General features: G+C 37.6%; 1 protein-coding gene and 1 long non-coding RNA gene across 9 annotated transcripts; one reads left to right on the top strand and one right to left on the bottom strand.

Moving 5' to 3' along the window:
- Window positions 1–23,633: 23,633 nt before the first annotated feature.
- LOC309386755 lies at window positions 23,634–26,729 on the bottom strand. Its single transcript, XR_014174485.1, has 3 exons — window positions 26,625–26,729; window positions 25,184–25,508; window positions 23,634–24,756 (listed from the first exon to the last, which is right to left on the bottom strand). It is a non-coding gene; the product is annotated as an uncharacterized lncRNA (long non-coding RNA).
- Window positions 26,730–29,461: 2,732 nt separating this feature from the next.
- PROX1 (prospero homeobox 1) lies at window positions 29,462–103,832 on the top strand. Of its 8 annotated transcripts, none has more exons than XM_081944953.1 (6): window positions 29,462–29,879; window positions 38,680–40,473; window positions 51,341–51,446; window positions 53,174–53,311; window positions 58,431–58,625; window positions 98,278–103,832. In XM_081944953.1, the coding sequence occupies exons 2-6, from the start codon at window positions 38,747–38,749 to the stop codon at window positions 98,461–98,463; spliced, it is 2,352 nt and encodes a 783-aa protein (XP_081801079.1). In that variant the 5' UTR covers window positions 29,462–29,879; window positions 38,680–38,746; the 3' UTR covers window positions 98,464–103,832. The 8 variants fall into 8 exon arrangements, with proteins under 8 accessions (XP_081801079.1, XP_081801074.1, XP_081801081.1 ...); XM_081944948.1 differs by having other exon boundaries at window positions 98,275–103,832; XM_081944950.1 differs by lacking the exon at window positions 29,462–29,879 and adding an exon at window positions 29,932–30,216 and having other exon boundaries at window positions 98,275–103,832.
- The last annotated feature ends 40,347 nt before the right edge of the window (window positions 103,833–144,179 follow it).

Raw genomic sequence — 144,179 nt, 5'->3', positions numbered from 1 at the left:
AATACAAACCCAAAATCTTTCTGCTGGGAATAATCAATGGGAAATATACAAAGAAAATTAAGTACATATTAACACATCTGCAACTACAGCTAGAATAGCATTTGCCCAATGCTGGAAACAAAATAATGCCCCCTCGGATGAATTAGTGATAAAAAAAAAACTTTGGATTCTGCAGAGATGGACAAATTAACACTGAAATTAAAAGATAAAGAAGAGTCGGAATATTATGAAATTTGGAACAATTGGTACAAATGGCTGCAAAACAAGAATAAAATTAATTAAGCCGAAAATACAATATATATAAATATATATGGAACTTTGTATAAAGGGGTGTAAATATAGAAGCGAAATATAATATACATGTACAGATATGATGACATAACAATGTTGTTATAATGATTGTAAGGTGTAGAAGGGAAAAAATAATTTTAAAAAATCATGTTTGCATGCAAAGGATGTGATCCACCACTGAATTATAGCGCTTCCCAAATGGGGACTTTCTTGCTTTATTCATCTGGACTTATCAACAAATTCAAATATTAATTTTCTCAAATCCAAAGCAATTTTCCTGTTTGTTGATCCATTTTTTTTCCTTTTTAAACCCTTAGGAATTATCTGTATATTATCTCAATAATTAAGCAATATAGAAAAAATGTTATTCCCACCTATTAATTATGGATGAAGTGTAGGTAACTTTCAGGATTTCTCTTTCACGGGTCCTGCAGTTAGAGACCTTGGCCATCTATATCAATCGTAAGGGGTATTACTTTGTTTCGGTGTAAAAAGGCCATCCTCACATCATACAGTGATGAGATGGAATCACCCATCTAATACTGAGATGAGAATCTTGATTGGCAAGGGTTGTCATCTCCATATTGAAAACCATAAGTGCCATAAAAGCAGACTCTTTCAGCTCACATTACCATGAAATAATTGCTTCCATATACTGTGGGCAAACCCCACGCTTTCCCACAGATCATCCACATATGATTGACAGGAAGAGTATACCTGTATATGTTATCTATGGTAAATTTCAATGGAGGTGTTCAGGTAATCCATCACACATTTAAGAAATGAAATTACTTTACCTTTTTACAAACTACATATTATTTTCACGTACAATGTGTTAAATGTTGTAAAACTATCAATTCTGTCAAAACCTATCTGAAAGAAAACAAGAGACCCTACAATCTTAACATCCAAACTGACTGGTGATTATCAGAAATTAAATGTGCAGGAATTCTAAATCTGAGATGTCTAGATGACTTTTGTTTTTCCATAATTGTTTGAGGTTTCTACATAGTATTTAAGAATCAATTATATTGCAATTGATGCAATTAACGCTAATAATCCAGTAAAAGTCAGTTGGAGGTCTATTCAAGATAGTAGAAAAGAGAGACTATGGGTGTTATTAACCTATGCTGAATTTTACTAGACATTTCTTTTCTCGCATAATAAATATACAGTAGTTAGCAAGGCTGTCATTATAATTTTACAGGAACAATGGCTCATCACTTTCTCTTCTAGACACTCATAACTAATTCAATGTACAGCATGTAAGCAAAATGAACCTTTTTTTAAAAAAAAAACCTGTAAACTAGATCATGCATCACCCATCCATCAATCATCTGTTGCTCCGATTAGTAAAGCTGATGTTTACAGAGCTGTTAAAGATATTTTTGAAAGGACAACAGTTGCCAATATACCTTCTCATTCATATAATATGATGCTCTTATACTTACACGCACCATTGTGCAATCTTATTTGTCACAATATGCTTGTTTGCAAATCTTTACTCTATGGGTAAAATTGTAGAATGCATTACCATCTTTTTAATCTAGTTAACTCCTGGTCCCTTGCTAGCAAAAGATTAGACTTGTGCTTGCTCTATCATTTTACATGCCACACCAGTCCTGATCCTGAATATCTACACAATAGATATAATACTGGAAACACTCAAAACTGGTTTGTACAAGTGACTGCCCTAACCAAAAGAACAAGGCTTGGGGGGGGGGGCTGGGCTGTGTTGATTTCAACAAAATCCAGCATCCATTGTCCCCTGATACTGCTATAATTATTTTCTAAATTTTATTATATTTCTAAGTAAAAAACAGAAATATTTTTACACCTTAAAAACAGATTACAAAGAATATGCCTTGAAATTTTCTACACTTTCTCAAAGATTTCATACCATTTTGTTTTCACAAAGAGAAATAAATGCTGTTTGGCACTCATGTTTCTTTGTCCATATTACAAAATGGGGGTGGGGTTCCAGTTTTCATAAACAATTTTCCAGAGTCAACAAAACATTGGGGTAATACACACACACACACACACACACACACACACGTATATAGGATGTATAGCTTGTGCTTTCTCTAATTGGCTACTTGCCTGTCAAATAATGGTAATGAAGCCCATGATGAAGAGCATCCTAAACTATTTGGCTCAGTTTGATCAAAAGATTGTCAAAAGCTATAAGCTCAGAATTAGGAACATCAAGCTATGGATGATGTTTCTCCATATGTTGCACCACCAAGCTACAATTTAGTGTGTAGTTGTGTATTCTCAAGTTTCAGACATTTCCCACCCATATAGTTTGTTCAAACATAGAAACAACTCCTTGTCTGGGTACAGGAACACTAGTAATGGGAAACAAGCAGTTTTGATCTATGACTTATTCTAGAAAACAAGCACAGAGAAGACAGGCAACCACTAAATGGACTAAGTATGCTGACGATGCCATACAAACAACAAAAGCAAAAGCCAAGTATCCTGAATAACAGCAGTTGCACAGAGCTTGACCCCTGAAGCACCAAATGAAAGGGTTTCAGCTATAGAATACAAAATGGACCACTCATCAGATTTTGAATGAACAAATGCATTGCAACTTTGGAAAACTCTTCCCTGTCATATTGTGGGTTCTCTTTTAGCTATTCCATTAGATCCCAGGCTTAACAGAGTTTAGGATTCTAAAGTTCCACTTTGTGTAGCTATGATTAACAGCAATACGTGCTTTGAATGTATTGGCATTATGTGAAACAGAGATAGCGATAGCTGAAGAACAAATATTCAATATACCAAACATGGTTGTCTATACCATGGAAATAAATTGCATCAGTGCCATAGCTAATAAACTATACAGCCATACCAGTACTGTATATTTGATAGTTCCTTCTTACGCTGATCACTCTTGGAAGAAATGTGATGCCTTATAATATAATAGACAAGCTCTACATATAACCCCTGGATGGGGGTGACCAACAGTAACCATGAGGCAAAGATAAAACTTGGAAGCTACTCAAAACTTTTGGATAGGAATGAGCAACTATGTTTCTTTTCTGTGGCCCCAGAGGCCACAGTCACCAAAAACCAATGCCATGATCTTCTGTCATTTTGAGGTGGGAGACATTATGAAAGCAGGACAGTAAACACTGAGAGACGTTTAATATAGTTTTCTTAAAAACAAAGAATATCACCAATATTCCTAAGTCATAAAAAATCAACTTTGCATTCTTATCCTAACATGATAAACCCTGCCACATCAAAGAGGGCAGAGTTTCAATCACACAATCAGAGCCGCCATCTTAACTTTTTTTTTTAAACTTCTCCATGGTCAGTCCCTGTCTCCCAAGTTTCAAGGGTTATACCCATATCTATTTTCATAAGCGTAAACTATTATTTTTGAAGTAGCTGTAACACTGAAATGGAAGTGTCTATGGAGATTCTCAATCATCCAGGTCATGGTTGTCCCAAAGATGTTTTTCAAAAGCCAATTGGACTTTCTCTGGAGGGGCGGGGAGTTTCTTTGAAAATATTTCACATCTCATCCTAGAAGCTTCTTCAGTTCTTAAGTGAACTGAACAACCTTCTTCGATGACAGCGAAAGGTTTTCAAAGAAAAAAACCAAGAAAGTCCACTTGCCTTTTGAAAAGCACTTTTGGGTCTGAAATGGAAGCTCTGTGTCTGCATCTTGGTGTCTTTTTTAAAAAAACTGTATCTTGCAGTTTCCATTATGGAGCCCTTTCCATTATGGAGCCCTTTCCCTCTTTTGTAAAATCCCTAAGAACAATTTAAGGATGCAAGCAATCAGGGAACAGGTTTAAAGCTTCTTACTGCACACAAAGCTCTCAGGCCAGATCAGGGACTGTGTTCTTATTTCCAGCAAATAACAGCAAGAGGACAGTTGTATACACTATAAACCTTTGAGAATCTCTTGCTGTTGAAAATTCTTACTTCTCCCCAGGAACCCCTGAGCTCTAAAATTCAGGAATGTGTGTTAAAGATCTTTAACAAATAGTTCTCATCATCCTCACAGCCTATAGGATTTAGGATTGAAAGGAAAGCAAAATACAAGTCTTTCTATCAATAAGTTCATTTCAAAGTAATCATTAGTTATACCAGTTCCAGTATCAGGCTAGAAAGCCATCATATACAAGATTAATGAGATATAGAAGAATAGTACAGGATAAAGAAAATCAGCAACATGCATTTCCAAGCTCTTTACAAAATTACAGTTCGCAATTCTTTGCAGGAGCCACCATAGCTAAGCACTAGAAATTCAACTTATTCATAGATCTGAATGTGGAAAGCAGAATTATGTCAGTGAACTCTGTATCCTGACCTCTTTCAAATAGGCAAACAGAACCTATCTGTTCATAATCTCAACCTTAGCCTTTTTTTCTTATAACATGCAGAGTTTAAACTAGAAGCTCACTTACAAAATGTAGATATCCGTTTATCCCAGAACAGTGGATGGAGGGATAATTTCTTTTGCTGAGAAACAGTGCCAAAACTGAGAACGTTATAGGAGTAATTTAGCAGTCAAAATCTCCTCTAGTAAATTTCCAAAATACTAATTTGCAAGTTCATCTTCTCAATTTCATTGCAAATAAAAAATAGGCTTTTTAAGAAATGAATTAAGTTACAGTCCAACAGCAGAATGCAAATTAAATAATAAATTGGGAAAGTAATCAGCAAAAGCATGTTTTCAGGTTTCACGGAAAATCCTTGCAGCCTTATCTCTATTATTTTACTTGCTGTTAAAACACACAAACATACAAAAAAAAACCCTCAGATTGCTGCTTTTGGGTGCACTGTGGAAAACAACTAAATATAGCAATACTGCACAGTGGGTGGGAATGGAAAACTACAGAAGTAGAAGTCGAGTTCCTGCTGATGTAACGTCATTTATTATATTACTATAATGTACATTGCCCTCTTCAATTATTTCTGGATAATACTCCTTGAAAATGACAAAGATCTGATTAATGAGATAAATTGTTTCTTTCATGTCCCTATAGACAGCCAATGGTTATTTCAAGGATGATCTTTATGTGGGAAGGATAATTCACATTTCTTAGCTGGAGGATTTAGAACAGTTAACCTGCTTTCTTCCACAAATGTCTATTCTGTCCCATGGATCAATTTTATTTCTGTCCAATATCCCAGTATGGAATCCCTCTCACATTCTCTACTTTTCAAAAACATTGTGTTTTTCCAAACTTTCATCTGTGCAAGGATTATGCCCTAGGAGTAAGAATGGCCCATTGACTTCAGGCACAAAATGGTCTTGAGTCAGAGTTACTCTGCTTTATAAATGAACGAATCAGGCAATGATTTGTTGGTATCACCACTGGTTGCAGTGGTTTCAGCCATACTTGAGCACAGACCTCTTAAGCTCAAATATATAGGAGCAAGAATAGGAGCACTATGTAAAGCAAGAATAGGAGCAGCTATGTCAAGCATGAAAAGTTAGGTTCATACGTGAAGGTCCAATTGAATTGATTTATTGCTTTAAAAAATCTATGTGCAGGAATCTTCTCAACTAACAGTTATCACTTGCTTGGAGTTAGATAAGGGTGAACTGAATTGGGAGGGGTTGGACTTTACTTGTGGCTATATAGGGATTCGAGACCTATCCTTCCTTTAACTCCTCCCCTGGTTCTGCTCTTCTCCTGCAAGCAATTATTTTTTAAACAGTAAAAGCAATTTAAAAAATCTGCTGTTCTCTGAATGTTATAGAGTGACCAACTTAACATGTCAGAAAGAATCAGTGGAAACCTTAGCTTCCCTATCTCCTTCTCTCTCTCAATTTCTCTTTAATTGCTCTAATGAGAATCCCTTGAGCTGAACTCTGCACGTGTCCTTGTGGTTTTCTTGGCAACACAGGCCTGTCTGGCCTACAGCTCTGGATTTCCTGGTGGCCTATCATCCATGTCCTAGCTAGCTGTGACCCCTCTTATCTTCTTCAGGACCACCCAAGGTCAGCCAGATGCTGCTGTCAGCAACTGGTGGGCAACCCAAACAACTGAAGAGCACTTTGCAAATTAAAAGGGCTTTGGGAATGATTGAAAACAACAATGCAGAGAAGAGAGTGACTGATGTGCTTAGATTTCTACACATCATCAAATGACTTACAGTGAAATATTGCCAACTGTTATGGGTAACAGGACAGTTCAAGATTAAATCAAGGATTCAGGGCATGTCATGAAGTTGACATACAGAAACTGTGCAGCTTGGGGGGCTGTTGCTCTTACTGAACCGGCTGCCGGCCAATCCTTCGAGTGTCACTTACATCAGCTCCAAAGTAATCTGTTTGCCTGCCCTTCAAGCAAGAGATAAGATGTCACCATCAGTTAATAGAAAGTGGCAAGAAGGAATAATAGTAGATGGGGAAGCGGGAGGAGATTGGGGAGGGCACGAACCATTTTTTCCCCTTAACAGCCATGCTACCAGGGCCTTTCAGCTAGAGTCATTCATTGTTCTCCAAACCATGGTTGATTAATTCAAAAACAACTGCTCTTGAACTAAATAGGACATTTGGATTTTAGAAGAACTCCATAGAATCACTCTATCTATTCTTAATTGGGGCATCCATAGCGGCTGGTCAAAGAAAGTCAAGGGGGACACTGTGGCTGTGTGACAGAACTCTGTCCCCCTCCCCTTTTTTACTTATGTCATGCCTGCAATACACATCAAGAGAGGTGGGGTTTCAGTTGTGTAGTAATTGCTCCCCTCCTGACTTTAATAATTCTGGTAATTTGGAGATTTAACCTAAGAAAAAAAAAGATTGGACAATGTGTCCTTCCAAATGTACCTCATGACACTCTTGTTAGCCTTTTGTGATAAGACAGTACCAAAATTGAAGATTTAGCTTTTAAAATATGGCACCCATGGGTCCAAATGTGGTCTTAGACACCCATTTTGGTGTCTGCTGAGTTTCAGGCTATATTCTAATCTTTAATTTATATTATTTGTTAGCCCAAAAGAATGTAAAAAAGATTTCAGATTATGTCTGTTATAATCAGACAGATTACTCTCAGAAAACTGAATGGAATACAATTAAATTTAGTGTGTGTGGAGGAGGAGGAACCAAAAGAAAAATTGAGGAAAAAATTGGTGGACCCCAAAAATGGGAGGGGATCCCCACACACATCCTTTTGGAAGAGGTCATTGGATAACAGTTTGGAATGTGGACAACTGCTCCATTCCAGGTCCCCTCCCTCCTCCCTCCTTGTCCTATGACTCTGAACAGATAATACAATACAATACAATAGTAGAGTTGGAAGGGACCTTGGAGGTCTTCTAGTCCAACCCCCTGCCTAGGCAGGAAACCCTATACCGTTTCAGACAAATAGCTATCCAACATCTTCTTAAAGACTTCCAGTGTTGGGGCATTCACAACTTCTGGAGGCAAGCTGTTCCACTGATTAATTGTTCTCACTGTCAGGAAATTCCTCCTCAGTTCTAAATTGCTTCTCTCCTTGATTAGTTTCCACCCATTGCTTCTTGTTCTACCCTCAGGTGCTTTGGAGAATAGTTTGACTCCCTCTTCTTTGTGGCAACCTCTGAGATATTGGAATAATGCTATCATGTCTCCCCTAGTCCTTCTTTCTCTTAAGCTAAACATACCCAGTTCCTGCAACCGTTCTTCATATGTTTTAGTCTCCAGTCCCCTAATCATCTTTGTTGCTCTTCTCTGCACTCTTTCTAGAGTCTCCACATCTTTTTTACATCGTGGCGACCAGAACTGAATGCAGTATTCCAAGTGTGGCCTTACCAAGGCATTATAAAGTGGTATTAACACTTCACGTGATCTTGATTCTATCCCTCTGTTGATGCAGCCTAGAACTGTGTTGGCTTTTTTGGCAGCTGCTGCACACTGCTGGCTCATATTTAAATGGTTGTCCACTAGGACTCCAAGATCCCTTTCACAGTTACTACTACTGAGTATGGTATCACCTATACTGTACCTGTGCATTCCGTTTTTGTTGTAGTAGTATTGTAGTAGTATTTCTCGATCTCAGCAATTTAAGAAGTATGAACTCCCAAAATTTCCAAGTAGTATATCCTAAAATTACTGAACCTGAGGGCAGCCTATCCTGTGCTTCCCAGTATATGAATACACACAAATACAGCATAAGAGGGGAATAGTAATCCAGACACAGAATGCAATTGTCACACATTATGTATTATACAGAAAGAGATACATATACCTCCTTTGTCCACTGATAATGAAGTTGGCCTAGTGAAGAGAAAGATTAGAGGGGGGTATGATAACTGTTTTCTAGTACTTGTCACAGAGAAGAGGGGATTAACTTATTCTCCAAAGCACCTGAGGGCCGGAGAAGAAGTAATGGGTGGAAGCTTGTTAAAGGGAGATCCAACCTAGAAGTAAGGGGAAAAAATTAACATGTGAGAACCATTAATCAATGGAATAGTTTACCTTCCAGAATTGTGGGTCCTCCATCACTGGAGGTTTTCTAAAATAGACTGGATGACCATTTGACCAGGATGGTATCAGGCCTCCTGCCTTGGACTAGAAGTCCGCTGAGGTCCCTTCCAGCCCTATGATTCTATGGTCTAAGTTCTAGACTAAAAAGAATTCTGGCAGCCATTTTCCTCCCCTGAAATTAAAAAAACCTGGCATGCTGGCAAACAAAATACGAACCTCTGGAAATATCTTGATTTCCAACAAATATTTAATTATTTATGATATCCTGACATTTCAATGTCACTTCATTCCAAATAGCTCTAAACAAGCTTAAAGCAAAAAAACAGAGATTAATAGCAAAAACAACAATAAATATGTAAGCCATCTGTAGTCACCTATGGGCAGCTACATAAATTGGTTAAATAAATCAATATTTTTTTAAAAAAAACTATGATACAATACAATAAAAAACAAAAACAAAATGAAATGAAATAATAAAATAAAATAAAATAAAATAAAATAAAATAAAATAAAATAAAATAATAAAATAAAATAAAATAAAATAAAATAAAATAAAATAAAATAAAATAAAATAATAAAATAAAATAAAATAAAATAATAAAATAAAATAATAAAATAAAATAATAAAATAATAAAATAATAAAATAATAAAATAATAAAATAATAAAATAATAAAATAATAAAATAATAAAATAATAATAAAATAATAAAATAATAAAATAATAAAATAATAAAATAATAAAATAATAAAATAATAAAATAATAAAATAATAAAATAATAAAATAATAAAATAATAAAATAATAAAATAATAAAATAATAAAATAATAAAATAATAAAATAATAAAATAATAATAAAATAATAAAATAATAAAATAATAAAATAATAAAATAAAATAAAATAATAAAATAAAATAAAATAAAATAAAATAAAATAAAATAATAAAATAAAATAAAATAAAATAAAATAAAATAAAATAAAATAAAATAAAATAAAATAAAATAAAATAAAATAAATAAAATAAAATAAAATAAAATAAAATAAAATAAATAATAAAATAAAATAATAAAATAATAAAATAATAAAATAATAAAATAAAATAATAAAATATAAAATAAAATAAAATAATAAAATAAAATAAAATAATAAAATAAAATAAAATAATAAAATAATAAAATAAAATAAAATATTATCCAGAGCTTGATCATGTGAAGATGTTTTGTTGTGGGTTAAATGATGCTAAATCCAAAGCCAACTATCTTATGTTAGAAATTATGTTTGTAATGTTTAAGGGTAGAAGCTTAGAGTATGATTAATCCAATTAAAGGAGGAGAAAAATTCTGTAAGGCTCTGGAGATCCTTCCTTTCCAGCTTTTTCTGCATGGGCTCATTATCTCTTTCCTCTGAAGAGCTGCATCATTGAAAGACAAAGCAAGAAAAAGACTTCTTTGATACCATTTTGATTCCTGATGTCTTCATGAAGATGACAGTGGCGTGCCAGACTTTTTACAATAATACTAAAATAGGTTCCCATTGTTTTCTTCTAGATTTTGTTTTTGTTCAAATTCCCAATTGAGCCCAGGGATTTCCAGCGCTTCCCCTCTAATAGCCCACTACAACCCTGCTTAGCTTTTCGAAATCAGCCAATGTAATCTAGGTACTGCCACCTAGCTGGAAGGCAGAAGGAAAAGGGAACAGATAAAACGCTTACGGATCACTTTATTAACAAATTTATGTCACACGTATACATCTTAATGGAGTTTTATTGACAAAAATGTCAATCCTTTTGCCAATAAAATCATCTCAATAAGACAATATACCGGTATTCATTTGGTGTGTTCTTTTGCTGATTGTTCTAAGTACTTTTGGAAGTTCTTGGAAGTCTATAGGCTGCTTCTCTTCACACCTTCAAAAACATTCTGTTCACATTTATGTTAAACAAATATGATTGAGAGGAGATGAGCATAACCTAACCTCTTCCCTAGAAGGAATATGTCTTAAGAGGGGATCCATAAAAACTTTAACTGTCCTTTTTTATCTATTTCCCAACTAGGTGGAAGTACCTAGATGTTAATTACAATTCAAGAGTCCCTTCCCTCACCACAAAATCATGGAAACCTGGACAATTTGTAGAGCTTGGGAATAGGAGAAACTTTTTGCAATAGTTACCCTCATTCCTCTGAGTATAGTTCAGTTTGGTAGTAAAAGAATAAGAGCTTTTCTCCTAAGGTCTTCTATTTTGATTGCTTCAAATCTGTGCTCTTTCTCCTATCCTATTTAATAGTTACATAAAGTTAAGGAGAGGTGATCTGCCAGCATGGGGACCGGAAACATCAATATGTAGATGATAGATACATATTTCAAACCAGGGCTGAACAGAAAAGACCACATCTAGGCGTGGGCTGCTGGGGGTTTGAATGGGTTTGGGCGATCCTCTAGCGAAGATTCTCCGTGATTTGGCAAACCCCCAAATCCACCCCTGGCTGACAACGACCATTCCAGGAGTCTCCATGCCCATTCATCATGCCAGTTAAGTGCAGGGCCCATACGAAGGCTTGGGGGTGGGGGAGGGAGACAGGCCTACTGGAAGTTCTGGAAGTCTGGAAATGGGCCTGTTTCCAGCCTCTGGAGGGCCTCTGGAGCCCAGGGGAAGCAGTTTTTGCTCTCCAGATGCTAAAGGAAAACCTCTGGAGCCTGGGGAGGGCAAAACACCACCCCACCATGGTGCAGGAAGCCAACTAGGCTACGCTCACTAAAGCCACATCCACCTGGAAACAAGGCAGTGAACCCATTGCTGCAATTTTTGAAGCCCATCCCTGACCATGCCCCAATGCCTGGAAAGGATGAGGTCTGGCTGAGGAAGAATAGTCTCATCTCAATCCCAGGAAGGAAACATTCCTCCTGGGATTAAAGCATCTCCAAGCCTGTTAGGATTCAGGAAGGCCATTAAGATCTGTTGTCCAAGAATTCTGTAGGAATCAAAAACAGGTATAGTTCCTCTATAGAGGATTAGAAGAAATATATTATTACTTATTAATAATAAACTAATTGATTATTATTTAAATAGTTGTGAATGTATTATTCACACAATGGGTTGATTATAGTATTAGTCATATTATTTTAAACCTTTGTAATGATATGGAATGTACACTGCTTGAAGTAATTCTAGCAACATGGGAGGGTGCATAATAAATGAAAAGTAAAAAAGAGAAAAATATATAGTAATGTTATAGGAAATTCTCAACAGACAGAATAATCCATGGCAAAACTGTGGCCAGACTATTCTGTTTCCTAAAACAATTTTCCTATTACTTGATCTATGTTAGTACTTTTATTTTTCCCTGTCTTTCTTTTAACCTGGAAAGCACAAAAGGGATTGGCTACTGTGAAAAGCCATCTGGTTTTTAGCAGCCAGGCAACTCTTCTTTAGTGTCCTTCATTCTGGGAGCAGTTCTACTGATGAAGTTGAATGAGACAACTGCAACTTGTAGTAGATTCAGGGGAGCAGCAACATTAATGCTTCCCATTTCTCTTAGTCATTCCAGGCAGAGGGACAAAGATATCATAAGACTTCCCTCACCTTACAATATTATTATAAGGGCTTCAACCTAAGGAACATTGGGTGTGTCTACCATCATTTTACCTTGTCATTCTCACTGGAGCAACCCTGTAGGGTAGAGGGGGCAGAGTTATAGTGACAATATCAGAGTCATCATGTGGACATTGTGATGGAATGAGAAGTTAAATGTGATTCCTCAAATCCCAACCTGACTACTATCATTCATGGTATTACTTGCATGGTTAAATCTCAAGGAAATAACCAAGATGTAGGTTGGTATTTGAAAACCATTCACCAAGACCAGGATGTCAAGCCTCTTTCCAGTTTCTAAAAATGCATGGTTGTGACTATAACATCATCAGGAGGCAAACTGAATGAGGGCATTTTTACTTTTAAGACATAGTTCACTATGTAGCATAGCAGAAGTGGGTTCCTACCGGTTTGGCCTGGTTCGGTTGAACTGGTAGTGGTATGCCGGCCTGGTTCCCCGTTTGCAGCTGTCTCCATCTTTTTCTTTAGTTCTGTGCAATTTCTATTGAATTGCGCATGCGTGCGCAAATCACGCAGATGAGTGTACTGGCAGTAACATCGGCTAGAACCCACTCCTGTAGCATAGGATGTACCCTTGTTTATTTATTTATCAAATTTAGAGACTGTAACTCTTGTCCTTCACTTGAGGATCCATCTTATTCTAATCCTCTAAACTTCCCCAAATAGATGTTCTGTCTTCTATGGCCAATGAGCACCAATGGTTCTTACTGGACTCTATACAGGGGATAAGTTTCTAGTAGTTGTTTTCTGCCTAATAGTTGTTATTCCTCTGTAAATCTTGAGGTTCCACCAATCACATTACTACCTTCCTCTTGTTTCTTGTTGGGCAATGTTTTGACACCAGTCCTGTGGCTCACAGCTTGTTGGTTAAGTTTGCTATAATATTTCTTTGTTTCTTTATCACATTTAGAAACATGGAGAAAAATGGAGTGAAAAATTTTAAACTCTGCCAGGAGGTTCAGAAGGATAGAAACAAATGAGGTTAATGTTTAATATTTTCCTTATCTTAAAAAAAAACGTTTTGTTTAATTAGTTTGTTTCTTAATAATTTTCCCTCTTTACCTTTTCTGTTTCCTTTTCCATGAACTTTCTGTGGGGGCAGTGAGCAGTTTTTGTTTTTTGTTTTTTATTTTTTATATTGTAAACTGCCTAGATTCACTGTGAGCAAGCAGGCAGCCATCCAAAAAGGCATTAGGAGTTGTTAACCTAATTTTGTGAAGCTTCTTCTCTGGTAATACTGTAATGCTAACTAGGGCATACAAAACCATTGCCAGACCAATCCTCAAATACAGCTACCTGGAATCCACACTGTACATCAGACATTAGTACAATTGAGCGGCTCCAGGGTCTAGCATTCCATGAGAAGAGTACTCCACTCCTCTGCTCACAATAGAATACCTTATGCCACCAGGCTTGAAATTTTTGGCTTAAACAACTTAGAACTACACCGCCTACGGTCTAACCTAAGCATAGTACACAAAATTGTCTGCTACAACATCTTACCTGTCAACGACTACTTCAACTTCAACCACAATAATATATGGGCAAACAATAGATACAAACTCAAGGTAAACCGCTCCAATCTCGGTTACAGAAAATACAACTTCAGCAATAGAGTGGTCAGTGCCTGGAATGCTCTACCTGACTCCATTGTTACCTCCTCAAACCCTCATAGCTTCAACCTTAGACTGTCTACTGTGGACCTCACCCCATTCCTAAGAGGTCTGTAAGGGGGGCATGCTTAAGCGCACCAGCATGCCTACCATCCCTGATCTATTTTCCCTATTTATTTGTACTCATTTCATGTGCTCATGTCCATGTTTATACTTATATCTCATACATGTTTTGACAAACTAAATAAAATAAATAAATAAATAAATAAATAAATGAATGAATGAATGAATGAATGAATGAATGTACTTCTTTGCTTTATGTTCCCATAATGCGTATTTTGGTTTTTCTTTGACAGGACTGAAGAAAAGTCACCCTCAAGGAAGAATAACATGATGCATTAGTTAATCAATTGCTTCCCCCCACCCCAACAAAACTGATGTCTCTTTTCCTTTTCTTTCTGCATTTACTGCCCTCAATTTTGGGGGGACCATATTGATCTAAGAGGCCATAAATTGTACAGACCTGCCCCATAATTTCATGTCTTCTATCTATCTATAATCTGTGCATTTTAAAATCTATTTCTTCAGGAGATTTTTTTTTAAAAAGGCTGACCCTGAATTTCCAGTTCCTGGAAGGAAATGCTTCCATTGGAACTGTGTGTTCCAATGGAAGAAAATGATTCTGAGAAAATGATTCTGAAGCCATACCTTTAAAAGGTAGCAGGACCAAACACCTCGTCTAACCAGCCATTATTTTCCCACGGAGAGCCTGCCCCTTCAGGAAAGGAACTTGTGAAGGAACTATTAATTGGCTGACAGTTAATTATTGACAGATTTGGACAACTTTATCTTTCTATCAAAAGGTGGACCAAGACCAAACAGCGTGCAATTTATAGTTAGAAAAGTCAATGTATCCACGTGCCTTTTAGTGTGACTTAGTCCTTTCCTAATGCTTCACATAATTTGCCCCTGTTGCTACAGCCAAATCCCTCTCCCATGCGGCGTATTCCTCTTAGGCTGCCAACCCTTTTGGCAGCAACTGATCTGCAAAAGGCTCTGCTGCAGGCAATCCCATGGGTGAAAGGGGAGAAAACCCAGAAGAAAAAGCAAGTAAACAGAAAAATCTCTCTAAAAGACTTTTACCCAAGTCAAGGTGTCCATCTGCCTTAACCCCATTTGGCAGACCAGGAATTACTCCGGGAGGGGGGGGTGCGGGTGGAATCAATCTGGAGCTGCCTGAGATAAGAGGCGTCCAGTGTTAAAAAACAGGCTTCCTCTATACCTCAGTGTGGCCTTCCTTTTGTAAACAGTCTTCTTTTAATGTTGTAAAATGTTTTTTTCCATTTATGCAACAATAACGCCTATGGTGGTAGAAGAGGGAGAGTGGAGGACAAGCAGGGGAAATTGACAGCAGAGAAAGGGGGAATAATTAATATTTCCAAAGAAGCCCCTCATCTGCTTTAAAAAGAAAGAATTCACCTGCTTTCAGAAGTAAGAGAGAGAGAGAGAGAGAGAGAGAGAAAGAGAGAGAGAGAGAGAGAGAGAGAGAGAGAGAGGGAGGAAGGGAGGGAGGGAGAGGGGGGGGGAGAGAGAGAGGTCTCCAGCTTTTCCAGAATCCTTTCTTATCTAAATTATTGCTGCCCTTCTTTCATTAGCCAACATACATCAGGACAATAAATGAAATAAACATTGTTGATTCTTTCTGCAGCATTTAGAAAAATGAACATTTCATGTCTTACTAAGACCACATGAAAGAAACGCAGCATCCAACTTAGGTTAATGAATGAATGAGATGCCCTTGAAGGTTACCTTTGTCCAAACAAAGGTCAGAGGACATCTTCAAAACAAAATATTGATTAAAGCAAGTTAAATGTTTTGACTGAAGGAAACATGAAGGATTAAAAAAAGGGGGGGGAAAGCCAAAATGAAGCAGCCCGGATAAGAAAGGGACAGGAAAAGTGGGGGGAGGGGGGAAGTGGCATTCATACCCAGACACAAAGGAAATGGTAGAAAACATATCTGAATCAGCTAGTCATCTACTAACAAGCTGTAAAGATTTCCAATGACAAGTTGTCACATTAGTTTAGTGAAACTGAAGCAACACTTATCCCTTTTCCTGTGCTTAATCTCTCCCTGCGGTCCACAGAAACACGCTACTGTGTTTAATAGGATTAGGGGAGTTCACTTTCCCTTCTCATGAGCTCTTTCCTCTTTCCCACCCCCTTTCCTTTGACAAATCTATTTTCACCAGTGCAAGAGTCTGCTTTTTCCTACACATTGAATCTCCCTTGAATCATCATTCTCAAGAACCTCCTCTTCCCCACTCACACCAATAAGGTTCCTGGAGGAGATGGTAAAACATGTGGAGGGAATTATCTTTATTATTAATAGCTACCGTCCAGGTTATGCTGTTTGGGTTCTGCTCAGGCAGTGGAAGTTTTTCTTCCTCAGTTCCATTCTGCACGTCATAAATATCCCCAGATCTGCTTTGGACCCTCTTAAGAAATCTGGAGTGTGTTTGGGAAATGGAAAGTCTGATCCGGTTCTATCTTGCTGGCTAACAATTGGGTATCATCCGGTGGTGATAGGATATATTTTTAACCTGGATGTTTTGTAATAGGAATACTAAGGCTATTCATTATTTGTGCCAAACAATCCTTAAAAGGTATTTTTGTCATTTCTGTCAAAATAATCCTATCAGTAAAAAGCTTGTTTTTATATTTTAAACTTATTGGTTGCATTTCAGTGAGTTTATAGCTGGCCAAAGTTTCACTTTATTGACTATTCTAGAGATAAGGCATGTCTACCTAATAAACAAAAAAAGACACTGCTCATCTTTAAAGAAAGTTTCTGTTTAAGCTATAGGATTGAATGGGGTGTTTGGCTAACTATTCATTTTTAGCTTATTCCATTTGCTATTTGTACTATAATTCTTAAAGCTAAAATGTCTAGACCCCCTGTTCAAAAACTGAATTTCTGTACAAATTAAATTCTGGTTTTGACTAAATCTTCATGATCCTACTCATTCTCATCTTCTCCCAGAAGTAGGAATTTGTCTCTAGCTGTATTAATTCCCCCCAGACTGAAGATTATGAAAATTAAATATCCAAAGAGCCAACCAGGGTGGGAATGAAGAGAGAGGTGATGGTAGAAATAAACTCCTTCGGTCTGTGTGTTTCAGGGGTGGGTTCCTGCCAGTTCCAACCTCTTCTGTAGAAGAGGTTCCACAAATCTACAGTGCCGTTTAGAACCGGTTCCAGTTCCCTCCCTCCCCCATCTGCACATCATCAAGATGAAGAGCGAGAGGAGGAATTCTGGGAGTTGAAGTCCACAAGTCTTAAAGCTGTCAAGTTTGAACACCCCTCGGGGGTTTTTTCTAAAGGGTTAAGGGTGCAAGGGTCTTTTAACTTGACAGCTTTAAGACTTGTGTGCTTCAATGCCAGAGTTCCGGAGCCAACATTTTGGTTGCTAAGCAAGAGCGTTGTTAAGTGAGTTTCACCACATTTTACAAGTTGGCCACGCCCACCCAGTCACATGGCCAGCAAGCCACTCCCACCCGGTCACATGGCTGGCAAGCCACTCCCACAAAGCAGGCCACACCTACAGAAGAGGTTCTAAAAAAATTGAAACCCACCACTGGTGTGGCTGTACACAATTCACTTGTCTGTATATTTCTACGCACCTGATACCTTATTTCCTACTTGTTTAAAAGAAGCCATTAGGGACAATAAGTCTGGAAAAAGTAGACATAGGCAGCTAGAGATAAACATATTTATTACCACATAAGCTTTTGTAAATCGGAGCCCATTTCATGCAATAAATTCATGAAAGTAGTAGCGTATAAATACATAGAGCTTCCCTTGGGAAGTATAGAGGGAAAGATGGAAGGTAAATGAAGAGGTGTGAAGCAGAGAAAATTACCTATAGTGTCCATAACAAAGCAGCAGACAGGCGTGACAAACACATTCTTGGATTAAATAGCTAATTATTACAGTTGTTCTCTGCTTGAAAATGAATTGGAAGAAGTGCCCAGGACTCAATCTTTCTGCTGTTCATTAAAGCAGCCTGACTTTTTGTTCAAGCTTTAGTATAATAACCCAGAGAAGGAGACGAACTACAGAGTCACATTGAGGCACATTGAATTTAAGGGAGCAACATCTTTTTTCTTTAGGCTCCTGCTAACTCCTGAAAAAGTGACTTAAGGCTGTGCTCACAGCTGTACAAAATCCGAAATGATGTTGTGAAATCTTTTTTGAAGCAGGGCACAATTGGGGGGGGCAGGGGCCAGCCACAATCATGCAGATGAAACCTTGCCCCTTCTTTACAAGCATCACAAGAGGGATGGGCTTTTAATCACATGGATACAGACACCGTTTTGACTTCTTTCAATTCCCATGAACCCAGGCATGAGATAAGAAAATGTGATCTTATCTTACTTCACATCCCATGTTGAGGGTCCTGGTGCAAAGCAATCCAGGATTTTTTTTAAAAATGACACTAGATCATTTAATTGACTTACCCTGAAATTACTGAAAATGATCTAGAAGAATTCGGTAATGCAGTTAAAGGCTTACCCCGCTCTGAATAACACTATATGAAGTTTACATGTTTTTCTAAGACTTTTCTGAAAACTTAAAAGACACTTGACTTCAATGTCTAAAGTAGTTATACCTGCATTTCAATAATATCATGGAATAAGCTATGTAAAAATCATACTGGAGCTCTTGTGTTCTTGAGCTATGTCTTAGCTGTCCATTAGCAAAGGTTTAAGGTAAAGGTTCCCCTCGCACATATGTGCCAGTCGTTCCTGACTCTAAGGGGGTGGTGCTCATCTCTGTTTCAAAGTCGAACAGCCAGCGCTGTCCAAAGATGTCTCCGTGGTCATGTGGCTGACATGACTAAATGCCAAAGGCACACAGAACGCTGTTACCTTCCCACCAAGGTTGATCCCTATTTTTCTACTTGCATTTTTACATGCTTTCAAACTGCTAGGTGGGCAGAAGCTGGGACAAGTAAAGGGAGCTCACTCTGTTACACAGCACTAGGGATTCGAACCGCCAAACTGCCGATCTTTCTGATCAACAAGCTCAGCATCTTAGCCACTGAGCCACGCGCCCCATTAGCAAAGGTTTACTTAGCTTTTATTAGCGAGCTGATAGCATGTCATTTCTGAATATCCTCTATCGAAAGCAACTCATAAAATCCAACTGACAAGAAAATCCAGAAGCTTGGATTTGGGAAATATGCATTGGATTCATTCACATTTAATTCTTGAGTTGATTCCTTATCTCCACTGTTGAAGTTGGATCCCTATAAAGACATCCAGACTGTAATAAGGGCTACCAGGAGGTTTTGTGAACCATTTGGCAATTCCAAGAACTACAAAGAGAGAAAGAGGAATGGTGTGATTGACAGATCTACCTTCTAATCAAAGAGAATAGGTCATCAGAAGCTCTTCAATCACAGTGCTCTGTGGGAAGATGTTACAATATCCTTTTCCCTGCAAATATCATTTAATTCCAAAACAGCAAAAGTTTCTGGCACATTACTTTCTAGATAGAATTAAAGAGCCTCTCTTGGAAACCTTTGTACCTACAGTATTTATCTGAGACTCAGCAAGCTTCATCTGCCTGCAAATTCCATTCCAATCTTTAAAAAAAGTACCCCCAAAGCTTATTATAATGTGTGGCTTTCTTACACTTGTCGGTACCTATATCTCCAGGCCTAAGTCCCAAATCTCTGATTCAATCTGAGTTAAAATAGATGGGATGGAGATGGAGGCTGTCTTTCATATACCAATCACATTTGCATTAAAATTTGCGGTTTGTGAACATATCATCTAGTTGTCTCCTGAAGATTAAAGTGCATGAATGTAACATGCAGGTGGTCAAAAGTGCAGGTGTGGTTTGCCATTGCATTCATCTGGAATGTTTTTCATGCTTCCCAATCCAGATGTCTTGTTGTGGTGTAATCTGATGGTCCCTCATACAAATACTAAGCTGACGTGACCCTGTTTAGCTTCCACAGCCAGAGAAAGTCATCTCACCTGCTGAGGCTATTATCCCATTTACACCTAATTAATTAGCCTCTTCCTCTGTTTGAGTGGTTTGCCTTAATAAGGCAAAGAAAGAATGGATTCATCTTTCCCAAAACGTCCCATTGCACTGAAGAATTCTCATGGCATCAAGACTAGATTTTACCTTATGCCTGTCCAAAATCAGACCGAACTAAAATCTTTTGAAATATTGCATTTAAAATTACTGTAATGTTTGAGATAGGATTCAGAATGCCAAAGCCTATTCCACAGCAATAGCTCCGATGTGGAAGCTCCCTGTTCCTATTTCAGCATTTTCAACTCTACCCCACATTGGTATTTATATAGGTATCTATCGATTTAAGTGTTCTCATAAGTTCAGAAGACAGTCCTTCACTTAAATTATGTAAAGATAGATCCCAAAAGGACATCAGTATCTTAACTTGCTCCCCCAAATTATTGTAATAATTAACTGAATGAAATATCTGCCTGCAATATCAACATGCCTCTATTTAGCAAAAATAGGGCCAGTTTGGTGCAGTTGTTAAGTCATCAGGCTAGAAACCAGATATCACTCACAACAGACCAGGACCACAGGTGAAGTTGCAATTACTGTACACTGATTTATTGCAATTATAAATACAAGTATTTTGGCGCTAGATGAGGGTCAATGGAATTCAAGAGGACTTGGACTTTGTGGCTACGTAGAGACTGTAGGCTTATTCTTCTTTTGAGTCCACCCTCAGGTTCTGCCAGGCCTCCTCTTACATCATGAGACCATGAGTTCTAATCCTGCCATAGGCACAAAGCCAGCTGAGTGACTTTGGCCAGTCATTTTTTCTCAGCCCTAGAGTGGAAGCATTGGCAAACCATTGAAGAATCATGCCAAGAAAACTGCAGGGACTTTTCCAGGTAGTTTCCAAGAATCAGATATGATTGAATGGAAAGGGGGAAAAATATCTAACATGATACAGAAAGAATATTTGTCCAAAATGTGGAAACCAGTGCCAGTCAGTCAGAATAAATATTGAAGACCTTTTCTCCAGAAACCTCTCTACAAATAATAACTTGATAGCTTGCTTTACAATATTTAACTCAGTCCTGTTTCAGGAAACTAAGCATATTCTTTCCAGACTCTAATCATAAAACAACTCTATCTTCCATGCTTGATAAAACCAGGTAGACAAAAAAGAGAAGAAAAGGAGATCAGACCTAATTAAAAAGCTGTTTCATGTTACCTATGCTATTAAGCACTACAAATAAAATAAAATATATTTCCGCAGAGAACTTTCTTCCTTCAATTAGAATTTGGTATTAATCCAAATTCCTGTCCTTTGAGCCCAGACTGATGGCCAAGTCAGAAACAGAGCTTCAATATATTTTATGCAGATACTTGTGGAAGATCCAGTATCTATATTAGTGTGTCTTCTTTCGCTTCTTTTTCAAGGTAGAAGCAATCCATATACCGGTAGTCCTTGATTTATGATCGCAGCTGATCCCCAAATTTCTGTTGCTAAGTGAGACAGTTGTTAATTTTGCCCCATTTTAAGACCTTTCTTGCCACAGTTGTAAAGTGAATTGATGCAGCTGTTAAGTTAGTAGCAGGTTCCTTAGGCCAGGGGTGTCCAAACTTGGGAACTTTAAGACTTGTGGACTTCAACTCCCAGAATTCCCCAGCCAGCTGGCTGGGGAATTCTGGGAGTTGAAGTCCACAAGTCTTAAAGTTCCCAAGTTTGGACACCCCTGCCTTAGGTGAAGTTGGCTTCCCTATTGACTTTGCTTGTCAGAAACACTGCAGCGGTCATAAATATGAACCACTTGCCCAGCATCCAAATCCATCCATAGAGCAATTACTAGCTAGGAGAACTTTTCCCAACTTTGCACCATCAAGAAGGTCCCAGATTGAGAACACAAGGGCTTTATTCTGGGTCAACTGAAAATTTTGCAATGAAAATTTGCTTTGCTATTTAAGGAACTAGAAACCAAGCTAGGAGTCTGTTTTCATCAGGTAGGTATAAAAGGTAGAAGATGGAGAAAAATACAGAAGAGCAACATTTTCAAATCAAATGTACCTTTTAGCCAATGTGATTTTCATATTCCTGGGACTGAAAAACATTCAACACTTTTTCTGATAAGGAATGAAAATTATTACTTTTTGCACTTGCTGGGCTTCCAAATCCGTTCTTCCCACTGCTCCTTATCAATTGCTGATCAGCCAATTAAAGCATCGTAATGATATATAGAGGAATTTGATTAACTGAATATGAACAGCAGGAACAAAAATTCTGAATCCAAGTCATGTATGATTACAGAGAAACTTAGATATAATGGGCACATGTCATACAATGGAAATGCCACAAGCATGTCTCCCATTCTTTCAGGCATAGAAGCAAACTGGGGTTGACATAGAACTTAATAATAATCCCAATACAGTATATCTGGAGAGAAAGCAGATTGGGTAAAATGGGAATAAAGGAGAGGATTTTCCTTTTAATTTCCATTTCCAGCCCAGACCGTGTGCTTGGATGAATGGTGGGGATCTTTCAGTTAAAAGATTGGACAGCAGGTGGTGAAAATGAGTCCAGGAAACCATTCTGGGCTAGATGGCAAACAGACTAGCCTGTGATAAAGGGCATCTGCTTATTTTACTCAAGATCGCCCCTCCCATGAGAGAATATTCTGTGATGAATTTACCAAAGCCCTCAATTTTTTTTGATATTACAATAACACAACCAAGATGGCCATTTATAAAAAAGAAAGGAAGGAAGGAACAATAGCAAGGGGACATTAAACCAAGAGAAAAGGGGTGGGGATTTATATCTGAGAGCCAATTTGGTTTAGTGGTTAAGGAACCAGACTAGTAGAAAGAGGGAGACCTTGAATTCTAGTCCTACCTTAGCCCTGAAAGCCAGCTGGGTGACTTTGACTTTGGGTCAATCGCTCTTTCTCAGCCCACCTCATAGGATTGTTGTTATGGGAAAAATAAGAGGAGAAAGATATGTTGGATGTGTTTGCCATCTTGCGTTATTTGCAAAAATAATAAAGTAAAGGTAAATGTTCCCCTTGCACATATGTGCAAGTCGTTCCCAACTCTAGGGGTGCACCGCTTCATTTCCGTTTCAAAGCCAAAGAGCCAGCACTGTCCGAAGACGTCTCCATGGTCATGTGGCCGGCATGACTAAATGCTCAAGGTGCACCGAACTCTGTTACCTTCCCACCAAAGGTGGTTCCTATTTTTCTACTTGCATTTTTACATGCTTTCGAACTGCTAGGTTGGCAGAAGCTGGGACAAGTAATGGGAGCGCACTCCGTTACGCGGGGCTAGGGATTCGAACCGCCAAACTGCTGACCTTTCTGATCAACAAGCTCAGCATCTTAGCAACTCAGCCACCGCGTCCTCCCAAAAAATAATAAAGGCAGGATGCAAATAAATAAATAAGTAAATAAAACCCACAGGATGCACAGTTTCTAGGATAGGAATGTTGAAGGCTAAGAGCTTTTTACTCAATGCTGAACTAAAACCAAAGTCATTCAGTTGCTAATCATTAAGCAACAGAAATTGGTTTCAAGTCCAAAGTGAAACTGAGGCGTTCACACTCTTATCTCTATACAACACAGCATTACATAAAATTAGCAGTTCTTCATTTTGTATCCCAGTAGATCTATGTAAGTGGGCATTCTTAAGAAAGGTAGGGCTCACTATGTCCAGATGAAAATAACATGGATCCAGATACAAATGAGATGATATGAAAACCTGTTTATATTTCAGAAGTTTACATGTTTTCATAGACTTGGTATATCACTTCTCCCCAATATGATATCCTTAAGATTTATCCCCAGAATATATGCTGGTCATGCTGATTTGGGATTCTGGCATTCGTAGTCTTAACATTTTTAAGGCTAGTGGGTTAAAAAGCTGCAAGCAATAATGATTGGATATAGTTGAATATACCCATGGAATATTTTCCCCAAATATCTTTCCAAATTGCTGCCCTTTGCATTCAGTAAGTTTCCTGTAAGTGTTAACTGTGTTAACTCTCTTAGTCCAGGGAGTTAGTTACTGCCCTCCATTCCCTTTCAGGAAGTCATTTTGGGTCTTCTCATTACAAGTAATGAAGAGAAGTGAAAAATAATATTTAAAATATTGGATTGGGAGGGGAAAACATCCAGATTCATAGCCACCCTCAACCATGGAAACTCAGAAGTCAACCCAGCCCATTTCACAGCTTTGTTTCAGTTGTGGGGATAAAACCAAAGAAATCCTCCCCCCAACCCAATTATAAGCCTCCCTGGACAATCCCAAAACCTTCCAAGGTTTGTAATCATTTTCAAAACTATAGCACAACTCCTTCCTTCATGAATCAGACCGAATGATCTACAAGATATGGATCCTATTGAGAAGATTTTGGGGAATTATACTGAATCCTGCAAATTCATATTTCCTAACAAACCAAAGGTTTGACGACTGTTTTTTTTTAACTTTTCCCTTGGGTTGAAAGATTGTATTCCGTTATTCCAGTTTACAAGCCACTGTTGCTTGATATTCATTTCCACGGGGGGCCGTTGCCTTTGGATTGTCTTTCCTCTTTTTATATGTCCCTCCGTTTATTCGTATTTAGACAGCCCTCGAAGCAGCACAAATAAAGATCACTGAGTCCCCTTCATGTCATGTAAACAGTTGGCAAGCCACCGTCCCTTTTTCGGAAGCAGGCGAAAATTCCTATTGTTGTTGTTATTTCCATTCCTCCCAAACTGAAGCTGCCTGAAACGGGAGCAGAAGGGAGAGGAATAAGGATGGGCCAAGTGCAGAACTCTTCAGAATACACGGTGTCCTTCTGGGATTCACTCTTTTTCTCGGCTTGAGTGAAATGACTAGATTCTCTCTAAGCAACACCATCTCTCCATGTGGTTGCCACCATCTGTTAATGTCTTGATTTTTTGGAAAGTTTGGTTGCCTGAGGCGAAGCCAGCCTTGGCTAGATTTCCGCTAGGAGCCAATTGCAAGTGGCTCTTTTATTGTCATGCAAAAAATGTTCTATTCCCCCCTGTCCCTTCTCTTTCCCCCCACCCGCCCCTTCTCTCCCCCACCCGTCCCTTCTCTCCCCAAGCCGTGGGCATAGAGATGGGAACCGGGTTCAAGTCTTTTACCTGATTCCAGATTAGCCTGGCTAATCTGGAATGTCGCCCACCTCTTAAAGTTCAACAGGTGCAATTCTTCTAAATGTTCCACTCGGAATTATTGTCTTTGCAGTCAGTCTCTCTGCCCAGCTTGCGTTGTGGACCTCTAAAAGGCAGGGGAACTGGCTTCAAATGTAACCTAGAGGGAAGCATTTCCTAGTACTGGGCTGCCTTTCTCCTTGACTCCAAGAACTGGGCTGCCATGGGGACAAGAGGGAAGTCATTTTACGCCACCTCCTATTTTCCACCTTTCGTCTTAAATCTTAACCCATAACGTGGGATCAATGGATCGGAAACTGCATTCGCTCAGGGGGAGGAGAGCGTCCTTGAAGCGATCTAGAATGAAGAGAGAGAAAGAGGGGCGGGAGGGAGAGGGAGGGAGAGGGAAGGAGAGAGAGAGAATCTAAGGATAGTTTTACCTGTAAAGGAGTAAACTATGTAAAACTAAAGTCGGTGCCGGTGCCATCGCAGGGACTTGGGGAAGGGGGCCCGATGATAAAGGGAAATAGTTGCGCTGAGCCGGACAGCTGCTCGAAGCGCCTTAAGAACTCGCAAGGATCTTATCGACAAGGGGGCTTTTAATTACCGGATACCTCTTATTTTGGGCTGATGGCTGGGAAGGGAGGACTCGGTCATTTCGAGAGCGAGAAACTTTGAGCGCTCAATTTCAAACGCCCCGGGCAAACCTGGCTTTGTCTACTTTCCCCGGGCATTTTTGTCAATGCTGAAGCCGTCGGTTAAACAAACCGCACTCCTCGGAGGGGTCAGAAGGCAGCGGAGGGACTCCCGCGAGGGAATTCCTCTCCGCAGCAGCCGACCGCTTCGCGGAGCGCGGGCTAGGGATGGGGGGGGGGGGGCGCGGGGAAGCGGCTCTGCTCCTCCTCCGCGATGGGGCTCACTTGGCTAATCGTACTAAGAGGAGTCAGCCCCACCCTCTAAGAAACCAGCGCGGCGAAGACTTTGCGAGGGATAAATTAGCGGGATGTCCCACTGGGAAGGCGGCGTGTGGGCGGCTGAAAGGCGAGGAGCAACTCTTGACACCAAAGGAAAGGGGTTAAAAAGAAAGCCAGGGAAAAGCAGAAGTTGTCCGCAGAGGAACTTACAAAGTCCAACTCCTGGCCGCCTCCCTCTGCTTCTCCCCTCCCCTCCCTTCTTTGAAAACGCCCCCCCCCCCTCTGAAGAGGTACTAATCTTTGGTTTCCTCTTTTATGAAAAGATAAGGAGGAGGGGGAAGGGAATCGCTCCCAAGGGGAATGAGGGGACTGCCCCGATACCAAGGACTTCACGCCGCCTGACTCTTCTGCCTCACCTAACAGATTAGGAGACAGATGGGAGAAGCGCATCAGATATTCAGGAGGTTTTCTCCAGGGAAAAGGAAGCGGCGAAAGAAGGCCGGGGAGAGAGAGAGAAAGAGAGAGAGAAAGAGAGAGGGAGGGAGGGAGAGAGATGGACCTTCTCATACTCTCCCGCAAATGGCTCGTAAGAGCCGTTGCCAGTCCAGCTGAAATCCAGTGACGACGGTCGTCTAGGGCAGCAAACCCTGAAAAGGGGGTGATTGGGGAGGGGGGACATTTCTTTGGAAGGGGTGGCCACAGCTTATCAGACCCAAGGATGATGCCCAGTGCTAGAGTCCGTGGCAGGAAGGAAGGGGCGTGGCCCCCTCCCAGGGACAGTCTGTCCCCTCCCCCCTCCCCGTTTCCACTCTGCTCTGAAGGAACTGGAAGCCGAGCGAAAGGGCCAGATCGCCACCGTCCTTCTCCCTCGAGGACGAGGCCTCCAAAAAAGCTGCCCGCAGTTTCTCCTCTTCCCCGCGTTTCCACGCGCGCGCGCGAAACGCGCTGGCGCTTTCCACCAGACCGCCTTTGGCTTTTTCTCCGAGTGGAGGTCACTCTTTGCTGGCGTTCGCGTGGATTTGTTTGTTTGTTTTAAAGGTGTTCGAAGAAGCTTTTTAGACGTTTCTTTTTCATCGCCTTCCCATTCTTTTTTTCTAAAAAGGAAATTAAAAGTGTGCTATCCTCTTCGGCAGTGGGCTAGCTTTCTTAAAGCTGGCGTGGGGAGGGGGAGGAAGAAGGGAAGAAAGGGAGTGAAGTTTTATAGAGTGGGGGCTTATGCAGAATTAATAATAACAGCAACCCTAATAGCGCCAGAAATATGGTAGCGAGGCATTAAAACGTGGAGTTTTATTTCAGGTGTGGCAGACTGTTGAATGCGCCCTCCAAGTCCCTTAAATGTACCATATTAAAGATATCCAAATAAACTTCTACTTCGACATGATTTGATTTTTTTTTAATGGAGGCCCCAACTCACGCGCATGAAGTCTATATTTGTAAATATTTTACATACGGAGAAAAAAAGGAGCGTGCTTCTTGAATGAGTGTTCAAATCCAAAGAAAACATTGCGGTGCCCTTTACCTTTTCCCCAACGATTAAACCCCCCGTACTTTAATCTGGCACCTTCTGGACAGCAGCTCTTCTTCTGTGCTTGAGGTGTCTGTTCTTAAATACATTTTCCCCCTTCTTCTTTTTTTCTTTTAAAGACAATTTGTAATCTTTTTAAAGAAGGAAGCGACGACTTAGTTGAAGAAAACGTTTCTAAAGAAGAGTGAAGCATGATCATACTTCATAAATAGAATTTTTTTCTTTTTAAAAAAAAGAATTGCACTCCTTGATATTCCTGATATATTGGGGAAAGATGCGGCCAATGTCCACCTTCTAATAATTTAAAACAGGAATTAAGGCTTTTGTTTGATGACCTGCGGAAAGCCACTGCTTAAACTTTAGATGGACGAGTTGATTATTTCTGCACATTAAAGCGCTTGTAATAAACAGGAATAAAGCTGCACTTAAGAGGAATTTAAGATCGAGCATGCCTTAAGAAGTAGAACTTGTTATGTGCGGGTCGTGGAGAAACCACGCTGAATTTAGGTGCGGAAGAGAGCGAATTTCTCTTTAAAGTTTGGAAGGGGTTTTGTTAGCAAAGGCGACCAGGTATAGTAAGATAATTGGCGTTGTCTACACCCTTCAGAGCTTTCCGAATCTGAAGCTATAAGGATCCAGGGCTACAGAGGAGGTAGACACACGCGGGAAGAAAGGACGCTTTTATGATTTCAAGGGACCTTTTAATGTTGATAAAGGAACGGTTTTCTTATAAGGCGAGCCAGGGCTACTGATCAACCCCACTGACGGCTGCCTGCGTGCGCCCAGAATACCTTGACTTCGCGCAGCGCCACCCTCCCTCTCAGCAGCCCTAGCAGGACCACGCCGTCCGATCCACCAGTTTTAACTACACTGGAAAGAAGAAAAAGAAAAAGATCTTTAAATCAGATTTATTCAAGGGAGAAGACATCCCAATTATCTTAAAAACCTTACTCCCGGTGTGGGACAGTTCAGAGAAACCTTGAACAGACCCCCACTCGCATAATTCACACGCGCAATTTTCTGCCGGGCGAAACGAGTTGCGCTCCGGAGCTGATCCTTTCGCTCTTAACCGGCAGCGGCAGCCTGGAGCGCAAATTGTTTGCAGATAGCGGCCAAGCGCTCATCTAAGACTTAATGGGTGAATTCCTTTTGGAGTCAAGTTCGACTCCTGTTTATTTCTGGGTATGCAAGTGGGGTCGTTTGCACCAGAAGAAAGAGTAAGAGAGAAAGAGAGGGGAGAGGGAGAGAGGGAGGGAGGGAGGGAGGGAGGGAGAGACAGAGACAGAGACAGAGAGAGAGAGAGAGAGAGACAGAGACAGAGAGACAGAGAGACAGAGAGACAGAGAGAGGCGGACGGACACACACGCGATGCTAGAAAGATCGCGCGCCGGGTTGCCTCTCCCGTGTTTTCGGCCAGTTTATTTGTTGTTGTTGGTGGTGGTGGTAGTGGTGGTGGTGGGTCGGGCTTTCACAGACCCCCCTACCCCCACCAGGTGTTGGCGTACAGCAACTGAACCATCCGGCAAAGTTGAACTCCGAACTGACCACAAATAACTGCCAAGGTCATCTTTCCCCCAAATTTGGTGATGAAGTTTCCTTCCCATCAGCAAATTGGGAGGGGGGGAGGCGCGGGGTGGAGAAAGGGGACAGAGGGAATGCGAAGAGGGGGGGGGCACGCAGAGATTCAGTTTCTCCTCCTCCTCCTCCTCTCTCTCTCCCCCCCCCCCCAACTACTCCTCCCAAGTTCTGCGCTCGCTATCCCCCTTGAATCCGAAGGAGCTTCCCGATTGGGCGCTGGGCCTAGGCACGTCACTCAGACCGTGACGTGTAGTCTTCCTGTTTCCTTCAGCTGTGTCTTAAAGTAAATCTTGTTGTGGTGCGGAGCCCTCAGCTCAGCGAGGCTGCTGTGCTGCTTGCAGAAAGAAAAGACAATTACAGCCGGGGAGCGAAGAGCGCCGCAGAAGAGCTGGTTCTCCTCCCCTCTCCTCTTTCTCTCTCTCTCTCTCTCTCTCTCTCTCTCTGTCTCTCGTACCCTTTCTTTCCCACTCATTACCCCCTCCCTCCCTCTCTCTCGCTCGCTCTCTCCCGCACGCGGGCACTCTTGCTTTCGCCCTCCCTCGTCCAGTTGCAATATTCATCAGCAGCCAGATTATCAAGGCGATCTGAGCATTTTGTAGGAGCGCGTTTCTCTCTTTTTTTTTTCTTTCTCTCTCTCTCTAACCAGCAAGGGTGGGGGGAACAGAGAGAGAGAGAGAGAGAGGGACTCAGTTTCTTCGCCTTTGGAACTGAGTAAGTACCTTTTTCCTCCCTTCCCTTTTCTTGCTTTCTCTTTTGGGGAGGGGGGGAAAGGGGAGGGGGTAAGGGGTATTCTTGACACTGAGACGGGCTTGTTTGAAATACTGCTTCGGGAGGGGGAGCAAGTTGTGGGGTTTTCTCCCCCTTTTTCGTCTTTGGATACCCTCCCTTCTCTCTCCACATTTCCTTTTCCCCGGATTCTCCCTTCTGCTGAGTTTGTGGCCGGAGTAAGATTGTTAGACTAAAAAAAAAAAAATCAGCCGGCAGATGGTCTATATTCCGAAGCTTCAAGGGAAACATCACAATAGTTTGGTCGGTGTGAAAGGACAAGGTTGGTGCGAAAAAATGTCTTCTCGACCCTCTCCTGAGACTGTCTTTCTTCTTCCTTTTCTCTTCTCCCCAGTCTTTATTGATCCTTTGTGTTATTATAGTTACTATAGTTATTATAGTTTAAAGGTGAGAAAACAGCTTAGTTGTAGTCCTGACGCTTCTTTCCTATTTTTCCTACCTCTCTCCTTTCTATAACCCCCCCCGCCCCCCCGCAATCGGTCCTTTCTCAACTCCGGCCTTTCTTCTTCGTATTGTGTAGCTGCCTTTTTCTTTTTGTCTTCTCTGATTTGCTTATTATTTGCATGTCCCTGACTACTTCTCCCCGTCTCCTCTCTCTCTCTCTCTCTCTCTCTCTCTCTCTCTCTCTCTCTCTCTCTCTCTCTCTCTCTCTCTCTCTCTCTCTCTCTCTCTCTCTCTCTCTCTCTCTCTCTCTCTCTCTCTCTCTCTCCGCTCTCTCTCTCTCTCTCCCCCCTCCCTCCCTCCCTCTCTCCTCTCTCTCTTCCCCCCCCTCTCTAAATCAGCGATGGAGAGCAGTTTAGAAACCACACGCACCAGTCAGATAAAGCGGGCGTATTTGAACACTCTCTCTTTTTTGGTCTACCCAAGGGCTAGGAGAAGAGTTTCGGAAAGAAGCTGTTTAGGGAGAATGGGTGGCGGGACGCACGGGAAGTTTTGAGGCCAGGTTTTTGGGTTTGGTTATACTCCGTCACTTTTCTATGAAAGCCCCTTTCCCCTGAACCCATAGAGAGTTTATTCTGGATCCAATAAATATGTATGTGATGGTGGGGGGTAGGGGTGGGGGCAGTGAGATCGCTAGTAGAGATTGGGACTGCTTTATCCCAAGGAAGACTGCTGACTGAGGCGTGCGCCGTGTCCCCCATTAATTAGAATTGTTTGCGGTTTGTGTAGCGGCTGTCCCGCTTGCCCCACTTTGCCCCGTCTGCGGGGGTGCGCGCATTGTTGTGGATCCAGACTGAGGCCAGGTTTAGCATGAGCCGCGCAGTCTTCGGTGGGATTGACCCGAGTCCCGACTCCCTATCGACGCCAAGGATCCCACTCTTCGGGATTCTTCTTATTTCTGTAAACGATTTAATACCGAACGGGAAAGGGGGTGGTGGTACCTCGGGGTCTCCCGATTTACAGCCAGTTCCTGCCAGAGTTGTGCCACTGACCTGAAGCGAGGGGCTGCAGACTTAGCAGGAGAGAGCAGAACGCCTGCACTCATTCTAATGCTGCAGTTAGATGAAGGGGGGGGGGTCCTTGCCACCAGAAGCGGAATGATGGGACTACCGGGGTTCCACCTCCCCCCTACAAAAGCTTTAGATTAATTTGTGAGATTATGTCCACTTTGTGCACAAAATCAATACGACGAAGATAGACCCTCTCCCTCTCTTTCTCTCTCCACGCCCCCCCCCTCCCGCCTTTCCAGAGACGACTGTCCTTCCCAGCTCTGGTGCCCACGGGAAGAGCTGCTCTACGTCTCTCTCCCGTGCGCGCACTAAACTTTCAGCGCGCAGTGCAAAAGTTGCCAGTCCAAGTGCCGGCTAGACTGAAAAACTTGCTCTCCCTTCTAAGGGCCTTCGGCGGGCGAGCGAAGGGTGTGAGAGGGAAGGAGAGGAGGGAGAACCGGTTGTAAAACGGCGAGTGAACATCGGTTTGGGCTATAAAGCTGTTGTTGTTAACAGCCCCCGGTGGCCTCTTCTAACAAGGGCGGACGGGAGAAGCGGGGGAACTGTTCGTGCGCTTGTCTCTGGCTCCGCCTGACAAAGCTCCCAAGCATTGAAACTGTACAAGGGGCGCTCGGCTCTAAGTGCGCATGGGCAGTGTCGGACAGGTGTGTTGTGTCAAGAAAGACAGGTGCAAGTTTCCCTCTGTTGAGCCCGAGTACAACGTCTATTTATGAATTTATGGCGCTTTGTTTGGAGGTGGCCGGGCTAAGGAAGGACGGAAGCCCGGAGTTCTTTTGTTAGCTAGATTCTTGAGGGTTGCAAAGCAGGTTGTTTTCATTGTGAATTTCCAAAAGAACACAGAAAAGGGTTTTTTTTTTAAAAAAAAGAAAACTGGCATCTTTTGCTCTGTGTGGTGTGTAAGGCAGTGCGTGTGTGAGTGTGGGGCAGGCAAGCTGGTGAATTGCTGTTCTGCCTCTTATCTACCGATTCTACTGATAGTTTGGTAAAAATCATTTGCTGTGGTAGTTGGAGCATTGTACTGTGTACATTTATTTGGAGCAAACTGCCCTGAATTTCATTTGAACTTAGCTACCTCTTGTTCGAAATGAAATATTTTTCCAAGTTAAATAGGAATTACTTTGCAGAATAAGGCACACACCTAGCCCCAATTGAAACTATTTAACATCCTAACCCTATTCACCCTTTCCTCAGAAATTAAGCCCTTCACAATTCGAGGTTGGAGGAAGCTATTCAAAGAATGAATTATGTGTGTGCTTCTTTGGGAACAATGTCCACTGAATGGGCTGGAGGTTATTTCTGAATGTATTTAAGACTGGGCCTTATGTCTTAATCAAGGTGAAAAACAGTAAGTATGATACAAGGAACCTAGGCAAGTTTTGACACATTTGACATAAGAATATGTCAAAGTGCTGTCACGGCACAAACGGAACCTGTGATATATTTTTGTGTAATGGATGAGAAATTGTGAACAAGCACCATTAAAGGTGACATTCTCATCCATCAAAGATAAAACACTGTTTTTCTTTTCTTTCTTTCTTTTTTAAAAAAAACCTATTTTTTTTCTCCTTCAAACCAATGCATGCCTCTGAATTTGCAAGTCTTTGGTCTGTACTGGAATCTGCATGCTTAGAGATGACAGTCTAAATGCAAACATATGTGAACCTGTCATTTCTTTAATTTAATGCCATCTGCTAGGTTAGTGGAAATATGAGAAACAAACATATCTACTGTTAGTTTTTTTTTAAAAAAATGGAAAGCATTGTTTTTAATACTCCTTTCCAATGTTTTGGCAGGCTTAATACATTTTAATATTCATCTAGTCTGCAAATGAATTTGCATGTAGCCCTATATTCTTTGTTTCTTGACTTGTTTTTTGCTAACTCTGCCATCAAGCCTTTCATAAGTTGTCGCCGTAAGGCCTCTTCTATAACTCATTTCATTACTTTCCCTTCTGAAACTTAGTCCCCCCCTGCCTCCCCGATAAAAAGTATTAAGTACCGGTATTTGGTATCTTATATTTTTAAAAGATAAGCTTTTTTTAAAAAAGCCGTAAAAATTTACACTTTGTTACTAATTTAGGATTAAATTATATTAACAGTAGACATTAAATTGTACAACCTATTGAACATTATTGTTTAATAGGTAACTTTCTGCACTTTAATATGGGAAAGAGAATGCTCTCCTACCATTGCAAATTGCCTTAATGATCAGTTCAAAATTAAATTGGCATCTCTCAGGTGGCTGGGTCTTGATTAAGTGAGGATTTCTGTAGCGGATTTCAGTGTTCAAAGTGTTTGGTCATGGATTACTTGACTGTGTTCCATTGCATGCTAGAGTAATTTCTCAAGTATGTGCTGTGGATGAGTTGATTCGGTCTTCTGATTGGATGTCCCATAACTTTAGGGAGGAGGGAAAAAGTATAGGGTGACCTTAGGTTAGGAATTATGTATGAGCAGTTGTATATAGTTGTTGACTTCGATAAAAAAAAAATTCCATGTTACATTAAAATGTTGGATTTATAAAAAAATTTTTAATATATTTCTGATATTAATTGAATAAATGGTGGATGCATTTATCTAGGAGACATTTTGCCAATGTCTTTCAAAGCCACTAAGATAGAACTCATAGTCATCAAGGTATTACATACCTATGTAGGAGGGAGAGAGTGCAAAATATCTCACAGTAGCTTTTTAATACCTTGCCAGATTGGCCTCCCTGTGCCAATGATGCTAAACAGTTGTCTAATTTCTTTGTGCTTTTTAAAAAATAACATAATGATGTTTGTGTTATTTATATTTTTATATAATCTCAATATTTAATTTTTTTAAAAAAAATCAGTGGTAGAAAAATCAGCTTTACTTCTAAATTCCATCACAAGGCTTCAGAAGGCTGTATAATTCTATTGTATGGGTAGTGAAGCCATGCAAATTTTACATAGCCATGCTTTGCCCTTCTCTGAAGTGCAGCAAAAATATTTTATACTTCAAGTAAGTCAGTGCAATGTAATAGATTTAGGTTTTACAATTGATATGGATTGCTGACATCATTAAGTGATTCATCCAATCTTGTTGGATGAAAAATGTTTAATTTTGAAAAATTCAATCTTATATCTATTTTTAAAGAATTTGAGGGTGTAATTGAATTTTTCTACTTGCGTATGGCATGCAGTGCTGTGTGCAACGATGGAGAAAAAGGGTAGCTACATTCTATGAGAAGAACTAACAATTTAAAATTTTGCAGTTTCGCTTTGAAAAGTTCATTGCTGTTTTTCACAATCAGCAGTTTATATCAATTTGAACTTTAAAAAATGTATTAGAAATTCTTCCTATAAAATGTACTTCTTTTTTCTAGCTAATTCCCCCCCCCCAATTTCCATTCTACCTATTTTAGGTTATCCTTTACTTTAAATCAGTCTACATAGTACCAGTGGAAAAGCAGTTTAGCAAAAATTCATAATATACACTATAATTGCTTCACTGTAGTATCACCTAAAACAATATAACCCACATGTGCTATGTATTTAAGATATGGAGGACTGAAATGCCATCTGAAATATAATGTTTGTACTTGTGAGCAATGGGTATTTTTATATACCTATGTGTGATCATATTTGCTACTCGTATCTTTTGCAATGTGTGTGTTTGGTGGGGTGTGGTGGACTGGGAATTCAGTGGAATAGAGCAGAGGGTTGATATCAGAAGTGCAAGTTATAATCCAAGTTTAGAGAATATTTTTTTCATTACATTGTGTAGTTATCAGAAGCTGTAAAAACAGGCTATTTATGTCATATCTCTCAGCAATTTTGAAAAACGGAGTCCTTGCGAAGTCCTATATACATAAGTTGAAGGCTCTAATAAGGAAAACTTGGCAAAGAGGAACTTGTCAAGAATAACATAAAATGTACAAAGCTCAAACCAGTAAACTTATCAATGATATTTATGCAAACCATAATGAAAGCTAAAATTTAAATGACTTCTGAATTACCTCTGAACAAGAAATAAATCAAGCTGAGCAGATTTGCTTTCCTATAAATTGGACAGGAGCACACTCTCTAATTCAATGACCAGTTTACCCCTCTGCATATGTATCCCCCCCCCCCCCCCGTCACATATCTAGTAGGAAAATCTCACCACAATCCTACCCAAAGATCTGATTCTTGATGACTCAGAATCTTAGATTTTTCTGCAGCATTCTCTTTTCCCTCAGAATGTTAATGCATTCTGGCACTTCTCAAATCAAGAGACTGATCCCGGGATATTTTTTCAGCCCTGGTAAAAACATAACATAAAATAATTATTCAAGTTCGGAAGGCAAAATATAAAGTTTGTCATATAAGGAGATAGCATGAGTGTCAGCAGGAATCAAGGAAACAAGAGGAAAGTAGAGAACCAATTAACACGTAACATTTATAAGCAATACTACTTGTTGTCTCCAGTGATAGTCTGGCCTTCTCCTTCTGGTATCTCCACTGTAAGCAAAGATGCAGAAGAAAAATGAATTCTTTGGATTATAGATCCATGGCATTGACCTTATGACATTTCTCAATTCAACATTTTATGAGCTTTGCAGACATCCTATGCCTCATTCCACTCTTAAATGAAATACAATGAAAGGAGAAAGTAATTAGGAAAGAACAATTTTTAAAGCATATTGGGAACACTGTCTTATATATCAGAGGTCCGTTGAAATCTAAAGTTAAAGTTAAAATTTGTATTGCTCTGGCTTTTCCTTTCTGCTGATATTGTTATGTCCCTGCTAAAATGATGCATTTCATTAATGCACCCCAACAACAAGCAATCTCTTTGAGACTTAGAATGATGACGGATTTTGAAAGTAGAGGCAGACCTCAGAAGGTATTTACATCAGCATATAATGACAGGCTACAAATCTTTCCCATGTAGGGGACTTTCACCCCTGTACATTTTTTTTTGCCTTTTATTTATGGGCAAGGTTATTTAGTTGTAATTAACCTAGAAGCCAAAAAATGACTTTCTGTTGTGAAGTGGAATGTTCCCATTAAATTAAATGAAGCAGCGTATATCTGAAAATACACTGATACTTGTTTATACACAAAGGATCTGAATTAGATCCATAATCATACGAAATAAACAGAGAGAAAAAGGCCACTGCCACCTAGTAGTGAAATTCCTTTTATCTCACAGGGAATCGGAATCATTTAATTTCTCACATAATTCCATGTATGACATGGTACAATAAGATATCTTTTTAAATATTCTAATTATTAAATATTGGATCCTTAGGATCCTCTTTATGTAAATTCAGTTCTATTATATAATCTGAGACTGAATATTTTTATCTCGGTGGAAACCATATATGAGGAAAGACAGTACACTGCATAGGATTGCTGTGGTGAAACCGAATTTATGCTAAGATGCCAATCAGATATGTTTGACCCAAAGTTATACTTGCTATTGCAAAATTCTGTATGTGTGTTTGTGTTTCTTAGTAGCAGTTCTGAGTAAAACTAGTAACAACTGTGTAGCCTCCTTTGGAGTACGCTGCAAAAAATAAAACAAATGTAGTTGTATATTCCAAAGCTTGTACAGCATTTCTTAAGAATCATTTTATAACCTCCAAAATAATTAAATGATTGCATAGCCTTTGAATGATAAACAAACAAATATAGGTTTCATTCTAAAAGTTTTTGTAGGATTTCATTTTATTTTATTTTTTAGTGTTAGACTTACAAACCCAGGCTATACACGCTGATAGCGTAGATTATTTCAGGCTGAAATTATGCTTATTTGCATGGGTAGTCATTCTTTAAAAGCAGCTACAGATGCAGTCCTAGGGAGCACGTAGATGTTTTTACAGGTGAACCGAAACAGATGGGAACAGATCCAAAAGTCTGAATGTTGCGTTTGGCAAGATACCCTATTATTGTGGAAAGTGTGCACTGTTAAGCTAATGTGGAGTTTAATATTAGATAAACATAGCATGGGAAAAATTAATACTACATTGGTATAGTTTTCAACTTGAAGGTACCGGAAGACGTCTGTAATGCTTCATATACCATGTGAGTTTAGCATCATGGTTAATGCCATGAATGATGTCAAGAGCCTACTATAAAATGCAAAGAAATGTTTTATCAGTCTTCTTTTTTAAATTCTGTATTCCTGGGAAACAATGATGGTTCCTATAAAAGAAAAGATATCTGCCTTTCTCACACTATTGCTTGATGTTGCCTTCTTTCATCTCTATATTTCTTTCCTTCAGAATCACTCTCTCTTTCTCTTCCTCCCTCCCTTTCTTTGTATGTGTGTGCATGTGTGCGTGTGTGTGTTTTGCAGGAAGTAAGGTTTTAGATGAGTACAATGTTGCATGAAATAATTATTTCAATAAGTCACCTGAGATATTATCTTGGGAAGCTGATGTAAGGGACAATGACACAGTGCTGAACGCCTTGTTTCTACTTCACGCAAAGAACTTGATGCCACATAGCATAGTTTATGAAATGGGGAAATATCTCAAGGATGATAAATTCTGTCTCTTCCCCCCCTCCCCCCATCTTATCCCTTTCTGGAATGTTTAAAATGATGTCATGGGAATTATATGTTTTCGAAACTCCTATTTTTACTGCAAAATGCAGCACGACATGTATTTTATAGCCAAAATGTAAAGTTTTCCTTAAATAGTTTTCTTATAATGGTTTCTAAGGTTTGTATCATCATATTTAACATGTGTGTCTATAGGTATGTACCCTGCACCTGCTCATACTTACAGATATACTGGAACACCCTTATAAAATTAAACAAAAATTCTGGTTTTCATCGCAAATCTGTTTTGCAACTACATTTTATTTTTTAAAGCCCAAGTTATATATGATAGCCTTGCCTAAGAAACAAGGCCTACTTTCATTTTATTTTGTGACATTATTTCAAACCCCAAATTTAATCAATTGGTTGTCAGTGTCTGTGTTCTTCTAATCTACTGTTTAGGTTTTTTTTTTTCCTAAAGATAAACAGTATTATTTTAGGCATTTGTGCAAAGAACCATATATTACTGGTGCTTAAGCAGTTTTTCCTCTTTCCTCTTTTTTTTTTTTAAAAAAAAATCTTAATCCATCTTAAACCAGTGGAGCAGAAATATTTAAAGTGTTTCATTTCAAGCAGAGTGCATAATAAATTGCAATAATTGTAATGTGCCATAAATCCCAGAGCCTATGCATTTTGCATTTGATTCAGGATTGAGGTCAGGAAATTTGGAGAAATTTAAAGAAAATGATTCATCAGTCCTTTTGTTCTGTTGGCCAGGGTCCCAGGATTCTTGAGCTGTGCCCAGCTGACAAGCTTTTGAAGATGGCACAATAACTGTTCAGTGATGCCTGACCATGACAGCACAGCCCTCTTAAGTAGGCAGACCAAGAGAAGAAGAGTTGACATTGGAGTGAAACGGACGGTAGGGACAGCATCTGCCTTTTTTGCAAAGGCAAGAGCATCATTTTTTAGTGCCATGAATCCCCAAGGTTCCGAGCAGGATGTGGAGTATTCAGTGGTGCAGCATGCAGATGGGGAGAAGTCAAATGTGCTTCGCAAGCTGCTGAAGAGGGCAAACTCCTATGAAGATGCCATGATGCCTTTTCCAGGAGCAACTATAATTTCCCAGCTGTTGAAAAATAACATGAACAAAAATGGTGGCAACGAGCCCAGCTTTCAAGCGAGTGGCCTCTCCAGCACAGGCTCAGAAGTACATCAGGAGGATGTGTGCAGCAACTCTTCAAGAGACAGCCCCCAAGAGTGTCTTTCTCCATTTGGCAGACCCACGATGAGCCAGTTTGATATGGATCGGTTATGCGATGAGCACCTGAGAGCTAAGCGTGCCCGGGTTGAGAATATCATTCGAGGGATGAGCCATTCCCCAAGTGTGGCATTAAGGGGCAATGAAAATGAAAGAGAGATGGCTCCACAGTCTGTGAGTCCCCGAGAAAGTTACAGAGAAAATAAGCGCAAGCAAAAGCTGCCTCAACAGCAGCAACAGAGTTTCCAGCAGCTGGTTTCAGCTAGGAAAGAACAGAAGCGAGAGGAGCGCAGACAGCTGAAACAGCAGCTGGAGGACATGCAAAAACAGCTGCGCCAGCTTCAGGAAAAGTTCTACCAAATCTATGACAGCACAGATTCTGAAAATGACGAAGATGCTGGTAACCTCTCTGAAGACAGCCTGCGTTCGGAAACAATGGATGTCAGGGCGAGAGATTCTGTGGGGAGGTCAGATAATGAAATGTGTGAATTGGACCCAGGGCAATTTATTGATCGTGCGAGAGCTCTGATTAGAGAACAGGAGATAGCGGAGAACAAACCCAGAAAAGATGGTCCCAGAGAAAAAGATCATGGGCCCAACTCTTTTCATCCAGAAGGCAAGCACTTAGCTGAGACGTTAAAGCAGGAGTTGAACACTGCCATGTCTCAGGTTGTGGACACTGTGGTCAAGATTTTCTCTTCAAAGCCTGTACGTCAACTTCCTCAGGTCTTCCCACCTCTTCAGATCCCCCAAGCAAGATTTGCTGTCAATGGGGAGAACCACAACTTCCACACAGCAAACCAGCGCCTCCAGTGCTTCGGGGACATCATCATTCCAAACCCACTAGATACCTTTGGGAATGTGCCACTGTCTAATTCCACAGACCAAACAGAAGCACTGCCCCTAGTTGTCCGCAAAAATTCATCAGACCAGCCTGCCTCTGTCCCACCTCCCGGCAGCCATCATGCTGCTCTCCATCAATCTCCACTTTCTGCCACCACAGGGTTCACTTCCTCTTCGTTTCGCCATCCCTTTCCTCTGCCCCTTATGGCGTACCCATTTCAGAACCCCTTAGCGGCGCCTTCTGCCTCCTTCCCTGGGAAAGACAGAGCCTCCCCAGAATCCTTAGATTTAACCAGAGAGACCGCAAGTCTGAGGACCAAGATGTCATCCCATCATATGAACCATCACCCTTGTTCACCAGCACATCCTCCTAGCACTGCAGAAAGCCTCTCAATATCTCTCATCAAGTCTGAGTGTGGTGACCTTCAAGATATTTCCGAAATCTCACCTTATTCTGGGAGTGCCATATCCTTTACAATACATAGCCCATATTCTGCATGTTGATATGCTTTTATTTGGTAATGGGTACTAATAACTACTAATGTTGGGAGTGCAATAGGCGGGCCTTAGCATCCATAATTCTCAACCTGTTTTTTTTTTATTAGAATTCCCATTTTATAGTCAATGAAGATGTTTATTGCTAAATCTCATCCATTTGTCTTTTGATGGAGTTTTAAATGGGTCCTTCTGAAGATAATCTTTAGTAAGATGCTTGACTTTAATCTTGATAAAGAGGTTGACAAAGTTCCAATGTAAGGCAGAATAACTTTGTCTTTTAAGAAGCAGGAAAAACACACCATTGCCACATATTAAACAAAACCACAGCCATAAAACAGGAGAAATTTATGGAAAAGAAATATCCATCCCAATAAAATTTTGTTCTGTTAACATGTATGTTTCATAGCATTTGCTAAGAAAGCAAAGTTGGGAGCTGCCTGAGAGCCATTTTGACCCTGAGTTTTGAGATGCAATATCCCTGATTCCTTCTGTTCTAATTACATCCTGATCTATTGAATCTATTGACTACCAAATATCAATTAATCTGTGCAGAACATCCTGCATACTCAACCTGCCTGCAGGCAAAATATCAATCCAAATAAACTGAATTTCTTGGTAAGTGCTTCAGCTGCTTGTATAAATTATTCCACAGTCTAAAACGTGTATTTGCAAGCATTGACATATACGTTTAAATAACCTCTGTGCTAATTTAGTGGTCTCCAAAAACCTATAGATAATTTTATATAACACATATTAAGGGGTCAAGGCTTGCTAATACTGTATTGTAACTTTTTTTTCTTCAAAAACAACAACGCTGCTTTCCATTAATGCAGCTTTGTAAACTTTTCTTTTTTTCTCACTACCATTAATAAAATAGCGGCAAAATTAGTTGTAAGCCCCCTCAAATAATTTCTCAAATTCTGGTGGTTATCTGCAGGTATGATCTTTACCAGATTTTCTCATCTACTATTTCTATTGTTCCTACTGAAATCTATAAGTCTTACTTCCGAGTAGACAGCCACCTAATTTCATAAATAAATATTTTTTTTTTTTAAAAAAGGGAAACCTTTCAAGTTGGAAGAAACATTTCTACATATTGATTGCTGTGCTCCGCACAACTGCTTCAAAACTTGAAAAATTATTTGGCAGCTTGGATAGTGATGGCCAACTTATTTCAGGTCATATTCAAAATCCAATATATAATCTTCATAATATTTTTTTTTATAAAACACAATCACACCGCTTCTGAATATAAGGCCAATATTTCTTTTCCTCGAATAAATGAGTGAAGCATTTGAAAATCTTGTATACATTTTTAGGTGGAAAAAATTGACACCAGACCAAAAAAAAAATGCAAGTATTGATGAATTTAAACTATATCAAATCCTTTTTCCTGTCTCCCCCCCCCCCCCCCGCACAAGTCCTGTTCTCAGCTCCTGTGCAGCTGCTGGGTATGCATGGTTAACCTCTGCTCAGCCATACACAGAAAATCTTTTGTCCTAATATACAAAAAGCAAATCATTTGGCAAAGCTTGAGAGCACAATTAGATATAGAACTTCAGCTGGATTAATCTTATAGGGCACATCTTTTTCTTTTCCCCATCCTTAAAATTGTCCTCAATTGTGAAAGCTTTAAATAATATTTTATAAAAAAGAACCCCGTGCAAACTATGTCTCTTTTATCCCAAGGATGCTAAAAGAAGACACATATGTGACACTGGATCATTGGCATTCCAATTAATTCATGTTCAATTGGAAGGAATTCTCTGCCATTCAAAGGGACATACTTCTAAGAAATATGTTCAGGAGTGGGACCCTCCCCCTTGTTTTTTTAGCTTACTCCTATCTATGCATCCAACTCACTTCCCAATATAGTCAAATATGTTAGCTAAATCTGATCATTCTATAGAAAGTCATAATATAGACTCAAGAAGTCTTGAAATAAAGGCAAATTTCATCAACCTAAGATTGCAATTGAGAGAGATTTAAATACAGTGGCTGGTTTCAATAAATTGGGGGAAAAGCCATTATTAAATGATGATGTAGCTTCATTATAAAGGAGTATTAACAGTACTGGTGCACTACTTAAGACCATAGTGACATCTGATGAATTGAGAGTGTAGGCACTTTTCTGCATAATAAAAAGAATTTAGCAAAGCATAGATTGATTTACACAATGAAAAATATATAGTATTTCAGAAAGTTGCAGCACTAGACTGGTTTGGGCTTCAAACATAAGTAACCTTGACTCTAGTTAACAGGGAATACCAAAAGTATATATTGTAGATAGACTAAGAAGGCAAAAAAAATCATCCTGGTTTAAAATAATACAAAATAAAAATTATTCTAAGCAACGTATAGTATTCTTCTTTATATATTATTTTAAGATGGTCTTATAATTCCCCCTGGAAAATTTGGTCTACAGCACTTTTAATCATTAACACATTGATCAAGTTTTAATTAGAAATGGCAAGAAATATTATCCTTTACTGCCACTTCTAAAGGCTATTCTGTGGAGATTCAAACATTTGATAGGTGTCTTGTGCTGACATTACCCCTGCAAAAGTTAGACTAGCAATCGTAATAGTGGTAAAGAAAATTAAACAAGAAAACTGAATCTTTTTCTTATGTAGAAGAGCTGGATTCTGAAATGTAATCTTTAGACATATTAACAGAGCAAAAGTAACTACATATTCAGCCCAATACCTGTAATTTAGAGTGCTTACAATAGTAATGGGCAGTAATGGACTTAATCACTTGTCAGATCTGCTTTATTATTATTATTTTTACTAACATTTGAGATCTAAAGAAAGGTATCAAAACGTATATTAAGAATAAGAGAGCAGAATGTTCCCTGGCCATGTTTGAAATCTAAAAAAAAATGTTTTCATAACCAGTATTATGCTAAAAACAAAGACATCATAAAAGCCTTTTCTTAGTTATCCTGCTTTCTTCATTTGACTTTAGGTGGGAAGATATTTCATTAGCTGTTTTTAAAAGAATTGGGATACAAAGGCTTATGCATATCTACTATTAATCAGAACCCTTCCTATAGATCATGATCTACAGTTCTGTGAGGAAACATTCTCTCCCATTGAAGTTTCTGAATTATATATCTTTGCAACTGAATGTTTTCTGAGATTTATATGGGCCCTCCTGGAATATGATAGTGTTTAACAAATTTTAAAAAAGGATCGTTTAATAAACGAAGTCATTCAACATGATTGTGTCAGGATGGGGCAAACCCATTCTCTATTTCATTTTAGCCAATTAAAGGGATAATTAGGAGTAGTTATAGAATTAATTCATTAAACAACCAGGCCTGATTTGGGCCAGCCCCATCCTACGTAAATTTGACAAACTTTGGCTCTTTGTCACAGAGAAGTTCTCAAGAAATAGATTTTAAGCTCTACAGTGCTCTGCTCAAAATGAATTCCCGAAGACCTTGTTAAAAAGTCATTAACATTTAACTGTCTGTAGCAAAATTATGAAACCATATTTCAGTTCTAGGTCCCCACCAATCCCCAGACAGATTTATAATTTGAAATTTGGGATTTTTGAAATTGTGGTTTCCTGTCAAAAATCTCATAGCATAAAATTATCCAGGTAAATCACAAAGACTACAGAGCATTTTCTAAGAAGCTGCAGGCCTCCTTTAACTTGGCCCAAGTCAAGTGTTCATGATTCCAACCATAGAAGGCACTGGGTAAGGAAATAGGATTCATAACAACGTAGAAGCCACCACTCACTAAAAAGAACACTGATGTTCATTTAAACATTGCCAAAGCTTCTGGATAACTGTCCATATTTCTGAAAGAATGTGTGATGGACAATTATGTTAAAAATCAAATGTTTGAAGCCATGTAGCTGTCATTAAGTCTGTGAGAAATCAAAGTCTGAATTCTATAGTAACCCCATACCAGATGTCAAATATGGAAGTGATAGTATATAGTTTGGGGATGGTTGTTGCCTCAGGATCTGAAAATTTTGCCACAATGAATTGTGCTTCCTACCAGAGATTTTATAAGAAAATATCAATCTATCTCTGTTGGCTAAAGCTGAAGCACTAGTGGTTGGGTAACAAGACATACTACTATTTTACTTTCGTAACTTCTCTACTAGAGAATCAATAAAGAAGAACAAATTCAATATTTGGAATGACCAAGACAGACTTCAGACCTAAACTCCATAGACATGTTTGGACAGGACTCAAAATGAGAAATACATACTAGAATACCTTCTAATATGACTAAGTTAATACAGTTTGCCATGAGGGAATGAATCAGAATTCTTACACTGTAATGTGAACAATTGATCACCAATTACTGGAAGCACTGGATGCAGCTATTGCAGTTAAAGGCAGTGCAGCCCACTGCTTAATCTGACTCTACTTTTTTACACGATCCCTGCATGGTGGATGACTTTGTTTATGAAATAAATGAAACAAGCACTATCCTTTGGTATTATCTGTTTTCTCAGATTTTCCTTATTAGATAAAAAGGACGAATATGAATCTATGTTAACACTCAGTGGCAGATATGCAAAAGCCCAGAAAATCCCAAATGGAGAAAGGAGTCTTTTTCCACAGTTATGTGTATGTATGAGTTGTTCACACAAATTGGTTATTATATGGGCCTAATTAAAAAAGTCATTCTTAGCTGTTATTAGTCATGCCAAATAAATAAAGGCTTATAGCAGTAATTATTAAGAACACAGGGATCCAGGGGTAATGACCATCTCAGTTCCAACTTCTGTCACTTGACAGGAAAATCTTGCAAATCTGATTGTAAATTTACTTTTATATACATTAAATGGCTTTCCAGTAAAATACCGCCAGTATACAAAACGTTAGTTTTACCTGTTTGCATTCTTATATGTACTGTAGGTCTGCATTGATTAGTAATGAGTTTCCTTAATTTCACCAGGTTTGATTGCATTCTGTAATGCGGTATTGATATAAATAGATCCTAAATTCTCTCCGTGGTATATCTGGATTTATTACTTTGCATAGCTTATCTTTTGTTATAATAATACTTTAAAAAAGAAAATGTTTGCTTAGAGCTTTCATGTGTCCAAAGCACTTCACATGGACTATATAAGTAGAAATAATCCTTATATCAACTTAGTAAAATATATCAGTATTATAACTCTCTGCATTGTATTTTTTGGGGTGGGGAGGGAGAGGAGATTAAGAGAGATCCAAGAGAGAATGGCATGCCTTAAGGCTACTTAATATTGTAAGCTCATGGTAAAGGTGAGTTTTGAATTAAGGATTTTCTGATTCGTTGCTCATCCATCTACATATTTTCTGTTCTTTGCATTTCTCAAATTCAACTATTACTTCAGTATGACACCTTTGAAGAATAACAATTTTACAGGCTCATTGTCATTTTGTCTCTGAGATTATTGTTTATGAAATCCAACTTTAATTTTCTATCATGGAGCTCAGAACAAACCTATTATCTATGCAAAAATTCTGTCTTATGATCTATGACAGTTTATTCCAACCTTGGCACTTTCCAGATGTATGAACTTCAACTCCATAATTCTCAGTAGCAGGCACGGTGTCAGGGGAATACTGGAAGATGAAGTTTCCAACTAGTAGGATATCCACATTGGTGAAATTTGATCTATACCACGTTCAGAGCTCTATATTGTATGGAGATTGCAGTATTAGAGACATAATATTATTCTTTACCACCCATGAATTCACATCCCTAAATGTATCACACAGAGAGGGATACCAATTGTCTCATAAGGCTATAATTAAATGCACTTTGATAATTTGGTATTAAAATTAATATTCCATATTTCTGCAAATAAATATGCAACATAAGGACATTAATAATCACCTGTCTATATTATTCATCTAAAACATGATGTTATAAAATACTGAGCAGATCCAAGTATTTAGTGAAGGACTGGTTTTATCTTGAATTCTGCTGGCTTGAATACATTTTTAAAAAACTTTCTGTACTTATCTATAAAATTTGACAAGAGAAAATGCATAGGATTCCCATGTATTTCTCACCTAGGTCCTTGTCAGAAATGTAAATCTTCCATATATCCATCAAATGTTATAAGAATGTCCTAGAACGTTTGGTACAGGTGTTCTATTAAAAAAAAATTAAATGACACAGCTCACAATCTTATTCTTCAGGTAATCTTGCAGATCCCTCTTGTAGTAAGGGCTGCAAATGTATCTTTAAAAGCACTGTATTTCCAATGAGGCTGCAATTATTTCTAAAACATGAAACTATTTTGTTTTATGACAATTGCCCATTTGTCTGGCTTATTTAGAGGCTTAGTCCATAGGAAAGAAAAACAAATAAGAAAGATGTAAGAGTTTGTTCTTGATTAGGTTTTTGTTCCACCCTGCTTTACATGGTGCATGTGTGTTCATGCATATGTATATTCATGCATTTATATATCAAGAGTTTTTTTTTCCTCTTAAGAATAGCAGTTATTCCTTTTGGAACAGAAAACAGCACATCTCCTTGGAGAAGGTACCCAGGGTAAGAATGGAAACCAAGTATGTAAAAGCCAAGTTCAGGTTTTGGGAGCAAGAGCCCTTCCTGGTATATCTTGCTTTTACTGTAAAAACAAAACAAAACATTATCTTACTTTTTTTAAAGTGAAGGGAAAAGAGTTACCATTCATATGCCACATTAAGCAACATAGAAAGATGCACCTGCACCTGCCTCACAGTTCCTGCCTGCATCATGAATGCATTGTGTATCTTTGCAAAGTAAATATGTTTAATCAAATACTGAAGTTTTTATTCAAATTGCCAAAGAAACAGACAGCTAGTTGTTTTATAGCCTGATCTTCCTTGTCAGGCACCCTCTTTGCATCTCAAGAAAAGTAGCCTTGTTCACCCTCGGGGCATTTGCATACAGAATATTAAGCCACAACAGTAGATTGTGGGTGTAGTTTTGTTATTGTAATACATCTATTTTTCTTCCCATGTAAAGATTGTAATCTTTACCTTTCTAGAAAGTAGTTTCATAACACTGTAATTTTTTGAAAGTGAGGCAGATAATTCCTCAGCAAGATGAGACTGTTTTAGTGCAGAGTATTAAGAAGCCATATTAAGAAGCCATGGATCAAATGGCAATGCTTTGATCAGGACTATTTCAGAATAACTTGCAGTAAATGCATGGCTGCTATACAGGCGGTCCTCAACTCGGGACTACAACTGAACCAAAAATTTAGGTTGTTAAGTGAGAAATTATGTTAAGTGAGTTTTGCCCCATTTTACGACTTTTCTCACCACATTTAAGTGTATCACTGCAGTTTTTAAATTAGTAACACACTTGTTAAATTAATCTAGTTTCCCCATTGACTTTGCTTGTCAGAAGGTTGCAAAAGGAGATTGCATGACTCCGGGACATTGCAACCATCATAAATGTGAGTCAGTTGTTAGTCATCCAAATGTTCATCACGTGACTATGGACATGCTGCAATGGTCAGAAGTGTGCGAAATGGCCATAAGTCACTTTTTCCAGTGTTATTATAACTTTGACTGATCAGTAAATGAACTCTTATAAGTCCAGGACCACCTGTGCACCTTTGACCAAACAGAAGCTTTTTTCCAGTATATTATTAATCCTAATCCTAAAGACAAACACAATGTCTATAAATTTGGACATACATTGAATCAAGTACATAATACATATTGGAAGGACTTGTCTGTTCCTATATTTGTATTTATTTCTATTTCTCTCTCCCTCTTTGTGTATATGTATATGCATGTGTATATAATGTGTGTGTGTATTTGACAGGTAACCTTTGAGAGGATTTTAAAGGGAAGGGATAAAAATAAAGACCTTTTCTTGTAGCATTTCCGATGAGAAAGCATCCAGTCGGAGAAAAAAATATTGCCGCATCCTATCCCATGCTTTAATCTCCAAACATCTCAAATCAGGAAGAACAATCTATCTTGTAAAAAAAAGGAGAAAAAGAACCGCAAAAATGCATATATGTATCTCCTTCCTTTAATTTTTTTTTCTTTTTGCCTGTTCTTCGCATCTTCCTTTTTGCTGCTGCTGCTGCTGCTGCTGTTCTAAGCAGAAATACATTATGCTTTGTAAATATATAACAATCAGATCCTTGGGTTGTTTGAACACTGTTTTAGTTCAGCTGCAGTACACGGCTCCTCTGATCTTTTATGTTCCTGAGCAGATGTCTTTCATTAATTTATGGATTTATCATCTTTTCTTTTCTTTACCCCCCTCCCCCCCTTTTTTTTACACCTGGCAGCTGGTTCAGGTTTCAGCAGTTACTGTCTTTTGCATTAGACATACAATTGAATGTCATCTGTCTTCACAAAGCTATGGCAGAGTACTGAGGCAAGCAACATCAGCTGTTGGGGCAGAGCGTGTTTGCCTTCTCCTGGCTTTTTTGTCCTCCCTGCTTCCCTACCTCTTTTCTCTCTCTCTCTCTCCTCCCCTCCCCTCACCTCCTTAATATTTATTTGTGCTCATTTTCTTTCCTGGCCTTGAATGGAGCTTAGCTCGTGTTCGGTACAGCTGTATGTTTACTGAATCTATTCCATCATGACTCATTGTGCGTGTGTAAGTATCCTGGAAACAGGCCGTGCTTTCTTGGAAGAACGGTCGCTTTTCAGCACAAGCACTTAAAAGGAAAATTAACCAATTGGTCAACTCAGTTTTAGCAAAGGGTCATCTCACTATTGGCCTTTAAGTGTTTTGCTATCTATTTTTAATAGTTGCTATTAGTGAGGCTTTTTAGCAATAATGTCATCTCTGATACAAAGTATTTTGAAAAACAAAACAACAACAACAAAAAAAACCCCAGCAAAATAAGATTGCATTAAAAGTGCCGGGCAACGTTTTGAAGAGCAAATAAAATAAAATAAACTGAAAATTTGGGAATTTGCTCATAACAAATATTTTGCGGAATCTTAATAATCCCATAGTTTTGGAAGAACTTAGATATATTTATGATTAGAATGCTGACATTTCTGGGGTCTGATACCCATGTGGTCAATAAAATATACAATTGATTTTGGAAAAAAACTACCATCCTTCTGTTTAATCCTTAAAGGCTGGTTTGAGGATATATGGAAAGTAACTTACAGATCAGTCTGAGTTCCTTTCAGGAGAAACAAGATACAAACAAAATAATGAAACAATAACAACAGCCATTACTTTGCTAGGAAACTCGACTGGCAAAGATTATTGAAATGAATGAGAGCCATGTGAGAAAACATTCGTTTTCTTGTGTGCCTGTTGTTTGTTAAAATGGATCTGCTTCAGAAAAATTCCCAACAAATGGTTTCCAAGGTTAATTGCCTCACAATTAACTGTTATTTAGGGGTGAGAACATACCCATGTGTATGAACGTATGTGAATACATTTCCCTTCCTCTCAGTGAGTTGCGTAATAAAATGGATTCTATTGGAAAACTTCGTATTTGTCCATAACTTGTATTGCTATTGTAGGTGGTGACAGCTTGCCACTTTTATTTTATATGTACATTTTGAGAGACTGCAGAAAGGCATTAATGCTCCTTTAGTTTTCTCTATTAAGCTAATGGAGGTCCTTTAAACTCTTCTTTTGGCACAAAATGTATGTCCATCGTAAATTACCTTTTTTTTTCATTTTTGAGTATGGTCTGAAATGTTCTTAGGGAAACCAGCAACCTTAAAAGGGGGGGAGGGGTTGTATCACTGGAGATTTAAATTAAACCATTTGCCAACAGAACAAACGAATGCAATTTGCATCCACTTCATGTTTCAAAAATTCTACAAGCTACTGCTTTGTTGTTGTTGTTTTTAAATGATCCAAACCAACAACCTAAAAACAATAAAAAGTTAATTGTGGTGCACTGTAAATTGTATCAGGGAACTTGACAAATATTGCCTTTTAATATATATTTTTCACCATGGCGTTAGTGAAAGTGCTACAATTTCTGGATCACTTTGAATTTGTTTGACCTTGCCTTGCCTTGCAGTGGCTATTTAATAAATGACATATTTATATGTGCATACTGACTGTCTTTAAGGGAGACAGTCTTCCAAGAAGCTACTGGGAGCTATCTTAATTGACCTTGTGGGGCCACGTTGACTTTTGTCATGTGCTTCTTCATTTCTCATACATTATAAAGCCATTAATTTACAGAGGAAATGGCAGGGCCAGCCTGCTTCACAGATGTGACCAAAACGGCCCTAGCACAGAGTACACAAAGAGTGCCAAGAAGCAGTAAGGGGGGGGGAGAGAGGGAGGAGCACCAGAATATTGGGATTGTTATAGTTAGCTCCATATTCTCCTGGGAACTCTTTTGGTTATTCAGTTTGCAGACCTGAAAGGTAACAATGTTTAGAAAACAGATAGGTTAAGTGACCCCATACACTTTGGTGTATCTCTAGAAGAAAGTTTCTGCTGGTATTTTCTACATAACATTCATGTGAACAATGTGATGTGTAAGGAAAGGGAAAGCGGATAAGGAAAGCCAAATCTTTACATGCCCCTATTTGCATATTTGTTTTCCTAGCAACAAATGAACATACATGTTTGCAAATTGTACAATTGAGATACTTCTTCCACCAATTCTTCTTCCCAACAAGAAAAAGAAATCTTATCCATATTTTACTGTGCTGAATAGGAACTATGCTCAAGAAATTGTGCCACTTGAGATCTCTATACTGCAGACTCAGATTCATAATTTCCTCTTTCTAAGTAATTGCATATTATGCTAACTGAATACTAATGTAGTAGAAATACAATTATTCCAAGAGAACTTTGTTAGCGCTTAATATTGAGAGCTGTCATTCAAACCAAATATTTTTCCTTAACTCGTTTTGTCCTACATGCAGGAAGGTTTGTCACCAAATCACTTAAAAAAGGCCAAGCTTATGTTCTTTTATACTCGGTACCCAAGTTCCAATATGCTGAAAACCTACTTCTCAGATGTAAAGGTAGGAAATGCTATTTTAATGTTTATTCTCTTCCTATTGATTGCATGTTTGAATTTCTTGAATGCCTATTAATTTTCATTTAATTTTGCTAATAAAATATGCTGACAAAGTTTTATAAACTTCCTTCCTTCCTTCCTTCCTTCCTTCCTTCCTTCCTTCCTTCCTTCCTTCCTTCCTTCCTTCCTCTTATTTACACATGTATTTATGAATTGTACCTTCTTTCTAATGTTTCTCTCTGCCCTCAAATATGACATGAATATTAAGGGGGGGGGGGGAAATAAAATGCCGAAAATTTCTACTAGTGGCATTAGCTTACTATCTAAGGGCATTTTGGAGAACAGATTTAAAATTCTCCTTTAATTGTTCCATTGCAGGCATGTTTCTAATGTTCTGCTTATATTAGTGCCCACTATGGAGATCTTTTTCTTCCATCAAAAAAGGAATGCAACATTTAAATTCTCCATGCAGTAGATGCTTAAAAACAAAAGTGATGATTGTCTCTTATTTACAACTTAATTTGTTGTTGATGCAGAGTACACTGAACATAAGGAGGATGAATAAACTGACAGATTCAGGCCACATTATTCAAATGAGAATATGAAAGCTGTCGACGTACAGCTGCATCCTCCCCTCATTCTAAGAATATTAGGACCTCCTGATATTTTTTTCCTAAAGTAATTGTTTCTTCACATCAACTTGATTTTTTTGTGTTAATCGTCTTTTTTTTTAAAAAAAAACTAGTTTGGGTTCCAATTATTATAATGACATACATGGAATAATTCTGAAAACCTTTTAAAATAAACATCATATTAGTTTAAATTTGCTGTATTCAAATTCTTCTTGTCCTCCTGTCCTTTTCTCTCTGAAATGCTCTGCATATTTAACTCTATTCCCACCTCCAGACACTAGCAAATCTGGATTTGTAAGAATGGCCTGCCTCTATAATAGAGCAGGTTTATGGTTTTCTCCTTATGTGCTCTTCTAAAATAAAGCAGGTATTTTAAGTAAGGGTTTTCTTTCTTTTTATTAGCCTTCACATTATATTAATTGGTTTAATAAACTAAATACCTCAATACTGTATTCAATGTAACTAAAATTGTGTTTAATTTAACCATTGCTGTCCTAGTCTTGTTAATATCATTCTTTGTGCTAGATTAATATATGGTTTTTGTTTGTTTGTTTGCATGGTACATAGAGTTAACCTATTCTGTCCAATGAGAATTTCTGGAGAAACTGATTTAGCCGGCTGTGATAATACTTTGAAAAGCTGTTTGATTAGAAAGTGAACCAGTGAAGGTGTATAGGATGAATGTGTCTAGAATGGTCAGTGACCACTCCACATTGGCCACTCAAGCCTCTTAAAAATGTTTTGTCCTATATACTTAAACCACACCTGATGATTGTCTCTGAACTGTATGCAACAAACTGAAGAAAAGCAATGCTTCTGTGGAAGTAGTATCTGCAATGTAACAATGTAAAGGATCTCTGTGGAGATTTCAAGCCATCGCTACAGCTTGACTTCAGTATGGCTTGAGAGCACCTCATGAGGACTCTCTTAATGTTCTGTTTTGTAGTGGATGCTAATTCAAGCAGTTGCACAGAAGCATTTCACTAGTATTTGGTGCCTGTTGTTTTTTTCAGCATGTGACAACCGAACTTAGTCTTCTTACAATGTTGCCAAGTTTATATGAAACATTTTGATGTTATGCCACCTTATATTTATATAGCATCATTCATCCAGAAGAAGCCCAAAGTGCTTTACAAACAGCCAATATAGGGATCATTCACCCACCACAGAAAGGCAACCGCTTCCGTGGTGGAAGGCAACAGCCATTCGGGGTCAGCAACATCACACACCAGTAGATGTAAATATTAGATCCATTCCTCTTTTCTTGGGGAGTGGGGTTGGAGGGTGGGTTTCCACGTTGATACATTTGGGATGTTTATTTTATGTAACAGTTCTTGAGTGAAATCAGCTTCTCTTTTGATTTGCTCTGCAGATTTGTTCAGACTGACCTGGGTTTAGCTCCTGTTTCATATAGGCAATCTACAGAGTAGAATCTTGTGTAATTGTGCCCATCATTTCCTTTTCTCTCTTTGTCTCAATCTCTCGTTGTTTGTGTGAATGTTTCTGTGTTTAGATAGGAAGATAGATGGTATTTTTTTAAAAAAATAACAAATTATCGAGGGTGGAAATTATCTCAAATATGACAGCAATCTTTGCATTCTCAAATTAAAGAAAAAGTGAGAAATCTAGTAACCTAATGGAATATGTAGTACAATAATTGTGAATACTCCAAATGGGGTGAAAAATACAAGAAAGTGATTTTTGTTAGTTTTGCTAGATCTCCTTAGGAATTATTCTAGATTATTTACTTCCATGTATAAATCAATAAATTCAGCCATAACTGCCCAAGCTGGCTAGGACATATGGGAGCTGGTATCCAGCAAAATCTGAAGAGCCACAGGTTCTATCTTTATAATGAAATATTGAATCATGTTCATTCAAAGCTCTTTAACTGAAATTCAAATGAACGTTCCAAGGATTGGACATATCACCAAATAGATCCTGCTTAGAATGAGTAGGATCTGTGCAATGCTGAAAGCTAGAATTGCTTTGAATAGGTTTTTCCATGTGTAAGAGGTCAAAAAAGTCATCTGATCTAAACATAGCTTGGGGGCCCATGATGAATTTCTTTTCATGTTATTTTGTTTGGAAGTAAAATGCTATAATGGCATTCATATGCCATGGTCTATACATGGTCTTAACGCAGTATTGTCCATTCACTACAGACAATTCCTGTTGAACCCAAAATGGATACCATGCCCCAATAACTTTAATATCAGCTCATTAGCCAAACTATATGAAACAATGTTAATTTAAAAACTAATGGGAAATTGACAGTACAAAAGACTATAATTTATTACTTATGTCTAATGGCAAGGAAATAAATCATAATTTCCACACAAAGTGTTTGGGAGATAATTATTTAGGGTAGCATATGTTACTTCTCTCCAATCTGATAATTCCAAGTGTGATTCTGGAAATGTTTAATCTTAACACATCTGGAAGGCACCATATTGAGAAATTTATATGATGCACTAATCATTATTTCAGCAAACTATCACTGTCTGATCTAGTGTATGTAATGTGGTTGTGAGCATTGCCTTCATGCAAGAATAATTAAGTAAAAGACATAAGATCACATTTTGCTACTCTTCTATAGTAAAATGTTCTGTAGCAAGATTTTTCAACTGAGTCTTAGAACTACTGAATTCCTTGCTAGTACATAAATAGTACATAAACCACTATAATTGTCAGATACATGGGTGGTTTGTTGTGAGAGCAGAAGTTCAGTATAAATTTAACTATGAATTTAAATATCACATTTAAAGAAAAAAAGGACAAAAATTAGATTGAACTAGAGAAGTCCCTTTAACTATATAAGGTCTTACTATTAGCCAGAATTAGGTAACCATTTTGAGGAGATAATGTGGAGTTATTTTGAAACAACAAAAATTGTTAGGCATTTAATTTATTATTTATTATTACATTTTTAAATTCATTAAAAAAGGAGAATAAATGCCTAAGGTGAAAAATTAGCTTTGGGTTGTATACATCTTGTATTGATGATAGAGTGTCATTTGCGTCTCTGCCTAAGGCATCAGCATATCTTGGACTATGGTAGAGAAAAATATTTGCCTTCAATGTAGTGCAATTAGTCCTGGAATTATTGGAATCACTTTAAAAGTTAATAGGAAGGGATTTAAAATTACTAATAAAATATTGCAGCAGAACTCAAAAATGTTTTATCATCACTTGTGGCTATAAAAACTAGAAGTTGGGGTGTTGGATGGATGGGTTGGTTGGTTTTTGCAATTCATGGGTAGAGTTCCAGGAAATCATAGACTGGCTTTCCATATGTAAGAACTCACCATTAAACCCATTAAAAATTAATTCCAAAAAATCAGAGACTCTTTCAGGTCATTTCTCATACAACATGAGCTTGAGTTGGAACCAAATGCTTGGAAAATATACAAGGGCTCTTTGGATCACAGTCCACACACTGCAATTTATCCTAATATGTTGCACAATAAATGTACAAAGTCCAGTTCAATGCCATGTGCTGGTCTATGCAGGTCCTTTGTTTAAAGCAACTTAGTTTAAATCAAAGCTAATTTAACAAACTTTATAAAATAATGGAATATTTTCCACAAAAATCAGCCCAGCTCATTTATTTGAAAATAAATTCAAATTGTTCCAGGGGATCAATTCACTTAGAATTCTGACAAGTGTCCTTTGAGTTATAAGGCACAGTTGCACTGTGACGTTTTCTTATTATTTTAGTTAAGGAGCTAAACTAAATAGAGCCGAATAAGATGCAACCACCATTTTTAACTTGAGGTGAACATGTTCTTCTTAACTGGTATTGTAAAAAGAAATACCAGCTGTATCCAGTTCTTTCGCTTCACTTGGTGCCGATTTTAATGTGTAAACTAATAATTCTTAGACTGCTAAATACAACAGATTCAGTGTCATTTTAGCTTTGAAGAACAGGAGCTTCCAGGCTTTTCAACTCAGCATGTTAAATGATGTATCTCATTCCTTCCACCCCTTGAGTCAACTGCTGCCTAGCCAGCTTAAGGTGTCAGATTGATTTGTTTTATACATCTTTTGACCATGCTCATTGAATATTTAGGAAGTTTCTTCAGCCCATATTGAGGCTGAGGTATCCCGTGGGAAGCATTAATCAAAGTCACAGAGACTCTTACACTGTGGAAGCACAGACTCTTTATTGTAGCGATTAGTTTTTGCAGTAACACATTAACGCACTACAGAGCTTTTCTTTTATAGAACAATTGATCCCTTTCTTGTACTCCGCTGCAGAAAGGGGGTGTGTGTCATGAAATAATTAACTCTTTAAAGTTTGGCAATTTAAAGAAGCCTAATGTGTCTTTACTAAAATGTTGAGGCAAGGGCAGAGGTGTATGCGTGTGCATGTTTGTCTCCGTATATATGTATCTGTCTATTTTCCACATGCATTTGTGTTAACTTATCCTTCAAATGTTTTTTATATTATTGTCTTTGTTTCTTTAGTGGTTATGTATGTAATTGCTCCATGTGTTATACTTTTATTGTTGTTATTCTTCCTTCTCCCCATTTTCATGTCTCAACAATAAATATTAAATCTCCCTTTGTATCCTGTTGCTAAATACTGATATGTGTGCACCTACTTTTTTTGTTGTTTTTGCTATTCACGACCATTCTAGGGTGGGTGGAGGGGGGCTCCTCTTTCTATTTTTCCTCTCTCCAGAACTCTTGTCCATATGAGACAATGTCTTGTAACAATGCAAGAGTCTAATCTCCATGTCAAAGCAATTTTCATTCCCCAGTGCACACCCTGCTATCATTTTGTAATGTTTTGTTTCTTATTCTAAAAGAATTAAAAAGGAACAGTAAGCTGTCACAGGGGCCTGTAGTCCTTATCTCAGTGTCTGGAAATTTGGACAGTGTATTTTACTACTGAGATAAAATGGAAAGAACTCCAAGTTCAGCAAATCGTAATGGGTTTAAGTTCTATTGAAATCGGTAACCAGAAGATCAGATAACAGGGGTCCTTCAGTTGTCTTTTTAATCAGGTTCCCCGCAAGGGCTGAATAGAGACAGAGCAGACACACAGTGAAAATATAATTCTTGGATAGGTTAAGTACATGTTTGAACTCTTGCAAGCAGAAGCGATTTGATGATGACTTAATCATTTTCTGGTCAATTATCTGTAAGGACCCTTGCAACTGCATGGCAATTATGATGCAAGTTGGCCTTTTGGGAGAAACACCAGTCTCCCTGCTTCTGTTTCCTTGTTGCTTAGATTCTCTGCCATAAATTTTCATTCGTTTATTATCTTTGCTAGCATGGAAACAACTTTCTGTGTAGTAATTACAGCCCCAATGCACACTTTAGCTGTCATCTTGTTGGAGGCCTGGATGTCCTCATGGCCAGCATTTGATAAGTGTTCTTTGTTGATTTTTGATTAATGCACATCTCTTTCTGGGGGCCAGGGGAAGTGAATGCCTGTGATGACAAAAGGCAGGGGATAGTATATCAGCTTGCCTGATATATAGCTATGGATTTATTGGCTTTAACTTGGCAAGTTGAGTTGCATCTGTCCTTTACACATAGGAGAGGCTGTCAATAAGAGGGTATCAGCTGCAGCATAGCCTAAATGACATCTTCAGTTCAAAGGTCATAGGAAATAGTAAGAAAACTCATCTTGAAAGATATCAACATTTTTCATGTTAGCTTTGTTCCCTAAGAGTTAACGTGATGCATTACTGAGCTAACAAAATTTAAATTTTATATGCAGAAGGACAAAATTTGTTATGTTTCACATTATTCTAATCAGAAAAATATGTTCTCTAATCTGCCTTACATATACATAATTTATGTATAATTTCAAAATCAGAGTCTATAATCTTACACTCAATGTTCAACTCTTATTAATTGGGGAACCATAAAAAATGACATAATAGGCAGCTCATGTTTTTTCCTTTACCCTATACATCATTCCATAAATGTCCTCAATAGGATCTTGTATTAATTTACTATTGATAGTGATGCTTTGGCTATTGTACAAAGCTTGAAAATCCAAGGCACCTGCTAGGTTAAGTGCCAGAATCTTGATAGTGGTGCCTAGAAATCTTGAAATATTTTCCATGCCTGATGCTGTGTCTAGTAGAACAGTAGTGCATTGGATAGCAACTTCAGGAATGAGACTCAAAGAGTATTTTGCTATTTAAAAGTTTGGTGCAATATTTTTATATCATCTGACTCAACCTCTTGTATCTCCTTATCCCTCAGGTTTAAAAGCTTTTGAAGATGAGCTTTGTGAGGGTAGGGAAGAGGAAGGGATGTAAGAATGCGGTGGGGAGGAAAAGGAGGAAATGTCAATGATCTAATCCTTTGTACTCTTTACACTTTAACAGTTCAACAGATGTATTACTTCTCAGCTCATCAAGTGGTTTAGCAATTTCCGTGAATTCTACTACATTCAGATGGAGAAGTATGCACGTCAAGCCATCAATGATGGTGTAACAAGCACTGAAGAGCTGTCTATAACCAGAGACTGTGAGCTGTACAGAGCCCTCAACATGCACTACAATAAAGCAAATGACTTTGAGGTACGCACTGATCTTTCTATTCCCCCTTCCCCTGAGTTTATGGATAATTGGGGGGGGGGGAGGGGACAACTACAGGATTTCACAGTATTTTCATTTGTCTCTTCTTTGGATATAGCTCATCTTGGGTAATGATGAAATGGATCCATAAAGACAACCCTAATTAGCCTAGCCTTTTCAGAATATGGGAACGTTCTCTTTTGTAATAGGCACACACTTGGTGATTTCACTTCCTTCTTCCTTTCCAACATTTTCTATTTGAATGCCAGATAAGTGTGCTTACATTGCTATCTAAAAGGCCAGTCTGCATGAGCTTTTCTTGGAAATGAATATTTTGAGTGGGGAAAATGCACTCGATTTGCAAAATAAAGAAAGAAACATAAGGCAGAAAAGGTTGGTTGTCCTTCAGTTCTATCAAAATCATTGGAGAATTATATTGAAATTTCTGGAATACATTTTGCTGCTTGGTGACTTTCAATGTAAAAGTTCCTTATAAGCTAATCATCAGTTAGCATGAGTTAGCCACTGAGGGAACAGCTCAGCAGGTTTTGTTGCAAATATGCTGACCCATAGTAGCAAATTCCTCAAAGCTGACAATGCCCTTTTGCTACATCCAGATAGATTCATGCAGAGATAAGGCAAGAGGAGAGTTCTGGGGGTTGAAAGGGTATGGCCATGAGGTCTTCTGGCAGTATATTAACATGAACTAATCAAACATGTTAAATATTGTATTTATTGTGCAATATTGTAAAATTGTACAATGTTATATTGGAATTTAAGCTTCACAATAGGGTGGTCAGAAGGTGATATTGATTCTGTTCTGTTTCTAATGGAAGTAGGGTATGTGTTAGGCATTACACTTTCTCTGAAACTTTTCTCTTTCAAATTGGCCATCGTCAACATATCTGAAATCTTATATGTATGTTGTTATGTTTATATGTAATTATTTTTGCTAACGAGATTGAAATTGCTAAGATTGAAATTGATAGCTTTCCAATGCCAATTCAAAAATTTGTTTTAAGAGCAGCCAATATATTTAATATTTTCTATCCATGTGGTTTCCTTGATAAAAATATAGGAAAGATTTAGCAGTGCCTTCTTTCACATAGTATTAATTGATGTCCATGCTATTGTCATTAAAGTGATCACCTGATTCCAGGGTCCTCCTATATTGCTGCTGTTCAATATGGGTGCCTGGATCAACAACAACTTGATGACACTTGATCAATGATTATTTTTATAAAAGAAAAAGGGATAAAGCTATTAAAAGGAAAGGGATAGAGGAAATTATAGTGTAAATTTCATTTGCAATTTTAGTCATTTGAAATGGTCTCCGTGCATGTAGCATTTAAGGTAGCACAGTGCATGTAGTCAATCACATACAATTGAATTTGAATGATATTTATACATAAATTTCTCCTACTTTATGATCTTACAATTATCAACTGTGCTTCTCTTGAGGATCACATTTGAAAAGTGAAATCAAAGGTGTTTTTGTTTTTCAAGAGAGCATATTTGTAATTTTTAATAATAATGTAAACTTTGGATGAATGACTTTTGTTTCACAACTGCAGGACCATCTACTGCTCTATGTTCTTAACTTTTCAACAGGATATATATTTTTATACAGATACCTAGCATAAATAGCTAACGTTGCTTCTTCATGGCACAGCCTAAACCAAAAATGCTGAAGTTACATCAGTACAAAAGTCACACAAAGTAAATAGGTCCTTCAGGACCTGATTATGGGGGGACAGTATAAATAGCCCTTTAACCCACATTCAAATAATTTGCTCCTACCCACTTAAGGGAGTTCTGAAAACCCTAATGGAGGCAGCCCTGTTGTTCCAGTCGCATTTCTTTTCCTCAGTGATCTAAAACATAGAACTTTCCACTGAAGATATGGCCACTTTGTCTCATAGTTTTTTCAGAGGGTTTTTTTACCCAAGACTCCCTGATTCTAATTTTTATATTGCTTGCTCTGTGGTAGATAGATCACAAAGTAGAAGTTGGTAGGCAATTACTATGATCTTATATGACTACAAACTATTATGAGAAAAGGCCAAAATTGAAAGTAAGACCTTTCCTTTCCTCCCTCCCTCCCTCCACTCCCATCCTATCCCATCCCACCCTATCAAAATGAAAAGGACAGCTCACAGTATAGCAATGACACGATTTTAAGATCAAATATATTTCCTCGGGAGATTGAGTATAGCCATCTATAGCTGTGTTCACAGAATAGCATATACTTTTTAAAAAGAAACATCTATGACTTCTTTTTCTCTAACTAAATGAATACTAACTAGTTTTCATCTGTTGAAACAGAGTTCTACTTGGCTAGGGAGTTTAATCACACATGCATTGTAAAAGTATAGCTAGCATCAGGGGTGGGTTCCTACCAATTCTAACCTCTTCTATAGAAGAGGTTCTACAAATCTACAGTGCTGTTTAGAACCAATTCCAGCTCCCTCCCCCTGCCCTTCCACACATCATCAAGATGAAGAAAGAGAGGAGGAATTCTGGGAGTTGAAGTCCACAAGTCTTAAAGCCGTCAAGTTTGAACACACCTGGGGTTTTTTTTCTAAAGGGTTTGGGGTGCAAGGGTCTTGTAACTTGACAGCTTTAAGACTTGCACACTTCAATGCCAGAGTTCCTGAGCCAACATTTTGGTTTCTAAGCAAGAGCGTTGTTAAGTGAGTTTCACCACATTTTACAAGTTGGCCACACCCACCCAGTCACATGGCTGGCAAGCCACTCCCACCTGGTCACATGGCCAGCAAGCAATTCCCACAAAGCAGGCCACATTTACAGAAGAGGTTGTAAAAAAATTTGAAACCCACCACCGGCTAGCATGTACACTTAGCTTCCACCTGTTCATAGAACACTGTATTCCTTAGAACATAGTTGAAAAAACATTGTTCTTCATGTGTTCACAAGTCCCCTGTTTTCCACCTATCTTACTTATCTTTTTAATCCTGACTTGTCAATATTCCACTTGCAATTGGGTTTTCTGCAAGGAGAAGCAACCATAGAGTTTTCAGTGCAAATCCAGAATATCTAATGCTATAGGTTTCATATAGGGCAGACGTTGTTGCTGGACACTGCAATAATCAAAAGCCATAAATGTCATAAAGATGTCATTTTCCTGACGGAATTTGTGACCAATGTTAGCATATCTAGGCTGAAAAAATCTGGATGACCACCTACATGACCACCTACAAATCGGGTCATCCAGATTTTTTTCAGCCTAGATATGCTAGCATTGGTCACAAATCAGTTATTTATTGGTTGTTCAGAATTTTGCAGTTAACATATAATAGTTCTGATGAGAATCTATGGAGAATGGAGCTACAATATCATGAGTCAGAAAATATTGAGAGAAGAATTGGGACGAGAATATTAATGTTAGCTTTCCTGCCTGTAACCTCACTTATATCAAAGTAACTAGACAGAAGGGGGACACTTTCTACGTATACAAAATGCATGTGTGCATAATTTATGCCCATGTGCATACAGAGGACTTTGTGGGGAATGACCCATTGCACTATCCATTATGTGCAACCTTCAGAGATGAAACAATTGTGGAAAATAAAAGCTGTATTCATTACTTGGCAGGATTTATTCTAAAAATAACTCTTCTGTGTGAAAATGATACAAGATTATATTTAACTAAATATTGAAATGCCATTTTTTTTTTGTCTTTGACCTACTCATATAATATCTTCCTTGCTTCAGTTTCAGGCAAAGAAATTTTAATTTCATTTTTTTTAAAAAAATAAAGCAAAACCTAGAGTGTAATGTAGAATTCACTATATTAAATGCTATTTATTCTCTTTTTATATGTACTGCTTGCTTTAAACTATCATAAGGTAGCATGCATATTTCTTCCTCCTCCCTTATTTTATTCTTATGATCCTGTGAAGTAGATTAGAAACAAGGACTGACTTCAAATCATCCAGAGAATTTCATGAATGAGAGATTTGAATTCTGTCCCATGAAAATATAGTTCCAGTAACCCACAATGCGAGTATTTTTACTGGAACTGAGATACTTAAATGCATGGCAAAGATTTGCCATTACTATTTTGAAATACGCAGTTCTTTTACATGGCAATTTTCTTTTTAAAAAAACGATACCTGCAATTGTCCTAAAGAGACTGTTAATGCATATCACTGAATCTGCAAGTATACATTCTTGCCACATCAGCAGAAATTGGATCTGAATACTCTGAGCAAAGGGAGCATTTTCTATATTTAGCATCATCAAAGTTTCTCCCCCTTATTCTTTTATTGCTAATCTTTTAACACAATACAGGCCTGATATGCATTCCATTTTAAATAGCATAAATGCTTTTTATTTCTTCTATTGCCAAGTTAATGCTTATAATAGATACTTTAATGCAATATTAAAGAAATAAGGATATAGTATGTAGTTGTGTATTTCAGAATCACAAAAAGCTTTCATAAAGTCAGGTCTTGGGCATCTGTTCAGGACCCACAATATGTGTCATGAATGACATGGATTACATAATTCACATGAGAAGAGTGATACAGATTTATGTCAATTGCATGATGGTACTCTGATATTGCTCCGTGTGCATGACCATCGAGACATCACTCTGTCTACATGACCATGGAGACATCTTTGGACAGCACTGGCTCCTCAGCTTAGAAACAGAGTTGAGCACCACCTCTAGAGCCAGAAACGACTAGCAATCATGTGCAGGGCAACTTTTACTTTACTATGACATACAAAAGCTTGCAGATATCAATAACTTAAGTCAGTTACTGTACTAACAAGTCAAATGCTTCATTTCTTTCTTTTTTCTTTTGGCTCTACCAGAATAGACTCAGCCTTATAGTTGGACGAAGATAAGGACATAGTCGCTTTAATGACCACTCATTAAAGTTAAGTGAGGCATTTGCAAAACAGCAAAATCCATGAAATTTAAGGAAATATTTCCTCCTTTCTAACTCTGATTTGGAAACTGAGTTTCTGTGTTTGAGAAGAACTATATTTTTATCCCTCTTAGGGAATTGTTAATTAAAAATAGTAAAGCTTTGAGTGATCTCCAGGCCAATTCATGTATGTTATATCATAGACCGAATACAAATATCAAAACAGACAGCATCTTTGAACTGCACAATAACAGAGATTTATTACTCAATCACAAGTGTGACTCTAGGCAGCTTACATGGTATAAATACATTTTTAAAAAAAATGTATACCAAGGTATCATAATTTTCACAATTGTGAAGGTAATGAAGTTTCCTTTACAAAGACAGTTCTTGTTGATCCAGTGACTTGTTGGTGCTTTTCATAATCAGTTGAGAGGTTTTCCCCACTCCTGCCTTCTAATCTATTTAATAATTGGAGATGCTGCAGACAGAATCTATCTTCATACATAGAGGTGCTTATTCAGTCTATGGCTTCAGAGGTACTGGCAGCTTCTGAAAGCTTTGTATGCAGCCTCCAGTTCTCCTGCCAAAAACGAGATGGCTAATACCTGTTTCCCTGAAAATAAGACCTCCCCGGATAATAAGCCTAATCGGGCTTTTGAGCGCATGTGCTAAAATAAGCCCTCCCAAAAAAAATAAGCCTTCCCCAAAATATTGCAACACAGCAGCAGCCATGAGGTGACCATGCTCGCCACTTTTTGCACCTCAAAAATAATAAGACCTCCCTGAAAATAAGGCCATGTGCTTATTTCGGGAGTCAAAAGAAAATAAGACCCTGTCTTATTTTAAAGAAAATGCAGTAGTACTAATATATTTTATTTAAATTAAATCAAATTTAACTTTTGTGTGCTCCTGCTCATTTCTCTTCCCACCCGCTTGTTAAGCATAAAAACAATAATGCCATTACTTTAACACTTTTAAAATATGCAAAGTTTATTACAGCAATATATTAACATAGTAATATATATTGTATATACACTATACAACATTGTGTTGCAGGATCTGTTTTTTTTTAAAAGTTTTTGCTATTATTAAGGAGAGGTTTGGAATTTCTTTAAAAATGAAGATAAAATGGGAAAAAAAAGGGAATCGGTAAATTGAAAAGAGGCAAACCCAGGTTGCATATGTAGCTATAACAAATTAAAAACTAAAATTCCATTAGAACTCCCCTACTTTTTCAACCTTTGTACATGTCTTAAAAGTGATAATTCTACTGGTGCTTAAGAAGATTTGTAATGCAATGAAAATGCATATATTTAAACATATTTTGAACATCTTTAGACCAAAAATTTTCATTTTCATATGCATTTATGTTCTCCAATAAAAGGTTAGGATCTGAATGTGTTTTGGAGAGCTTTAAGTCAGGAGTGTGTTGCTGCCTGCATTACTGTTGGTTCACTGCGCACATGTGCACAGTTGCCTATGAATAGTTCTGTGCATGCGCAGAACATTAAAAAAGGACAAAAAACCATGCCGGCAATGGCAGTGGTGACCAGGAAATCGGTTCGGAGGTGTGGCCAGCCTGGGTCGCGGCCAGTTCTGTGACCCAGGACAACATTCCACTATTGGTTCACCCGAACCGCTAACAACCCAGCTCTGCTTTAAGTACTCTGAACACAGTCAAACTGTCTGCAATAGCTGTTACTTTTTATCTTTAAAAAAGTAGAAATAGGAAATATTAGAATTACAAGAAGTATGGAAGATTTTAAAATACAAATAGCTAGAAACTATATGACTTGAAAACCAAGGTATCTGATTTATCACATCAATGCAAGCCAAATGTGAAAAGTGAGACTCCTGCCTTGTTTAGATTTAAACAAGTCATGATGTCAGGTTTAAGGCTATACTAAACATGAACCTCAATTTATCAGGAATACTTATATGTATTATATATGCTGAAAAGCATGTTCAATAGCTTCAGTGCTTTTAGGGTAATTTAACAGCTGTCATTTATTTCCTACATATTATTGTTATTATTATTCTTAATAAGAATCCTGTTACCTGCACCAGAAAGTCATAAATCTCATATATTGAAGTCTGTGAATATATTTTCCTTAATAAATTAATAATGGATAACATTGAGGTATAGAAAAATTACAGAGTGATTTTTTTTCAGCTGTTGGTTCCCCTTCTTTTTCCATTAAAACACATGCATGTTGTTACAGATTGTAACTACATCATGGAATTTTAGGGAATATATGATATATATTTAATATGAATCACTCTTCTGTCAGCTAATTATATTGCTATCACCAAGCTCTTACTAGGATAAGATGTAAAAAGTGTTCAAGGATATGAAGTAGTAGTATAAAGCATAAATTACTGTTTAAATAGAATCCTCCTAAACTGAATCAGGCTTATCATATGATGGAAAAACATACACAACAGATACATACACACTGTATATCTACATATATTCATACTTATTTGTCGATTACCAAATCGGATAAAGTTTTGAGCCAAAATGATGAGCTTTTTCTGATGTTTTCTCCCCTTGGAATAAAGGTGTTCATTACTACATCGAAAGAGACCCCAGATCTTTGGTTTGTTTGATTTGATGTGATTACATTTTATAAGTCCCTACAATTCCCTCCCCCCTCCCTCTTTGGTCATTGAGTTACATTTAAGCACAGCAAGATCAAGTTTTAAACCTCCTTACTCAACAGCTCTATTACTTATAATGCTCCGTGACCTCTCTCAACATTCTTAAAGAAAAAGATACAGTGTAATGTCACTTTACTTGGCTTATTGTTCTTTGTTGAGGTGAACAAAGCATTTTCTACAGTGGTTATAGCACATAATTATACAGCTTTCAATGGTGGTGTCTTGGCACATATCAAAGTTCAGAAGAGCCTTTAGGAAGAAAAAAAAAGATGTTTGTGGCAGCCTAGCGAAGGTCTCATCTTTCCTTCAGAAAAGAGTTCAAGGCTCTTCTGTCAGGCTTCCCTACTTAGAGCTTTTTCTCCTCCTGCTTCATAAAGTTTAAAGGGGATTCAGTGGAGTTCTGTGATCTGTTTCCTTTGAAAGATTGTTCCTTTGCACAGAGAAGTCCTTTGACTTCAAGAGTTCACAGATTCATGTCTTTAGGTATCATATGTCTGACCTTATCAGTTACTCTATTTAATGTAGGAGAAAAAGTCTCAAACTCCTTTGTGTTTGTCTGTTTTTCTGCCTCTGTGAAGTGATTTGGTGGAGAGAGGGGAAGGGGAGGGGGAAGCAAAGAAAAAGACCATCCTTTTAAAAATGCCACTCTGAGGCTGTTTCCAGCTGTAACCTACCCTGTGGCTTTTTTTGGAAGGAGGGGTGTGTGGAGAAGGCAGAATAGGCGTGCTCTGCATTTGGAGAGTTTTGCACTGATCATAGAAGGCTACATGGCCTGGCAGGCAATAAAGCTCCTTATTCTTTGTCTCCTCACTCTTGTTCCCCGAGTCCTGCTCACCCACAGGTTCTCTGGGTTGTTTTGGGTGCCCAACCAGAAAGGCCATTGAACAATCAAGACAAGCCAGATCTGGAGATCTGGGCTGCTGCGAGTTTCCTCTTGCGTAGATCTCCCCCTAAGGCCTTCATAATTAATGGTTCCTCCAAGCTGGGGAGAGTTCAGATATGAGACCTATTGTCTGACCTCTTTCCTTCAGCTCTTTTTCTTCACACCAAAAGAGTTATCAATAGGAGCCCAGAGCAAGGGTGCCTTTTCATAACTACAGGTGGCAGGTGTTGCATTCGGCGGAAACCTATCATTGTGTTGCTGCTGTCTGTGGATTACATAGCCTCGTAAAGTTCTGACAGTCCTTCTCAGAACTGCTTTGCATTTCATAGGCACTCCAGCAGCCATTTTGTGTGCTCTTCAGCAACTTTGATCGTTAGAACTTTTTCTCATGTTTTCCCACTCAGGTGCTTCTGAGGTAAAACATTGTGGTGCGTCTCCTATCCCATCTGCATTTTCTCAGGATTAAGCCAGTACAGGGGGATTTACTGCTGTATAAGCACTATTTCTCTCTCTTTTTTAGCATCCTTTCAAAATAGAATTGTGGTGGAAGATGGCAGGAAAGAAATTAATGGCTCATTAATGGAAGCATTGGCCTGACATAGATAGACAGGTAGACAGACTCTCTGATAGGCTGCTCTCATAAATACTAGGGCTTAGATTCATTGTTATAGCCAAAATGCCATTGAAGTATCACAGAAAATATGGAGGTTTGTTTACTATAGATATGCTCCGAACGAATTGTCCTGATTCCATGTTCAAAGATAGAGTGGTGATACTGCCCACTGGGAAACATTGTGTTTATATATTTTAAAAAACCTGCCATTAGTAAATAGTTTACTTTCTCTGTCCGAAGTAAGGATCTATTATCCAGTTGGTAAAGGATTGCACACATTGTTGTTGTTTTTGTTAGCTTTTTCAAAATTTAATTTTCCACAAAATTCTTCAGAGATTTCATCTGAGAAGATCACAGTCCAAATCAGCAGGGCCCACAAGTGGTTCAAATCAGGCAAGAAGGCAGTTACTGCAGCGTAATCGAAGACTTGCCCTGTGTACTTTCAAGTACCATTGACACACATAGAAAAAAGATGGGCTTGGATCATACTGTAGCAATTGCTATCTTGGCCTCCCCCCCGGACACTCTTGATCCAAATTATTTGTAGTGAATGAACAACAGCCCAAACAACCCAGATGGTTGGTTGCTGCTAAGCTACGTCACTGAATTTGCCTCTATAACATACATAGAAATAATCCAATGTGCATGAAAATAGAACGATTTTCTTCAGTACATGGTTTCTTGTAAATGAGTAGGGAAATATGGGAAAATGCTACCCAAATGCATTCACTATAAGTCACTAAACTATATGGGCACAATTTAATTCAAAAAATGAAGGAAATTGGTGTCTTACAATGAAGGAACATAGCTGTCTTTCTTGCAGTTATCATAGCTAATGAAACTATCAACGATAAATACTTTGCTATTCAGGTTTCCTGAGAAAAGCGCTCCTAATTAAAATTATAATAGCCTAATAATATCTATCAAACAGCAAAGAACCAGAGTTTGCTAACCAGATTATTAATACTGTTTTACCTTCTGTGATTAATTTGGAATCCTCTGTGGCTTAATTATTTCAATGAACAACAACATAACAGAATGATATACATATTTAGTTGTATTCCCTGATGTATTTAGTAAGCTAAGGTTTGGTCAGAAGAGAAGATGTAAAAGTATATCCAAACAATATTAATATGGATTGGAGTACAGTAATAGTGTTCGTATAACAATGAAGATTACATCAAGAAAACAGATTGGGAACAGGCATTTTGTTAAATAATGGATCAGATAAACTGTCCATTCAAAAAAGAAAAAAATTCCATGTGGAACTCTAGACATTTTGTTAAATTCTCATAATTACAGTAGGGAAATGGTTGTGAAGAAGCTGGCTTAACACTAAGGCCGCAATCATATGCTCACTTACCTGCAAAATTGCTCCCATCCCAGTTGAATTCAGTAGGATTTATTCCTGATTACACATGTATAAGAGCACACAGTCTGTACCTCTGAGCTCACTATGAATTCCAATTATATAAAGCATTTTGCAACAGGTTTATCCAAGGGTTATTATTATTATTATTATTTTTCTATATGCAAAGCAAGCACTGCTAGCAGAGTGAAGCAAAATGGATCATAAAAATTTAAAGTTACAGTTGAATTTTTCATGAGTCAGAAGTAAAAAAAAAGCCACTAGTGAAGCAAAGAGCTTCGTTTGGAATCTCCCTTGCAACTTAAATGCTGCGTCACAATAGTTACATACATGAGCAGATATTTTTGAATTCAAAGTTGTATAGATGAATAATACCTGATCAATCTGTGGGGAAGGTTGGGGAAACCAAACATCAGCATTTCGCTTTCCAAAAGGACTTCAAAATTCTACAGAGCATTCAATAAAGTAGGATTTCATTTTTTGCTATAAAACCCACAACTTATTATTCAACAATGTAATTATGATAACATCCTGTACAAATAACAACGATATTACTTAGGTAGCTCTTATCAGGAACTTAGCTTGAAATAATTCTTTGCCTATGGCTGGTCAATACATTAATGAACATGGGATCAAGAAGCATGAATTTAGTGGAGCTTATACTTCCAAGATAACTTGTCTAACATAGGTGGGCATCCTGCAGTTCTAGGGGGAAGGGAAAATAAAAATATGAAAAAATAGATTTGGGAGGATCTGAAATGGAAAATGGAAAATTGGATGAGATTATTTGGCATGCAATTAGCTGAGATGCTGAGCCAAGAATAGAATCCTTCCATATTATCCTGCTGGAAAGCATGGGATAAAAAAGAATGGGAGGACAACAAGAAAAGGACTAAAGAGATGGTCCCGTCTATTCTTTGAACCTGCCTAATATTAATTCCAGTTTTTCTCACTTTGATTGGCTACACCATCTCAAAAGGGAACGTGACTCTCTATAGTTGAGTTTCTCAACCTCGGCATCTTGAAGATGCTGACTAGAAAATTCTGGGAACTGAATGTCAACCCTTCTTTCAGCTGTCAAGGTTGAGAAATACTGTGCTCTATAAAATTATGTTCTAACCCCCCCACACACACACAATTGGGGTTTTTTTCTTGCATTTTTTTCCTGTTTTTAAAGGTAAAAATATTTAATAAAAAATATTTTAAAAATATAAAATTATGTTCTCTGCTATGAACATAATCACTAATTTACATAGTACTGTATATTTTCCTTTTTTAAAATTTTACATGTTTGAATTGGTAACTTGTAGTTACTAGTTAAATACAATACTGTATAAAACATTTCCTGTAACTCTTTTTAAGTGCCATTTCTTTCAGTTGAACATGGTTAAATGTTTTCTACTGAATTTATATTATATTTTACTGAAAATAAACTTCCTTCGCTGACTTTGGAAGTCCAATGATCTTATTAAATATATTGAAGTCAGAATTGCCCAGAATGTATGGCCTTGTAAACATAATTAAGGTGTAGTTTTGAAAATCATATTTTTAAAAATAATGACTTATTTTCTAAATTGATTTGGGGGATTATTTTACTTGGAGTAGTCTTTGACATATATACATCAAAGACTAATAATATATATTAGTCTTTGATGTATATTAGACATAAAATTATTTTCAATACTCCATTCCCTTCCTTCTCTTCTCTCCTTGCCATCATTCATACAAAGAACTTGGCAAACATTATGAAACTCTGCTGACATTTCATTCTGTGTGCAATGCCGGGCAAGGAGAATTAACAAATCAGGAGGAGTCTGAGGACAAGCCACACTTTCCAGGGTTGGCTCGGTTGAAGGTTTCTTTTGCTAGCATTTCATAGTACAATTTCAACTTTTATAAGACAGTATCTCTGTATTGGCAGCACTGACGGCTATGGCTACTCCTTCCTCTCTGTGTGCTATATGCCTCTAAAGACTCTTATTTATTCCCTCCCATGTCACCTTGTGTACAGTCTGGCCTATGACACTGATGGTGATTATGTCATTATTTTGCTCTGGGGGCTTTGGCACATCTGCAGAGCTGATGCACATCTTTGTTACGCTGGCATACATCCCATATTGCAAATGCTTCATTAGCCTTACTGCCTGCCTGCCTGCTTGCCTTGCCAGACAAGAACGCCCAAAACCCGGGCTTCTTTTTGCTGTGTTCTTTTGTGCAGTATGATGAGCCTTTATTCATCTTCCCAATTCCTCCCTGTTTTCCTGAACTCCAGATGTCCTGAGCTCACGACTCTCCCTTAAAAGAATTGTGACAAAAAAAATGGAGATCACGGCAAGTTAACCTTTTGTACCCCAGCCTGAGCTCCCTAATATCTTTCCCCCTAGTCACTTAAAAAAAGGAAGGCTTTTATTTTATAATCATGCGTAGCACACATTTGAAAATGCTCCTGGCTGCAGAGTGGAACATAGCCTCTATGTGCTGCCTTTTATAGCTTCCTCATACTCCTCCCTCCCCCCCCAAAAAAAACTTCTGAGCATCTTGTTCTTCTGGCTGTAATAGGGGACCTGATACGAACACTTATGCTAAGTGCTTTGAAAATGAATAGTGTTTGATTAGGAGTTACAATAGTCAGCACACAAGCTGCTTTCCTCCTGAGTGTTGGAGCTGCAGGAACAAGATTCGAAGAACATTAGGCCTTAATGATATGCGTGAGTATAAGTAGTGGAGCTGCCTTGTGCTTCATGTGATCACATACACCGTTACTGTCCAAAGATGATTTGAGCATAATGCTTTAAAGGTGAGCAGGACATCCCTAGGTACAGGGATAGATGAGGGAAGAGGGAAGAATGGTAAAGGGTAACATATTGATGATTCACAGTAGGTCATGTGAGAGATGGGATGATTTCTTGCTTCTTTTTGAGTTGGAATGGAAGGCTTTATCTGCCCCCATTATTTCAGTGATGACAAAATTTAAGATCTCTTTTTGAGGAGCCGGCAGGCTTTTAGAAACTTCTTTTGACAATCCTGACATGCCCCCATTTAATAAACAGCAACTGCTGGAGGGTAATTTTTTTTTTTTTGCCTCTAAAAGAGGCTGCAATGCTGTGGAGCAGGAGGTCTATACTTCTTTGGTTTCAGGGGTGTCTTTCAAAGTACTATGAGAGTGTGTCATCAAAGACCAAAAGTGTTTTTCTCGGTCCAGTTTTCTAGTGCAGTTTGAAATGAATGTGAGACTAGTTAATAATTGGAAGTCGACTCAAGAGAATGGAACCATCCGTCTACTTAAAATGGCATGTTCTCCCTCGGAACGTCTCTAATGCAGCCCATATTGCCTCCTGCTTATAAATGATTTAAATCAGGAGTTTTCAAACTTCTTCAGAATGCAGAATGTATAACAGGTAGTCCTTATTTAGCAACCAGAGTGGCTGCTCAATAATTTGGAATGAAAGGCTTTACCTCCCCACTAGAACCATTATTTCAGCGATGACAAAATTTAAGATCTCTTTTTGAGGAGCTGGCAGGTAACTAACTGGTTTTACCTAGTGACCATAGATCAGCTAACTTTATTGAGACCAATGACCATCAATAAAGATATGCTATGCAGATTTCTAAAATATCCAAAATTAAATTGACTATGTCAGGAGAGTTAGGAAAAGTACATACAAATTAGAAAAAATAGATAAAAGACCATATTAATATGATAAATACCATATTAACTATGATTAAAAGACCATATTATGATAAAGGGCTTGCTCAGGTTACATATATGCTATAACGAGAGATTAACATTAGCAATCTGTATAACATAAACTTTGAAATAAGAATATTATCACTTGGCGACCAAGTTGCTTCTCCCAATTGTGATTGCTAATCAAGAACTACCTGTAGTTTTTTTAAACAAAGCAAGACAAAACCCATGATCTGCAAAATTGAGTCATAGCAATTTTTCTGGGATAGTAAACCCTTTCTATTAAAGTGATTCTCCTTCCTTCCTTCCTTCCTTCCTTCCTTCCTTCCCTCCTTCCTTCCTTCCTTCCTTCGTCTGTCTGTTCTTTCTTTCTTTTTTCTTTCTTTCTTTCTTTTACTCTCTCTCTCTCTTCCCCCCTCTCTCCGCCCTCCCTCTTCCTCCCTCCCTCCCTCCCTTCCTTCGCCTGTCATAGAACTCAATCAAGTCCTCACATTTCACTTCAAGCATAATTTCCAGTACCTATTAATATAATAGCATATAAATTATATTATGCTTTATAGAACGCTGCACATATGTGTACAGAAAGGGTCATATTTTGTTGAGCATTGCTGAGTTGTGAGCAGGAAAAATGCCATATATGCAATTGTTGATTTGTAATCTTGCATTCTGCTTCTGCCTCATTTACAATTTTAGATACCGTATGTGTTGGTCCATTGTCTGTTTGTTTGTTTTTAATCTTTTTTGAAGCTTGTTAGTACTGTAAAAGGTTCTGTGAAACAAGCTCCTCCTCATGTACAATAATTTTTCTCCAGAGTGCTGTTTTTGATGTCATTTGTTAGCCATTACAAGGGCTGGGTACCACCATTCTTGTATCACTATCTTTGATGCCATGAACATCTTAATCCAAAGTCTATTCTGATAGTTAATTTATTTATAATAAAGTTGTTACCCCTGTTCTCCCTAGCTACTATGCGTTACTTTGGCTCTCTCTTCTACTTTTATAGGTAAAAATGCTACATGCATGAATCTGATTCAATTAATTTACACTTAATGGAATTTTCACTATTTGCATGTTGCCGAACTATAATCTTATTTTAAAATATCATGGTAAATTAAATTCTCATGTGACTAAACTGTAGTGTTGAAGAAAAAGAGTGTGTCTTTTTCTTTCTATACGGCTTTTGAAAAGTTGTACCCTCTATCATGAGAAGAAAATAGGAGTGTCTATTATAAAATGGTGTCTGATATCTACAATTTTCAAAAGTATTTGTTATATTTAATCAATCGAACCTAATCAATTAATTTATTAAACATTGAAACTTTAATCCCTTAAAATATTCTGGCCTTTGATGCATTAGTGCTTTCAATCAGGGTACTAACATTAGAACAGGCATTTTAGCCTTTATTATTTAATGAATTTACCCAAATTTAAATGAAGCATATAAATTTTCAGGTGTTTATTTTAATTTTTGAAAGCAGAAATCCAATACTGGTTTTTTTCATCGGTAGCTATTTCTTATCAACACATTGAGTTTAAATTCTGGTAATGTAAAATTAGGTCTATGGGATATAGGCTGCAAAAATCCATACATCCACTAGATGACAGCAAAGAAATATAGAAAAACTTTGCTGCTATCTAGTGGATATTCAGATTTTGGCAACTCAATCTGTTAGCCCTAATATACTTGCCTATTTTCTAAGTAAATCTAATTTAGATTTAAAATTTTATGATGTTTCAGGAAATAGAGATTTATGAAGGATAACTCACATTTATCCCCATTAATTGCAATGACCAATGCCAGTCAGAGTTCAAAAGAGTAATCTGATGAGTCATTTTGGGTATTAGAATTAAGTCTAGTAACCACAGAAGTCATGTCTTTCCCAGGCTGTATAACTATCCTATTCTTTTTATAGAATTTTAAAACGTCTTCATTTGTCACCAGTTCTAAAAATCAAATGTAGCAGGACTGACAATCAGTAGTCTTGAAAAATTAAATATATTTAAAAATAGCGAGATTTCTTTCATAATAATTAACTAATTTCCACATTAAAAAGAGAATAAAGGCACTGATAGAAAAGTAAAGCTAAGATACGCTTTTATAGTTGTTATATTGTTATATTGTGCCTTTTCTCTTATCCTAATATTTTAAATAACAGCTTTGGTAAAATAATATTTTATGCATGAGAGAGAGAAACCGAATTTAACTTTAGATAGGTCATTGCCTTTCACCTCATTCTATCTGCAACAATTAATGCATCCTATATTTATTCCAATATTTTAAAAAAGCACAAGATCCTATACTTAACCAGGTATTTCTGGGAAGCTATGGGATTTGGGAGCAAACATTTCTTCTGCCCATTCCTTATGTATACTGAATATAGTATAGGAGGCATTTTAGAAAGCTGTTTAAATATAGCTGTTCTTGGAGGCATAAGTCTTAATAAGCTGGGAAACCACAAACTCAAACTATTTAAGTTCATTTATTTTCATTCATTAATTTTTAAGTACAAGTTAAATCCTGTCAACCAGAATTATATTTGTTTGTCCCTCAAGAACTAATCCTACTTGAATCTCTTGCTTGCCTTAAGTACAGTTTATCTTTTGTCTTGGGCATCTTCAGTCTAGGCATATATTAATAGAAGATCATCAGAGAAAACTGAATGTGGGTTTTTCTCCCTGAATCATGACAATATAATGAGTGTCAGCACTATGGTAGTAATATAATATTTCTGCCAGCACTTTTAATATGATAGGCAACTGTAATCTGCCATATTGCTGTATGGGATATGTAAAGACTCCTGCAGCATGAAATTTATAAATCTGCATTTTAAGGTACTGGATCAATTTGACAAGGTAGAATTTGCCTCTTTTTGGTGGATAGGTATGCTTAGTGTTTCATGATATAAAAGAAAATCTAGCATCTATCTTAGCCTTTACTTCATTTTTTTAAAATCCAGAAATGGTGCTGCTAAATACTTTATACTGTAGAAGTGTTCCAAGGCTCACAAAAATTGGTCTGGAGGAAAATAGGCTACAGATTGCCCACCTTATTCCCAATTTGGGAATAAGAAGACCAAGAGAGGCCAGTAATCCATCTTTCCTTACAAATAAGCCAACATTTTTTTCTCATGAGGGGGAGCTGTTATAGATAGGGGACGGACCAGCAAGAGGTGAATGAGAATTTTTATCAGAACTTACTAAATTTATAATTTCTTTAAATGTATGACAAAGTATACTTCAGATTTCTCTTTTAAACATGGATTATTGGGGAAAGTAAAACTGATAGAAGAAGCAGAGAGCTTTGTGCACTCAGATCTTTTTGTTTTTTTTAAGTCTGCCTTTGAATATCTACATATTTATCCATACGTGCAAAGCTAAATTGAACTTGCTTCCTCTTTTTTCTCCTCTTGACATGATATTTAGGGTTGTATTATCCACTGAATTCAGTATGTGAAATAGAAAATAATTTGTTTGTTAGGGGATAATTTTAAAAGGCAAGGAATAGTAAAAATCAAATAATGTGTAAGAATTCACACATTCTTCATATAATAGGATGGAATTTGAGATCTTTTAAAGAATCAAATATGGTGTGCAGCACGGTAATGACATCCTTCTATTTCTAATTCCAGTGAAGCAGATAAAGAGGATGAGAAGAAAAGGATCATAAGTTTAAGCAGATAACAGTGTAGCAAACCCTTTAGATCAAAACATTGAAGAGTGCTTAGGAAAATATCAGGGAGTTAGTATAGTTCTCATCCAGCTGCTGCTGTCTATTTTCAAAGCCATTTTCCCCTCACAAATATTATCTTGGGAGTACTGAGTTGATGGCTAATGTTCCCATCCCCATATTGCAAATGGCTGAGAAATAATGACTTGCCTAAGGCCACCCAGTGAGTTACTAGCTGAGCTGAGATTTGAACTAGATACTCCCCAGTTATACTGAGTCCTCTCTTAACTGATCTGCTCCATAACATGGTGGATTCGGATGGGTTTTGCTAAAATCAGTGCTCTCCCATAGCTGGGCCTTCTCCTGCTTTCTTCAACTCTAATCCTTACATTTTAAAATTCTTTACTTCTAAACCAATATTCTCATTTCATCTCTTCTTTATTTCAGTGTGCTTTAGTTCTCCTGCAAAGCATTTCCTCTATGCTTAAGCTAACATTCTTATCTGCACCGAATCCAAGCTTTATCTCTCCTGCTTTCCTTTTAAAAAAGACCATTTCCTTTTTAGCTACTTTGCCTTTGCTATCTTAATTAAAGTGTAAGATTTCTGAGCAGGGGGTCTGTTTTTCTCTGCAACATAAATAACATTTTAACACACTTTAATGTTTTACCATTTTAAATAGGGCTCTTCCTCCTCCCGCTCTTTCTTTTTAATAAAGGATGAAAATGGGCCAAGGACACTTTGATTCTTCTCGCAAAACAAACAGATAGAAACTTCATTGGACATTAGCAGCTATTCCTTTGAGTTTTGTAGAAATTTTTAATAGTCATTGGTTCCAGGCAGAAGAAGGAATTACTGAAGATCACTCAGTCAGACTTGCAGTTTAGGAACATCAATATTCCAAAGCCAGAAGCACTGATTCTTAAGTGGCTTAATCCACAGATCTTGTCAGTACCTCTTAAAAGCTTACAAGCAATAAAAGAGGATGCAGTAATTACAGTCTTTTTCTCATCTGCTACAGCAATGAATCTTGTTTGGTAAAGAAATCATTAGAGGCTTTTTTTATTTGTTAGATTTATTTCCTAACTTTCCTTCAGGATCTCGTGGTAGTAAGCATAAAACCCCTTCTTCCCATTTTACCTCATAATAACCTTTTGAGGTAGGCTGGGTTGAAAGCTGCTCCAAAGTCACCAGGGTGCTTGGCTTAGGGCAGACTTCAACCTTGCTTTTGGTGGTACTCATCTGTTTGCCCACCTTTTTTAATCTACTATGTTGCATTGGCTCTAGTGAAATGCGTGGCAAAAGGCTCAGCTAGTGGAGCAGCATATCCTGTTTCTTCTTGTTTCTCTCAGGCATTTTTGTTGGTTTGACTCTTTGTTATTGTTCATTCCTGTATTAAATCTGCAAGGCAAATGGTTTGCAGATTCACAACAGCATCAATAAGGTAACACAACATAAACCAGCACATCAGCTTAAAAGGAGAAGATCAAGGAGTTAAACGTTAGGTGAGCCTTTGAGGCTGAAGCAAAGCTGTGACTGAAATCAGCCCTGCCACGGGCCTGATGAGCTGATGATAGAGTCTCACAGTGACCTGCCAGATCAAACTATTTGGAAGTGCACAGGCAAAACCTGTAGGGGATACAGTTATTCCTTGAGGCTTCTCTGTGCAAATGAAAATATACAACAACTGATTAAGGACACTCTATTTCTAGTGCCATGAGTAACAGCCATGGATAAAGCTAAATGTTCGTATAGAATGTGAAGCCAACAAAGGCAGATGCCCTTACCAATATTTAGTTGTTTACATCCTGCTTACATCCTGCACTGGACTGTTTCAAAATCATAGTATCTCAAGGCATGAGAACTTTTTCAACATGTGAGGATAAAATACAGGGAAACCTGTATTTTAAAAATACAGGTAAGCTTGTATTTGACTTACTGATACTGATAAATTATAGCACCAGAAGAAGCACAAATAATGTCCTGTGGTATAAAATTAGCTTGCCAAGAAACAGGTACCAGCAGGGATGTATAAGTTAGTGGATGCAATGGGGGGAGGGAACGGAGCATTGCAAAAGAATCAGAATCCCTTTATTCAGATGAGTTAGGTACAATATCATTCAGGAACAAATATCACACCATGCTTTCTTCTTTTTTCCTTTGTAAATTATTTCACATTCTTTGTTTCCCCCATGGGAGGAAAAATGCACCAAATTTAGTACATCAAGGGTCACCAAAATAATGGAGGGGGGGGTTATAAATTACAGCAGAAATTGCCTGTGATGTAAAGTAAAGCTTAGAAAAAGTTGAATCGGAGTATTATTATTATTATTATTATTATTATTATTATTATTATTATTATTATTATTATTAATAATAATAATAATAATAATAATAATAATAATAATAATAATAATAATAATAATAATAATAATAATAATAATAAATTATTTCTTAGCCGCACCCTCTCCCGAAGGACTCGGGGCGGCGTACAATAAAAAACACATAAAATACAATATGGACAATACACACACAAAATAAACGAATACGTGTATATGGAGGAGGTAGGCAGATGAATAAAGACAATTAAAAACACAATTTAAAATCCCCTAATAAAATTCCAAAAACCACAAAATTAAAAAAACCCGTCAGGAGCAGTGTGAACGAACTATGGTTGAGCCAGGCCAGCTACTTGGAATAGGTGGGTCTTGAGCTTTATCCGGAAGGCGCGGAGGATAATATCCGGGGGAAGGTCATTCCACAGGGCTGGGCCCGCTACAGAGAAGGCTCTGCTCCTAGACGCCGCCCCCCGACATTGTCTGGTGGACGGCACCTGGAGGAGTCCCTCTCTGTGCGAGCGAATTGGTCGCAGGGATGTATGGGGCAGGATACGATCCCGCAAGTAGCTAGGTCCTGAGCCATGGAGCGCTTTAAAGATCGTTATCAAGGCCTTGAAACGCACCCGGTAGACCACAGGGAGCCAGTGCAGCTCGCGCAGGAAAGGTGTCACATGGGAGTACCTTGTACTCCCCATAATTTATTGGTATAATAAATTTAATAAATTGGTATAATTTCCTATTGAAATTAGAAATCTAGAATGATGTTTTGGGTTTTTAAAAATGGAAGGAAATACTTGTGCCGCAATATATGCATATATTTGGCTCTTGAAGCCTAAACTAGGCTGTAAAGGATTGACATCCTCTCTCACAGGGTCTTCTTAAAGTAATTTTAAAATTTATAACGTTTCTAATATTTCTCTTTTTTTGACCTACTTTGTTTTACTGTATGTAAAGGAAATGTAAATTTGTTTTAGATCTGTTTTATTTTTATTTGTGTCTGTATATCTTTAAACAGACTTTATCTTTGCAATTACTAGGACACTGTACAAAGATATGACCTAAACAAAACTTCAACAGAAATGGACATGCAATACAATAAACAAAACACATCAGCTAGTTAAATGCATGAATGAACAAAAAGATTATTAGGTGGCACTAAAAAGATTGCATTTAAATCTTCACAGGGTGGGTATTCCATAATGGGAGTGTTTTTTGCTTTGTCACATCAAGCACACAAGGTAATTTTTTACCTTGACAAGACAAGAACCTTTTTGCATTATCTGCACTCCAGAACTAGGCCTGAGTATTAGCTATGCTAATCAGAAGCTCTCCAAGAATATTCAGAAACTCTTCAGATTACAAACATCTCCTAAAGCAGATCATCTTGAATTAGTCCACTTTTGTAAAGGAGGATGATTAATACCAGTCAAAACTCTACTACAGTATGTAGTCTGTCTCGTTTCTGAACTACCGGTTTCAAAATTGTCACAAAAACATGACAATATTCTTTGACATATAAACATGATGATGAAAACCCATTATTGTCTCTCTCTTAAGACATTTCTAATGCAAGTATTGAGATCCACTAAGGCAGCTCCTATTCCACCCCAGGTTCATGTGTGTGTGACTGTGTGAGAGAGAGTGCGGGAGCAGGCAGGCAGGCAATATCAGGAATAGGTGGTCAAAGTAGCAATATAATTCCTAATCTAAATCAATGATATTCTGGTGAGGAGGAAGGTTGCTCTTTCAATCTTTGTCATATTGTGGTGCATACTTAGAAAAAGAGTTGAATAAGACTTATCTATCATAATCAGTAAGGGACACGGTGCCTCAGTGGCTAAGATACTGAGCTTGTTGATCAGAAAGGTCAGCAGTTCGGCGGTTCAAATCCCTAGCACCACATAACAGAGTTACTTGTGCCAGCTTCTGCCAACCTAGCAGTTTGAAAGCATGTAAAAATGCAAGTAGAAAAATAGGAAAAACATTTGGTGGGGAAGTAACAGCACCTTCGGCGTTTAGTCATGCGGCCACATGACCCGAAGACGTCTTCGGACGGTGCTGGCTCTTCAGCTTTGAAACGGAAATGAGCACCATCCCCTAGAGTCGGGAATGACTAGCACATATGTGCAAGGGGAACCTTTATTTTTACATTATCATAATCAATATGTTGACTAGGTGAGAGCTATCTTATTAGTGGCATTTATAAGTGGCATTTATAAGCAGCATTTCTTGACTAGAAGACAAATTAGCAAAGCAACCCAACTCCAATTGATTTGGAGAAGGAGTAGAAAAGAGATCTTCCTGATTTTCTCCTCAACTGGCTAGATGCGCTATCTTCTCCCTGTAATATTGTATTGAAATAAGGCTACTCCTTGAAATGGCACATAAATAAATTATCTTTTATGTTTCATATTTCCAATGCTGTAAATGTTCTAAATCATATACCTTGATGTACTGTTATCTGTGTTAAGGGAAATTCCTATTGCAGCACACAAGAAGGAAATTACCAACTTCCCTCCTGAACCTGTTTACCACCTATTGATATAATTCTGCAGTTTAAGTAGTTTTCACCAACCCAAGATCTCTGGTCTCAAATCTTCAGGAACTAGTCTTTCTGGCAAGATAGGCACTGACTGAATAAAAGTGAAAAGGCTTTTCTATTAAAGAAATAAAAATGCTGCCGTGTTAAAATTACAATTTTTCAAGGCATGGGAGAAAGCCTTGATTGCCAGGGAAAGCATGAGTAGCCTGCCATTCTAGAAATCTTACATTTCTGTAAAATTGCTAAGCAAACCTGTCCTGGCTTAGCCTTATCATATTTAAAGTATATTTGTCCAGCTTTGTAATAGGAGCAAGCAGACTGTTTGAAGGCCACATAGCTTTCAAACCTTGGTTGTGACACGCCAGCCCCATTTTGAAACCATCTTTATCTGGACGAGAAAACTAAAAACTGTTTGACCAACCAGCTCTCTGGCCAGTTTATCTTGTAATATGCCTTTAGCTCACAGAGCTTATTGATTTCCTTAAATTAATGTTTACAGAATGCTGCTGAATTTTACTCAATGGGACATTGTTCTTCTGAAGCTTAGTAAAATATGAGACAGAATGTTTTTGCTCTTAGTTCTTGTGCTAGGACTGATGAAACATTCTGATTTTTTAAAGGGCAGCCTTGAACTATAGCTGTTTCCTACAAGTATGTTTACTCTGGGTACATTAGTAATGTGACACAGCATTAGACTCTAGCATTATATTTTACTTAGATATCTCTAGATGCAACAGAGCTATCAGAATTCCAGAAATGAGAATATATTTCATTTTTAACAAAATATTCAGGCAGAATACAGGCTCACACAGTGTGATTTAGCATTGTGAAGGCAAGCATAGTGTAAGTAGTAAAGTTTGACTTTGCATCTCCTTCTTCCTGTACATGTAAGAAGGTGGTTAACTTTCTACTTTTGACTAAACTACAGTTTCTTGTTAAGTCTGTGGTTTATTCTGATACTTCAAACACCAAATTCAAAGTCCATAGTTTCATATTCATTTATTCACATTCATATTGATTAGAAGGAGCCACAGCATCACACATTTATTTGTGATAATTATAAATATTTAAAGTAGTTTTTTTAAAGTCAATTCTACTCGTATGAAGAAACTCAACTTTGCTAGAGCTTATTGTTATAATACTGTGTCATGGTTAACACATCACATAGTAAGCCCTGTCCTAAGGAAATTGTCAGCTCCATTAGGTAGATCAGACTAGAAAGCGCTAAAACTATTCTTTACTTTACTATTCCTTACAGAATCTTGCAAGTCTTCCCCTCCTGTTTTTCCTATACCTTAGTAAATCAGAGAGGAGTCACTTCTAATCACAATGTTATGTCTCAGGACGTAAACTAATATTTCAGCCTTCTTTACTTATGTAACAATTCTTGCATATTTCTGTCAAGGTCATCGCCCTGATTCTCTAAAGAAATGCCATAAAGCACCATAGTTGTTTGTAGAAAATCTTCAGGTTTTCTTGATGTTTCACATCGTTTGTCACATGCCCCATAAATGTTCTGGCAGTTTCTTGATAGGTATAAATAATAAACATCAAAACCTGGTTCAGAGTTAATAAACATGACAGTATAGATCAGAGGAAGAGATTTAAAGAATTTGTGCTTGGTTTATTGTAAATTATAGTTTCCAGTTTCATCTACTGGGAGGCTTGTCACATGTCCCTAGTCAGAAGACAAGCTTGAGGTCCAAAAGATTCTTGGTAGACTTGAACAATAGGCCTTTTCTGCTAAAATGCAGTTTAATGATGAGAAATGTAGGGTTCTACACTTAGGTAGGAGGAACATGCACAGAGATCAAACGTATGTACACATAGATGGTAATGGTTTCTTGTTGTATTTGTGAGAGGAACCTGGGTATCCTGGTACACTGAAGATTAAGCATTAGATAGAGGCGTGCTGCTACTGATTAAAGCATCAATATAATTTTGGGCTACATCCATAGCAGTTAAGACAGGAAGTTATACTTCCACTCAGTGCTATACTAGTCAAACTGCCCTCTGCAATATTGTATTCAGGATAGGAAAGATGCTGATGAACTGGAAAGATTGCAGAGAAAAGCAATGATGTTGATGGACTTGATGGTAAAATCCTCTGGTTAAATCCTATAGTTTATTTTGTCTAAAGAATAGAAGACTTGACAGTGGTTGTATTCAAACTACTGCCATGGGGAAAAGGGTAAAGATTTTTTTCTCTCCATAGTGCCCAAAAGCCTAAAGATCAAAGGATGGAAGATCTTACAAATAAAGATTCAAACTTTAAGTAAAGAGCAAGTTCCGAACAGCGAAATCACCTGACTCCTGGAGTCATGGGTGATACATTTTCAGGCATGAACAGCAAGACTCACATGCACAGATCATGTGAAAGCACACTACGATGTTCTATTTTATAATACAGGAGTTTCCACAGTATGGTAGACTACTCCTTGGAACAATTAGATAAGGCTCCAAGGAAAACTTAGGAAGAGTCACCCCTAACTCTTTTGCAATTGCAATTGCATAGTGACTCCAGGCTAGCTCCATGCTTGATCTTCCATGCCAAGTTGAGTTCTTCCCAATATATTTGAAGGTTTTCAAATGAAGTTTGGATTGTGATTTATCTGGGATGGTCTGAGGATTCTTGCCTGGACAAGGGCTTGGACTAAAAAAACCTCCAAATCAGCATGGTCAATATATACTCCCTTCAAATAAGATCCCTTTGGATCTTTCTCCCTTTGATATTTTCATATTGGAAACACTTAAACCACTAAAGTAATGTCAATTTTTCCTTGGATGCATTTCCTGGTGAACATTCCCAGTTTCAATAAGGAGAATGTATTACAATTTACATTGCTGAAAAAGAAAACCAAAGTGGCTGTGAAAGGATTATTTAGGAAACTCTGGATATAGTTTCTTCATTGTAGCTGTTCTCCCCATTACTGCTCACATATAGGACAATATATTAGAGGAAACCTGATATTATATATTGATAGACAATATATTAGAAGAAACCTGATATTAGAGGAAACCTGATATTATTTAAACTGTCTCATTGAAATGAATACAGCTTATAAGTTCTTAACAATCATATTAATTTAGCCAAAAGTAATTGAACTGCCTTCCTGAGAGACTGTCAAAAAAGAGTTAATCAAGTCTCTGTTTAGGTTGCCTTCTGTCTCTACTTCTTTTCCAGTTGTGGCTTACATAGCTATATTTATATAGGTAAATAAATATTTCTCCAATTCTCAGTAATCATGCTCCATGCTCTTTTAAAATAGAAGAATTTTACTTTTTTATTTTATTAATAAATAGATTTCACTTTGAATAATCAATTTTTGAATGTTTCCTTAATTAATAGTGAATAGATCAATGAAGGGATGATAAAGCAACTCAACTATGTTGTGTAAATTGCATGAGTGTCTTAAATGAAGTTTTCCCTATTTTATATTTGCAGCAATGTTGCAAGGTAATGTTGTTTGACTGAGGGATATATCACGTATCCATATTCAGGCTCCTCAAGTCCATACCAAGAACATCTTTGTTCAAATCTACTGTGGGAAAATGTAGCACCCTGAAACTTCATCACTTCTCAGTGTATTGTTAGCTGAGGATTATAGAATTTAAAACCTGGCTTATACCAGGCTAATGAAAACTGAAGTTTAGATTTTCTGGGTCAGAAATATTGCACTCATGATCACTCCAAATTCAATTATAACAAATTTCAATTAATTGCTTTGAAATAAATTATTTCCCACTTAAGAAATAAATACCCATGAATTTGTGAATTGGGGGAACTAAAATTTCACAAGGTTTCATAAATTTTATCATTATATTTTCCCCCCAGTGTCTGGAGTCTGAAAATGTTGCTGATTCCTAGTTTAATAAAAGGCCAAGAATAATGAAATGATCTAACCATATTCTTCTTGCCTAGCCCTGTTCATTCTATCTGGCAATAGGTCTCCAGGCATCTGATCTGCAATATGACTTTTTGCACCACAAATGCACCACAAATGCCAAGGTTTGGAGCTGTAGGGTTCTTCACGCACAGCTGTTGCTCAGCTGAAACTACTATCTATGGCTTTCTCCTCCATCTAGACCAGTGATAAATTCACAGATAAATTTTCTTTAGTTATAAGATTCATTATGCAAAAAAGGCTCTAGGACTCAGCTTATGGACTGAGTTGCATTTTTCCATTATCTTCTATACACAACCTCAAAAGAATCATGCTGGTTCATGATATATGTTAGCAAGACACCATTAAAGGACAGTGAATGGACATAGCCAATAAAAATAGCTGAATGTTTCTAAAGGGTTACTGTGTACAAGTAGGAATTTGACTGAGTTTTGAGAAAGCAAAAATGAATTTGAAAGGGGAAAAAGGGGGATCCAGTTCATTTATTATGAAAACTGAAGTCTGAATTTAATCATCTCATTTTCTTTATAGCAGATACTGGATGGAATTCCCTTTTGATGTTGTATACTTCTTGAACAGTTTCTTTTGGCAAGTTTCATTTTTTTATAACTTGCTAGATTGATGGCTGCAAGGCTGGACACATATTAATAGGTCCTTTTAGTATAACTTGTTCAAGAAAATTCTTCTCTGCACTGTAAATGAGAAATGTGCTATAATTTGGAAAAACCTAGAAGGCTTCTATGAAACTCCCCTAAATAGGAGTTTCTTTGAAATAAGAATGCATTGGCAATACAGCCATTTGAAACTTGTAGAGTTCTGTTGTGTAATGAAAAAAATTATCCCATAATTGAAGTTCAAGCATTTTAAAGTCATGCCTTCTTGTCATTCAGATTTTAAGGTGGCTGCACATCTATTCAGGAAAGATCATCCATAGTTTTTCTCTACGATGGACTTAGTCATCACTTCACTGTTTAGAAAGAAAAATAACAAAAACAACAACAATATATAACTTTTACATTTAATTCGTCCACAAACTGGTTAAACCAGAATGCTTGCTGTTAAGATGACTTAATTCTACAGCCCAAATCAATTTAAATCAGCGCATTTCGACTTAACAGGTTGTTACTCAAGATTGTTGGGATACTCTGCTGTGTTGTTTCTCTGGGAGTTTATATGCCAAGAAAATGTTTTTTTTTAAAAAAAAACTTCAGTTGTTTATTTATTTAGTAAAAGATATTTACAGACAAAGTATAACTATGTCTGATATCCTTGGTAAGGAAAAAAAACAGGTCCCATTTCATCTTGCCCCTTTACCTAAGAGATGATGTGAGGAGTTACTGAAACTGCCAAGTTTATCTGTTTTAAGTCCACTTTATCTGTAGTGCAAGTCCCCCAGCTTGTGTCACTGGTGTCAGGAGACAGATCTCTCCTTAATCAATATTTACTTAACAAACAGCAAGGGATAGGAGAGTTTGTTTAGAAGAATCATGTGCACATAAGGGTGAATGAATGCTCGGTTAAGTACTTCTGTTTGTCACTGTTTCCCTTTCCCTCTCTTCTTTTTCACATTCAGACTTCAATTTTTTTACTTCAATTTTGTTTCTTGCCCTGTGATCATGTTAACGAACTCTGATCATGTTCGGAAACAGTTTAATAACTCTCCCTAGAGAAGAAGCAGTGCATAACAGCTTGCCTCCAGAAGTTGTGAATGCCCCAACACTGGAAGTCTTCAAGAAGATGTTGGATAGCCCTTTGTCTGAAACGGTATAGGGTTTCCTGCCTAGGCAGGGGGTTGGACTAGAAGACCTCCAAGGTCCTTTCCAACTCCGCTATTGTATTATTGTATAATACTTCCATTAGTAAAATGGCTTAAGGACTGGATAGTGAATGTAAAGGTTTACATTTCAAACATCTCCTCTGTTATAAACTGTATGGCAGTCTAAGTAATCCATTCTTTCTCCATTTCATTTTCCCAGCTGTAGTACGAAGAAATAGAGTGCCGGTTATAATTATTTTGCAGAACAGCAGCAACAAACATAACAAAGGACTAACTGTGGCACCTAAAGGACTAACAAATGCATGATTGCATGTGTTTCTGTAGATAAAATTCTACTTCCTTCTTATACACAGATTCAGTATTCCTTAGATATGATGAACAGAACAATTACTCACAAAAATCTTACATGACAATGAACACTATTATACTTCTGAAATATTTAGGAAACTATTATATCAAGTTACTAATATTAATAATAATGGTAGATGCTGCAAACATGTCTTTTCTGCTTTTGCCCTTTAGAAAAACTGCTCTTGTTTTTGGAGGACTCCTGGCAATAACTCTCCAAGGTCTCTTCCAAAAGATCTTCAGGCTTAGATCTGTTACCATGGGAAAGGATTTCCATAGTTGTGGAGCAGGCTTATCTCTTTATGTATTCTTGCAGATCCAGCATGGCACCTGGCAGCATTATTTTTAAGCAAATACATTTCATATGTACAAAATATGCTTTAAATTCTTCAGCCTAATTGCACTTCATTCTGACTCTTTTGAAATCCACTTCTAATACTATTCTCCATTGCACTCATATTTAATTTTGAGAAATTCTGCCCCTTGGTTTATGTACTAAGATAAGACTTCTCTATTTTCTTTTAACCCCCTTAAATTCATGAAACACATGTCTTTTCTGAAGGGACGATATGTAGTAAAATGTTATCCTGAGCTGTCATTCTCCCTGACTTTTTCCCTTCTTTGAATCCAACCAGCTAGGCTAAAAAAAATAGATAGGAAAGAGCTCTTTATCTTCTCCTCTAGAACAATTGAACTGGCCACATACAATTAGCTTTAAGGCATCTGAGCCTCGTTGTGTGTGCTTTTTTATTTTGTGAATCAGAGTTGTAAAAGCCATCTGAAATATTCATGCAGAATTGTCTGAGAAGCAGTTTCTGTTTTATTTACTGCACACTAGAACAGCCACAGTGGATTAGTTTGACAATACCCGTAACAAAAGCACAACAGCTGATGCGTGTGATGTTAGGAGGTGACAAAACAGTTAAAGTATGCTGCTGGCTACAGGCAAGCAGTCAGCAGATGCAGACAAAAGGGTTTGTGACAAGAATAACTCTCTCTCCAAGGCGAGCAGTCAAGAGTATCCAAAATACCAATACCCTTTTCTCCTTGACATTGTCTTCTTACACTCAGCATTTTATTGCCCTTTTATAGTAAAGAAACACAAACAAAACCAAAGTGCAATTCCCAGGGAGATCTGTTTTGACATAAAGGGGATCTTCCTTTTGCCCTTACTTTCCCTCTCCTCTGACTTTAAGGTGATTCAGGGTAGAGGCAAACCTGGCATGGGGACATCTCAGGTGCTGCCTCTTTTGCACACAGGCCCCTGGGATTAAGAGGAGCAGTGCAAGGACGTTTTCTTCACTAGTCCCATCCCTTTCGGGTTGAGATTATACAAAGATAACTCATAAGTGATTGCATTCAGGGGAGAGAGAAAAAGAGAGAGCGTGCTTTAAAACCAGCCTGCCTGTTAAAAATTAACAAGGCAAAAAAATAAACATCCTTTAAACAGAGCAGGTTGCTTCTTTTTTCCACCTTAAAGTAATGAAATCAATTTCTGCTGCTAATAAAGAACAATAGAATTAGGTAAGACACATGGGTGTCTAAAAATAGCAAGAACATCAGTGTACACACACACACACACACACACACACACACACACACACTTCAGGCAGGGAAAAGAAAAGCTTTGGTCAAAAAGTTTTAAGGAACTGATGAATATTTTTTTCTTTACAAACTGATATTTCTTTCAAAAATGGGCCAGGGTCTACAAAAGGGGAGAAGGTGGGAGATGTAAGAAAGCAGGGGGAAAATGTGGAGGCAAGGCTGCCTTCTTGCTAACCTTTGTAACTCTCCTTCTATTCTCTCTGACATTCATTCAGCTGCCAAGTGTGTTTGGCAAAAGCTGCAGCCAGCCAGCACACTTCCAGTGACCGCTAACCTTGGTATGTCCTGACACTTATGATGAGTATCTGCAGGACACAGAAGGCAGGCAGGCTGCTATGTCAGGCTTTTATTATGTACTGCAGAGGCTGGGGACAGTCAGTTTAATAAAACAAATCATCCTTGAAGGTAAAGCAACTGGGAGGAGAAGGGAGGGGGCTGGGGGGGTAGGAGAGGGGAGGAAAGTCTTTGCTGCTCGGGCAAAAATAAAAATAAAGAAATAAACCTCCCAAGAAAAGACAGGGACAAAAGTGGGGAGTGAAGGACTGCCAGTAAAGCATCCCATTTGAAACTCTGGCATCAGTACAATTCTATCTAGCAGACAAACACTTTTGTTGCTGGCAGATTAAGGTTTAGCGGCATAATCCTATATGCATCTACTCAAATTGAAGTTCCTTCAAGTTCAGTGGCCATTATTTTCTGGTAAGATATTGAAGCCTAAAGGCCTACTGGTGAGCAAATCTAAGTCCTGTTCATGGAACTGTAGGATTATCATGCTAAATGTGGTTGCGGAGAAATTTCCTCTGCAAATCTACAATAGTCCCAATGAATAATTTTGAAAAGTACCTTTCAGTTCTCTATATTAAGCAACATATTCACTGGAGAAACTTCTGCATGTGTTTAACTGCACTATAACGGCATTATATCGCATCTGAAAAATAACCTTTCCTTCCTTCCTTAAAATTTTCTGGACTTTGGTTTTAAAAATTCCATGTTTAATAAATACAATACTGCTACAGTTGTTACTACAATAGTAGTAGTAGTAGTAGTAGTAGTAGTAGTAGTAGTAATAGTAGTAGTAGAAGTAGTAGACTGCCCAGAGACTGTCTGAGAAGGAGATAGGGAATCTCTAAATTTGATAAAGTATCTTATGATGTTTATAAAGCCAATTTTATTAATTTTAAGCGTTTTCATGATTTTCAGTTTATTTACTTTATTTAAATTGTTATGTATTATGATAGGTTGTGTTTGTGAACTTTATGACATAATATTAGAGAATTATGTAATGTTATAGAAAAAAAATGATTACATCAGGGAGACCTTTATCTGCTTGCAACATTTCTAACGTCAACTAATGAATTTGCAGTCAAAGTTTATTTCTGAATCATTTATGCATGATTCATAGACAATCAGATTGTATATATTATCTTAGATGGATACCAAGCCTGATTGTATACAAGGATATTTGCTTATGCGCATGAAGCAACAGTTTTTTCCATTATTAGCCTGCATTTCTGTCAAAACCATGCCTGAGTTTGTTCATAAAATGTGGCAAGCATGCAATATTATGATTATTTTCTGAAGTTAAGATCAAGTGAATCAAGATTTTCCCACCAATCTCTATTCTCCTTCCTGACAGGAAGATTCATATATTAAAGAAGCCTTGAAGGATAAGCAGTTGCTAAATCTGTGACTGCAGTGGGAGCCATAGAAGCAAACACCATATTTATCAGTGGTCACCAGAAAAGTTGTCCTTTCTTTGTTTTACTATAATGTCCCCCCACCATAGGAAATCATTCTAATAATACTGTCACATGGACCTCTGTTTCTCTTCCATATCTGCACATTAATCCATTTTTTTCAGGCTATTCCACTTTACAAGGAACATTGTCTTCCCCCTTTCTGAGAGAAGATTGTATATCTGAAGTCCACCACCTCATTCCTCCTCTCAGCATTGTCTTTCTTCCCAATGAATGTCAAGTATTATTATTTGATTGACTGTAGCCACCTGATGCTAGGAAAATGTTCTGGGTTCATAGTAGGGATTGTTGTTGAGTCTATAAAAAGAAATCTGGACGGGGCTCTTATTTGTCACTGAGGCATTGTTTCTGCAGATGTTTCTGCTGGAGAGATGTTCAATCTAATAGGTGTAAAGATGTGCTTAGTAGGTCATTCTTACTTAGGATCAGGGAAAAGCTGCCCCCAGACACACACAATTAGCACAGCTGACTAGTTATTTGCTCACTAGGAAAAAAAAGATCATCTAACTCTCTAATCACTCATCCATTTAAACAACTAGATATTTTGCCTCAGAATGTGCATTCTCTTAAGAAATTACGACGTGCACCTTATGAAATGGGAAGGGGAGGCAGTCTGCTAGATTAAGCATTGAACAGTGCTAAATTTGTAAAAGAAGGGCAACATTCATTACGTTTCCTGACTTAGCAATCTTTCCATGCCATCCAATCCTATGGTTTGTGGTGAAAGAAAAGGGTTCTTCAGAGGTTTTAAATGCCTTTGACAACAAGCAAACAAAAGAAAGAAAATTAAACTTCAGAAAGATTGTACAGCATGAAGAAAAAAAACAAGACCCAGGCAATGATGTGAAGCTTACAAACTAAATCTGGCTAATTTAGCAATAGGACGTAGACTTATATACCGCTTCACAGTGCTTTACAGCCCCTTTCTAAGTGATTTACAGAGTCAGCATATTGTCCCCAACAATCTGAATCCTCATAATGTTAATATGCAATACAAAGGAATAAGTCAGGCTCCCTGACAGGAACAAGCTTATTGGATTTTTAATAATAATAAAAAATAACCTGGAGCAGGAAACTTTTGTAACCCTCAAAGGCAATATTACATGTGGTCACTTATTTTGGCTACACATGAGGTACCAAAAAGCATTCAGTATAGGTCAGTGAAGGGATGCAGTGGCTCAGTGGCTAAGACACTGAGCTTGTCGATCAGAAAGGTTGGCAGTTTGGCAGTTTGAATCCCTAACACTGCATTATGAGCTCCCTTTACTTGTCCCAGCTTCTGCCAACCTAGCAGTTCTAAAGCATGTAAAAATGCAAGTAGAAAAATAGGAACCACCTTTGGTGGGAAGATAACAGAATTCCCTGTGCCTTTGGCGTTTAGTCATGCTGGCCACATGACCACAGAGATGTCTTCGGACAGCGCACTCTCTTTGGCTTTGAAACAGAGATGAGCACTATCCCCTAGAGTTGGGAACGACTAACACATATGTGTGAGAGGAATATTTACCTTTATAGGTCAGTGATGGCAAACTATAACATACATGTCAAGGGTGCCATGACAATTTGGGTGACACTCCAGTTCAACATCTGACAACAACTATTTTCAAAAGCATGCCTGTTCTTGTGCAATTTTTGCAGGTTGTGGCCACTGGGTGAAAATGGTGTGTACTCTTGTGCAACCGCTAAAGCATATGAAAATCACACAAGAATAGGGACATTCTTTCACATAGTTTTCAGACCATGGAAGATCATTCTCTGAAGCTACTACAAAACTATAGGCCTTGTGCGGAGCAGTCTTGGGTAGCCCTCAGGGGCCTGTCAAAAGAAAGAGAACACCACCTAAAGATAAGCGGTACTGCAGATCCTGAGGAGAACTGGGCCACAGGCTGATTATATCATTTCCTGAGGCTCATGTGCAGGGGGAATGTGAGGCAGCATTTTGAGTGATAGCGGTGGCAATAAGGCTGAAAATGAGGCCTGGGCTTCAGTTGCTGCCACCAAGTATTGCTGTTCAAGGTGGCCTAGATAGAGTGGTGAGAGATAGTTGTTTCAGTTTTCTTCAGTGAGGGAGAGGTGGAACACACCATCAGAATCAAGTTAAGCATTTTCTGAATTTTGACATGCCGAGCCCAAAAGGCTTTTCAGTGAATCTCTTCAGCATATTATTTATGAAGTTTCTACCTCTAAGGATTCAAGATCGCTTTATCTTTTTCTATTTAACTTAACCAGTTATCTTTAACTATATCGTTATAAAATATTGCTCCCTTTTTCTTCTAATCCCAGGACTTTCATTCTCACAAACATATCCATCTGTACAAAGATACATGCTTTCTTAGAAGTGGTACCACTGCTTGTGCTTTGGAGCACTAACATACTGAAAACTACTACATTTGAAACAGTTTCGAATTTTATAGTTGGGGGCCATTCTTTTGCAGATGACATACCATGGCTATCACAAATTTGAAATGATCCTTTATGAAACTTTCTAAGATCTTTCTCTTAGAGCAGGGATGTCAAACTCGATTTCATTGAGGGCCACATCAGGATTATGTTTGACCTCTGGGGTCCAGGGTGAGCATGGCCAGCTCAATGTCACTCGTGTTGGGGCACCTGTGGTGGCCCGAGTGCTCTGCCAGCAAAATGGGCTCCTGAGCTCCGTTTTTGGCTGTCAAAGCCTCCTGCAATCCTCTGCCAGTGAAAACAGAGCTTGGGAGGGCAGCCTCCCAAGGCTGCAAGGGGGTTGCAGGAGGCTGTGGCAGCCAGAAATGGAGTTTAGGAGCCCGTTTTTTTCTGGCAGAAGCACTGTGGGCCGGTCCTTCACTGTTTCCAGGGCAGCCCCATGGTCCACATCTAAGTACCCTGGGGGCCAGCTCTGGCTCCAGGGCCTTGAGTTTGACACCCCTGTCTTAGAGGGATTATTGTCAGTTCATAGAAATTTGTAACACATGCTTTATAAGCACCTTTTTTGAAGATACACATTACAGATAGTCCTCACTTAATGGCCATTTATTCAGGGACCATTCGGAGTTATGAGGTTTTGAGACACTTATGACAAGTCCTCATAGTTCTGGTATTACCACATCCTCATAGTCACATAATCGTGACTAGGCACCCAGCTCATAATTATGATGATTATAGCATCCTGCAGACATTATAATCACCCTTTGCAACTTTCATACCTGGTTTCCAACAAGTAAAGTTAATTGGGAAGCTGGCCAGGAGGTCACAAGTGGTGACCACATGATATCCTCATTTAACGGCCTGCAGTGATTCACTTAGCAACAATTAGGACTGCTACAACTGCAGTTGCAAGTTGGTATGGTCATCTCAGTTTATAACTGCACTGTTAAAGCGATAGAGCTGTCAGTCCCAATTACTGTCATTAAGCAAGGATTACTTATTATTACTTGTAATAGCCACCTATGCTCCTCCTGACTTCATGTAAGTGAACTACGTAAGTGTGACCTCCAGATTTGGCAACTCTTTATTCTGATAATGAAGATAATTTATTATATAAAGTTACATTTGATTTAGATTCCTAAGGAACCCTATTGTTTTTGGTCTGTTCTAGTGCTTATTGTAGTAGACAATGTACCTGCACCATGACACCAAAAATGTTTTATTTTTAGAAAATAAAGCATTTAGAAAAGCATTTGTTTATATGTGTTTTAATATCTTCTTCCCATATCTCCTTACTATCAAATGTTTTGTGTGTGTTTTGGGAGGGGGGTTTGTGCATGTGCATGTGTGTGTGTGTGTGTGTGTGTGTGTGTGTGTGTGTGTGTGTGTGTGTGTAGGCTCATTGGTTAACCTTAGGCCAGTCAGTTTTTCACAGGATTGTAGGAACTGTTGAATTGTGGAACTGATTACACAGATTACTCTCATGTCTATTAGTGGATAGTTACATTTTCAGAATGTTCCTTACATTCTGATTTCAGAAGCAAAATCTAAAAATGTTTAATCACAATTCAACTATAAATTTTGAAAAAAAAAATATTGATTATCCTTAAGCAATTGCAGGTAGTCCTCACCTTACAGCCACAATTGAGCCCACAATTTATGTTGCAAGGTGAGAAATTTGTTAAGTGAGTTTTGCTCCATTTCACAACTTTTCTTGTCACGTTTGTTAAGTGAATTGCTACAGTTGTTAAATTAGTAACACGGTTGTTAAGTGAACCTGGTTTCCTCATTGACTTTACTCGTCAGAAAGTTATAAAAGGTGATTACATGACCCCGGAGCAGTGCAACCGTCATAAATGTGAGTCAGTTTTCAAACACCCAAGGGTAAATCATGTGATCACGGGGATGCTGCAGTGATCATAAGTCACTTTTTTCAGTGCTGTTGTAACTTCAAACAATCATTAAGTGAACTGTTGCAAGTTGAGACTGCCTGTCGCATGTATTAATTTATTAATTAGTTATCAATATTATTAATAATTTATTATTGATATTGTTAATAATAATATTAAATATTATGCTGCCCGTTTTGCCAAAGGCAATTCTAGGTGGCTTACAATCTTGAATGTAAGATTAATGATAAGTAAGGTCATCTGATTTTACTTTAAAGTCAAGTTGAGTAAGAAAAGGCAGTAGGTCTCTGGCGATGCGGATGAAATGGAGCTATAGCAAACACATTCTGAATTTTATGAAGTTTAAATTTTATATACTGTATGGAATTAGGATAATTAAGAATTTGCCTTTATATGCCTACCTTCTATAGACGACTGTTTGTGATAATCTCTATTTCCCTGTTAACTGGAATATTCAGGACCATAGTTCAAAGTGTTTGTATAAACATCAGACTGTGGAAAGTTAGTCTCTCTTCTATTCCTTAGTGTAAAAAAATAGCACTGATGGCCTGGCAAATTTGTTTTTGTCACACCTGCTTGACCCTGTTTTCCAGCCATTCATTTAAAGGCCTACAGCTAGATATGGAGAATTCAGTCAGCTATTCTTTCACGTTTTCTTCCTTTATAAGTCCTTCTTTTACCATATTTTATGAGGGTTTTACTTATGCTTCTGAATAATTGCTTTCTTCTGCCAAAGTGGCATTTGAAGAAAATCAAAAATAAAACCCTTACTGCCTTAAACCACAATCTTGACAACTCCAGAAAGTAGATGGTCCTAGTCTAAATAAACAAACTCCAGAAAGTAGATGGCCCTAATCTAAATAAACAAAAACAAAAGGCAGCTTCATATTTTATAGGAAATATGCCTTTCTAATAGCACCCACAAAGCATCTTGACATTTGTCTGCCCGTCTCCTTACCTATGTCACAGTTTCAAAGGAAGAGATATATAAAAACAAAATTTAGCAAATGTCTCGTACCTTCCCCAAGCGTTCAGATGCACGTCTACTGTGTACAACATTTAATGGTAACATGTGTTGTCAACGTTTAGGAAAGAATTTCTATAATTCTAGCAATTAGAAGCATCGTATATCATTAGATTCAGTATTTATATAATTAGAATAAAACAAATGTGTTGACTGCTTAAAAGGATTTTTTTTTATAGTAACAACAAATTATGTCTTGACTCCATCCTCTTTCTAGCTGTTTTCACTTAGTATTTCTTTTGCATTGTAAATCAATTTATTTTTGCAAAATGTGCCTTGTGTTTGGGTACAAATTCCACTTTTGAGTGTATTCAAGCAACCACGGTGGACTTCAGTAGCTGCTGATCACATGTCTGCCTCATGGCAAAATCTTATTTGTGAAGTGCTTGTGTTTGATCTGCTACAGTGGCAAGAAAGATTCAGTGCATTGTGTACAGTACAAGAAACTAAATTTTCAAGCTTTCCATGTAGGGTGCATAACATTTGGGCCAACACCTTTGCAACAATAGGGCATAAGGATTTATTAGCCAATGTGGAATTGCAGACAATGTGTGTGTGTGAAGTGAGGGGGGAGGAAGAAGATCAATTTTTATGGATCTTTCTGGAAAGCTACTTGATCCCTATAAATAAAAGAAAACTTCTGGCACTATTTTTTTAACAGATGTAACAAAGGAGTAGACTTTTATTTGACTCCTACCTCACTTTTTTCCTTTGTATTATTTCAGGAATTTTTTCCCTTGCAGCTGTGTTTTTGGCCTTTAAAAAAATTAACCCATTTACAGGAATGTATGAAGAAATCCTACGTACAGAATTGTTTCTTGGGCTTATATTTTATTTGATTCTTTTTCCTTTCTTTAATAAAAAAAATGTCAATTACACACTTTATGGCTACTACTGTTTGAGGCAATTGCCCTCTTCTATGAAGACTATATTGTTTTTTGTTTGGTTTTTTTTTAGTATTCACTGATCAGCTGTCCCAGGTAGTACCTACGCTTGTACTAAATTCAAGTCCACACTTTGAGCAAACATATCAAAATGTTTTATGTGGGTCAAGCTGTCAATCTGTCTCATCAATATTGTCTTCTTTTCTGGCAAAAGCTTTCCAGAATCTCAATCTTCTGCTAGCCAGGAACTTTTCATGAAAATGCCAGAAGTTAAATTTGTCTCCCTATTTAAAGTAAAATATGAGCTTTGTTCAAGAATCAATGTAATTATTTTTCCTTCTATCCAACTTTAACACTAAGCTGCATCTTAATATGAGGAATTCTTGCAAAAAGATGTTGTTGAAAAATGGGTTTAGAAACTACTCAGCCTAAGCAGCTGAAAGATATTTGCTTTCAGAGTTACACTGCCAGTGATTACTCACAGACTTGCGACTTACTGATGCAGCCATCCATCTACACTCACTACATGCTTTTTAAAATGGAAAGGTAGCAATAAGATAGTGAATGATTCAAGGTTGCTTGTCTTCTTGGAACAAGTTCCTTTTCTCCAAAATAACAGTCATGAAATGTTATGAAAACAAAACATTCTTAATCACTTATTTTCAAAACATCATATATTGTCCATGCCAATTGGGGCTGCTGGGAGTTGTGAATGAACACATTTTAGACGGCTGTATCTTATCTATTCCGGGTCCATGACCATCACATCTACAGAGTTCTGTGCTGCACAAACTCATTTTAATAAGGCTTTAAGTCTGAAGAAGGACCAATTATGGAATCACCAGAAATTGGGTAACTTCTGAATCAAGCTGTTGAGAGTAAAGCTTTATCGGATTCTGTCGGAAACAATGCATAGGTGCCCTCTTCTTTTGCTGATTTTTAGCATTAGCTGGTACCACAGGAGCACACAGAGACAAAGACCAGAAGTTACTTTCAGCACATGCTTAATGCTCTTAGAGAAAAATAATGAATTCATATATGAACATTATATCCTGCAGACCTCAAGGCAATCACCTTTCTCTCTCACTCCCTCCTTTGTTAATTATATTTTATAAAAACAGCACCCTCTAAACCCAGATGTTCATATTATAATACTAACATTCTGTAGTTCATCTTTACAAAGCTAGCTAACACATGTTTTAAAAGTTATTGTACTATATATAACAGCCTTGCCTAAGAGAATAGAGTCCTGCTACATTTAGAAAATGCAGGTGCTATGTAAGCTCCCTTTTGAAAGCAAGGACTTAGCTCAGTTTCCTTTGAAGATCCAGAGACTTGAAACTGAAAACTTTTATTAATGCCATTGTCTCCTTGTATCAGCAGGTTCCAGAGAGATTCCTGGAAGTGGCTCAGATCACATTACGAGAGTTTTTCAATGCCATTATCGCAGGCAAAGATGTTGATCCTTCCTGGAAGAAGGCCATATACAAGGTCATCTGTAAGCTGGACAGTGAAGTTCCTGAGATTTTCAAATCCCCAAACTGCCTCCAAGAGCTTCTTCATGAGTAGAGATTTTCAACCGCTATTTATGAATGTATTAAAAAAAGTAGCAGACTCTCCCTTTTTTATGCCCAAGCTATGTGTGAATGTGTGTGTATGTGTTTCTATATTAATTTCATATATGAAATCAGATCAGAATCCCTTGTGATTTATTATAAGTTTAGGTCAGTAATAAGTGTATAATTATTTTAACTCCAGCTTTTGTTTTACTTTTGCCTGTGACTTTTAACATTTTGGGAAAAAACAGTATTGGGGCATTTTCTTCCCTTTCCGGGCCCTTTTCTTATCCCTTGAGAAGAAGAATGATTTGAAGTGTGTACAAGCCTATCTATCTATCTATCTATCTATCTATCTATCTATCTATCTATCTATCTATCTATCATCTATCTATCTATCTATCTATCATCTATCATCTATCTATCGCTAATTACCTGGTTGGTTTTTCCCCAGATGTTATGGTAAAATCCTACAGAAGGAGATGACCCTTTGTTTGTATTAAAAGCTCTTAACCCTATGGGGGATTTTTACAGCTAAGGTTTCTAACTTTTTGGTTCAACTGCTTAATGAAGGAAGTGCACTTTTTGTGTAACACTATACAAGATATATAAAGCCTCTTTTCCTTTCTCAACTGAGATCAAAAGGTATCATCTCTTCTAAGCTTTATGACTTTCCTTCTATGAGAACAATGTATGCCCATATTTTGGCATCTTTTATTCTACTATAAGCATATGTTCAAGCTTCTTGAGCCCTACTGTCATGTTTTGGGGAGAGTTACCTACCTACAATTTCTGTTGTTAGGAAGTTTGGGAAAACAAAAGTAGTGGCAAGTTCTCTCAGAAGGCACCACAGAGTTGAAAGTATGCTCTGTTCTGTTCTATGTTGGGCTCATCATATGTTAGAGGGACTGAATACAAAACAAAGTAGACTGGAGATGGAACTGGATGAACCCAAAATTCCAAAGTTGGAATGCACTCATTTTTTGATGTTTGCCTCAGCTATATTTATCTAGCTATGTTTCCCTTTCTCCTTTCAAGCAATGCAATACTGTGCAAAGCAAATGAAGGCAAAATAATTTGTAGTTTGGCTAATACAATTCTGTAATATGGTTAACTCCTTAACACAATCGAATTTCACTCTTCATAGAGTAAAAAAAGGGGGGAGGTGCTGCTGTATGGTCTATGGTCATAGTGGAGCATTTTAAATTATTTTATTGGTCATGGGGAAATAATTCCTATTGAAATCCATGGAATCCAAAAGGGGCAATCCCATGCAGATGCATTTGGGGACTAAGTCCAGAAGTTATTTCTAACCATATGTTTATAGGATGAGTATGATTATTGATGAATGTTTTATTTTGGCTGAATTGTACCCTTTTACTTCATCACATTGAATAGTTGGGTCAGGGCCATCTTCTAAATAGCATTTGATACAAATGTAACCTTCCTCTTCTTCTCTGAAATCTTTACGTGATGTATATATTTGATATTTCATATTTTTACCTGAAACATGTTTTAACTACTTTTTCATCTGAAAAGCATTGTAAGATATGTTTGGTTTATTCTCAAATTACTATGGCAAAAATGACATCATCTCAGAGTGCAAGAATACTTTCAATATATTAGAAATGGAATAGAAACATTTTTATAGAAAATATTGTTTAAAGGAATAAACTAGGCACAATATATACTGAAAGCACAACTCTGGAGAAGAAAACTGTGCATACAGTTAAGTGTTTAACTGTGCTAACTAACTTTCTAAGTTTTGAGCACGCTTCATGAGAACTGGATTGCACCTAAACATTGTGCAGAATTTGTATTTCTGTCCCATTGGCTAGGAAAATAAATGCTAGTCACTTTATGCATTCCTCAGAGTTACATAATTCATAACCAATGAATAGAAGTAATTAAATACTTTCTGTTCTACAGCAAAAGTTTGCGCCAAGCAAAACACGAGAGCCATGCATAATGTATTAAAAATGGAACTCTTCAGAGTTGTCCTGATATTTTCAAGATAATTTTTTGCAACGAAGAGCCACTGAGTTATACTTCTGGCATCTTTCAATAAGGCTAAACTCAACACACCGAATGCAGAGCTGCTATTGAAAATTGCTAATATTTCCATACTTTCTATGATATCAATCTAATTGCATACTGAGACCATGATTACATACTGAGATCCCCACCAGCAGTTGATGACACAAGGGCTGACAAGCCTGAAAAGTCCTAATATCCAAACACAGCAAGTTCTTTGCTGTTGATGGGAGGAGCTTATTTTAAGGCTGCCATTTTCAGCAAGGACAGAATATGTTTACTTCTTGTTGGATATGATTGTTGGTATTTATTGGACAAGAATGCTGATTGGACTCCAAAATGGAATTTCATGTCAAAATGACAAAAACAATGTTGATTTTTCAATGAAAAGCAGGAATAAGAGTGGAATGGATCTAGCTGAAATGAATTGCAACAATCTGTCTAATTCAAAAAAGAAGAAAATGTTCCCTGAATGTTTTTATGCTTTCTTCAGAGGTCTCTTTTTTTTCACACTTTAGGAAAGTGGTAGTGTGTAGTAGAATTACCTATATGTTATGGCATTATGTGTTTGTTGTTTTCTGTGTCTTTTGTACAGATGCAGTAAGAATTTATTGTTATCTGGACTGGTATTTATAATTACCTCTTTTCTCCCCCTGGAAATTGAATCAGATTCAGTCCTAACTGACCGTGGTGGCAGTTTTACAGTTTAGCAGATAGTTTTCTTTAGGATCCTCCTTTTTTTCCCTCCCTTTCTTGAAACTGCTTTTTAAAGAAAAACAAAACATAAATTGTATTTTGGCTTTGGAGAGTAAAAGTTTACCCCATATACATTACGATAATAAAAAAGCTGACCTAGTCATTGCGATGATGCCTCATTTATAAAATATTGCTTGAGAGACAAAACTGATGAAAAGAGTTGACAGTAAAAAGCCTTAAAACCTGCTGATTTTTTTTTTAAATGAGGGCACAGTCCTTTGTTTACTGACAGAAATACACAGGGTTTCTCAATATGTAGAATAGCAGTTTTCTTGGTGCAAAAGCTTTGCTGAAGCCAGTAAGATACACTAAAGCACACAGTATGTTAAAGAAAAAGTCCAGTGGGTCTTTTCATATGTAATACTTCTAGCTAAAAAAATAAAACAAAACAGTTTATTAATCCAGGATAGGTTCCCATATTTGCTTTTCTTCTTGAATGTTACTTTTGATATTTTTATTCTGGTGTGCTCCCCAATATATCTGACATAAGGAACTGGTTTAAGGTCAGTTATTAAGTAGGATCTAAAATCAATATTGGAACATAGTTTAAGATCCTAAATATTAGTTAACTAACATTACAAAACCATTCCTTGTCCCTGATATATACAAGGAATTTCATAGTTCGAATCAAATAGAACTAAATTACCAGAAGTAGTTTACAAAGAGAAAAGATTATGGGGAAACATATCTACCCTTCTGGGAGTTGCTATTTCAACCCATGTGGAGGCAATCCAACTTTTTTAAAAATGGGGATGATTGTTATGATTATGTCCTTTTATTGTCTCATTTTGAAGGAAGCTTGCTTCTGCTAAAGATTTATGGAAAGGTACAGGAGGCATAAAAAGGAGACATTGTCCTCACATTATTACAGAAAGCTCTTCAGCTCTCTCCATATTCAAAACAGCATGAAATCCTCTTGCAGTTCACTTTATTAGCGTCCTATTGTATTATCCCCTTGGCCATCACCAAACATACCCAACCAAAGCCATACTTAATTTCTTAGATAACATTTTGAAGACTGTACATTGTTAGTAACATTAGTGCTGTAAACTTTAGCACTATTTGTCTTGAAACCTTGATTTGCTTTTTAAAAAAGACCTTAGCTGATTATTCCCTGGTTATTTAATTGTAATTTCATTGTGTTAGTTGTGTTACTTTGTGCCTCCCAAAGCACATCACATTGAGTGTGAAATATCAATTTTTGTTCTATTTTAAGGGTATTTTTTTCATCTTCCCAATGATTTTTTTTTAGAATTCCATTTTTAAACAATAAAATGATCACCCTGTGCCATAGATTTTGTTGCCATGCTGAGACACTAGAGCAGCACAAGTTGCTGAAGTTGTCTTACTATGTCTCCTGTCCATTTAAAAAGAAGAAGAAAAGGAGAAAACAAGAGGATAGCTTTATTGATTTGGAATTTGAAAGCATTCAGACCAACAATTCTATGAAGCAAAGCCCCACAATCCAATTTCTCTAAGAATACCTCCTGGGGATTCTTGAGAGAGAATTGTGGTCACTTCATTTCCATGAATCTCACATGGATTATTATTTTTTGCATGAGTATTCCAATTTTTGATAACGCTGCACCTGATTACTGTTGATTTCGTAGCCAGACTTTACTTGATCAACTTCTAAAGTCAGGACACTGCAGCAATTCTAAAACTGAGCCATGTTCAGCAATAGTAATTATTCAAATTGTCCATAGAATATACTAAAAAAATAAAAGATCGCCCGCCATGGCAATATAGTCAAAATTCTGCTTGTTTATATACAATGCAACATGCAGAAAAAATGTGGAGCTTTGATCACACCATTAAGACCACTATTTTGCCTTTCTTGACCATTCCTGTGGATATACTTATACCTTCAGTCCCATGTCCCTCCCCCCCTTTTTTGTTAGCCAAACTGGATGGGACTGGGTTAGAAAAGACAGAAGGTACTTTTAATATAGGAAAAAGAAATTGACATAGATAAATTGATTTAAAACACTTTTTTAAAAAAGACCTGGAAATTCTGTGCTGATTTTCATTTTTCTCCTCTTTTCCTATTCTCCCTACTACAGAAACTGGAGCTTATAGTGTGTGCCTAGACCTTAAATGCACCAGCAGAAGGATTAGATAAAACAAATCCTTCAAATAACCAGTTACTCTCCCTTAACCAGTACAATTATTCTTGTGCCTTCTGTGGCTTACAATTTTCATATGTTTGGACCTTCCTTCCTTCACGCAATTCCCCAGCTGCAATAAACACTAGTTTTCTCTCCACTTTTTTTCCAGCTGTTTAACACTATGTTGATAGCTATGCACATTTTGTCTCTTTTTAAAGAAAATTAAAAACAAAAGCAGGAGAATAGGTTTTTGAAGAAGATAATTTTTAGAACAGTTTGATAATGCAAACTATTTTTTCTCAATCGTTTGAGCAGCATTCAATTTTGAAAATTTCTTGTAGAAGCCAATTTTTGTAACAGTGGTGCAGATCTTGTGTTTTCTTAGCCTAACAAACAGTAGTATAGGAGCAATATTTCATACGTGTTATATAAGTGTGTGTGTGTGTATATACACATACATACATATATAACCATATATACACCTGCTGATTATATATATATATATATATATATATATATATATATATATATATATATATATACACACACACACACACACACACACACACACACACACACATATACATACATATACATATGTATGTATGTATGCATATGTATGTATGTATGCATATGTATATGTATATGTATATATGTATATACGTATATATATATGTATATATATACATATACCTATACACACAAAAAGCATGTGAAGTGAAACGCTTACATTTTTCCAGTGTAGATTAAGAACCTATTTTAGACTTTTGTTATGCTTTGTGAGAAGAATGTTCTATTTGCAACTATAAAACACTTAATTCTTACTGTATCTCTGGTTGTGTAATGGGAACGCTTCACATTAAATGATTTTATAAAAGTGAAAGATATTAGGAGGTAATAATTATTTAAGGAAGTGTTCACCCATATATTCTTGAGGTTTGCTTTGTGCCTCTGAGTATTATTTAATTTAAAGTGTTTTAAGTTTGCAGAATCATTGTTACTGTACTATGTGGGTGAACATCGATAGCCAAGGGGAACTTTTATAAAGCAATGTATATATTCAGCTTGAGGGCTCTTCTTGAACAAAAGGCATATGATTTTAATAACTACATTCTGAGAACATCTGTTAAATTTATAGGAATTGCTGCAGTAACTGCATAGATAGTTGAAAGCATTCTTTAAAACCCAGCTCAATACTTTTTAAAGATAGATTTCTCTCATCATGTATCCAGGAGAAGAGTGATCCACTTTCCATAATGTTACAGATTTTTTTTCTATGTGCACAATGTAATTTATTGGCAATGGATTCCTTCCTCCACAGGTTACTATTAAGTGGAAAGTAAAAGTGAAGATTTTGTGGCTTTAAATATAGGACTTTCACCAGCAGAACTGAAAGATATACATATATATATATATAAAATATATATAAATAAATAATTATATATATATATATATAAAAGTGGTTTGCAAATCCCCTCAAAGGAACATTGTACATGAGAAGTAATTTTTTTTAATCCTCTTCTATTTGTCATGTGTATAATATAGTGATTATTGGTGTTTTAGTGCAAAGACTTCTTTTGGATATGTATTCTGTGTTTGGAAATTTTAATAAACATTGTTTTTAAAAAGCTCCCCTTAATGAATGTAACTGGTTTATATTAGTAAACAGTTACTATATTGCACTTAAATGTTCTGTTGAAGGAAATACAGTTTTGTTGGTTATAAACCATTGAAAATATTAAGAGTTTGACCTGGGATATAAACTGTCATTTAACCTTTGAATCTTCTTAGGGCTAACTCTGTTTCAAACTATGAAAAGTGCAAAATCTTCAGCTATTTTCTCTACTCAAACAGCAAAAATGTCAAAGAATATATGGTAAAATGTAGATAAGATGGCAAGTTTAAATTTTGTTCCCAGTCTTTCTACTCTAGACTTTGTTAAGGCATTAATATAATACTGTAGAATTTATTTTAAAAATGTAAACACACATATACATTTTTAATCAGGAAGATATTCATATTAATCTGAACTCAAGAATGAGAGAAATATTGTACCTTTATAAACTGGAAGAATCAAAGGTTAAGGCATAAATATTGCTGTTGTCCCAGCTACTTCTCATATGTATATAGTTACAAAAGTTACAAAACACTGCCTTTATATTATTTAGCAATATGTTGTAAATAGCATTATCAAAGTTCTTTTGTAATAAAACCCCTTTAATTTGAAGTTAGTACAATAACTGAATTAATGAATTCAATTTTTGGATTATTTTTAATTTTATTATTTAGATAGAGGCAATTTCAACTGTGGGGGGGGGTGTTTGTTGTTGTCTATTGTTCTGAAGACTTCGCATAATTTATTGGTTTAATTTATCCTAATTTATTTGATGGTGTACAATTTTGTATTGCCAAGGATGTACTGTAATATTAATTGATGATGTGATAAAACATGAAGACTCCCCTGTCTGTATGGAGGGAAAAAAAGGTGCAGTAGACAATTGACTGAAAAAACTTACAATTCTAGCTTGGCAGCTACTAAATTGAAAAGAAATCAGGAAAAAAATGTTTTTTTGGGGGGGGGGAGGAGTTGTGGGAAAACTCTTTTTTTGTGTGCGTTTTAAGCTTTTGTATACTCTCCAGATCTTTACCTTTTTGCTTTGTACCACTTAAAGGATACAGTAGTTCAATTGCCTTGTGTGCCTTCCATCTTCTCTAAATTGAATGTATGTGCAGTATATATGCAAGCTTGTGCAAAATAAAATATAAATTACAAGCTCATTGCTCCTGGCTTATATTCTTACTAAAATTCTTTCTAATGAGGTACCAATGTGAAACTACTCAAAAGTTGGAGCAGAATTAAAAGATGCAGAAAGGGACTAAATTTGTACTTACACATGCTCCAAACCACTTTGCAGATTACTTCTGGAGCCCGACACGGAATTTTCATATAAAATCCAATATAAAATTGAGCACATTTGATGTTCAAAAGCCTCAAATAGAATGTATTCTTTATGAATTACTGTGTGTGAACCAACTGATAAAGCGTGGTTCATAAGAACATTGCAGAAAGTCTTCTATTTATAGTTTCTTCAGCAAAGCTTGAATAAACAAAATGTAGACTTACTGTGATGGACAAATTCAATCTCTGACTGTATCTGTCTGCCCCCCTACATACACAGGAGGTTCTGATCAATTTTTTGTTATTTGACTTTTAAAATTACACATGAAATCAGGGTTAACAATGATGCCTGTCTCATTGGAAGCCTCCTTGGCTTCCCCGTGATCATGATTTTTTTAAAGTTATGAACCATAAACTATTCCATGGATCCAGTGTAGCTTGGTACATAGGTTTTTCTTACATGCACACATATAAGCATACACACATATACCCAGACACATATTTAGCACACTTTTGGAGACAACCTCGTTTTAAGCATTGGTTTAGCCAATTGCAAGGGACGCAGTGGCTCAGTGGCTAAGATGCTGAGCTTGTCAATCAGCAAGGTCAGCAGTTCGGTGGTTTGAATCCATAGAACCGCGTAATGGAGTGAGCTCCCATTACTTGTGCCAGCTTCTGCCAACCTAGCAGTTTGAAAGCATGTAAAAAAATGCAAGTAGAAAAATAGGGACTACCTTTGGTGGGAAGGTAACAGTATTCCATGAACCTTAGCATTTAGTCATGCCAGCCACATGACCATGGAGATGTCTACGGACAGTGCTGGCTCTTCGGCTTTGAAACGGAGATGAGCACTGCCCCCTAGAATCGGGGACGACTAGCACATATGTGCGAAAGGAACATTTACCTTTACCTTAGCCAACTGCTGAAAAAATCAGTAAACCTACATTAAAAATGAAAAAGAAAACAAGAGTAGTGTTTTCCTGAAAGAATGATGCCTTGTGTTACACTGAAGGCCAATTAAAATAAGATTTTTACCGCCTGTGTTTTGCTAGAACCGTCACCAGTGGAGCAATAGGGAATTTCACACACACAGACTGTTTCACTACTATGTTATGGAGAATGGCTCCATTCCCCTGCAGTCCTACCTGGAGGAAGTCAGTTGTCTGTAAGACACCATGTTTATTAATTGTTTGCGCAGCATAAAAAAATCAATTAATAAACAATTACTGCCCTCTCTCCCTCCTCTGTTTCTCTGGCTTGTCACCTGATCTATTTGAGGACATGGTTCCTATGTAGAAGACTACTACTTCCATATTCAGAAACAATCAGGCTCTCATGCCTGAGGCAGAGCTCACCTCTGCATCTATGACCTGTACATTGGGCATCTTGTCAGGTGGCTTAAAACACAATTTCAAGTGACTAGCTACCCTCATTCCTCTCCATCTCTCCACATATTAAGGGGAACAATTTGTAGCAGGTGGTGTTCAGTGAGAAAGGAATGAAGCCAGAGGATCCACTAATCATTTTTCTTAACTGGTCCCACAATCAAACAGTAAAAATAGCACCATTTGCTGGTCTTGTTACTAAGGGAGAAGCGGAATCAGCAATGAGGGAGGAAAGTACAATTTATGCTGACATAGTCTTCTGCCAAATCAAGGACTGGAGGATCATGCTAACACAGCCCTCTGGTTCTGCCCTAAGAGTGCTGAGAGGTTTGGCAAATGAACGGTAGAGCTGCTTGGTGGCTTTGTTAGCCATTGAAGACTCATGGTAGATTCATTAGTTAAAATTACAACAGCAGTGGTGGAAGTAGTCATTACTGATTGATGGTAGACAGAATGCAGAGGAACACAGATTTAAATCACCAGTGACCTAATGTTGAGGCACCCTACACAATTGTAATAGCAAAAACTGCTGACATCTTTCTTAACTATTCTCTACTATGAATTAAATCATTTCTTGGACACATCGCCCAATGTTGCTGATTCATTCAATGAGCGAGTCACTTCAGAACTTCAGTTTCAAAATGCACTCCTTAAATGATTGATTGATTGATATGTACTCCTTAAATGATTTATTCCCTGAAAACTTCATGAATGGAACCCAGAGTTATAATAAGAAATCTTGGGAAGAGCTCAAGAAAAGCTGCTAAGGATTTCAGAGGGATGATGGAATCTAAGAAGTTTGTCTCCGTCTTGCTTTCTATAACCACAAACCCAAAGAAGAAACTTTGGGATTCCTTCGTCTTTAATTTCCTCTAGCTGTGAGGACCTAATTTCTAGTTCACATGGGGTTTGTAGGCACATTACACAAGATGAGAAAGACAGCCTTTAAGGAGTAATTGGAATGCTCTTCTTAGTTTCTTTTTGAATAGGAATTATTGGGAAAAGGGTTCCATGCAGATACCTGGAAAACATACACGTAGCCTTGGAAAGATTTCCCCAAGTTCAGAGGAGTACAATGGAATGTACTGGGACAATGTGCATAAATAACAATGTGCATCAAAATTAAAAATAGATGTCTATATGGCACCTCATTTTAAACAATTCCAAGCAGTTTATAATAACCTAAAACACATTAAATGATTCCAGTTAGGGTTAGAATTCCAATTATAGAGCATATACAAACATTTCCCACTGTCTGATTCAAAACAAAACAACCAGGAGACTCTTTATGCATGTGTGCATGCACACATGTGCATACATCTGGAGAAAGAGCAATACACACATACACACACACACACATCAGAGGTGAGTTCCTACTAGTTTGCACTGGTTCGGACAAACCAGTAGTGGAAATTGGGCCTGGATTGTTGAAGCAGTAGGGACGGCAGGCTGGCCACATCCCTGAAATGGCTCGGATGCCCACTCAGTCACATGCTCCCCTCCTAGCCACGCCCGCCAAACCGGTAGTGAAATTTTTTGAAACTCACCACTGAAACACATACACATATACAGTATATATATCTGTATATACAAATACAGAATATATACATTTTATTCTTTAGTTCAAGGTTACTGGTACTATAATATAGACAATTCTCCTAGTGGTAGAGAATGTTCTAGAGGCCTGGAAAATAGAATCCATGCTTGATTCTTATTAAAAAATATATATCTTTTCAAAGCACCTTTTCTATAAGAATCCAGTGGCTAACTATTTAAAGATTATTCTATCCCAACCTCATCTGCCATTTTGATTTCCATTTGGACAACATGGCTATCGTACAACATATGTATTTTTTTCTTTTGTACTTAATGTGCATTTAAAGGGCAGTAAAAAGAAATCATGTTCCTATTTGAATAAATTATTTAGAATTTAGGCATCAATACTATTTGTTTTCAGTGCTCTTCTAGGATCATTCTGGTTGCATCGACTGTTGATTTTTAGAAATGCATGCTTGCCCTAGGAAAATGTTTATGCTGAGAAAAAAAATGCATTTTTAGATCCAATACAAATGGCCTGTTTTCCTTTGTAACAGGCACAACAAATGGGCAGCTGGGGGAGGTGACAAGGGAGAACACTTGATGGGGAAAATCTTGTGGCAACAGTGGCCAGTTTCATTATAGCCTTGCCAGGCTATGAAACAACTCTTGGGGCCTGAAAATCCTATTGCCTATTAAAACTGGGCATGACCGTTCTTTTTTATGCTTCGCCAGCCAGAGATAGAACTGGATCCTGGGGGAAATAAGGAAAAATATTTATTACAAGTGTTTAACACCTTTTAGTACAAACAGCTATCGTCAGTGATAATTTTCTGCCAGCATGTTGCAAAAGCCAAAGGGAATTTTTTATAATACATCTAATAATTATCAGAAGAAGAGAGACCAATCTTATCCCCAATCTTAATCAAATCAAATCCATATTGTCTGAGCAAAAGCATCTGGATTCTTGTGGTTGTCTCTCCTTTTTTCGCTCCAAATTTGCCTGTCTCTCTTCTCTCTTCTTATCTTAAAAGAAACTTATTCAGTATTGCAAGACTACTCCCGAGATTCAGAGTAGCTTGAAAGCAGAAGGTGGGGTACCAAAAAATAATAGATAAGTTGGGGCCTATAAAAGTCATACTCAAGCATCTGGAAGGGAACAGGTTTTCAGCTTGGAATGGAAAAAGAAAGCAAAAGTTTTTTTTTCTTTCTTCTTGCTCTTATCAGAACCCACATATGAAGAGAAGGCTGGATAGCAGACAGCAATAACCTTGAAAGGAAGTTCAAATGAAGAGCTTCTATGGATCAGCAAAAGGCTCCTGCCAGGCTTTCAGGTTGTACTTTCAGGGTGTGCTGCAGTTGGCTCGTATGTCTCATAACAGCCGATGGTTAGATAGTCAAAAAAGTTGTGAGCCAGTGGAGAACAGAGTTGAGCCGCAACACCAAGTGCACCGATCAGCTGTTTGGGAGCAGCAGAGGAACTAGCAGAGCCAGTTATGCATTTCTCAGAGCAACTCTGGTTGCATTTATAATAATTTTTGCTAGCTAATATTTTGTTTTAGACAGTTACAATAATAATACAATACAATACAATACAATACAATACAATACAATACAATAGTAGAGTTGGAAGGGACCTTGGAGGTCTTCTAGTCCAACCCCCTGCCTAGGCAGGAAACCCTATACCATTTCAGACAAATAGCTATCCAACATCTTCTTAAAGACTTCCAGTGTTGGGGCATTCACAACTTCTGGAGGCAAGCTGTTCCGCTGATTAATTGTTCTGTCAGGAAATTTCTCCTCAGTTCCAAGTTGCTTCTCTCCTTGATTAGTTTCCACCCATTGCTTCTTGTTCTACCCTCAGGTGCTTTGGAGAATAGTTTGACTCCCTCTTCTTTGTGGCAACCCCTGAGATATTGGAACACTGCTATCATGTCTCCCCTAGTCCTTCTTTCTCTTAAGCTAAACATACCCAGTTTCTGCAACCGTTCTTCATATGTTTTAGTCTCCAGTCCCCTAATCATCTTTGTTGCTCTTCTCTGCACTCTTTCTAGAGTCTCCACATCTTTTTTACATCGTGTCGACCAGAACTGAATGCAGTATTCCAAGTGTGGCCTTACCAAGGCATTATAAAGTGGTATTAACACTTCACGTGATCTTGATTCTATCCCTCTGTTGATGCAGCCTAGAACTGTGTTGGCTTTTTTGGCAGCTGCTGCACACTGCTGGCTCATATTTAAATGGTTGTCCACTAGGACTCCAAGATCCCTTTCACAGTCACTACTACTGAGTAAATCACATAGTTGAGCATTCTGAGTGCCCTATCAATTGAAAGGTAGGGTAGGTTCTGAAATAATGTCTTTTTTTTTTTAAAGGCTGGGATCAAATTGTCTACCATATCTCTGCAATAAGTTACAAAGAGTTTCTCAGTGAGATCATAGAGATGCCCAAATCCTCCTGGAATAAATTTTTAATCCCAGATGCACTTTAATTGTTAGTGTCATTTTTCCAGGTAGTTGTAAAAAGATTGTTACTATGCACCGCATACATTTTGCAGTACTTTCAGCGTTTCACATACATTACAAGTTATTGACCCCGTTTCCCTGAAAATAAGATCTCCCTGGATAATAAGCCCAATCAGGCTTTAGAGCTAAAATAAGCCCTCCCTGAAAATATTGCAACACAGCAGCAGCCATGAGGTGACCAGACTCACCACCTCCGGCATCTCAAAAATAATAAGACATCCTCAAAAATAAGGCCAAGCACTTACTTCAGGAATCCAAAGAAAATAAGACCCTATCTTATTTTCAGGGAAAAACTGTAGTATTTTATCATTGCAATGTATTATGGTTCGTAAAATGTCAAATAAGCATTAGCTGTGTGATGGTAGGGGTTAATAATATTGAAAATAGCAGCAGTTTTGATGTCACTCCATAAGGTATCAATATTACTATTTTGCTAGACTTGTATAGAGCTAGAAATTAGTCTGTCAGAATCTTGAAACACTGCTGGCAGCCAAACCAAATGATTCTGAGTCAGATGATTGACTCAGTATATGTTCAAATCTTTATTTTGTAAATGGAAGACAATTTCTTGTCTAGAATACAATCCTATGCAAACCTAAGATATGTTTATTGATTCGCATGATTCTATAGTTGGACAAAGAATTAGGTCTACTTTTTGTTCATCTTGGTTGTACTTGGAAGTAATCAGTTTGGATTTTGGAAGCTTAGCACAGCAAAACTTGAAACTCACACACTAGCATAGAAAATTTGTGTTAAAAGAGATGGGAGAATCAGAAATCTTCCAGCATTAAATGGATATATTTTTCCTTATGAAGTTACAAATATTCAGCTCCAGCATCACTGTAGATAGTCATCACTGTAGATCTACCATTAAGCTGGAACAGTTGACATTTTGCCGACAATCTCTGTTATGACTTGTTTACATTCTTCAACTAGGAGCAATGGGAGGAGAGTACCATAGTTATAGGAATTATATTGCTCTCTGTGGTGACACAGTGGTTAGAATGCAGTATTGCAGGCTAATTCTGCTGGCTGCCATCTACCAGACTTTGAGTTTCATTGGCTCAAGGTTGAATCAGCCTTCCATCCTTCTAAGGTCAGTAAAATGAGGACCCAGATTTGTTGTGGGCAATATGCTGACTCTGTAAAACAATTAGAGAAGGCTATAAAGCACTGTGAAGTGGTATATAAGTCTAAGTGCTAACTGCTATTGCTATCCAAATGAAGAAGAGAGACAAAACAAGCAGCTTCTCTAGCATTGGTACATCTTGCTAGTATGACTTGCAAAAGGATGAGCAGAAATCTAGATTGGAAAGAAGTAGGAAGTGTAATCATTATGTACCTGACATGTAGTCAGTTAAAGGGTGCCATTCATTTTCAGCATAAACAATAGCAATAGAAATTAGACTTGTAAAGGGCTTCATAGTGCTTTACAGCTCTAAGTGGTTTACAGAGTCAACATATTGCCCCCAACAATTTGGGTCCTCATTTTGCCAACCTCGGAAAGATGGAAGGTTGAGTCAACCTGGAGCCAGTCAGGATAGAACTCCTGACTGTGGGCAGAGTTTGCCTGCAATACTGCATTCTAACCAGTCTCTCCTAACCGGTTAACCTTTGAGCACATTAGCATCCTTGATGCATTCAGTTGGACGCATATTCAAGGAAGTCTGTTTAGAGGTGATGTCAAAATGGTGTTTCACACATTTCATTGTCTGGAATAGATGGCAACCTATGGTGGCTCTCTGAATAATCATGAAAGAAAGATTGCTGGCATGACTTAAGTACTCTTAACATTTTTAAGTATTAAGATGTAACTTGCAAAGGGATTTTAATTCATTTTTCATTGTAGGTAGATTTATTTCCCATTTCCCTGATTCAATGGCAATAGTAAAATGTAAATGCAAGAGTAGACACACACATACACAAACAAACACACACACACAAAGATACACAATGATAACATGCTCCTTTCAAAGCAGCACAGTGGAAATGTAGTATGGAGTTATGAAAAGGCAAGCCACTTGCAAAACCAAACGAGGAATAATTAGGGAAGCAGCAGGGGAGGGGAGGAGAAAACATTGAAGAAGAAAATTATCCCGATTTCTAACTCTGCTGGAAAAATGTTAAAAGTTATTGCCACACAAAGAACCTCTTGAACTGCTCTAGCTTCCAAAATTTCTGCTGCACTCTCTGCAGTTACTTGTGTATGGCAGAAGCAGCATCTTTGTATTATATGAACAGTCTGCTTCATAATCAAATACCATCTGTCGCTACATCTGAACTTGTTTTCAACATCTGTGCGTTCTGGTCTTAACAAAGCTTTAAAAACTAATTCAAAAACTTTCACAGATCACTGGCTTAATATGTACATTTACCATCTTTCGCCTTGCTTTAAAATATTTCTTTGCTTTTTTGCCACCCCTTGGCTGCGAATAGTGAAGATGCAAGCACTGAGAGGCTTTATTAAGCTTATTTTCTAACAGCCTCGGGTAGCCAAGTGCAAAAAGGGGACACTTGCTCAGGCACCGAGAGGACCCATCATATCCTTTCTTGGTGCCAATACAGTCCCTTCCTGCCAATGAGAAACCTGAAAGTTGATCAGCTACCATACCCCAATTACTCAAAATGACACTACAGATAAAACGGCAACCAAGGGGAGAATCAACTGTACGGCTTATATGCTGCTAAAGTGTGTCTGAACAAATGGCGAAGTAAAATCCTGAGAGCTCTCTGGAGGATAAGGATGTTGTTACTTTGCACATGCTTCAGAAATGGGAAGTACATCTTTACCGAACTTTGGGCCAACCCACTAGCAGATGTTGACCAGTTTTGCTTATGTATACATCAGTTGCAGAACACTAAAAACAGAGATTAGAAATTTTAATTTAGTCAAGGCAGTTGGGCTAAAATGATGGCTTTTGTTGAAACCATTAAATAGAGCTGCCTAATGAAGTACAGTACCGAGCTGGCAGAGGGATTTCTGATGGGAACACGGCTGCCAATTCCAAACGGCAGCCTTGGAAAGGGTAAAGAAGAAAGCGTTGGAGTCTTTAGCGAAAGTGGAACAGCACAACAGCCCTTGTTGAAGCTGCTTCTGATTTCACATCAGAGGAGAGGACAGCACTTGGATGTGATTACTCTGACATTTTAAGCAGACCCTGGAAATGTACCATTATGGGTCGGCGGCGGTGGCGTCCCCTCCTCCGTCCCCCCCACCCTATATTTCTTCTTTCTATTTGTTCAGAAAGGAAGCTGATCACAGAAGGTGATGAAATGGTCATAAATTCACTTTTCAGAGGTCATTTGAGTTCAAAGCCTGAAAATGGAGTATGGCAAATTCTTTAGGCATAAGGAAAAGTAGTGGGAGGGAGAAGTGGGAGGGGGGCAGTCATTCAGTCTAGTGACTGATTTCACTACACAATGATGCTTGCCTTTGATTTCACAATACCAACTCCAGTTCCATTATTCTTCCATTTCTTAGGGTTAATACATAGGTATTGAGGGGAGGGGAAATAACATCTTGACAGTATTAAATGAAGCAGTTGCCATTAACTAAATGTTGGGCAACCAGAAAGCTCTTCTTTATTAACCACATATATGTTCAATATCTAGATCCATATAATCGCAAAAGTTCCCCTGACAAATTTCCATTGGTCTCAAGGTGCTTCTGCAGCTGAAGGAGGTGCCCTCCCCCCTCCCCAAGCCAACCAATTTCTTCATAGTTCAGGCTGAGAGACATTCATAGATCTAGCCTTTTATTAGCCCTTTGGACCCTTTAATAATAGGTGTGCTGACACAAACTAGCAGCATCAATAAAACAGCACACAGGCATTTCTAATCATCAATGTGTCTAATAATCCATGTTATATGTTTCCGTTGTGTTATCGTTCGGCTGAGGGCTTGCCCTAGACTGAAAGGTGTTTGAGGCCAAGAGCAATTTCAGATCCCCTCCTCAGATGGGTTCAACATTTCAAACATACACAGACATACAAATGCAAATGCACACAAAGATAAAACTAGTACCCCATCTCACAAATAAGATGATTGGTTAGCATATACCCCTTGTAATTTTAACCTCTCGGTTTTCAGTAAATTGGGATGCCATCAAATATTATCTGAGTGCAGATTGGAAAATGGGCGGGTTTGCTGTGTTTGTTGTAATGAATAATAAACTGTACAACTTTTGTCTTTGTCTTCTGATGTCAATAAGTTATCAAAAGCTGTACAAGGGGATTGAGGTGGAGGATGTTACTTAGTTGGTGGCATCGGAAGAAATGCTCCTTTCCCTCTATGATGCTGCCTCTAACCAAGTTGCTGATTTTATTTACTGTGAGCAAGGACACACCCAACTTCTGTTTAATTAGACAAGTAGCCTGAGGCAGGATGTTCTAACAGGCAATATTTGTTCCACCCTAATGGTATTGTGAGGTGCCACTCCTTTACTTTCTTCTAGATGAATCAGGGGGTAGCTAACCTTTCTGCTTGAGGATCATATACTCATGGCAGTAATTGGGACACAAAGAATGGTGGGCTGAGCTAAAGCAAAGAGCAGGTGGGGCTGGTGCCCAAAAGTTATGGGTGGGACCAGATACCTATTTGTTTCTGTTTCTGACGCTCCCTTTTTTCCCCTCTTCCTATTCTTTTTATATTCCACCACATGCAGGATGGAGATTCAGGAGACAATTGCTTTCATCATCCCAGAAAAAGTCAGATGTAAAGGGCAAAACATCTGAGATACACCCATCTCCCTCATAGAGGGATCCGTGAAACTAAAAGCCTTCCTTCTTCCTATAATGGGGAGAATTATCTGGCCTGGTGTTTACAAAGGTTATAGCACTCTCACCTGATATTTTATGCAATGTCCAGGTGAGATCACAAGAAAATGTTCTGTGAGTGTTGAGGGAGTGTTAGGGAGGCACCATCGTATGCCATGGCACAGCCAGTTGGTGATATTTTGGAAAATATAGTAAAGTAAAGTTATGTTGGTAACATAAAGTTGTATTCCCTGATTCAACCTGTCATATATAAAAGATGCAATCAGTGGAAATATCTGAAGAGAAGATATGAAAGTGTGCAAAATATGAAATGGCATAAAGTTAATTTGCTCACAGCAAGTTATACTTTTGTAATCATGTACTATTATGGTCTAATATTTTTTGATGGAACAATGGAATTTTTTTGATAGAATATTTTTAATGTATTCAGATAAAATGGATGGCTAAAACAAGGAAGAACCATTGTTCACTAAATATATTTTCTTTAAAGTAGACTTCATCGGCCTACCAGCAATCATCTTGGGACATATTGAACTGCAGTTCTCCAATTCTCCAGCCAATGGTAGCATAATGATAATAACTCTAGTTCAATGATCTGGAGGGAGCATAAAGTTAGGAAAGCTTACTTTAAATGCTTAATGTTAACTGGATATTTTATACACTGGCTTTGAGATGGCTCTAATTGTTTGTGTTGTGTGTGACCAAGATATTCATGTGTATATTCATCCATCAAACTCAATAGTGCCCAGATGAACATTACTGTGGTGGATGTTTCTGTCACTTCTCCCTTGATGGATTTTGGCATATAAATATATTCATGAACAAGCAGTTCATGTTTTGTAGGACTTTCAAATCCTTAAATTCTTCTCTATGGTTCAATCAACTTACATACTGGGTTTTCTTTTGTTTTGAATTCAACTTTTTCTCCAAGAAGCTCAAGGAAGATTACATTCTTCTCCTACCTTTCCTATCTCGTGGAACCATTAATGACCTGGCCCTCCTAACATATATTTTTAAATTGGGTACTCTCTCAAAGGGACTCAAGGAAATTTATGTAGATTTTCCGTAATCCCACTTCGTTTTATCTTTCAGAATAATTCTAGAGTAGATTATGCTAAGAAACAATGATTGGTCCAAAGTTGCTTATCATGCCATATTTTATTTGTTGATTCTCTACTTAAAGAAAAGTAAATTTCCTATCTACAATATTTGAAATACCTAGCATTTTGGGCACAGATGTTCCAGAGTAGGAGCGAATCTTCCTTACTTAGAGGTTTCAAAATAGAATGGCTGACAAGTATGTGTGTGTGTGTGTGTGTGTGTTATAGATTAGAAGCATGGACTCATGCTTGTAATATTAAATACAGTCTTTTTGCATGCTTTAACAGCAGTGTTTTGTATCCTTAAATTTCAAGTAGAAACTCAACAGCATAACTGGATGGCAACCACTCAGTTCACATAAAAGATTTATAACCTCCCCAAGTCTGTCTTTCTTTTCATTTTCTCCATCTGCACAGTAGAACAATGACAGGATTTTTTTCCCCTTTGTAAAGGCCATCCAGGCCTTCACATTTAAATAAAAGCTCCTTGCACGATTGCTGGATATTCTCATCCAAAAATACCCCCTTGGCTTTCATCCTAGACACACAAGCACCCAGTCACCAGACTTTCAACTGTTGCGAGGACCGTATTGTTATTCTCATAATTTGAGAACCGACTTGTCATCAGTTCCCCAGTATTTAATTTTTCATAGTGTTCTCAGAACCTTTCACATATTTGTTTTGATTTGCTCAATATTGATCCTTTCTCTGACTTTCAGCGAGCTATCACCTTCCCCGGCTGTTCAAAATAAACTGCCAAGCCAGCAGTTTGCAATTTTGTCATAATACATGTGTTTAGATGTCTGAGTTGCTGTCACAAAGCTTTTGGATCTCACAAATGTCACACTTGCTTTTTTTTTTAAATTCAGACTTGATTTATGCGATGCAATGACTGTGGAAGATAAGGGCCTTCCCTGGTGGAAATGTAATCCTTCCTTACTACTGTTCAATATTGTGCTGATTGAAGCATCAAAATGTTACCCGTATTTGGGCAGAGGGTAAAGGAGAGTAAGAGTGGAACTGCATTACATGGATCATGTTAAAGGATATTCTGTGGTTTATATACAAAGTTATCAATTAGTTCTTATTTTTGTTTCTTTAGAAATATATGTATATACATAAGTGAGGATGAATGTGTCTAGATCTGTGCATACATATCTAGACTTTCCTATATGGCTGCTCTACTCCATTGTTTGTATCCTTTTTCTGAGGGCAGTGATGACTTTGAACCAGTCGTGGGAGTATATGTACAGTATCAGCCTTCCCCATCCTAGTGACATCCAAAGTTCTCATAATATCTAATTAGAAGGCCTAAGTCATCTTCTTACTCCACTGTAGGCACACCTCACCCACCATTTCCAAACATCTGCATCAATAATGAGGCAACGCACAACCCAATATTAATGTGCATTGGAGAGTTTTCTATGAGATTCTGTCATTCTCTGGTTCAGAGTCATCACTGCACTAAAAGAAAGGATACAAGCAGTGGAGATGGAGCAGCCACGTAGGAAAATCTTGATATGGGGATCTGTGAGATTCCTGGCAGCACAGATTACTATTCCTCCTGGCACATAAGGAAAGCATGAACTGTGGGTTTGGTCACTGACCAGACAAAACTACTGAATATTTTCCAAGAGACCACTTACACACTAACAACTCCCTCCAATCACATCTCTTCAGCCTAATAGCAATAGCAATAGCACTTAGATTTATATACCGCGTCATAATGCTTCTAGAGCCCTATCTAAGTGGTTTACAGAGTCAGCATATTGCCCCCAACCATTTGGATCCTCATTTTAACCACCTTGGAAGGATGGAAGGCGAAGTCAACCTTGAGCCTGATGGGATTTGAACTGCCAAACTGCAGGCAGCCAGCAGTCAGCAGAAGTAGCCTGTAGTACTCTAACCACTGTGCCACCGTGGCTCATAAAGAAAGATAAGAGATCATGCTATATTAATGCTATGCAGAATAATTATCTTGTGTAGTTTCTGCCCATTCTCTTCCTATTTGCTTTCAGGGGAATATAAGCATTTGTGAAATTCTCACAGATGACGTGTGATATGCTTTAGAACTTACTTAGTTATTAGTTTCTAGTAGGATTCATTCATTCATTCATTCATTCCCTGAAGAAGTAGGGATGGCATTGGATCAGTGGGGAAACAATGAATTCTAGCTGGTTCAGTCTCTCCGGGAAATAGAATGTTCATGAGATTACTCCAGACAGCTGCAGGAATGGAAGTTTGTGAGTTAAGCCATTGGGAATTGAGGCATTTCAACCAAGTTCACAGCCATAACATAGCCTGTATGGACATAAGGTTCAGCCAAGCCTCATTTCTTTCAAATGTAACTAATTTACGACAAAAGAGATTTTCTGAGTGGTAGGATAAGTCTTTCACTTAGTGAGTCATCATTCTTTCTGATTTACAAAGAAATAAAAAAGCAACTGCAACAAGATTATTGTATGCACAAAGATGGAAAGATTCAGCACTACTTCAGTAGAGGAATGGTTGGTAAAGATAATGGAATATTCTAAGATGGCTAAACTGACTTCTTTGATCAGAGAAAAGACAATACCTATATTTATTTCTGATTCAATACCCCTTATGGACCGTTTTGGGTGAAATAGGGGGAAAAATGAATTTGCCATTTATGGTTTTGAAGAATAGATAGGATAGATTACAGAAAGAAGAGAATTGTGTTGTAAACATAACATAACAGGGACATTTATAACTTAGAACTGCTGTAAAGAAAATCATGAACTGCCCCTTTGTAGCTTTTTTCTTTTTCTTTCTATTTTTCTTTTACTATTTTCCTTTCTTGCACTTTTAGCTTTCTCCTTGATTTCTTTTTTTTGTTTTGTTCTTTTTATATTACTTTGCTTACTTTTTAATCTTCCTTTTCAAAAATATTTAATAAATATTGTATAAATATATACTTATATATGACTATATATACACATACACATGTACATGTAAGATATATATGACTTAATTGTGAAATGGTCATATAGATGTATCAAGCATATATCAGACACCCTTGTTTTGAAAGATTTCTTGAGTTAGCAACAGAGGTGGTATTCAGCAGGTTCTGACCAGTTTTGGAGAACCAGTAGCAGAAATTTTGAGTAGTTTGGAGAACCGGTACCACCTCTGACTGGCACCACCCCATCTATTCTCTGCCTCCCAGCTGATAGGGAGGAAATGAGGATTTTGCAGTAATCTTCCCCTGGAATGGTGAGCGAATGGAGATTTTATAGTATCCTTCCCCTGCCATGCACACCAAGCCACGCCCACCAAGCCACGCCATGCCCACAATGCCACGCCCACGGAACCAGTAATAAAAAATGTTGAAATCCCTTCACTTGGTTAGCAAGTGCTCATTTTCTTTTGAATTGAATACCAATAGCACAGAAACAAAACAACAAGAAAAGGATGGTGTGCATTCTTATCATGGCAAGAAGATCCTAGAAGGCATTGGGTAAGGAATCATCTGAAGAAGTTTCCAGATAAACATTCAGGAATTATAGGTAACCAGGGAGAAAGGGAACAGGAAAGCAAATGACACAAATGATCACATTATTACATACACTTATATATCTGTTAAGACACAAGTATACAATTATGATATTTGTATAATGGCACTATTACACATATAGTTATCTTAATTTCATTGCATTGACCATTGCACTAGATGTGGCTGCCAGAAGCATAAACTGGAGGATAATTGAGAAACTGGTTCTGTCAAAAAAATTCCAAGAATATAGGCTAGATTGATCATCATTGTCATCTTTATCATTGTCATCATCTTGGAAAAGGGGAATACAAATTAGCACCATATTTGTTGTCCATAAAATCAACCATTTTGCTTAGCTTGTCTTTAACTTAATTATATATACTTCATTTTATGTTAATTATCCATCTTTTCCTTTTTAAAGCTAAATTGACCTTTTGCAAACAAATTAATCATATAATATACTATGAACAAAAAAATCTGATTAATAGCCATCTAATTTCTTTTTCTTTCCTTTTTCTCCTCAGTTTTTTTTTAAAAAATCCCAAGGGAATTGATCATCTCCATTTGTCTGTATTTCAGATGTGCAATTATGGCCCATCTCGTATCTAACAATACAAACCTTTTGTTCTATAATATAAGTACTAGGTTACTCATGATGTGCACTGCTTTTTGGGTCTTGTTCAGTTCTTAGGTTACAGAATGGTTTGAGAACCTGATATTACAACATGGCCAGCTTATATGAAAGGTGTATTACTGCCACATTTCTGTTAAGATGCTTATTTTCAAGTCAATATTTTCAAAAATCTTGGGTGAGGCAGGAAAATCACTATTGGAATGTCTCCTGCCTTAAGGTTTCTTCTCTATAATAAAATAATATTGGCTGAAAATATCTGAATTGTTACTGCATTCAAAACAATTAGATGGATACATAGCTCTTTGCCACCATCGAATGGCTACCTGGTTTTGCATCTCAAGATTTGATAGCCCCGTATCTAGATTATATCAGATCCCAAACTTCCAACAATCTGTTCCAATTGGTCAAGGTATTGTTTGCCAGGCCTTCTTATTTTCCTAAAATACTATCCTTGCACCTAGAATTGGGCAGGGTTGGGAGATCTACAATACAGTAAATGTATGCCCCTGAAATGCAATGCATTTATTGTGCTCACCTATATTAAATAAAGGCATCAAATAACTGTTTTAATCTAGCATACTGCCACCTAAGAAACCTCCAGCTTTTATATCTAAAATAGTTATAAGTGCATCTTCTTTATAATAGAAGCAATTCTTTATTTCTGAAAGATAGCCTTTATGTTTATTTAATTAAATTATTTATTTTCTTGGTTTTACTCTTGAATTTTCCTTTGTAGTTATAAACTTTTTAAAATTCTTATAAACCTTTTAGATTTTCCTTTTTCAGATTTGTCCTTTATTTTTTTCTAAGAAAATGATTACTGAATACAGAAAGAATTACTGCACTGTATTAATGAATATTAACATGTTGCATAATGTTACATTTAGAACTGATTTGTATAATCTGGTCTTTGTCAAACTTTGAACAATTGAGGGCAATATCTTTATTCAGAGGTGAGATGCCACATCTGGCAGATGTGGGGTACAGTAAATTACTGAAGGTTGGGTTTGTACATGCTTTGCCATTTGTGCTGAGCCTGTTACCAGCAGATCTAAAGGAAAATTCTCCCTCATACCAGCACCAAGATATAAAACTCAACTTTCAGGCATGTGGCTTTGTTGTACATTCTTTTTTTCAATCACAGGAAGTGGCATTTTGGGCCAGTCTTGCTCTAGAGCACAGGTGTCAAAATCATTGTCTTATGTTATCATCACGTGACATTTTGCAATGTTTCTCCCATTCGTGGAGCTGGGGTGGGCGTGACCTGTGCATGATGCATCTGGCCCAAGGGCTGCCAGTTTGACACTCCCTCACTAGAGCAAGGACAAATAGCTTGTAAAAATTCACATACTGAACATCTTTGCTGTAACCAATAAGTCTAACTTTATGAATACATACTCAAAAGCAGAGCTGGTAACAAAAGGGCCTACTCCCAAGTAATGATTTCCAAGTGTCAGTAAGTGAATGGTCTTAAATTGTATAATTTATCCTGTTTCTCTATGCTGGAAAATTTCTCTTGTACGTTAAAGAATGGCATTTCATTGATCAGTTTACCCCTTGTTTACTGAATAGAACATAAAGATAAGAAAAAAAACTAATAAAAGGGTCATCTTCTAAGATTAAGAATAGAGATACTCCAATCTGTGAATTCTATGCAGCCATGAATGTCTTCAATCATCAATCAAGGTGAGGGTCAGACGTAAATGTCAGATTCTACTCAGTCATGTGCAATCAGTTCTTCATAACATCCTCTTGTTTTGCAAAATGCAGCTATGGAGACTAATATCTGCAAGCTGAAGGTTGAACTCCTTAACTCTTATAGATTGAGGTTCTCCCAGCCCAAGCAGCTCTTCATTTTGCTAGCTAGGAGCATTTGTCTATTTCTTCTTGCTAGCAACTAGAGGCAGATTTCGAACAGTAAAGAGCCTTTCCCTCTCTACACACAGATGCAGAGTGGTCAGTTATATCCAAATATTGCCAGCAACATTATATTTTATTTTTATACATAGCTATTAAAGGTGCCCCTCAAGTCCTGCTGTACTGCCTTATTGTGGCAGGGGGTGTTCTTGGGAGAGATGAGAAAAGAAAAGCCAAGGGTATGCGCCAAGCAAACATTTACCCAGCAGGTTCAATGAAGACATGCCGGTCATCCCAGCTGCCCAGCTAAGGCAGGGAGGCACCTATAATGGGCAGGACAGATATCAGAAGGTGCTGGAGGCAAATAATCACCTTACTTACAATGGCAAAGGAATCATTTCATGCTGCATAGGAGAAGGCAGTAGTAAACCACTCCTGGATTTTAACAAGAAAATCACATGGCTAGACAATATAAAGTGATTGATGATGTGGTGCTGGATGATGGCCCCTCAGGTTGGATGGCACTCAACTTGCTACTGAGGAACAGCTGAGGATCTTTCTGAGTACTAATTGTGTTTATGACATGGCTTGATTAAAGCCTTCAGGATATCTAGCTGTGATATTGCTATGTAGAAAAAGAAAATCCAAAGCTGCAAAAACAGAATTACAGTTAGGCACATGGAATGAAAGAAGAATGAACTCAGGAAAGCTCAATACAATGAAATAAGATATGAATCAAATACACATTGAATGGAAGTGGGTTGGAATTGAGCAGAAATAATCAGAATTTTCTAGAGTTTACTAGTCACAACATTGCAACTGGAAAAACCCAGTTTTTCCATTTGCAATGTATGGCTGTGAAGGTTGGACCATAAGAAAAGCTGAGCACCAAAGAATTGAGGCCTTTGAACTATAGTGCTGGAGAAGACCCCTGCGAGTCCCTTGGACTGAAAGCGATCAAACTGATCAGTCCTAGTAGAGATCAACCCTGACTTCTCTTTAGAAGGCCAGATCCTGAAGATGAAACTCAAAATACTTTGGCCACCTAATGAGAAGGAAGGACTCACTGGAGAAGAGTCTAATGCTGGGAAAGATTGAGGGCAAAAGAAGAAGGGGATGACAGAGAATGAGGTGGCTGGATGTAATCACTGAAGCAGTAGGCGTGAGCTTAAATGGACTCCAGACGATGGTAGAGGACAGGAAGGCCTGGAGGAACATTGTCCATGGGATCACGATGGGTTGGGCATGACTTCACAACTAACAACAACAAAAGCAACAACATGATAAACAAGGTAGGAACTGAGTTGCTTTCATGGTTAGTGAAGTTTTAATAATAGTACTTGTCTACAAAACAATAAGTGACCAAATAATATCAATTAAAATTTATGGGCAAGTTTTTAATATGACAATTATCCAGTTTAACAGAATAACAGAGTTGGAAGGAACCTTGGAGGTCTTCTAATCCAATGTTTATACTCCAGTCACTAAGGCAGAGGAAGAGGAAGTTGATGGATTTTATGGTGAAGTTGTAACTGTCAGAACATGCAAAAAAGATATATTGCTTGTGGTTGAAAAACTACAATGTCAAATTTGGAAATATCAAGAAGGAAAACATAATTGCACTGTGTAGCTTAGGAAACTGAAATAAAGAGCTCATGACCACATAACCACCATTTTCAAGGAGAACATCAGGAACTGCTTTGAGTTCCTAAAACTCATTGGTTGAGAACCAGAGAAATTATGGAATGAAATCAAAAAACGTTTGAAAGACACATGTGAAAGGAGACTGCCAAAGATGAAAAGTCAAAAATAGTCAACTGAATATCAGAACAAACAGTGGAAATTGCCAAAAATAGAAGATAAACCAAAGCCAAGGAAGGCAAAGATTTTAGAAAAGAATCTAATAAAGAATCTCAGAGGGTTATTAGAAGAGACAAGAAGCAGTTTTACAACCTCTGTAGACATCAAAGATAGAAATAGACATGGGGGAAAAAACGATAGTCCAAACTCAGAAGAAGGTTCCTGCCTCAAATTAAATATCAATGGCTATACAATAACTGATTCTAAAAGATCAAAAAAAGAGCGAAGAATATACTGAAATTCTGTATAGTAGAGGTGTAGCACTCAAGATACCTTAAAAGATATTATTTATCAACATGTAGTAGTTAATAGCAATGTATTAACATCCCTAGAGGTAGAAGACCAAGTTATGTCAGCCCTCTGGTCATAACCAAATCAGAAGACTAAAGTGATTGATGGAATAACTACAGAAATATGCCAAGCAACAGAAGAAGAATCTGTAAAGTTATGCCACGCTACGCTAGCAAATCTGGAGAACAACAGAGTGGTCAACAAATTGGAAGAATTTCATCTACAGAACAACACCAGAGAAAGGAAATTTAACAGTGTACAGAAAATATCATATAAAATCTTTAATTTAACACGCTGCATCATTCAATGCAGATTAGAATCCTGTATAAAACAGGAGATGCCAGATGTTCAGATTGGACTTAAAAAAAGACTGAGGAATACAAAACATTACTGCTGATGCAGACTGCATAACTGAAAAAAAGACCCAAAGGCAAAAAAAGAGAGAAAACAATATATCACTATAAGAAGATCTTCAATTTTGTTAATCTGTGGATTGTACTTTAAAAATGGGAATCTCGGAGCACCTCATAGTCCTTGTGAAAACTTATATACAGATCAGAATATTGCTTGCAGTCATATGGTCATTAGTACTCTTTCTGAGAGTCACTGAGGCCAATTGGAGATTTATATGTGTCCTCGGGGTCACCTGAATAGTGCCTGAATAGTGCCCATTTGCACTATTCAGGTGACCCTGGGGGCACAGAACACAAACACTAATGATGTAAGGAAAGCACCACGATTGTCCTTTTCCTGGAATTACATCACAATAATTCACTGGAAAAGAAAACCTCTGTACTCAAACCTCTCTACTCACACAATAATCTTAGACCTGTCAATTCAGAAATACGTCCTACCAGATCAGTGCCTAGTGCTGCTGTAGATGGTTTGACATCAGTTTGTCCAAAGGATTTCACAACTATGTGAATCCTCTGTCATCTGTCCTGCTCTGAGTCCAGCAAGCTTGCTGGAGAGACATTTCAGTATAAATGCCTCCTGAGAAACGTTTCATGGGGAAATTGCCAACCTGGGACAGCTGCTGTCGAGTGCCTGCTGTCCCTTCCTGCCACTCCCCCTTCTTCAATGCAAGTGAAAGAACGCTAAAAGACTAAGACTGCTGGGGCAAAGCCAACAAGAGCTAAAGATCTTGCAGCTGGTTGCACCACCTGGGCCTTGGGCCATGCCATAAGTGGAAGACAGAAAAGATGGATAATTTCACACTCAGGGACACAGCGTTAGAGAGGTGGCTGTGAATCACTCTGCACTCTCTTCAAGGACCTTGTGCTGGGCTGTGGAAGGGATCCACCAATGAATGGAGAGAGAGCAGTCTTCTCAGTGCCAAGACAAATCTGTATTGCGATAAAGGGTCAGATGCTTTTTTTTTTAGGGATATTTTTTTCATAGTAAGTGGCCAATTCAAAACAGCTTATAAAATTTCCTTTTCAGTTACATAAGAAGCCACTAATTTTCATTAGTCCATGACATAGTTTAAATATGGTATTTTTTTAATGGCTGAAATGGGATGATTTTTTTTTCTTAGATGAAGGAGCTTTTCTTAGATCCACTGATTAATGCAATGCAATTGCACCTATTTTATTCCCTGACAATGAAATGAATTTGGGTGGGTTTAATCTATTATATTGGTTAGCTGAAGCATTTGCACTAGAACGTACTATGCAGTTTTAAGCATGCTATTTCCTTGTTTCATTTTAATTCTCATTAAAATCATTAAAATTCTGAGAATTTTAATTTTCAATGTCATCTATTCCTAGTAAGCGATGACATACGGTATCTAATGTGAGTGCAACATGTTGATATTGAGTGAGTAAGAATCAAATGTCATAAGCCTAAATATTTAAACAATAAGAAATGGCAAGTATAAAATTTCTTAGCAATGAGAGTTCACTTTAAATACTGTTATGATGGGGAATCCATTCAAAGACCTAGTAACCTTAATCAGCTTTATAGCATCTTTGACTGGAAAAATACATATACTGTGTACTGTCATTGTTGTTGTTGTTGATAGTGATAAAATTTATTTATTTATTTATTTATTTATTCAATTTATAGTCCGCACCCTCTCCACCAAGGGACTCGGGGCGGCGTACAACTCAATATACAAATAAATAACAAGGAGGAGGTAATCAAAACATTGTACAATTCATAAATAAATAATCATGTTAAAAACAACACAATAAAATTTAAAACAATTAAAATACCCAAAAAATCAGTTAGTTTAAATTTAAAATTGTCCAGGGGGGGATTAGAAAATGTAGTTGTAATTTAAGCCAGGTCAGCTAGTTGGAACAGGTGGGTCTTGAGTTTCGTGCGGAAGGAGCAGAGATCGGTAGTTGTCCTAATGTCGGGGGGGAGGTCATTCCAGAGGGCTGGGCCCATCACAGAGAAGGCCCTTCCCCTCGGCGTACCTAGAAGCTACACAGATTTCCATCATTTCTTCCTAGCTTTTCTTCTTTATTAGTTAGAAAATAATCACTGGTTTGTATAGTGTAACATAAAAAAAAGAATATAGAAGCCATTCCATGCTGTGATTTTAAAATAGAAGATCACACATTAATATGTAGCAAATCATGTGCATAAAGAGTTTTAAATGACTCAGATGTCGGGATGGTATGCTAAGGAAATTGGAAGACACTAAGCACAATACCTCTCTTTTACAAATTGGCTTCCCTGTGGGAGAATTAGCATCTGACCTTGCCCGAATGCAATACTATCAAATCTGAGCTTTGAAAATCCATATAACCACTGGTTGTCAGCAAAGAATTATATATGTATCTCTCCAATGCCATCAAGTTCTGAGAAATTTTGCAGATTTGCCTAGCCTGATACTATCAGCCTAACTAGGTAGACCCGACCAGGAAACCTATTCCATGGAACAACTAAAGTTACTCACATTGAGATTGGTCATAATAACAGAATCCTGCAGCATACTATACAGGGATACTATAAGCTTAAATACTATTTCTATTCATATCTCATTGAATATTTGAACAATTCCACATCCAGGAACAACAATCAAGTAAATGGTTCTGGACTTTGAAGAAATCAGAAGACAGAGACCCCCCCCAGAAACAAGAAATTGTAATATTAGGAAGACTAGCTCTGGTCCCAAGGGAAACAATCATATGCCATCGATTGTCTTGGGTAGTAACTTTTTCCCCAGAATGCCAAGATGAGATAACTAAAACAGCCTTTTGGGCACCAGAGACCGGTTCCATGGAGAGAGGAGGGGGCGTAGTTTCGCGTGCTGCCTGCATTCCATGGATGGGGCTTCACTTGTTTTGGCAGCCCTGTTTCTGGTATGCCGCAACCTGTACCAGGCCACGGACCGGGGGGTGGGGGTTGAGAACCCCTGAGGCAAAAGCAAAGTTTTCTTTTGTGATCATTCCTCAACACTTTAGAATGAAATATAGATGAAAGCATGCTTCCTTCATTTTGCAAGCAATTTAATTCAATAAAAAATGAATAACACTCTGTGGCTCAGTAGATACAGTGATATTAAATATTGTGCTTAACTTCGCTTCAACTACATTTAACTACAAAGTGTCATTGCAGCGATAGGGCTAACACCAAGTAACTCTTTATATCCCTACAGCGTAATTTCTCTACCCCTCATCGAATCCATGAGCCTGCACTCCATGAATATCAATTCTGCTACTTTGACCTGCAGAGACTGCTGTCTCTACGCCGTGTGTCACCTAACATATCTTACACCAGGGTCTAATTTTCTTAGAAGAAAGCTATTTTGGAAAGATTTAAATAATCCAGCATGGACCTCAAACTGAACTAGCATGCAGAGACCTAGGAAAATAAAAGTAATTTGGGGACTTTGAACAGATCAAATGATAAAACTGTACCGTGGAAAACTGGTTTAGATTCTCTTTCAGTCTATTGCTTATAACTCTCTGGTAATAAGATTGCACTTCAGCATTTAGTGCTGCATCAAGTTCAGAGAAACAGACAAACAATAACAGAAGGAACACAACAGAGACTATCACGTAGTAATAACCTCATAATTGTGTGTTTAATGAAGACATTATGTGTTGGACTAAAGTTTTTTTTTTTCCTAGCAATTATTTTTATTATTTTTTGTTTTGGTTTTGTTAGCTTTCTCATGCAAGTGAGTAGGAGCTTGATTTATCTAGAAAAAGATAGTCCTTCACAACAAGGAGTTTTTGTCACTGTCACTAAGGAAAAGAATTGCCACAATCATTGGAAAGCAATCAGAGGTGGTGTTCAGCAGGTTCTGACCAGTTCTGGAGAGCTGGTAGCTGAAATTTTGAGTAGTTCGGAGAACCAATAAATACCACCTCTGACTGGCCTCTCCCCTATCTATTCTCTGCCTCCCAAGTCCCAGCTGATCTGGAGGAAATGGGGATTTTGCAGTAACCTTCCCCTGCAGTAGGATGGGAATGAAAATTTTACAGTATCCTTCCCCTGCCACACACACCAAGCCATGCCACACCCACCAAGCCACACCATGCCCACCAAGCCTGCCACACCCACCAAGCCACACACACAGAACTGGTAGTAAAAAAAATTGAATTCCACCACTGAAAGCAATGATGATGTCAAGTAGTAGTATAGTGTAAGAGGATGGACAGAAGAAAATAAGTGAGGGAGGGAGGGAAGGAGGAAGGAAAGGGAGGAAGGAAAGGGAGGAGGGAGATTTTATCTACTGTTAGATGTCAATAAGCAGTGCACACTGTGAATATTGCTGATATATCTGTCTCTAAGAAAATTTATGAAGAGTTGGAATAAGTTGTACTAGTGCAAATTTTGGGTTGGGGATTGAGGGAAGACTCATATGATAATTATGAATTTCTCAAACCAAATCAAAATGGGTTTTAGACTGAATTTGTATGCTATGTTTGGGTTAGCAATTACCAAGGATGAAAGCCAAAATTCAGCAAAGGCAGTACACAGCAAAGAGTTTTGGTAATTTGTGTGTGATAAGATCTTTATGTCACAAATTTGAAGCAACAACAGGAGCTGATTACTACAGATAAATGATTAAAATATGGGGTAGGGGTGAGAATGACCATCTCTAGGTAGAAAAATGCATTTTTACCTAAAGACCCACGTGTTTGGAGATTTCCCAGCTTGTTTTAATTTCTCTAAGCAAATGAGAGCCCTCAAGGCTCATTAGGGCTATTTACACAGTTCTTAACTGGAAAAAATTAGATCTACACAAAAAATGAATAAATAAGTAAACTAATGTGAAATATGAATGAGCTAATCATGTTTGAAATGGAGTTCCAAGTCGGAGAGATGACATGCTGAAAACTCCAGCCAGCTGAGGCCATTTCTTTGACTTGACTTCCCCTTGCTTACTATTATGGAGATAAGTCTATGGGGAGAAAATGTAGAAGAATGGAAACAAAGAGTGATTATGCACAGCATTGGCAAATGACAGAAACAAAGCATGGGGGGGGGGAGCAGAATCCCAAACCTTGAATCGTAATTCTATGCGCTTAACAGAAGAACACTTAAGACAGAGGAACTTTGAGTCTCTTCCATTTGCCACTTACGATAATGTCATGACAAAACCAATAGAATTGAGAAGAAAATAGCATCCAGCATTCAATTTCTTGTTAGCAACAAGCCTGTGCTAACCCCCATTTTATTTAGCACAAATATATTTTAAAATATGGAAAATCATTACTTTGAGAGAGTTTAGGAAAGTGCCTTCTGGTAGCCTATTAGTATGTAAATAGCATCTTATGATTTCTAAAGCATTCAAAAACAGTGGCAGGGAGTTCAAACCTTCTGTTTCGTTTTCCCACAATGCCCTGTAAGTAGCACACTTCAAGGGCTTTGCAGAAAATTAAAACCACAATTCTTCTCAGAATATGGCCTTTCCCCAAACTGTGGTTAACTTAACCAATACTCTTTCATAATTCTGAGTCTCGGCACCTCTCACTGTAGATACGCAGTAGCATTCTGTTATCTCAAGACCAATTCATTTTTCACTGCTGCCTATTCGATCCCTATACAGGTGCTCCTTGACTTACGACCATAATTGAGCGCAACATTTCTGTTGCTGAGGCACTTGTTAAATTTGTTTTGCCCCATTTTCCAACCTTTTTTTCTGCATTTGTTATGTGAATCACTGCAGTTCTTAAGTTAATAACACGGTTGTTAAGTGAATCTGGCTTCCCCACTGACTTTGCTTGTCAGAAGGTTGCAAAAGGGGATCGCATGACACCAGGAGGCTGCAACAATCATAAATGGGAATCAGTTGCCAAGCTTCTGAATTTTGATCACGTGGCCATGGGGATGCTGCAATGGTCGTAAGTGTGAAAAACAGTCATATGTCATCTTTTTCAGTGATGTTGTAAGTTTAGTCACTAAATGAACTATTGTCAGTTGAGGACTCCCTGTAGTTGGAGGATACCACGGATTAAAACCAGAAAGGCAAAATATAAGCTATTCCATTAAAAATTGCCATTTCCCTGCTTAAACAATAGAACTCTAAAGCACTGACCAGTTCTGTTGAGGCTCCTGGAGTGGTGTCACTATTGGAAGATAAGATAAGCTGCCATTGGGTGTCTGTCTGGAGAAATCTTGGAAGCCTAAGAAAGAAGATGGATTTCCATCAACTGAAGTGTGGGTTTTCAATAGGTTCTCAAGTCAGAATATGCATATGATTAACATGCCTAAATACTTCTGTTAAAACTCCTAAATGCTTTCTAGACTTCTTCATGTGATAATATTCCAATCCAAAATTTTTGTCTGCGTAGTTTGTTTTTTCATTGTAGAAAAAAAAAAGAGCTGCAATGAAATCGATATCTAGACATTGTCTTCTGATTACCCTACAGTAAGAGTAGGTAGCTAATAGCCTATATACCTATGTTTGCTTCAGCCGTTCATCAATATATTAAATTGGCAAAAAGATATAATGGTTAAGATACTGGACTAAAACCAGGATGTGAGTTCTACTCCTACCTTAGGGATGGAAGTTAGCTATATGACTTTGAGCCAGTCACTGTTTTCCAGATCAACCTAGCTGACAGAGTTGTAGAAAAAAATATAAGGAAGGAGCACTATGTATAAATTAAAGTTGGGACATACTAAATAAATAACATGGCTGATTTGAGGAGGCAGGTGTAGTATGGTTCGTCATTCTCATATATGGGGAAAATGTGAATTGTTAAGCTTTTACCAGAATTTAGTTGAGCAACATTTTTATTCATTTGCATTGCCACATTCAACAAGAGTAAATGCTCCTAGCATGACAAGAAGAAGTATATGCAGCAGAGGTGGTATTCAGCAGGTTCTGATCAGTTCTGGAGAACCAGTAGTGGAAAATTTGAGTAGTTCGGAGAACCAATAAATACTACCTCTGCCCCGCCCCCATCTATTCTCTTCCTCCCAACTCCCAGCTGTTTGGGAGGGAATAGGGATTTCGGAGAATCCTTCCCCTGCCATGCCCGCCAAGCCACACCCATAGAATGGCTAGTAAAAAAATTATTTTCCAAAAACTTTTTTATTTATTTTTAATTTTCAAAACAGACATAAAAATCCTCCTTCTTTACATCCTGTAGAAAGTGTATCAGTTGGTTACAAACGGTTTTTGTGCATCTCTTCTACTGTCATCAAGTATAATTCATATTAACTCTAGTATCTTAACTCAAATGTTTATACATATTACAATCATCATACCTCCACTTTTATTTGACTATAATTGTTTAAACGTCCATCATCATAAAATATAGCAAAATTTAATGCATAACCACATACTAACATTTCATTTACTTATTCATAAAATCCTCCATTAACATTAAATCCTTATATCCTATTCTAGCTAAACATCTATAATATTTAATAACAAAGTTTTTTAATCCTCCTTTCCAGATCGCTGTTTACAATTTACATCCAATTTCCTTATATTATACCCATACATATATACAGATTATTATTATTATTATCCTTTCTTTATTTGGCTATATTCTATGTCTCAACATTTTCCCCCTAATAATCAAAACTTAACTGTGTCTAATTTAGTTCTCTTTTTTATTGGTATTATTATTAACCTTTATATATAATCTTGGGTTTCATTCAATATTCATATCCAATTATTGCTTATCATAACACTACACATTGTATACAATATTATCATTATCAATTTTTTAGTTAACTGTACCTATTATCACAAGAGTTTCACTAAGTTTAGCTAGTAGTTTTAAATTATACTCTTCCATGTATTAACCTGCATCTTTCCAATACCAAAACAATCTTATGTCCTCTTCCATTTGTGGTATCTATCTTCTAAGTTTCTTCTTAATCAGCTTTGTGTGGACTGGTCCTAGCAATTCCTTGCTTATAAGATCTCTCATATAATCCTGATGGCCTCTTTTTGCTTCTTTATTCCACTTGTCTTTAGTTGTCAGCAGTGTTATCCATATTTTCATTAATAAAGTTTCATAGTCCATAAATTCTTTGTTTTTTTCTTCTTCTTCTATGTCTTGTCCTTTGAAATAGATTTCCTCTCCATTTATTTCCTCTTTCAGTATTTCATTCTTTGCATTTTCAAAAACAAACCAATTACCATAAATGTCAGCAAGTTTAGTTGCTTTATATTTATTTTCCACTTCGATTCTTTGAATTTTAATCCCCTCATTTTGCATTTGGTGAACATCATCAAATTTTCGATCATGTCTTTCTGTTAATTGTTCCAAAAGTACCAGTTTTTGTTCAATCTTCTCATATGTATTTGTTAATTTTAGTATTTCTGAAAATATTTTCTGCAGGCTTACAATCTCTCCATTTTCCTGACACTCCGCCATCTTAAACAAAGAGCTCTCGCTTGGAAGGATTTTTTTAAGTTAAAACATGGATTCACAAAAGCCGTTTTTTCCCCCTCTTCTCTGGTTGAAAACATGCTTCAAAGGGACATTTGGCTTACCCCTATCGCTCTGTAATGAGCCGTCAAAACAAACCGCGAAGAAAGGGAAAAGTTCCGCTTAAATACACAAAGCTCCAATCAACAAAACCTCCCAGCACTTAGCACTTTTAAAATATTTCTTTTTTTATATCTGTTTTGTATTTCAAATTAGAAAAAGAGGTCCAGTCTTTAAATGAATTAAAAAATAATGATACTCACAGCAATGAAAGAGGAAAGCTTTAGTTTATAAATCACTAAGAGTCACAGAAAAAAAAAGATAGAAACAGAAGACTTAATCCGTCCATTTAAAAAATCTTGTAAAGGTTTCATCCATGAAGATAGCATATAAGAAAATGGGACAGCCACTGTCCAGAACCGTTGCAAGATTAATTTTGCCGCTTAAATCTTCTATTCTTCAATTTAAATCAATTTTTATGTTTTTATAGGCAGTCTCTCTTTTAACACAATGAAGATTCCTCACCAGCTGGAAACACTTTCACTTTCCATTCCTTCTGTTTTGGGGCCGCCCCGACTTCATCAGCCTTGGTTGGATTTTTTGTCACCGGCTTGAAGAAATTTCTCTTGCTTCTTTCGGGGATTTTACGATATCCCCGAGTTCAGCAAGACGTATTCTTCCTGCTCACTGTGTCTACGGGACAGTTTCTTTTCTAATGGTCTGTTTGGAACCCCCCCCCCAGTGGCAAAAGTGTCGATTGCGATCTCAGACCATTGAGACCACACATCGTGTCATCGCGACTCCGGCCCCGTCCTCGGCTAGTAAAATTTTTTGAATCCCACCACTGATATGCAGGTGTAGGTGATGCCATTAGAAAAGAGATAACAACCTTAATTCGGTATTCTAAACATCACTGGATTCAAACCCAGACTAAGTGATCAGAATCTTTAGGCAGGACAGACCCATTAATCTCAGCCTTGCGAACTCTCAAGCTTTCTCTTTCTGCTATGTATTCAAGATGGACAGTGATTAATATTTATATGTATTTATACATTAAGGTGTAGGTATATACCTATGTATATAGCATATCTATCTCTATGTGTGTGTTATGCATGTGTACACTTTTGAGAGCAGGCAGCAGAATTTCATTTTTAATATGTACCCGAGTGCCCACAGGAAGAAAAAAATGACAATAAAGATTATCTTAAGATTAGTTGGTTTTACTTTCTCAGGTCTTGATTTAAATCTTGAACTCTGAAGAGATTCTCAGTCATCCAGGTCATGGCTGTCCCAAAGGTGCTTTTTCAGGAGGCAACTGGACTTTCTTGTCTTCAAAGAAAAAAACAAGAAAGTCCAGTTGCCTCCTGAAAAAACACCTTTGGGATAAATCTTGAATTGCTTCTATTGTGTCTATGAATCAGACCCTTGTTTGTACGGTATGTGTGTAGGGGGAATGATTGCTCCGTCATCTCTATTTTTAAGCTTTGATTGATTGATTGATTGATTGATGAAATGTATATGCTGCCTGACTTCCAGTGAAATATGACAATAAAAACAAGAAATAAAAAAGAATAGAGACAGCAGAATAACAAACTGGGTGAAAACAAAAGAAAGCAACCTAAGTTAAAAAGAGACTTCAGTCATCCCTATCAAAGGCCTGGGTAAAGGCCTGGCATAATTATAAATGTTACAACTATGAACTCCTGTTAGTATACTCTCATCTGGTTATTTTAAGGGTAATGTTTTAATTCTAATTGTTTTTAGGGCTTTTAGACCCATATTTATTCTTCTGTACAGTACTCTTAATTTTAACCTCCTCCACATATATACGTATATTTATATTTATATTTGTATTTTATCTGTTATTTGTTGTGTGACTGTACACCGCCCCGAGTCCCTTTTTGGGAGAGGGGGCGGTTTAGAAATGCGAAGAATAAATAAATAAATAAATAAAGAGGACCCTTCAAAACACTAACATTGCAGGTATTTCTTATCTCAATGTGAATTGTAATAATACATATTAGACATGGATGTGCAGCCTTTCTGTCAGAACTTCAGCTTATCAGCCAGGTTATAAAGTGCCTCTAAGCCTGTAATGACTGCAGGCTCAACGTGCTGCCTACAAATTGTGCTATGGGACCCAGACCCCTCACTAGAAGGGTTCCTCCTATTTTCAAGAGTTTTCATTTTTAAGAATTTGCAAATTTTCAGTGTCATTAGTATAATAAGATATGATTATGGCAACATGATGCATGCATTAACTATGAAACATGGCCTGGGGTGTTACTACCTAGAGCTGTGATCTGTGCATCTCTCCCAAACAACAGGACAGCAGGACTGTTTTTGCATTTTGATGAGCAAAGTCAAACAAAACATAATTATTGTTGGAAGCAACCTTGGTCACTTAGTGAATGACACTTTCTTTGAGCTGTTTATATCTGACCTTCTTCGCTCTGTTAGAATTGTTGCTTGCACAAATCTTTGCAAACAATTTGAGGAGATCTGCATAGGAAAAAATAAGAAATTTTCATGTTCCTGCTTCCTTGAAAACTATTTCTAGCTTATTTACATTGTCTTTATTGCATTTTCAAATTGAAGATGTTTTGGGTGATTCCATTCAACCATCTACAGTAAGTGACAATTATTACCTTCAATGCCCTGTTGAGACCATACCAGGATATATCTGGCAATGTCTTCCCAGTAGAGAATCTGTTTGTCTGGTCTGGACATAAAAAGGTCTCTTGAGGTTTCCACCTCTTTGTGAGGTTCGTAGGGTATGGACCAGGCAGCAGAACTTCATGGTAGTTTGGACAGCACTTTCCCCAGTGGTAGGGATGGCCGCAAGCCTCAAAGCATTTTGAAGCAAGTGAAAACTCTCATGCTTAAGCACACTTTCACACCTTCGTTGTTTCATGATCCTTGCCATGTGGCCATTTTTTAAATAGGTTTTAATATTCTAGCTTTATTATTATCCACTCTGAGTCTGCTAGGATTAGGATGGTATATGAATTCTGGAAATGAAATAACAGAACAGAAGTGGTGAAGAAAAGTGTAACTAAAAAAGCATATGAAGGAGGAGTAAGCATTATACTTGTAAAGCATCCATTCATAATAACTATATATTAAATAACACCTGTGGGACTATAACCTATAACAACTGTACTTAAATTCCCACTCCATAAATTCAATTTACAAGCTTGCCAATCTCATCTCTGATTTGTTAAACATATCTTTAACATGCAACAGCTGGAATGCTGACAATATATATAAAATCACATGAAGTTCCTTTTAACTGGGTTTGCTAAAAGATAAATTTGAAGTGGGGAACAAGTGAAGACAGTAACATAATCTTCAAAATAAGCAACATCAAAATGTAGAAACTCTCCCAAATTCTTAGCCATATATGATTCCATCCAATATAGTTCTCAACCTTCCCAAAAATATTAAGAGTCTCTGCTGGCTACAAAATAGAGTCAGCTTTGGGTTGATTCATGCAAAGGTTTTTGAAGAAATGAATAAAGGTAAAGGTTCCTCGCACATATGTGTTAATCATTCCCAATTCAAGGGGGCAGTGCTCATCTCCATTTCCAAGCCGAAGAACCAGTGCTGTCCGAAGACATGTCCGTGGTCATGTGGCTGGCATGACTAAATGCCGAAGGTGCACAGAACACTGTTACCTTCTCACCAAAGGTGGTTCCTATTTTTCTACTTGCATTTTTACATGCTTTCGAACTGCTAGGTTGGCAAAATCTGGGACAAGAAATGGGAGCTCACTCTGTTATGTGGCACTAGGGATTCGAACCGCCAAACTGCTGAACTGCCTCCCCAAAAATATTAAGAGTCTTTGCTGGCTATAAAAAAAAGCTTTGTGTTGGTTCTTGAAAAGAAATGAATAGTGAGCCTCAACAACAGAACAACCAAATATATCACACCAGTAAGCATTTTATATATCCAGTGAAGCAAACCTGAGACATTTTGCTTTTTCATTCCATAGACAACAGCAAACTGATAGCAGTTCATTCTGACTTTGGAACTCAAGATAGAATGGTATCCTTTAACACAAATGAGACAGTAGTCTAACTTTAGATAAGAGATTGGGAATAGACAACTCTATTCTTCAATGCAAGAAAAGAGCCAGGGGCTGCTACCCTGAGATCTGCTGCTCCAGGCATTCCTCTCCCTCTGTCTAATGGTGGAGCTGTTCTTGATACGAAGTCCAATTCTGCCTAGATACAACCAAGCTGTTTTAACTTATGTCACATTGGCTGTTCTTGACCAAAACAAAAGAAGCTTCCATGCATGATCTGTCCAAGGCTCTTCAAGGTCCTTAGAAGAGATCCAGCCTTTATGAGAGTTTATATATTAGAGATGCTTGAGAAATGTGACACATAACAAGACAGAGCCTAAGAAACACCCGGCCTTTCCTTTTGTTTCCTGCTAGCGGTAAGGGATGCATGGCAGAATGGTTTTGTTGCTAAGCAGAAGGAAAAGCATGAAAGATAAGATTCTCTTGTCAGGCTTGACTAAGCACCTGTTCAAAATGGCAAATAATGACCACTTCTATGCATTCTTCCTTTGCTGGCCTTTAATAGAGGGAAGTGGATTTCCTGTAAACATCTACAAGATTTCCACATTGTCCTTGCCAGTCTCTGCACATTAGCTCTGTCTTTGCAATGATCCCTATGAAAAGCTTGGCAAGACTCGGGCTTTGGCACACAGAGATCATTGTCTTCAAGTAAGCAATGTTTGCATACTTGTGCTATGCCATCTGTGCTGTTTTGACTTATAGACCATACTTAGACCCAATCCCTAAAGGTATTGTTGGGCTGCAACTATTATTTCCAAGCTAGTAACAATGCCAGGAAATCACAGCCCTACTATCATAAAATGCCAATGATGGGAGGGGGAGAAGAAGAGGGCATTTGAAAGCTTGCTGTATTGCTGAAAGGAGACCATAAAGCATGATACAGCAGGATCAAGAAGCTGAATCGCACCACCTAAACGATGTAAGGTTTTTGTATCAAATCAACCTCATAGACTGAGTTCCTGTTTAACAGTAAGCCATTATATGATTTACTCGGGTTTATTGAAACAATAAAGCTGCTTGGTATATGGGCTCAGTCTTTATTCGGTGCATTTGAAATACGAGGATCCTTGCAATTCTCTCCTGAGAAGATAATTCTGCCCTTTATCTGCACTGAACCATTCATTTCTGAATCATTCAATCACTCTTGATTGAATGAACCTGAAGTATCTATCATGAGGAAAGTTGTCCACTGCATGATTCCCTGGTGCATCTCTGGCAAGCTCCAATCTTTTTTAACTTTTGTGATATGTGTTTTTAATGTTGTACGCCGCCCTGAGTCCTTTGGAGAAGGGCGGCATATAAATCTAAATAAACCTAAACCTAAACCTAAACCTCTAGAGATGACCTTGGAGAAACTATGTGGCAACAGTTACAAAAACATGTTTTAAGCCTAGAAAATTTTAGAAACTCAAACTGGCTCTGCCTTAATGCCACGAGGTATAAAGTAGAGGGAACAAAAGCACAGTCATGCTTTCAAAATTCTGTTAACTATAATGTATATTGGTAAAGTTGACTTCCAATCATTCCAGAGGAGTCTGTGCCTTGTCCTGATCTACCTTAAAGATCTGGCACTGTATAAGATATCTTCCTGTTTCAAATGTAAACCCCCCCAGACCCATCCACTGAAGGAGAGTGCAAAGTCATAGACAGGTGGAGCAGACCTGGGCAAGGTCTAGGTTCTTGGTTTCCATAAAATAATTCAAAAGTAAGTGATGTAAGTCAAGGTCAAGTCAATCAAAAATAGATAGTACCCTGGACAGCTCCATGCAACCCAAAGGACCAACTCAAATGTTTCTTCAGCAGCAGGCAATCCCAGTTAAAGTTATATTTGAATACTTAGGCCCACCTTCATTAAAAATTTACATCTTCAGTCAATAAACTTAGCTAGATTCACTTCATGAACTTCTGGGTGTCAATCTCTGTTTTGCTATTTGCTTTCGGCTGCCATTGAAACGGGGAGAGGGGGGCTAGTATTTGGGAGGGGAAGTTTAAGTACAGGCCAGCTTGACACCGGATCTTCAGTGCACTGTGAAGATTATGCCTCAGCTGTATTCAGTAGCTTGACATTTTCATAGCCAAAGAACATAAATAGTAGTATTATAATTGGCAAAATGATCTTTTCTTATGCTGCAACTTCTGGGACAGAGTTTGGGGGGAAATCATTTCCCTGAATGCAAATGGGAAGTCAGACCCTGGAATCACTATTTCTTTTTCTTCTTTGCACCATCTTCCTTGGGCATTTTAAAAATTGCTGGCTTTACTTACAGCAGGTGTCTCAAATGATTTTTCATTGTACTGTTTCCTTTAGTAATCTATAGTCATGTCCTAAAGCTTATTTTACAGTTTAAATATTCAGAACAATCTATGCATAATTGGAAGTTGTGCATATTCTGAAGCAATGACAGGGACCATCCAAAGCTACAAAAATGATTGAAGAAAACATCTGGTCTCTCCAATCCTGGTATGGAACATTTCTGTATATATGATAGTTTTGTATGGACACAAACTTTGCACAACTTTCAGTTATGTGTGCGCAGCCTTCTGAATTTTTAAAGCATAAAATAAATTTTAGACATTCTATAAAGATAGTGCCATACATTAATGATGTAGAACAAGTCAATTCAAAGTACCCATTACAAGTAAAATAAGCAATCCAATTTTTAAAAAAGCCGGTGAGGTAATTTTGATCTTCATAAGTTTCCATAAAACTTTGGACCTCTGACCAAAGCTCATATCATTGATAGGGGGACCCTATCTAAAAGGCTTCCTCCTTGTCCTTAATCATTTACCTGGGAGCCCAGTATGATGGCTTGCAGAATGCAAGCTGCTTTGGATAAAGGCAGTTTGTTTGTTTGTTTAAAATTAAAACAAACATTTTCAATTGGGATCAAAATGCAGATAAAGCATTATTACTGTTATATCAGCTTACTTCCCGGCCTTCCCCAATATCCGTGAACTTTAAAAGCAGCCTCAGATGTCATTCTGAAATGAGGGTGGTATTTTTGTGTTAGTTGATATGCCATGTTGAATACAATGTGCACAGCTGCAATCCCCCAATACTGTATCACAAACTGAATTGCAGATAGTATCACTTAATCACACATCATGTCCAGTCTGGCGAGGTTTCCCTATTTGGCTGATAATTACAGTCTACACTAAGCTATAGAACAGAGTGACCTGTCCATCTCTGACTGATACATCTTCATATTGCATTGAAACCAGGTGTAGCTTTGCAACCACAATGCTAAGAATAGAAATTTACGTCCTCTAAAACACTATACACAATAATAAATTAAGCACAGGTGCTCACTTAAATATACAGTAACATAGACATGGACCTCTGTCCACAGACTACACCACTTCTTTATTCATATGTTGAAAATGAAAAACAATAAACAGAGGATCCAATCAAAAGAAGAATAAATACATATGTGGAACTAAGAATGTATATTTATATTTCAGATATATGAGAAAAGAAAGAATTTGCCACAATAAATCTTCATAAGAATCCATGTGAAACCTTTTTGTCTTCACTGAGAATCTGGAGACAGAGAAAAACAACATTCTAACTTGTATGGAATCAAAGACGGTTTCAGAGTAGGAAAAATACCCCAAATCAGTCCAAAGGTAAGAACAGTTTCAACATGTTCTTACTTTTGTTGTTGCCATAACTATATTGGCTTGATAGCAAAATGTCAGGTTTCTGACAATAGTTGTTTAGGCAGGTTGCCATGTAGTTCCCAAGAAAGGGAGACTGAAGAGGTCAAAATATTATTCTGTTAACCCAGAAGAGTTTGCAACTCACATTGGTATCTGGACTATAAACTATATTTGTACTTCATGGAGAAGCTTGTGAAATTCATTGCATATGTCGCTATTGATTTGATCTATTCCTCCCATATGAACATGCATTTCAGAATGCAATTATACTCTTAGGTTTTTTCACTTTTCTGCATACTGGGATTCAGCTGCAGATTCATAGGTGCATTAGGATACTTTTAACGTGTATCCTTTAGATAAAATATATTTAGAAATACAGATTTTGAAAGATAGCACACTTACAAATGCATATAATAAGGAAAACACATCTCTGTCTCTGATTTGTACATGCCTATGTCTGTAAAAGTAACAGATTATTACAGACATGAGACAGAAGGAATTTAGGGATTAATTTATGCAAATGAAATGGCCCAAAACTAAAAGTAATCCAGCTCTTCTAACACAAATAAATATTTTAATTTTTATACATGCTATATGCATAATTTCTGGTTGCCTACAGAAAGAATGCTGGGGCAAATATGTATGTTGTTTTGTGGAGCCCCAATCAAGTGGTATCTTGTAGTTGTAGACATGCTTTTCCAGTTCTAATGGGCAGGTCACTATCTACAAAGCACAAGGTCTCAAAATAGGCTATGCTTGCATATGTAATACACTGGTATTCATCAAATGGGCCACAGTTCTCAGCTGCATGAAAATTCAGTGACAAATTAATCTTGCCATAAAAACACCTCTTGCTGCTCATGTAAATATTGCTAATATCCTCTGTCGGCTGCATAACCAGGAAAGGTTACAGCTCCTGTAGAAATAGATATGCATATCAGGCAAATTTGTCTTAAAAAATGGTTTTCTCTCTACCAGAATTCTTTATTAGCAAGGAGAAGCTGCTAGGGCTACTTGAGAAAACAATTATGTGCTGACATTTACAACGGGCCACCAAGGTCATGTCAGGTATTTTGTACCAAGTGTGTGCATGCAATTGTCAGGAAAAATTACAGGAGCCAAATGTTCAGCCTATTTCAAGGAATTATGATAAAATAGCTCACTTCCCTCTATTACCTTCTCCCTCTTCTTCGCTTTAAATGGACAAAGCAAATTGAGGGGGGGAATGCAAAGTATGCATATGTGCACAAGTGTAAATAATATTGGCCTTGGAATAAAAAAATAATAACAGAAAAAAATGGGTCGTACAGTGAATGGTTCCTGCTCGCTTCTACAGTTTGCTGTATTTAAAATCCACAGAACATTAGTAGAGCTTTAAAATTCCAGATGTTGATCAAGATACGTCTGCTGTGAATCTTTTGGGCAACCCCATCACCTATTGCCGAGTCCCCTCATTTATTAAATACCTGAAATCTTAATCAAGGAAGAAGATGGATGACAGGCCCATTGCAATTTGATTATTGTCTGCCACATCCAGAGCTTTAATAAAATATGAAAATGTTCTGGCTTTGGATCTTACAACTCTACCCATGTCTAAAATCTACTTTTAGAAGGGGTAAAATGATGATAGTCTAGAGGGATTGTTCCCCTATGCCCACAACTAGACTTTCTTTTCTCACATCAGCCAATTAATCCATATACTTTGTATCTTCTTAAAACCTCAAAAGATTTCTGCCTTCAGCTACTGAAAACGCTACTCATTTCTGGGTTCTTTTCTTCTGTGCCTAGAAGAAAGTCCTACAGATGTTACGTAAATCAATGAAAAGCTTCGCTTGGGATTAAAGTATCAG

Source organism: Natrix helvetica (genome assembly GCF_964273705.1).
Source record: "Natrix helvetica genome assembly, chromosome: 2".
Lineage (NCBI taxonomy): Eukaryota > Metazoa > Chordata > Lepidosauria > Squamata > Natricidae > Natrix > Natrix helvetica.
Note: the sequence above shows the minus strand (reverse complement) of the source record. Positions and strands in the feature narration are given on the sequence as shown.

Coding starts and splice junctions, on each gene's coding strand:
- PROX1 (XM_081944948.1), top strand. CDS start 38,747: ATGCCTGACCATGACAGCACAGCCCTCTTAAGTAGGCAGACCAAGAGA. Junction 40,474..51,340: donor CCTTATTCTGGGAGTGCCAT/ATCCTTTACAAT, acceptor TTTGTCCTACAT/GCAGGAAGGTTTGTCACCAA. Junction 53,312..58,430: donor AACATCACACACCAGTAGAT/GTAAATATTAGA, acceptor ACACTTTAACAG/TTCAACAGATGTATTACTTC.